At 37.9% G+C, this 144179-nt stretch overlaps 5 protein-coding genes and 1 long non-coding RNA gene across 7 annotated transcripts; 2 read left to right on the top strand and 4 right to left on the bottom strand.

Moving 5' to 3' along the window:
- Positions 1-9230: 9230 nt before the first annotated feature.
- LOC139138980 (cyclin-G-associated kinase-like) lies at positions 9231-44573 on the top strand. The gene is made up of 23 exons (XM_070707637.1): positions 9231-9474; positions 9577-9638; positions 12252-12311; positions 13539-13653; positions 16900-17039; positions 17974-18099; positions 18558-18647; positions 19382-19517; positions 21600-21791; positions 22235-22379; positions 24646-24844; positions 25020-25142; positions 26900-27033; positions 32331-32447; positions 32844-32924; positions 33386-33503; positions 33844-33923; positions 36368-36561; positions 37170-38390; positions 38783-39034; positions 39317-39468; positions 40221-40349; positions 41511-44573. The coding sequence occupies exons 1-23, from the start codon at positions 9345-9347 to the stop codon at positions 41658-41660; spliced, it is 4146 nt and encodes a 1381-aa protein (XP_070563738.1). The 5' UTR covers positions 9231-9344; the 3' UTR covers positions 41661-44573.
- A 5614-nt stretch (positions 44574-50187) lies between these two features.
- Positions 50188-56728, bottom strand: LOC139138063 (HAUS augmin-like complex subunit 3). The gene is made up of 5 exons (XM_070706286.1): positions 56624-56728; positions 55702-55798; positions 54836-54989; positions 53224-53401; positions 50188-50316 (listed from the first exon to the last, which is right to left on the bottom strand). Exons 1-5 carry the CDS (start codon positions 56726-56728, stop codon positions 50188-50190), a joined length of 663 nt encoding a protein of 220 aa, XP_070562387.1.
- Positions 55702-64420, bottom strand: LOC139138982 (HAUS augmin-like complex subunit 3). The gene is made up of 11 exons (XM_070707640.1): positions 64277-64420; positions 63619-63807; positions 61532-61642; positions 61266-61349; positions 60590-60701; positions 60005-60214; positions 59005-59147; positions 58532-58666; positions 57219-57401; positions 56624-56776; positions 55702-55798 (listed from the first exon to the last, which is right to left on the bottom strand). Exons 2-9 carry the CDS (start codon positions 63795-63797, stop codon positions 57260-57262), a joined length of 1116 nt encoding a protein of 371 aa, XP_070563741.1. The 5' UTR covers positions 63798-63807; positions 64277-64420; the 3' UTR covers positions 55702-55798; positions 56624-56776; positions 57219-57259.
- A 177-nt stretch (positions 64421-64597) lies between these two features.
- Positions 64598-82143, top strand: LOC139138981 (centromere protein C-like). The gene is made up of 13 exons (XM_070707639.1): positions 64598-64785; positions 66067-66119; positions 67691-67776; positions 68268-68371; positions 70320-70600; positions 71017-71118; positions 72254-73980; positions 74968-75333; positions 76129-76563; positions 77100-77273; positions 77748-77879; positions 79028-79294; positions 79885-82143. The coding sequence occupies exons 1-13, from the start codon at positions 64759-64761 to the stop codon at positions 79959-79961; spliced, it is 3831 nt and encodes a 1276-aa protein (XP_070563740.1). The 5' UTR covers positions 64598-64758; the 3' UTR covers positions 79962-82143.
- On the bottom strand, positions 70979-80275 carry LOC139138983 (uncharacterized). Its single transcript, XR_011553704.1, has 3 exons — positions 80154-80275; positions 79289-79349; positions 70979-71054 (listed from the first exon to the last, which is right to left on the bottom strand). It is a non-coding gene; the product is annotated as an uncharacterized lncRNA (long non-coding RNA).
- A 24102-nt stretch (positions 82144-106245) lies between the features above and the next one.
- LOC139138979 (bone morphogenetic protein 2-A-like) lies at positions 106246-110757 on the bottom strand. 2 transcript variants are annotated; one of them, XM_070707636.1, is made up of 3 exons: positions 110593-110754; positions 110124-110408; positions 106246-107992 (listed from the first exon to the last, which is right to left on the bottom strand). In XM_070707636.1, exons 2-3 carry the CDS (start codon positions 110284-110286, stop codon positions 107127-107129), a joined length of 1029 nt encoding a protein of 342 aa, XP_070563737.1. In that variant the 5' UTR covers positions 110287-110408; positions 110593-110754; the 3' UTR covers positions 106246-107126. The 2 variants fall into 2 exon arrangements, with proteins under 2 accessions (XP_070563737.1, XP_070563736.1); XM_070707635.1 differs by having other exon boundaries at positions 110124-110757.
- Between the last annotated feature and the right edge of the window lie 33422 nt (positions 110758-144179).

Raw genomic sequence — 144179 nt, 5'->3', positions numbered from 1 at the left:
ATGAAACCTATTTTAAAAACTGTACTTACCTCATTTCGAAAAGGAAACTCGCCGGCTACTGCCCTAGCACGTGTATTTGTAGGCATTGTGTTATGATGACCACTAGGGCGAGCTTTCAATTTGTTTGCATTCTATGTATTTTGGTCAGCGGCTAGCATTGATACAGCCTTTAAGCAATAAACAACCTTAACAGACTTTTTTTAAACTACGAATAATTAATTCCTCTTTCAAAATGATGGACTACGTTGAAGTCATGGTCTACTCTTGGAATACCCCTTCTCCTTTGAAAGAACTTAAGGCTGACACAGTTATACCCTATAAATGGTGCTATAATCTTCGAATATGAAAGACTAACATCACAGTTATAGAGAAAAAAGGGTTTCGCCAAAGCACTTTGGAATGTTCATGCCAAATTCCAGATAGACCGATATAGCACACCATGTAATTGTCCTTGTTTTACTTTCATTATCACCTTCGAGTTATGGAATGTACAAACTGCGTGTCAGATCTCGACGACACTAACAGGAAACAACTTCTCAGGCGCAGTCTGTTTTGAGTACCAGTGTCAAATCAGGCAGCAGATATGGCTCTTCACGTCAAAACTTGTCAGTATAAATAAGCGATAATTTTAAATTGAAATGAAAAATGTATACAGGTGTGTTTTTCCTGATACAGTGAAGTGTCTCATCAATGTCGATAGAGGGCGCTGCCTTAGAGGAGCCTTCAGTCATTATGGGGGGTGGGCCGGGGAATGGGGGTCTCTTTTCTAATCCTATGTCATTATAAATCTTATTCCACATTCTATTTAGGCTTTCAATTTTGTCAATGTTGTTTATCGACTTATAACCATTTTCTAACATCCTGGTGCATGCGGAAATCATAATTTTTGTCAGAATCATACCACAGGAACCACCTTGTTGATGAATAACGTGTTGAGGTCTTTACAACGTACGCCTCGAGGGTATAGATGATCTAAATGCGTACAATAAGAATCCTATGTAAGATTTTGGTCGGAACACAAAGAGTGCCCTGCGATTAAGAAGAATGTACCGAAAATATGAATCTATTTACCAATAACGCATTACTGATACGTTTATCTATATCACGAATATATGTCATAAAACTTAATTTTAGGAGGACGTCTATAGAGATTCAGAAAGACTTCACATCGGGAATTTGAACAAACAATGCACAGCTTGGCCTGTAAGCTAACGTTATTGTGTTGTATGTAGAGGCAGTCGGGTATGATGACGTGAGACCTATCACACAATGGAGTAAACATAACTTTCAGATGAAATGCTGAAAGGAATGTCGACTGCACAGCATAGAGGGAGCTGCGCCCAAAGAAGTAACGCAGATTTAAAGTGGCACAAGTAAAGTTATGAATCCCATACAATGTCTCGGGGGATCCATTTTTGCTGTTCGACTAACAATAGGTTATTGTTCGACATTTTGGTTGCAAAGGATGTGCTGTTCATTTGACAGCGGTATGTTGGTACAATAGAGTTCACCCTTTCATTTCTTAAAGGAGGTCAAAGGTGTTACTAGACTCTATTGGAATACCCTCACGCTCGTTCCAATGTCACGTCGAAAGGGAACTAAGACGCAGCAAATACATATCAGTCCATTAACAGCTTGTTGAGGATACCTGCTACCTTGACCTGGGTTACTTTAGAGTTTTGAAAACCTCTGAACTTGAACGGTAAGCACTGACAGTCGATAATTTGCAATCTGGTGTTAATATTTTTGAGAAATGCCAAGTTTTGGAGAGCCCCTCATTCCATTTGTTAAGACAAGACGAGTCGAGTTGGTTCAAAGCTTCAATCATAATATTAAATTTGTCGAAGCCAATTACATGTAAAACGTGATATCGGCAAACTTTTCGAGTTTAAGGCTCCTATAATACCCAATATGTATAACATCAATTTCCTTAGCAACAACTCAATTCATAAGGCAAGTTTTTAGAGAATCGATTCAAAAGTATGTCTGTCCATCCAATTAAACTGGTACATGGGAAGATGAGACAGTTTAATTCTGATAGTCTTCACTCATTTTGAAAGCAACATTGTGGCCAATGCAGGCACTGGCGTCTTCCTCCTGTTTAGGAATTGTCATTTCTTTCATAAACCTGGTTAAATCTTTTACTTAGTCTGTCCTCTTTCCTTTAGCCTTTCGTCGATTTTGCTTATCATGCGTGACTTTCTCTTCTTTCCTGCTTTGCAAGCATCTAATGTATCTTTGTATCGTTCAGACAATTTCTCAAGTTTCCCCAGCAAATTGTCACATTGCTGTTACTTACTTCTTTCACGATCCAGATATGAAATGTTCATTTGGTTCTTGAACACATACTGTCGGCATTTTAATGAGGCAGAGAGTGTACAACTTGGAAATCACGGTATCATTATATTGCAACGTTGAATTGTTAGATTCCCCTGCACATATACTCCATCACAACCACTCAGTGTCGGGAATAACTCAGTGGCTGGTATTGCATGCACAACATATTTTCAAGGGCACAGTAAAATTCAACATAGGGGAGGATAGTGACGGATGACCCCTGATTTTAGTCTTGATTTTGTAAGAAAATCATAGAAAGTTTCATTGAGGAAAGTTTGTGCGAAAGTTTAAGTTATTCACTTTCTAGGCGCAAACTGCCTTAAACACACCCCGGGGCTCAACTGTCATACTTTTTCCAGGAGCTTAAATCGTTCGACATTGAATTGAAGATGACGAATCTCAAGACATTTGATCTGCTATTGTTCATACTGGTTGCCGTCTACTAAATGGTTTGCTCCGGCCAGCCAACGGTTACCACCGATCGCCATGAACTTTGTTCAAATGATGATGATCGTATCAGGCATATTGAGTCATCTGTGAACGCAATGTTAGAGATGTCGAAAGTCTTAACAGCTAATTTTGAGCCAGGTTGATTTGATTACTTTGATTACATGATGTAGATGCTAAGAATGTACGAGTATTATTTTCACTTGAATACTATCGCTGTGTGTTGACTTCGACGCGTTCAAGGTCGACTAAACAAGCACACAGGTGGACTAGAAGTATGGATAGTGGGACGTTACAACATACTACTACATGTACTATTATTTTACATGTCCACCAATAACAATAGTCCTCGTAACGTCGTGAAATCGTCAAATACATAAATTCATCACTGACTATGACCATCATTAATAGATAAATTCATGTTTGCAAAGATTTCTTTGATTTACTTGATGTATCTTGTTGTGTAAATCGGGTAACGATGCTTTTATATCAACAATTTTGAAAATCCTTTATGTACCAGAATGTTGACACATAGATTCTGGGTCATTGTACAAGCAATGTCAGCAGATCGTAACATGAACAATTCAAATGCAAAGCTCATGAAGGTAAGGTGGACCGAGTATTTTAGGAGGAAATGTCCTCATATCATTGATTTTAAAACGAGAGAAATCCTCCTTACAAATGGACATGGTATTTTAAAAGTGCTAAGATGTTTTATATATGTTGCGGACAAAGGAATTACTACTTCTACGTTCAACTAAAACTTTTAAATACTTTCAATTGTAACAGCTGCAAGGGATTGTTACGATGTTCTCCATTACGGTCGTCTACCAGCGGGATCTACAGAATACAGCCTACGAATAGCGTGGCGTTTGACATTTACTGTGACATGGAAACGGACAACGGCGGATGGACGGTAAATGTTTGTCTTATTCTGGTTAGAAGAGTCAGACAACGTGGCATGGGAGAAGATTTATGTCGAAGTTGGAGTTTTCACTTAGGTCCTTAGGTCCTGCTGTCGGATTTTCCGAATTAAAAATCTGCGGACTAATGATTGATTACAATATTTTCACCAGAGAAGGAGCGTGTAGACTTTTTGAAGAACAGAATGCATATATTCTGAAAAAGTACAATCCTTGAAAAAAAATTTGCATATCACTATTCTCACCGTTCCTTCCAAGATACTGGCATACAGAAATAACCGGACCATCACGTGTTCATTTTATGTTCGCTGCAGATTTTTCATGCTTTTCAAGTTTTCACGTATACGGTGTTTTAAAATTTACGTTTAAACTTTATTTGTTTGAATCTGTATTAAAGGTTTTCCAAAAGCGACAAGATGGTACTGTTGATTTTTACCGCAACTGTTTTGACTGTAGATATGGCTTCGGTGACCTTACTGGAGAATTCTGGCTCGGAAACAACAAAATATTCTCATCACCAACCAAGGCCGACAATATGAGCTTAGAATTGAACTTGAAGACTGGCGAACTTGACAAAATAGACTGAGTATTGGTTCCTATCGTGGGAATGCAGGTAATGACTACTTTCGTCCTAGGTTATATGTAACATCAATTTTTCCCGTGGTCGATATGCCCGCCACTGTAACCTAGTGAGTATTTAGGTTACAGTGGTTGGCATATCGTCTACGGGGTCGATAGATCGAGCCAAAAATCGATCTATTTAGCAGATTACCCAGCTAAAGAGTGCCTGTGTAGTGGCCGTTTGTTTTTAAAATCTCTCCTCTAACGATAGCAACGATATTTTTCAATCTAGGGCCTAAAAAGATTGGACCTTTTCAACTTACTTTATCAAATATTGAAGTATTGATATATTATCACAAAAGCACTTAAAGTTCTGTAAAGACAGAACTTTTATATATCAAACGTTTGAAATTTGGACTAAAAATAAAAAAAATTGTCAGTGACTCCAGTACGAATACGAATACGAAAACGAATACGAAACGAATACGAAAATAACTTCAGCATCGTGAAATACACATGGAAAATCGGGATACCAAGACCCCCTAACTTTTTTTATTTTGTCCACCCACTCCACAAAGTTTGTGTGGTAGCGACCCATATTACAGTACCCTTTCCCTTTTAATTACCCCTAGCTATTTTTTTATCTTGGATGACCCCCCCCCCTCTTTTTTTTTAACCCCAGCGATTATTTTTTCTGGATCCTTACAAATATTTAAATAATTTTGAAACAATCAGCGCGCCGTAGTTTTGCATTGTGTTGTATAGTGATTGCTGAATTGAATATTAGATGTAAACTAATCTACAGGCATGTTAAGATTTTAACTTCTGAATATTTCAGCAAAGAGTTGTTTGTGTAGAATTTAATAAGTGTTTTTACTGTTCTTCATAATATATGAATGGAGTAGGGAGGGAGGGGAGAAATCCATCGTTTCATGATCAAGATTATATTATTAACTTTTCTAAAATGCCGAACATATGCTCCTTTTTCTAGGAGATAGCCTTGATCATCACGCAGGCTGCTATTTCTCCACCAAAGATAGGGATAATGACCTTGGTCCACGGAATTGCGCTGGATTATACACTGGTGCTTAGTGGTACCACAGTGGATAAAGGGACTGTGGTGGTACAATACCTGTCACGTATCTAACCTCAATGGTCAATACCTAGGTGGACAGACGGGTACCTACGGCAAAGGAGTAGTATGGAATACATGGCACGGATTTATTACTCTTTGAGGCGCTCTGAGATGAAAATACGACCGCTGTCCTAAGGACGAAATCTCACACGTCTGAAAGACTGCGGTGTTTCCTGTTGAGGCAATTTATCGTTTTTTGTACAAAGTGTAGTGAATGCATAATAACTATTGAGCCAATCACGTTCCCTCTGTTTTTACTTGAACCAACAGCGCAGCATTCTATCCTCCGTGACGTTCTGTCAAAGCAAATAGTTAATTCTGGGATTTTTGTAGCTAAATTGCCTGAGTTTTATCGCTGTATTCTTGAAGCATGGAACTTAATTCCAGTCAAAAGAGAACATAGTTTCTCTGAAAATATTGTATGGAATTCTTTGTAGAGAATTTTCATCTCTTCGAGACGTCGTATAGATATAGTGATTCTAGGAGATGTTGTAAAGCTAAAGAAGCTGCATACAAAGCAGGTTTATAAGTTCTTGATTAACAGCGTGTCACACCCAGCAAAAATGTTCAGCTGGAAGAAAGATCTTGTGCAAGCAGTAAATTGGAGCAAGATATGGGTTTTGGCACACAAGATTACAGACGAAAACAAATTAAAAGAATTTAACTGGAAATTTTTACATAAAAGATGTGTAAACAATTTAAAACTTTATCAGTGGAAGATAAAAGACAATTCTTTGTGTGACTATTGTAACAGTGTAGACACTACACAGCATCGTTTCTTTGAATGTACAGAAGCTAAGAAAGTTTGGAAATTTGTTGAAGACATCATTCAGATTGCCTGTGGAACACATGTACCTTTGTTATTTAAGTGTATTGTAATAGGAATCGATATCAATGCAACTGTAAATAGCTATGTAAATCTTATTATTTTGATTGCCAAATGGTCAATTCATAAATTTCGATGTATTATTCCAAAAAGATCAAGCATTGAAGGAATCTTACGCCAGGAGCTTAAGCTAAGAGGGATCGACCTCGACGATTCTGCAATGTAATCTGTTTTATGTTCTGAATTTGTTTTGTTCTAATGTAATAAAGTTTTTTGATGTTAAAAAAATCACGGTCCCTGCATAGGAGGTACCGTGATCTAATGTCACTAAAACGTAACGGCTATTCCCCGAATATTTTCATCCTCTGAATTATTTTTACTTTTTATGTAAATGCAAGTATTATACGCTTTATTAACATCTTGCCGGCTTATAAAAGCATTTGTGTCATAAATTATGCCAGTGGAGATAACTTTAAGATGCACGCCAGATGTTCAACCAAGACCTGATGTTTGTCAGTGTTCACTCTGTACCGTCTGATACTGAAGTGTCACTTGGCGCACGAGTTATTGGAACACTAAATTAGGTAATTACCCAGCAACTTGGCTGTGTACTTTGCTATTTGACCTGGCGTTTACCTAAACAAGAGTCTGTTTTATGGTCTGAAGACTGATAAGATATCCACCACACTCAGCAGCAGCTCCTCCACATGCTCCACTGTCTATCTTTTGTATTACGAATTCTGACCTAGTGTTATCGATTATGGATTGGTATGATTGCGATTATTTTACGTAGCCTTACACTCTGTTTTTTTTGGGGGGGAGGGGGAGGAGGACGATATTTCAAATGCGCTTTCAGTCCACGAAAATCAATCTTTGTGAAGCTGCAAAATTTTACAAAAGCGAGCTCAGTAGTATACAAAATGGGGGTCCCAGGATTATAGTGAGAACACCCCTTATTAAGCCTCCATTTCACCCAGGAGGCTCACAACACGCAACTCTCGCCAAGACACGCAACTCTTGCCAAAAATGGGGGACAAAGAAACAGTGAAATTCCCCTGTGTAAACCTCTATGTCATCAAGGAGGACTCCAAACACCGTTTAGGTGGGGTCCACACCCCTCCCACTATCATACCTAATGTGTATACTTATAGGTAATATATTCTTTATAAAATGGCTCACTTATCGCATTTTAATCTTTAATCTAAAATATTAAGCCTGGGCACACATGCGAACAGGTAAAATTCACTTAGAGAAATGAGAACACTTGGTAGGAACACATCTGTCGAGAGGAGAACCATACCGAGAAGAGCATTATCCACCCTTGGCCTATGGGAGATACGAACGGGCAAGCTGGAATTCCGTGAGGCGAGGAGGAGCTACGGACACGCACAATACAAAAAGATTCAGCAAGGAGAGGAGGCTCCCCTTCTATCGAGCCCCCTCCATTTCTTTCTGGAGGCTCGAGCAGGACAGTAGTTGCAAGATTCTTGACGATTCAAGTTCCCAGCTCTTCTTATCTCACAAAGAATACAAGCTCTAGGTGGGTGAGAAACAGTTCTACATTTTAGTCCATCTACGGTATTTACCTGGGCAGTTTCACAAACTCTGTAGGCTCCAATGGCACTATTTCCTAGCTTGTTGATATTTACAGGACATTACGGATATGTAAGTCCATATAAGCGGCAGGGTCGGCTTTTTATACTGCAAACCACTTCTACTACCAGAAGGCTACAAACGGTTTCTACAACCAGGTGTCAACGAGCGACAGCCAGAGCGGCGGCAACAGGATAGCAGTGTACGTACATGGGAAGCCGAGAACATCGATACTTCTTGCTCCAACAACCATAGAACCCACAGCAAAGAGTGTATGTTTGAAAACAAGGCACGCAAGAGACTGGAGACCCATGTACAACCAAAGAGCAAGATACCAGAGACCCACACGTACCCAAAGAGAAAGAAACTTGGCAGGCACCTACACAGGATATTGACACCACACAAGAACATGAAGACCTGTTGCTGCTGCCAAGACGGTTTCTGTCAAGCAAAGCATTGTGGAACATCGAAAACGAAGACAACTTGTGCTTGTACTGGTGTATTCAAACTGCCACGAAATTGCAAAACCTCAACCTGTTGTCATCAACTGGGCAACATAAACCCCTGCTCGTGTATAAGCCCACAATTTTTGAACAAGCTGTGCATCTGTGTGTAAGTCCTTACCCCATTCAGCTCAAAAATTGAATTTAAAAAATCGACGATAGTATGGCTCTATTGATCGGATATGAGAAGTTGCGGCTTATTTACCAATTATCAATTTGGAAGATGTCTTTTACTGACCGTGCAGTAATGGCAGAAATACTAGTGTGTGTGTAAAGATTAGGATTAAAATGTTTCTAATAAGGGATTTGCAAGGGGATAGGAGACTGTTATAAATCATTATAGTCTGGTCGGTAAAATCACTTTTCAGACCAAAGAATCTGGTTAAAGGTTTTAAACAGTGCAACATTGGAGTTATATAGATATTATTACCGACAGGCACTGTGTGGTCATGAGCATTTATAATCTACTGGAGCAAGGTTGTTGAAAATTCACTGTATTACTTACTTGCCCTTTTAAAGTGATAGAGAATTTGAAAATCCTCATTTTGATGAATGGTTTTAATCAACGTTGTGTCTTGTTAGTCAAACTGACAGCAAAATATTGTAAAATACTTCAGATCGTTTAAGAAAACATGAATTGCGTTCATGGAAGGCAGTTTCCCTAACAACCTCTTCACGTTTTGCTGTTCTTAAACTTCTCACAATCCTTCACAACTAGAGTGAATATGAAATTTTCACATCTTCTAATCTTCGTCAATTTTAGTGGGTAAAGGAGACCCCAATTTTGGCGAAGGCGCGAGAAGAGTTTTGCTGACCTACAAACCGTCAAAATAGGAGAACAAAAAAAAAACGAAAGATAAATGAAACTTACTGGGTGGTGGCGGATCTCGAAATCGAGGCTACATCCGTATTTGACGTCACACGTATACGCCGACACAGGAAAACACCCTCGCGTATAATCGTGACACTTACCGGTGAAACAGATAACCCCCTGGGGTGGAAAGTAATCGTCTGCCAACATGACCGACCTCTTCAGGTCTGCTCTTGGTTACCTTAGTGGAGGACAGGGCGAGAAAAACAATGATTTTGTTGGCCAGTTGGTCGAATTAGGTGATCACAAACTGAGGGTCAGGCGGGTGATTGCAGAAGGTTCGTGAACACACAGATCTACACGTTCTGTCGCCTGTAATTTTGGTTTTCATGAGCGTTCCTCCCCCTTACCTTCGTTTCTTTCGTTGTATCATATCATAGGTGGTTTTGCCTTTGTCTTTGTGGCCCAGGATGTGTCAAATGGTAAGGAATATGCTCTGAAGGTAAGTACTCATCCCTCGTGTTCACGCATTAACTCCAACCGTCATCAGAAGATCACAACATTCACAAGCAGACATTATTTCTCAATGGTATTCGGTCTTTGTCTTGTCTCTCTCTCTTTGTATTCAGTATTATACTCCACCTCGACAGAAATCTGAGAAGGTTTATAAATTGGTACTTTAATTTTTGGAAAGTCAGTCTAATTTACCGAGATCGGAGGACAAACTGAATTCGTAATCACTATTTTTTCATCAAGGGCAACTTCCTCCTCTGCTGAAAATTATTGTAAATGTAGCTTGACAGTGGACCAATTTAGAGCCAATTCTTACTGGGAAACGTGGATCTTCAGAAAGGAAGATTAAACATCAGTGTCAATTTTGAGTAGTGGTTTTGAGAAAATTCAACAGGTTCATTTGTAATTTCGGAAGACACATGATGTTTTCAGTGTTCGAATTTGCACTTAAACCGCGAATACAAAACAAACTTTGAATTTGTCTGCAAGAAATATCTGTAGTGCTATTTCGATACATAGATATAACATACCAAGACTTACTTACATGCACAGTTAGCAAAACAGTCATTAACATCATTCCACACGATTTGTATGCTTAGGGACCGTCTCAGATTGTCGCAGAAGTTCAAAAAGCGAAATTTATTCGTTAGGGGGGGGAGGGGGTTTGACCTCCATTCAATTAGTGAACTTCACTTTCGCACTTTATTTTGTGATCACAAGTTTTCGTATTTATTTTAAATTAAAGAAAAACTGCACACTTGTGCCAACAAATTTGTAACCGTTTCCATCTCGTTTGTGCCCCAAACACAATTTACCAATACTAACATTGTATCCCAAACCTTTCACTCATCAAATTCAACAAAGACAAAAGTATCATTTTTAAATGTGCTATTTATACGCGTATGCTCTAACCACTTGATGTCTTTATTCTCACATGTTATGCATCTGGTCATTGTCGTTTTAATAAGCTTATGATTGAACTTTCCTGGTCCCCCTTGTCAAAGTTTCTCGCTTATACCGCTCCTACCAAGTACAAATTGCGTGTTCGCAGAGACAAAGAACAGATGCAAAAAGAGAAAGTAAAATAAAATGAAACTTTTATGCGGTAAAATGCCCTGTTAGTACTCAAATCTGATCGATTACTTTAATTGTAATGTGGCAAGGGGAATGCGTCTTTAGTAGCTATAGCAAAATGCAACATTGTACCCTCAGGCAGACATAAACATTTCGCACTTTTGAAGTTTCGTTTAGGGGAAGGGGGGAGGGGGTTTGATCAAAACGAATTAATTTCGTTTCTTGAACTTCTGCGACAATCTGAGACGGTCCCTTAGGTGTTTCTGGTCACAAAGTCTCTTGTTGTTGGGAATGGGCCAGTATGTCCAGTCCGAGTTGTCATCAACATTTATTGTTATGTCATTAGATTTCTTTATGGCTCTACATATGGCAGCACCTATACCCAACACTTATACTTTTATACATGTTAAAAATTATGTATACCATGAATTCATGGTGCTTGAAAATGTTAACTAGTAAAAGTGAGTTGTTAGCTTGTTAGTTGTTTATTGCGGTTGAAGCATCTCCTTTCTACATCCAAGGCTTGGTTCTTCCTCAAATAACACACTACCTTTATGTGTCATTCTGACGTCCTTTTTTAACTGCATCATGAATCATCCGTGTTGTATTGAAAATGTATGTAAGACTGTAGAAGAGTTATGATTTGCATGTGTCAATGAATTCAGTGAGTCTACGTCAATAGTGCTATCAGGCAAATTAGCACAGTCCCTCGTGGTTAGTTACACTTATTAATTTATAGAAACTGCATGTGAGGTTATGCACATCATTGTCTGATTATTTTGAATGTCAGTTAATGGGAAATATCTCCTCACAACAAATCTTACGTATGATGGTTTCAAATCGTTCAGAGCACAATATTTTCACCAATATACCATCTATAACTTACATCAGTCAATCTCATATTATGCATTGCTGTGTCACTATTCAAACAAATTCAACTTGTCTGATACGTGGCGTGTGTATTGCCCTTATCTGGTGATCTGCTAGGGGTGTTGTGTTGACAAGTTGGCAGTTTGGTTTGTTGGTATGAGGTGTAGATGTCATTACAGTTTGAAATTCCTTTCAGGGTAGACTATACGAACAAAATATAAATATAATGGCATGCTTTTGTACATCATCAACGTATACATATATATATATATATATATATATATATATATATATATATATATATATATATATATATAATATAATAAATACAGTATGAACAAAATATAAATATATGGCATGCTTTTGTACATCATCAACGTATATATATGTATATATATATTATATATATATATATATATATATATATATATATATATATATATCCATGTAAACATAGAGACAAGTTTCTCATTATGCAATAAAGAGAGTGTTCATCTGCTCTCAAGTACTTTGCATGTAATTTGAGATGTTAATCATCTCTCAATTACTTGTAGGGTTCAGATCATAAAACTTTCATATGATGATCCAAATATCTCCCAATTTTCTTCTCTGTTTTCCAAATTACTAGTACTCCAATTTTACATATTTATCTTTGCAGAGATTACTTGCCAGTGATGAAGAGAAGTCCAAAGCTGTTATTCAAGAAATTACTATACTTGTATCCTTTGCTTGGTAATCACACCATGTCTTGGTTGGCCAGTTACAGCTTAATGTTAAATAAAATAAACTGGACTTTACAATTACTACATTGAGAACTGGTAACAACATTAGTAAATATAAATACACAACTTATGTACACAACACTATGTTTAGAGCATCGACTTATTGTACGATGCAAAAACCAATCCGTGTTGTCCAAGTATTGTAATTGTATAGATGTTGCAACGACTGTAGCAGATGATGAATAACTGAATACTTGCTTTTTGTACAGCACTTTCTATCATTGTATCAATGTCTTCATGGAGCCACACAGAATGTCTTCATACAGCCCCATAGGCCGAGAGGAATCGGTGTCTCTGAATAATCTTTCCAGATTGTGTCGAGAACAATTCATCATTGAACAGAAAAGACCAGTAATGTTTCATAGTACTGTTTTAAGGCACCAGTCAAATGTAATCAGGCCATTTGATGATTATCGTCAGTTTACAGGGTCAGCAGCTGTAACTTTTGATGATTTTTCACTATTTTCATTTGGTATGCCAATTGTAAGTTTTTATTCTACTCCCCAAGGCGTAGTGAAAGACATACTATTTAGCTTGTGAACACTGTCTATACATGTATAATGCATTGTTATTGTTTGCATTTCAATTCTGGTCCGGATCAGAATTCACTTGTCAACAATGCAATTTACACATGTACAGGCTGAGTTGACAAGCCCAATAGTGTTTATCTCAACATATTCTGTAGTTGACATTAAAAACAAAAATAGTGAAAAAAATAATCAAAAGTTACTGCTACTTTCCCTGTAATAGAGATAGAAATAAGAAGAGGGCAGCTTAGCAGTAAACAAACGTATTATTTATTTATTCACTTATTTATTATTTATTTATTTATTTCCTGTTTATTTGTTTACCTTACTAAGTCGTTCAATGAACACTTTCAATCAAATCAAATCGTCTTTTGAAAGAGAATAGTTTGTGTTTTTGACTACCAATTTTAATCACCTATGTGATCATTAATCAGCAAAAAAAACTAGCTGAAGATAGTGCTATAATGCTATGTTTTGTGGTGTTATAGTGTTCAGTATTATGATTCCAGGACAAGAAACGACACTTCCTCACAAACAATACCTCATTGAAAGTTAGCAAGCTATCTCTTTAATTTTATTTTTGGAAAAATTGCATTGTACGTGTTCCATTCAGTTTCCTTGATAAGTGTAAATCAGAAAAAGCTATCTCCACATCCCAATGTGATCCACTTCTACCAGGCAGCATCCATTGGCAAAGATGATTCCGACCATGGCCAGGCAGAATTCCTAATTCTCACAGAATTGTGTACAGGTAAGTTTAAGTTATCATTCTCAAAGTTCACTTTGAAGTGTTTTATTCCCATTGTAATTTCTGTCGTAAAATTCTGAATAATAAAAATCTGGCTATACCATTCCTGCCAATCGCTTCCCTATCTGCCAAGTCAGTAAAGAGTAGTATTTAGCCAAAACCTATTTTCACCATCTTTGCTTGGTCTGTTATGACAGGTTTTGTCCATAAAAATCAGCATCTATGTTTTCAAGGCCTTCAAAATTTTTTGCTAAAATGCATCAAAGGGGACATTTTGTGTTTCAGTGGTTTTAAGGCGATACCGAAGGATTCAAAGCGCGCGTTGGTTGCTATCGCTGCAACATTCCAAACGTGCACTTTTGCACGTGCAAAATCTTACCGTTCCATTGTTTTCTATGGATTTTTGATTCCTGATATTTTGAAAATGCTCAGAAACTTTCAACTCGCTCAATTGTGAGCCAATTTAGCTGATTTTTGGTAGGATTATTGAAGTCAAAGTTGAGAATATAGATAAGCATGCGTTTCTAAAAATTCCGGACCGTTTATGAGATATCGCCATTATACCCTTCAAAATTTCACAAAATGACACAGTAGATATTTTCCTGTTCAAAAATCGTTTGTACTCAAACAGATAACCTAATCCATGCTAGGGGCTCTAAACAGGTATCTCATGTGTTACATTCTGAAAGTTTGGAAAATTTGGTGCAAATTTGTAGGAGCTGAAACGTTTTAAAATAGAGCTGTGAAAATTTGTATATGTGTGATGTCACTGACCAATCGCCTGACAAACCTGCATCTTTGGAATTGTATGGTTCTGTAAATCTTTATTATGCAAAGAAAACCATGAAAACTTTGCATTTTGATTGATTTTGGATCAGAACTGTTCATAAAGATTATCATTTGATAAACCATCTGCATGTTTCTGACAGTGTGTTCATGTGACTAGGCAAAGTGTAACTCCAAGACACCTCGTAGTGGGAGAAAATTTCCTTTCACACTTTTGCAAGTCCATTTTCTATCCTCTCATCACTATGCAAAAAGTACTGTGTAGCAATTTTAAAGAGATTGCAGAGCTTAGCCATGATTAGTATGGTTATGGCTGTCATCATCTGTCAGCTTGATTACATAACAAGAGAGACATTTCAATTTCTGTATAATCAACACAATTATGGTCTGCTCTCTCTAAAGACAGTTTCAGTATGTATGTGTTGTCGTATTTTAGTTTAATAATGAAGTATCTGTACCATCATAAATGTGCAGTGTCTCTTCAAATTTTTAAGCTTGCCCAACTAGTGTCACTTGAGAAATTTGAAGCATATTCTGTGACAGCTGGAGAAATGCTGAACTACACAATCCATCTATGTGTTGGTATGTGCCCCAGTGTTGAGAATATATCAAGTTGGTAAATTCAGAATCGTGAGGAGTCGGCCTCTCTTTGTAGAATTTCCTCAATCATTGCAGACACCATGGTTGTGAAAAGCACTGATTGCAATTTCAGGTTTGTTACTAAATATAGCTGCACGTGTGCGACTTTGGACACTACTGCATGAAATTCAGACAAATTTTATTGTTGCGTGTGCGGCCGTTGTTTGCAACTTGTAGTCTGAGCCATGAATTCCTGTAACCAGTATCCTTAGTAATGCTAGCAGGTTTTATTTTCAACATTCTTATGGAAAATGCAGGGAAATATTTATTTTTGCATATTAATGAGAGAAAAATGACATCATCTGCGATCAGCGCTATCGAATGTTGACTCAAAGATTGTGCTCCCATCAACTGCAAAACACGAGTTTTCATCGTCTTCAAGGTATATGCAGTTTGTATGTCATATGATGTGAACTCTACTCTAGATGTGGTTTCATACATGTCTGTCATAAACATGGAAATGTATTAATGCAAATAGTCTTGTGGTGATACAGGTAAACTATGACAGGGATTGATGGATCAAGTACTCTGGCAAGAGACAGGAGATTAAAAAGACTACCTGGACAGATTAAGTAGGATTAGTGGTCACAGGTGTGCTAATACAGACACACATAATAACGTACACATCATTTTGTACTTTTTAGAATGATATTCATACGCCCACACTGACCAGACTTGATCCTGCGTTATTAATTTTCATCCAGCTATTTAATATGGTTTATATTAATAACGAATCACCCTGAATTTTTTTAACCTTGCTGGTAAAATTTACCTCTTTCATAATAATTTCACCGCCAGATGTTATATATGTTGGTTGCATATCCTTTTTTTTGTGTTTTGAAACATTGTAACAGCTGCATTGTAACAGTGTGTCATCAGTCGCCATGTTAGGATTGAGAATGAAGGACGATGTAATATTAAAGTATTCGTCCACTTTACATTTCTGATAGTTTGAGCAACAGAGGTGCTACAAAATAATTTGCAAGTCTGAAAGCAGACATGATCCTTCTGACTTGTCAATTAATGTTGATAAAAACTACATTAGAAAAGGCTACCAGTCCCCCTTGCTTGAATTAATATTTTCATTGTTTTTGTGTCTCAAACATAGCATTTCTGATGCAGGCAGAGCTGTGATGTCCCGGATCATTAGAAAGCTTGATTTGAATCAGTCATTAGCAATACTTGACTAGGAAAGTTAATAAAGGACATGGAAATTTTATTACCGGTAGATACTCTTTAAGTAACAGCCATCAGCTCATTTGTACAGATAATTGATTGTGAATAATCTGTACTCCAATGTCTTACAAGTCTGGTTTTGCGTAGTGGTATGCTGGTCTCTGATGTCATTTGTCATTGTCACTTGCCTGACAGGCCAAATTAATGTTGTAAACAAATGTCTCACGGACCTGGTTGTGTTTGACCTTGAATGGATTATTGGATCAGTTTTATAGCTTCTACTCAGACTTGTCTGATCTTTTGTACAGTAATACAAACACGCAACATTCTTGAAGTCTTCCTAGTCCTGCATATATGGGAACTATCCAGCGTAAGAGAACCAAAGTGGAGGGTTGAAAGGTTCAAATGTCAGTGAACTTCTGTTACAAAGGATGTCTGCAATGTTCAAGCAAATGGATGAAGAGAATAAACAAAATACTGCAATAAAGTAATGTTAGACGTTTACACAGGGTAAAGTTGCAGTGTTGGTTCCATAACCTCAATTTAAAATGAAGTCAAGTTATAAGCAATCAGTATGTTTCTGTATACATTGATCCATCGTTGAACTCATGTTATTCTTAAAATGTCTTGGAACGTTTTTGATTTCAGGTGGTCAGCTGGTGGACGTGTTGAATTCCAGACAGACGCCGTTGAGTTGTGATCAAGTGTTGTTGATATTTCACCAGACCTGCAAAGCTGTACAACACATGCATAAACAAAAACCTGCCATAGTACACAGGGATTTGAAGGTAACACACTCTCAGTGTTTCATAGTCATTATTACTGATTTGTTGCACTTATATCATGAAGATAATCACTTTCATCTGATCGATATGACCTTTTAATCCGATCATTGGACAGTTTTGAACGTGAGCAATTGAAATCTAATTCAATCAGATGTTGCTATATTAAAAGGGATCGGGTCATCCTGTTTACGGCTGTGCAACACTTTTGTTGATAAACATTGCCTCTCTCCAGAAATTGCATGTTCATAGTTCAGCAGTTTTGTAGCTTTCCAATCACTGCAAGGCTTTTGCCAAATAAATTTTGGTTGCCTGCCTTCATTTGTGTGAAGCTGTTTCGGCCGTGGCTACCAGTTTTAGTCCGGCAGCCATTTTAAAATTTTAATATGCACAAGGATGTTTGGAAATGTTGTGCGTAGCAACAGACCTGTTGTATGGTTCCATATCCATAAGGTAGTTCATGCCTCGAACATGATAGACTTAAACATGTGCTCAAACTTTCCCCAATCATACTTTCAACCATTCTCTTTCAAAATAAAGAATAACAATCGAGGTTCACTATGCAAATTTTGGTACTAGAGAAACAAAAATTACCCAATATTTGCTAATACATGTATTTGAAATTCAAAATGGTCGCCATCCCTGCGCCATGTCTATGGAGGAAAATAAAATTCCTAATTTTCACAAAAATAAGACAATGAAAACCATACATGTATTCACTACATCAGCTTGAAGAATGGGCCCCTATGAGTGGTAGGCCAAAAATATATTGTGAAAGTTTGAGAGTCTGAATATCTGTCCCCCGAGGCACATTGTACCCTAATGTGATTTTGTTAACAAGTCACTATATCCATCATAGCTAAGCACAGAAAATACCAAAATATTGACAGATTAAACTGCAACATGATACATTTGTTTCACTTTGGTTTTGTTTTCATAGTTGGAGAATTTACTGATCAGTTCAAAGGGCACAATAAAGCTATGTGATTTTGGAAGTGCAACTTCTAAAGCATATTATCCGGACGACACCTGGAGCTCTATCAAAAGAAGCTTGGTTGAAGATGAGGTATGATAAAAAAATATGTTTCAAAAATTGATCAGCAAAGTAGAGTGCAAATTCATTGTTCAGATCAATTCAGAAGCAAATTTTGCCAAGTAATGGAGTGTAGAACCTCAGTGTTGTGATCTATACAAATGTAGTTTTTAGATTTAGTTCAAAAATTAAAGCTGATTCTACTTTTATACCATAAACAATGAGGTTGCAGCAAAATTTGGTGAAAGAAAGGTGTATTTCTTATTTTATGAGTACAACAAGAGGCTAGGCTTGATATTGTTATTGGTGACATAGTTATGAATTATTGACTTTTTGTTGTATCACATGGTATGTAAAACCCTTGTTCAATAGTTCTAGTCCGGGACAAAAAAACTGCGCTGTGTACTTCAGACTCAGTACACCAAGACATAGATTGAGCAAAGATTTTTGAAAAAATTTTGATATGTGTTATTTTTATTGATGATACACAGATAGCAAGTCAAACCACACCAATGTATCGGACTCCAGAGATGTTAGATCTGTATTACAATTACCCTATCAATGAAAAGTCAGACATTTGGGTAGGTATTGTCACCTTCTAGTAATCTGGTATTGTCACACTGAATACCATTGAAATTGTCACATAGAATGCAACATGTACTGTCACTCTGAATACCATTGAACTTGTCACTCTGAATACCATTGGAATTGTCACTCTGAATACCATTGACATTGTCACACTGAATACCATTGAAATTGTCACATGGAATACAACATGTATTGTTCAATTGAGTACCATGAAATTGCCACACTGAATGCCACTGACATTGTCACATCATTGAATACATCATAACTCAAACAACATCAAACTCAATTGGTATAGTGGTAGTGGTATTGTCTCTAATTGCACAACTTCTTGCCATACAATAACATTACTCATATATGTAATACTTGATACAGGAGAATTCTGACACCTTGTAATCCGGAAAATGTTGTCTTCTTTTAACAGAAGTATACTGATATTGATAATTTGACATCTCTGCAACATCCTGTTGCATGCAAGTTTTTAAAGTTACAGTTATCTCTTCAAGTGTGTGAATTATTACTTGTGTCGATAGAATCATTTATTTGGAAAATCTTTAAGAAAGTCTATGTTTGGAAAATGAAGTTGTAATATTATTCTTTGTTGTCATATTTTGCATTGATGGAATAATATATGTATAAGTAAGAAGTGAGATGTCATTTTCAGACCATACTGCACAGTTAAGCCCAACGTGGACTACCAATGATAATTCTTCTGCTGTTTCTATCACAGGCTCTGGGCTGTGTACTGTACATGCTGTGCTATAAGATCCATCCTTTTGAAGATTCTGCCAAACTCCGAATCATCAATGCAAATTACCATATACCAGAAGATGACACAACTTTTGCAGTGTTTCATGAACTCATGCGTAAGTGTAATATCTAGTAATACACAGGGTGTCATTCTTGATGTCTATGAAAGTAAAGAGTTCATTTATTGGTCTTGTCAGCACATCAAATTTCAGAAAGAAATTTCATGAAAATTTACATTTCCTCACCTAACAATTTACACCACATGGGTGAAGTTGTGTCTAAAGACAGCAAGCAAAATCAAATAGACAAAATCATATCTCAAAATTTCAGTAAGATTGATCTCTAGCTATCATACCTAACTGAAAGAGAACAACTTTGTTTTCTTGTTTCCTGACAATGTGAAGTGTAAATATCTTCACCAGATAAAATGCCTGAGTGAAAGGACATGTATGTGAAGTTCCAAGCATGTCAGTTACAACATTGTAATATATCTCTGAAGTTCTCTTATTTTTGCTATGTCACGTACGATAAGTTACATGGGAGATCACAGTTTGTTGAATTTCCATGATGTGAATGAAAGAGCAAACTCTGATTCATAGTGACTGGAATCATTCATGAAATAATGTTGATTTGAGACACAATCAGTCAATAAAAGAATTGCTGAAGCAATGATAAAGTTAATATGATATCAAATCACATTGAAATCGGCATCAATAAGGGGCCGTCAATAATAAAAGCTGACGCACAAGAAATGTAATTCCTTCATTTTACTTGAAACCCCCCCTCCCCAAAACGAAAGTTCTTATGCAAAATCAATTTCGTATAATGATGCCGTTTCTGACAAACCCACACACGCACCTCTTTGATCCGCACGCCCATGAAAAAATACCGGAAGTGCACATTAATTAATAAACTTCACTTTGCACGTTTCACTTTTGAAGACACAGAACATTTAAATGTATTTCGTACTACGAAAATGTTTTACGTACATGTTTCACGTTGAAAAAGCATAGAAGTTTTGTATTTCACATTTACGTCTTTTTGTTGCCTTTTTTGTCTCCGTATATTGTGGTCATTCTGTTCTCGATGAACGCGAAGGTAGTATTGCGTTCAAAATGTAAAAATGTTCAAAATGTCCGTTGACTGCACTGCGTACCGCATGTGTCACTGCACTGCGCAGCTCTATACAGAAAAGTGTATCAATTTCAATTTAAAAATAAAATTGGGACAGTGTTTCTTTTGTAATTCATGTTTGAACTCTTGTTTTTTAACTCCACAATCCTACAGTACATTCAGCTCCGCATTTTTCCCACAAGTGCAAGTGGTTATGATTTAGAAAACAATAGACGAAAATCCTTATGCGATTTTGACGCACAAAAAAAGAAATGAGCTTTCACCCCTCCCCCTAAACGAAAGAATTACGTTTGTCGTGCGTCAGCTTTTATTATCAACGGCCCCTAATACATACTAGGTATTTGTGGCATGGCAATGTGATGAATGACCGTCTATGATGTTAAGATCTATCGTCACCTGCAACCTCAGTTTATCACTTCTGTTTTTCATCTATTATTCATTTTCCTGATTCAGTGGATAACTTTCATTTCATAATCCTCTTCCAGCCAGTTTTAGCCTGTGCATAGGACACTTTCAAAAATGCTTTTGAAATTAAAGCTGATAGTGACTGAATAATGAACCATGTAATTTTGATTCGGTATTTCAAAGAAAGATACATATTTATATTACTTATGTGCATTTGATGGGGTATATATATTCAACATCAAACAGAACTTGCAGGAGAACAGCATATTCATTGCAGATTGAACATCCCATCAAGGGTACAAGTGTATGAACAGTAGCACTTTTATAGTAGAAAGATATGTTGTGCAAGATCTGAGGTATATGAACATTCTCTATTGATAAAACGTCATTTTATCTCCAATTTTTTGTAGTTAAACAATACACCTATGGGAAATGAATATTAAAATGTCACCATTTTAACATTTTATATCGAAAGATAAAGAAAGGAAATGTTGTTTTTAAGCTTGTCTAGAAGTTTTCATTCAGTAATGTCATAAGAGCAAGGAGAGAACAAGGAAATGATGTACTCAATAGAGCACTGTGTAACTGTAAGCTTTCTCTGACTGATTTCCAAGTGTGCTCTATATTAATTTTGTTTTATTCTCCCTCTGTGAATTCAGGTTCAATGTTCCAAATAGACCCCAGAGAAAGACCAAATGTCAATGAGGTGATCAGTAGACTTCAAGAGATTGCTGCAGCTCGGAATGTGAACTTGAAGGCGACCATGAAACTGAAAGAAAAAGAGAGCAGCAGTGAGAGTGAGCAAAGTAGTCCACAGAGAAGACCTCCACCAAGGCCATCAGAACAACCTAGTATGTACACACATCACAAACAACCCTGATTGCTAAATTCAAGTTCTGTTTAAAGCAGTGTATTTATCATAAAAACTTTTTGGCACCCAAGTATTTTGATCATTAAAACTTTTTGGTACCCTTCTGCCAGTTTCCTGAAGCCTGTTATAATTGTTTTGGCATAAAGTAGAAATCAGTTTAGGAAACTCAACTTTAATGCAGAAATAGATTTGATAGATGATCCAAAGTCAATGAGCATGTGTTGCTTTTAAAATGGTTTCAAGCAGGAATTTTAGTGTAACTGGTAACATTATTTGAAGATGTTGTATGCATTCTCACATACATGGAAAAATACACTTTGCAGTTTATTAGTAGGATCACCTACCGAAATTTCAATATGCCTGTATTTGATTTCATCAATAATGCAGTAATGGCTGAATGATTTTTATATTTGTTCATTTCAGCTCCTTCATCACAAGCCAGGCATAATGAGAGCAATGTGGATGGTGCTGGAGGCAGCGGACTTCTTGGTTTTATGAAAGATGGAGCAGGGTCATTTTTCAGAAACATCAAAGATATGTCAAGCAAAGTATCAGAAACAGTATCCAAGTGAGTCAAACAGACAGCTGATCTTAACATTACATTGTTTTAGACAAGGGTTTGGTTGAGAAGCAAATTTTAGCAACGATAACTTGATTTAGAGTTATTCAACTTTGCAGCCAAGGTTCCACATATGATGTGTCTAAAGTATTTATATCACGTTCTGGTCTCTTGAATTTGGTATTTTTGTTATGTTGAATAATTTATAGTGACAAACATTTGGTTATTTGATGCTTCAGTGCTCCCTAGCATTGCTTTCCCTCAGAAAAGCCAAGCACTGTGACATCATCAGGATTATTCCATTCAATTATAAGGGGTGTTCAGCATTGTGTGTGTCATCATGAGAATCATTAAAACAGTATAAGCCTGTACATTTGAAAACAAGGTTTAAACCATTTAAAGTAGACGGTCTATGATATTTTAGCACACGTTTTCCACCAGCAATCTTCAAATCAGAACAGATTTGCATTTTCAGAATGTTTGAGGTAGTTTTATATAATGGGATTATAGACTGCATGCATTGTCAGTATCTTGCAGGTATGTAAGGGTAGCTCAAACCCCTAAGTGGGACCACCAACTGGGACTCCCAGTTGGCTTAAAATGCACTCTGGGACCAGTCCCAGAAGCGAACTGGGACCGGTCCCAGTTGGCCTCTGGGACCGGTCCCAGTTGGCTTCAAGCAGTTCAAGGACCAGTCCCAGTTGGCTTCAAAATTAACTCTAGGACCGGTCCTTGTTGGCCTCCAGGATCAGTCCCAGTACACTTCAGGGACACATCAAATTTGTGAACTGGGACCACTATGAAAAAACCCTGTTACTGGTACTTCATACTAATAATCTGTTAATGTTTTCATCTTTTTACTCTGCCATAATCGTAATTTAATTCTTTGTTTTGCATCTGTGTGCACATACCGGTACTAGGGTTTTTCTACTGCCAATGGTTTGAATAGGATTTTACTGAGTAGCTTTCCTGCCTACAATACGTTGTTTACAAAATTTCACATTTTATAGTATAACTTAATTTATGGTGATCACGATGAAAGGAAGTTTCTGATGACTTTTGTATTGACTCTTATGTTGTTACATGGAAATAATCAAGAAAATATAACGTACGTGTGTTTTGATTTTCTTGTATGTGTTTTAGTACTGCCTTCCCGCTCATGTTTTGAAACATTTGAGTGGGCGCTAAACAAAGAATTTGATTACTTTGGCCTTACTGCGATGTACTCATTCTTAGCACTAGTAAGTCCTGTGTGTTGAAATCTTACTGCACGGATCACCTTGATAGAGAGACTGTGTACTGAATCAGATGAAAAAAGGAGATGAAAATAATTGTGCAAGACTAGCAATTAACTCATCAAGGCGTTCAAATTTACATTAAAAACAGCAAACAAAACATTTAACGAAAACTCACTGTGTTTTAATAGAATTGCAGTTCATTTGCAGTATATGAGTGATATCTTAATTTGGACCTAGTTATATTTCTGAACAGATAGACATGAATAGGAGAGGGGCAACCATTAGTGCATGCATGTACTGGTACAGCAGAATCATTTCATTGTTATGCGAGGAAAAAATGGACATCAAGGAGGTGATAATAGTCCCATTACATTTTAAGACAAAGGGTTTTGAATATACAAGTTAACAACATGCACTGCTTCAAAACTTCATTGACAGCTAGTAGCTATGTAGCATATGCTGTCTCAGTGTTTTCTATTTCAGTCTGTCTGTCTGTCATAGCTCTATGGAGCTACGAGTCCCAGAATTGAAATGAGACCTGACTGTCCTAGATGAAACTGGGAGATGTTAGCTTTCCCACACAAAAAACATAGATTATTTTCACAATATCACAGAGAATATGAATAAAACAAGTGCATAATTGCTACAAAAGGCATATAGTGGGATGGGAAACTTCTTTCCCATTAATGTTATCGTTTCGTCATTACACAGATTACAGCATGGAGGTACCTTACCTCCATGGTACAGTTCAATTGATACAAGTGTGTTTCCCCGCAATCATATTGGTCCCAGTTACGTCGAGCTACGCTTCTGGGACCGGTCCCAGTTCACTTCCGGGACCAGTCCTAGAGGCCAACTGGGACTGGTCCCAGTTTGCTTCTGGGACCGGTCCCAGAAGCCAACTGGGACCAGTCCCAGAGTGCATTTTGAGCCAACTGGGAGTCCCAGTTGGTGGTCCCAGTTGGGGGGTTAAGCTACCCTTACATACCTCTATCTTGTGCTGCATCTATAAAGTGCTGTGTGGTTTTCTTTTTCAGCTTGGCCAGGACAGATTTGGATATTTCATACATCACATCACGTATTCTAGTAATGTCCTTCCCAGCTGAAGGAATAGAAGCTGCCTACAAAAACAATATTGACGAAGTGAGAGTTTTCCTCGATTCTAGACACCATCAGCATTACTATGTGTTCAACTGCTGCCAAAGAACTTACAGGACACTTAAATTAAATAACAAGGTAGGAACCAGCAGATTACTTGATCATAAAAGTAAGTGCTTGTGTGACAATTGATTTGCATGCGTTCATGTGTATATGTGTATATGTGTGTATGTGTGCACTGTTAGAGCCATGAAAAAATGGCACAAGATTTATCTTCTCTTTTATAACTTTTCAATTTTGCAATTTTCTTCAGGTATCAGAGTACAGTTGGCCAACTAAGAAGGCACCTGATCTGAGAACACTATTCCTAGCATGTAGAAATGTGTATCTATGGTTGCAGAAAGATCCCAAGAACGTTGCTGTAGTTCATTGCTTGGTAAGCTAGTGTGTTCTTACAAATTATGTGCATTGTAGTCCAATTCAAGGTTTAAATCTTATATGTGTTTTTATCTGAATCAATTTTCTGAAGTTTCCTGTCTATACCTGAATTGTTGCTGTTTAGCTCCGCTGTCAGCGACGCGGAGCTTATCAAATAGGTTGATTTTCCTCCGTCGTCCGTCGTCGTCGTCCATCGTCCGTCAACAATTGCCTTCTCCTCTGAAACCGCAAGTCCAATTGCTTTGAAATTTTATATGCAGTTCACTTGGGGTGACCTCACTTAAGTTTGTTCAAATTGTGGTGATATTTGCATATTTGTATTTTTGGGGCATTTTCTGCTGTTTTTCGTAAAAAAATCTCCTTCTCTGAAACCGCTTGTCCGATTGCTTTTAAATTTAATATGCAGTTTACTTAGGGTGACTACAGTCAGATTTGTTCAAATCGTGGTGAAATTTGCATATTTGTATTTTTAAGGCAATTTTTGTCATTTTTTGAAAAAAATCTTTAAAAATCTTCTTCTTCAAAACTACAAGTCAGATAGCTTTGATATTTGGTGCATATGTCCCTAGGGATAATCTATTTCAGATTATTTCAAATTGTGCAGAAATATGCAATTTGCATTTTTAAGACAATTTTTGCCATTTTTGGTCAAAAAATGTTTTTTTTCAAAAAGTACTGGTCTGATAGTTTTGAAATTTGGTATACAGGTTTCTATAGATGAACTTAGTAATATATAGTGAATTTCTGATGAAATCTGTAATTTGTATTTTGGGGCAATTTTTGCCATTTTTGGTCAAAAAATGTGTATTTCCAAAACTGCTCATCTGATAGCTTTGAAATTTGGTATACAGGTTCCTACAGATAAACTTAATGATATTTATTGAAATTATGATGAAATCTGCAATTTTGTAATTTTAGGTTAATTTTTTCCATTTTTGGTCAAAAAATGTGTATTTCTAAAACTACTCATCTGATAGCTTTGCAATTTGGTATACAGGTTCCTACAGATCACCTTAATGATATTTATTGAAATTATGATGAAATCAGCAATTTTGTAATTTTGGGGCAATTTTTGCCATTTTTGGTCAAAAAGTGTGTTTCTCAAAAAGTACTGTTCTAATAGCTTTGAAATTTGGTATACAGGTTTCTACAGATGAGCTAAGTAATATATATTGAATTTCTGATGAAATCTGTAATTTTGTATTTTTGGGGCAATGTTGCCATTTTTGGTCAGAAAATTTCATTCTCAAAAAACTACTCATTGGATAGCTTTGGTTGACATGTTCCTAGGGATGATCCGATGTGATATATTCAAAGTATGATGAAATTGTGTATTTTTGCAGCTTATTCTAGCCACTTTTTTCTGGCCATTGCATTGAGCTATCAAAGATTTCCACCTTCTTCATCAACATGTGTCAAAAATAGTTACTCTCTACATAAACACAGCGGAGCTATATCGGCCGCTAGGTCGCTTGTTTATAATACAGTTTTGTAAGTGTATTTATGATTGGCTACGAGTTACCATGTAGTCTTATTAGCCTGTCTCTGGTTGGCAAAAAAAATATAACACCAGATGAAATCCACACCAGTGATCAATGTCATCAGGAAATTATACCAGTTGTAATGTCAATGAAGTGAAGTCATAAAAACACACACACAAAAAAAAAACAACTCAAATGTCTATTGACAGATATTCTAAACTTTATATTCTGCAAAGATGATTTGTTTGATGGTTATTTTCTACTCTGATTACAGGATGGTAAGGCATCATCCGCAACCCTTATAGCTGCCTTCTTTGGTTTCTGTCGGCTGTTTGAATCAATAGAATCCAGTCTCTATATGTTTAATGTCAGAAGAGGACCTGCTGGGGTCACTCCATCACAGAAGAGGTAAGAGAAAAGATAAAGACATTGATAACATTTAAGGTGTTTCCAAAATGTATATTAATGTATGGGTTCCTGTCATAGGCTGTTATCTGTCACAGTACATAGAGAGAAGATTGTGGACAGGCTACCGATGAAGGATGGGATTCAGTGATTTATTTCCACCAGGCCAATGGAGATTCCATTTACATAATCTCATTTTAGTCATCCTTGTAAAAGTCTTTAGACTATAGGCTTTAAAGACTTCAGAAATAATAACAGTGATGATAGCTTTACCAAGATCCAGACCATGTGTGATGTGAGACAATAATTTTTCCCATAGTTCAGTGCGTGCTTGTTGACATTCCAGTTGAACCTGTGAGCTTCCAACCACTGAAATTGAAAAATGGCTTTCATTTGAGTTGAGTAGCAAGGTGTATTCAAAGAATTCAATCATCCAGATCCGTATGCCAACGCAGTTGATTCACCGTTTTACAATTTCGGTGATCAGAAGGTCATTCATGGGTTCAAATGGAATATCAATGAACAACGGAAAAAAATATTATCTGTACAATGACTGCTGTAGGTATGAGCTTTCCCAAGTTGTCAGAAGTAGTTTTCATCCAAAATCTGATACAAAGATGGACAATAAATGTATGTTGTGTATTTAGGTATGAAGTTGTAGATCTATGTTATTTATGTGATCATATCAGGTAAGGGTGCCGGAAATCGACAAGTGCGGGGCCAAAGTGAGGGCCAGCACAATCAAAGTGCGAGCGAATGTGAGGGCTTGAAGTGAGGGCTCTCACAATCGAAGTGCGAGCAAATGTGAGGGCTTGAAGTGAGGGCTCTCACAATCAAAGTGAGAGCGTATTTGAGGGTTGAGACTTGCGAAAATCGGTACTAAATTCACCTTGATCGAATGAAGACTTGTGATCAAAGTCACTGCTATGCTAAAAGCGCGATACGATCTCCACTTAAGTGTAAACGGCGCAGCCCTGTGTATGAGCATGCATGGAGCAACAGCACCGATCGAAGCTTCACGATATGAGCGAACGGCTATTAAAGTACATGACGTCCCTGACGGAAACAATTGTCAAACACCGTAAAAATATGAATGAGGCATTTTGTAATCTTTACATCGTTGAGTTTCTTGAAGAATATAATGTCTTAATATATAATGTTTTAAAAATCGGCGACTGACTGATCGGGCAGGGATCGCACATTCAAAGTGCTTGTCAAAGTGAAATCAAACGCTATATGTGCGACAGGCAGAAATATTATAACATTAGTCATCGCCATGATTAGGTAATACACTGTCAGGACTGAAAAACACTTTCTTGTAAAGCTTTTAAACTTGAGACAAGCCCATCGGGGGATTATCGTTATTGAAATTAATGCCATGACAATGACACACGACTGATCACGTCGTTCAAAATCTCAAGTGTCTCTCGACACTCATGAAGGCGCGACTTTGCACAATTTTTAAATAACAGGTATTTACAATCTAGTATCGAAGTTTGACATATCGACAATTTTGGGACTATAGAATCGATACTAGAATCGAATGAACTGCGGTTGTCCCATGGGAAGCTGCGTCTGTGTTACCGCCGATGTTCACCGGCGTTTTTGGGGACTGTAATATCGATACTACACGATACCAGAATAAATTGCTTGGGGACTGTTATATCGATACTACACGATACCAGAATAAATTGCTTGGTGCCATGGCATGCCCGGTCTGTTAAATCGACGATATTTACCCGATATTTATCGGCGATTTGGGGATTTTAATCGATATTAGACGATACTTGAATGACTTGCCCTGTGCCTCGGCACGCCGGATCTGTGAAATCTCCGATATTTACCCTATATTTTTCGGCAATTTGGGGACTCTAATATTGTCGGGAATGGAAGTCCGACAGAAATAATGCAAAACAGATAATATATTTTCTGTTTATTATCCAGGGTTCTGTACACATACTAATGACGATTTCACAGCATCAGTTTATCTATTAGTTTATTTGTTAGTTAAACGAAGCCATAACATGCAAATCTGACCTTTCTGTTGTTTTTTATTTTATGTTGACTTTGACATTTACCTTTGGTCGTAGACCCTCGAGAAAAACTGTGATCTTCATCGTTACCAGAACATTCATCACGACTGGTATCAAAAAACCCTAAAAATTCTCTGTGTCATTACTCGGAACGTGCCATGGAAGAGCAAAGTGTACATATTCAGAACGTCAATTTGATCGTTAATGAGATTCAGTGTTAAGTACGAAGTATTGTTGTCGGGGACCGCTTGGCAAATAAACTTAATATATTCCAAGATAGATCGCACAAAAAAAACCAGCAGTTGCCTGTCCCATTTTTCTCGAGGGTCTATGCTTTTGTGTATATATAGAAGTAGAACCACGGAATAAAATGTGTGTTGTAGCAGAATTACAGAACACATCGTGTCTGCTTGTCTGTTCATCAGTCACACTAAGACGAATTTCCCTTCGCCACAAATATCGATACTAAACGATACTAGAATGACTTGCCCTGTGCCTTACAGTTCTGGCCAAACCCGACTTCCAAGGACTGACTCTAGCTTCGATACTAGAGGATACTAGATTTTGTCAAAACGCAAGTAAATATCCGATATATATCGGAGATTTCACCACCTTACAGTTCTGGTCAAACCCGACTTCCAAGGACTGACTCTAGCTTCGATACTAGACAATACTAGATTCTGTCAAATCGCAAGTAAATATCCGATACATATCTAAGATTTCACTACCTTACAGTTCTGGTCAAACCCGACTTCTGAGAAATGACTCTAGCTTCGATACTAGACGATAATAGATTCTGTCAAATCGCAAGTAAATATCCGATATATATCGGAGATTTCACCACCTTACAGGTTTTGCGTCAGGGTAGCGTCAGGGTTCAGGTGTCCGAATTTAACGTGTTCATCGGGTCGATGGCATATTCAAGCCAAATACCGTGATGTAATATTTTTAGACTCATACTTTTGCCATTGCTGCATTGGTAAGGTTGAAAAAATACGCGGAGTCTTTGAGGTCGGCAGTATTGCTCTTTCTTATTTATTGTTGACAGTACAACCAGCTTAATTTTGAAAGTCTGAAAATTTTCAACGGTGAGTTTTAGTTACACATTAAAAACTTCCGACTTTTATACAAGCTGATAACTTGCTCCAGACCATGACAATAATTAATTAAGTTATGGCGTTTGGCCAATTTCAAGACTAAACTGCAATGATCATTTCCATCTAACACAAATTAGAATGACGGTACGCTGAGAGACCACACCCGATATTGACACATGAGAGAGAGAGAGAGAGAGAGAGAGAGAGAGAGAGAGAGAGAGAGAGTTACGTATTGTACTGGGAAATAGCCACTGCGTTCAGTTGAAATATATGTTTCAACACCACCTTTCTTACGATCGACTAAGTCTAGGTTGTTGTAAACGTAAATGCACAAAATGTCTTTGACATCCTACATGCCTGTCACAGAGTTTATGTTTATCTCAAGGCGGATACACGATGCATGCATAGGACGGTGATGCATATTCGTTTTACAGCAAGTGATTCGGTCGCGATGTGTTGCTCGCCGATAGATTGCTTGTTCTATAATCATCAAGTCGTTGGCTTAAAAGTTTCAGAGCCAGGACGGCACAATCATTTCCGCTACAGACAAACAACGTATGAATGTGATGCAAGGTCGCAGAGCTTTCTGATTATATAGTATGAAACAAAGGAGACAGTCAAATTTCTATCTAATGACTGCTCAATCGCTGACTACACAGAGATAGCTATGATTTCTGTGACAATATAATTGACCATGAGATTGATTCAGTGAACAATATTCAAGGGCTCGTTGACCAAAATGGCATTCTTTATTGAGGTAAAATATCCATCATTGTTAACAAAATGTAAAGGTTACAAGCATTCATGACCCCTGATATTCTGATGCAATTGATCGTTTGAAATGATTATCAAACTTTGTGTACAGAGAAAATAAAAAGCACACTGTCGGTACAAACGTAAAAAAGAATTTGTCATTTGCTGTTGTCTGATTTCTCAGTTTTAGTAGCTATTGATTTTTTTTATCCTCAAAAAATCAATCATAGAGAACCAGACAAGTCTCCAAAAATACATTTTCCCATGATCTTACTTTATCTGGTGAACAAGCCACTCTAAAATTTCTTCAAAAAAGTTTCCTCTTTCTTCGAAAATTCTCCGGCAAAAACTCCGCATACGACGCCATGTCGGATAAACAGTATCAGAGTTCACGTGCCCAGGTCGTGAACTGGTTTGACTGAAGTCACATTTATCAGTCGCGCTATAGTCGTACAATGGTACCAGAAGAAGTATCGCTCGCTTGAGTTGCATGTATTAATAATAAAAAGGATATCTGTGATATTTGAAATGCAATGACTAAAAAACACGAAAAGGTTAACGAAAAAGACGGAAGTGATGTAATGGGTCATGATCTGTACGCAGGTCATTGTGTACTCCTTCCACGCTCAGCTGGCCGTTCAGTTCACAGAGCTATGCCGCGCCGCGACTGTGTTCTGGAGATAGTAAGTTGTTATTCAACGTTGAAAGCGACTTTGACTCTCATTTTTCGTATGTCTGAGCCCAAATTTGATCGGTTCAAGGCGCCCCTCACTTCAAGCCCTCACATTCGCTCGCACTTCGATTGTGAGAGCCCTCACTTCAAGTTCAAGCCCTCACATTTGCTCGCACTTCGATTGTGAGAGCCCTCACTTCAAGCCCTCACATTCGCTCGCACTTTGATTGTGCTGGCCCTCACTTTGGCCCCGCACTTGTCGATTTCCGGCACCCATACATACCTCGATCATATACATCATATTTTAATGAATTCATGTTCAAAGTAGTAAAACATGTTAAACCTTTCTTTACTACGTTACTACTAAAGGTGCTCACCTTCCTAAGTGCCTATGATACTGATGACATTGATATGTAAGGGTGCCCAGCCAATGTAATGATACAAATGCAATCAGTTTTTCAATACACTCTCATTTTTCATTTCTTTCCAATATAGTTACACATAGTACACACACTGTACGTTATGATTACAAATGAGCTATAGATCAAGGAAAGCAAAACGTACACAAATTTCTAAGTATTTCATAACCCTTATAAAAGGGGGGACGAAAATGGCAGCAATTTGTTTTCTTCTATATATGTGATGTTGATACCTGTATGTTAAATGCTAAATATCTATGGTAACTGTCATTAGGAATCAGTTTAGCCACTAGATATAATGTAAAATAATTTTGTTGTATTTCAGATACATGGGTTATATTTATGATATGTTGAGACCAGAGAGGCCGCTAAGTCCTCACAACAAACCAGTGAGATTACAGAGAATTTTACTACAACCCGTGCCATTGTTTAACAAGAACAGGTGAGATTTGGAGTTTTCTGCAGGTGTCAACAAAACTTGTAGACATTAAAAATAGGTAGACATCATATATAGGAGAGAGAGAGAGAGAGAGAGAGAGAGAGAGAGAGAGAGAGAGAGAGAGAGAGAGAGAGAGAGAGAGAGAGAGAGAGAGAGAGAGAGAGAGAGATCCTGGATATTCGAAAAATTATGTTGTCTTATTCATAAAATATGTCCAAAGATTTAAACATTTTATAGCATGTACAAAATAATTATAGTTCAATTATTTGTTGTGTATTTGAATTGTTGAAATTTAAGATTGAAATATAGATTAGATAAATATAGGGAAGGAAGGATTTTCAGCAAAGAGGTGTTATCGATCTGCAGTATTTTTGTCAATGATTTACTCAAACATTTCAGGAATGGATGTCGTCCTTTTTGTGAAGTGTTCAGAGGAGAGGAAAGACTTCTGACAACGTCACAGGAATACGACAGAATGAAGTAAGACAAAGTCCCGTTTTTTACTTACTTAATTATTTTTTTAATTTTGTTCTTTCTTGTCCCTGTTAATGAGTGTAAGCTTGTAGTATTTAGCAGTGTGAAAATAAGAACATCTTGCCGTAAATATGACCAGAAATTATTCATACAGGCCTATTTTTGTCAATATACTCATTGCTTTTGTGGATAATGAGACAGAAATTTAGTCTCTGTTGGCATTACATTGTTTTATTTTGTGAGAGGGGTATGTGAAGTAGATGTGCGTTGACATAGATGTTTGAATAGAGAGAGCTGACATGTCAGAAATGAAATGTAAAGTTAGAGATATGGCAATTTTGCTGCAATTAACTGTTGTGCACCCAGAGAGATGACGTGTGCAGTGGGTATCCTATGTCCCCTTGGAAGAATGATAACCATATGTGTACATGTTTTCTGAGACACATCTCTGTATGTATCTGTTACAGGGGTTTCTCTGTGGAGGACACCAAAGCCTGTGTTGATTTAGATATTTCATTAACTGATGACATCATGGTAGTCTTGTATCATGCTAGATCAACCTTTGGTGGCAAAATGCAAGGCAAGGTAAGACGTGATCAGTCTTATTGTATGGCATGTACTTGATTTTCTCATTTGTCGTGTTACATCTTAAAAAAACAACAATATTTATCAGATGAATAATTATGATTTTCTGTCAATCTGTGTTCCAGTAATTACAGTCAAGGCTGAGTAAATATTGACAACTTTGTCAAGAAAGATGTTTAAATTTGTATCAATCGATGGAAATAATAGAAAAACCTTTCTAGAAAGTTACAAAATGTAACAAACGAGATTACAAGCTTTGTAATATTTTCCCACTGAGCAAAATTTTCATACCAGAAATGGTTTAGTGCACTAAGAAGTATTTTGCTTTTGGTCATTGCAGGTGACAGCAGTGAAGATGTTCCAACTTCAGTTCCACACTGGCTTCATTGAGCCGGGACAGACAAAGCTGAGGTTTAACAAGTAAGTGGTTGTGCTGATTCCATAACCTAAGTCATCACTATCATAAAAAGTAGGGTGAGATGTGTAAATGTCACGACTCTCATTTCTATGAGACGGTCGCACTATTCACTCACTGTCCAACACTACTCTTACTCTCTATTAAAACTCATTAACCTTCACGTGAAAAGTATGAGTCAAAAAGGGAAGGGAACGTAAAAATGCAATTTAAAAAAAAGGTAATATATCATAAATAGTGTATTATTTATAAGTTATTGATAACATACATACTGATGAGATACTTTGAATTTCACTGGAAAATACTTTTACATGTATTCTGGATGATGGACACTTTCTTAATGCCACATATTCATAGATGTAATGAAATGTGGCTTCCTTACATATTTTAACTGTTTAGTATTCACTAAATACTATTTGATTATTTCAGATATTATTTATTTATGTCTCACCGGTGTATAATTGCAGTAATTATTTTTATCCATTGAGCCATTCATTCAAAGCCAATTGCCACTGTTTATTCTTCAATCGCAAAAAGTGGAGGTCTATTTCACACAAAGTGAGTTTTACAACATCAAGTGTGTATATAATTACTTTTAATAGAGTGACAGATTGGTGCATTTGCACTCTTAATGTTTGTAAAAGGTACACAGTAATGAATGATGTCAGATTCTCATTAAAATGCCACTGGATGACTAAAAATTATGGCTTTGTGCCCAAGTCTGTGGACAGTTTAGTATCATTACATTCAGGCTTCATCATGGAATATTAGAAAATAAAGAAAATCTTCAATTCTGTCGTCTCTCCTACAGTGTTGAATTTATAAAGTGCACATTCCAAAGCTTTCTGCATATTTCTTTTCAAAATGTACTCCCAGCATATTTTTTTTTCAAAATGTACTCCATATTGGCCAAGTTTGTAGAGTGCTTTTGAACAAAATATAATTATATACAAAATTGTTATTTCAATGAATGACAAGATTCATGACTGCCAGCTATATTAACCACATATACTAAATCTTCAAGGTTTTGACAAATGAAATTGGAAGGTGATATTTATGTACAAATTCTTTCACATCAGTATATTGGTAAAGACATTACAGTGTTCAGTTTTTCATCATACCCTGTAAATGTACAGTGCCTGTTATCATATTCACTCTTATCCACGTATGGTCGTATGCACATGGAGAGTGAAACATTTAAACTTTTGTCCAAAATTTACCTAAATGAAAGTTTCAACAATTCTCTTACCAAACCAACAATAAAAATCAGGGGTGACCATGCAAAGATTTGTACTAGAGGAACAAATTACCTAACATGACCGATATTTGAAATTCAAAATGGCTGCCATCTCTATTTTAACTCTACGGGGTAAAACTTTTGATTTTCCATAAACTAAGACAGTGAAAATTTTTCTAACACCAAGAGCTTTAACCCTTTTCCTGCCAAGTCCATATTTCACCACCATGTCAAGATGGTTAAAATTAATGAAATACAACGTATTCCATATGATGTATTTTAACATAATATTGTACATTTGAAGGCTGTTGAAAACATAATACTGTAAAGTTGATTTTTTTTGGATAAAAGATGCTATAACATACCAAGCCAAGTGTGTGAAAATACGTCATGTTTTGGCTCAATACCGCTTTTTACTGACTTGGCTGATGGGGAAGTGATACAGTTATTACTGTCTGGCAGGAAAAGGGTTAAAACAACCATGCAAGTGGTAGACCAGAACAGTACTGAAAAAAATTGAGAGCCCAAATATCTACCCTCAAGGCGCACTCTATCTCAGTCAAATATTGCAGTCTATCACTACAGTTGCAACCAATAAACATCGAATGTCGATGGAAATTTTTAGCTGTGCCGTTTCTTGGTCGATTGGAAAAAATACATCGGAATAAAGAGTACATCTGTTGTCCTCAACATGTCAAATGAGTGATATCTTTCTGATTTAGCATTGTACTCCATACATGTAGGAGATCATTATAAAGGCCCACAGTCATGTACATACTTAATCAATTTGTGATTCCTGAGTAGAAGGAAATGAACATATTTCCTTCTGATGGCCACATCTCACCTTATGACATTCCCCGTTTGTGAATTATATTTGTAAATGTTGAGTCACTCATTGTGCCTTCTTCAATGAACTTTGATTTTATTTATTTTGACAATGTCACCTTTTTTTGGTGTTGCAAACTATTTTAAGAGGTTAGTCAAAAACATTTCCAGAAATAACGATATCCAACCAAGAGCACTGTACCCAGACATTTTGAAATGTCAAAATTTTGCTAAGTCTTAATGGTAAAATGGTTATACTAATAATATTTCTTACATTTCTGCAATTTTGAAATTCAGGGCCTTTGTAGTTCTTAATTTCTATAGATACAAGATACACAAATTTCCTCCCCTTCAATTCTCACCTTTCTATCACCTTTGTTTTCTAAGATATGACTTGGATGCAACAGAACAGCCAGATAAGTATCCCGAATTGTTCCAGGTGATTGTAGAGGTGAATGTTGGCAGTCAGGAAAAAGCTGCAGATCAGAGACCTCCATGGATAAACTTTGAAACACATCGACTGAATCCTAAACTGTGTTTTTCAAGTCAAGAAGAACAAGATCAAGTCAGGAGGGAGTTTGGTGAGTATTTGCTGCTGTTAGTTGTATTGTCATTCGATTTTAGCAAAGTGTGGAAACTTGTGGAATTTCTTCTGGTTTCTTCTCGATTTTAACAAACAATGAACAAGATTATGAAATGCCAATATTCCCAAGGGGCTGATTAAAGAAATCCATATGTCACTAGCTCTTTCTGTCTGTTTGGACAAATGAGACAATTACTTCTTCCATTGTTTAGATGCATGCCACACAATAGACCTTTTCCCGGTTATCCCACAGTGCACCGCTGTGGCTACATCAAACACCGTACATACACTGAAAACAACAAAAACATACTGATTTTATGTTGTACAACGAATTGTTATGCAAGAATGACACAAATTTGCAATGCCAAATAAGGCCCCGTGTATATTCTATCCATTGGCGACAAAAATATAGGTCAGGATATAATCTGCCATAGAGTTCTATGAGTAACATACCCTGCGTGTACCCTAAGGCTAAAAAGTCCTATGCGTAACGTAAGTGTTTTATACCCTAGCGCACACTGCATCATGGAACTGGTAAAAGAACTATTGGCACAGTCTGTTTCTTCATTATGTGAATTTTCCTCATCTTGCTGTCTCTCATCTCAGGTCATTCAGACAAGCCTCGCCGCAGCTCAAATACTGTGGACCAATCAAGCGATCCAGAAGACGAGCGAAGTGCAATACAAGATAACACCGTGTCATCCACAACACCGGAGACATCACATGCTGGAAAACCACAGAATTTCATGGCAGGTTTAAATTGGCAGAGTACAGACACCACACCAAAGACGGCGCAGTCCACCGTACCTCGTTCAGCAAAGCTTAGTGATGATTTTGATGATGACTTTGCTGCTCTTACCACTGAAAGGATAAGTACTGTGCCAGGCAACGGTGCCACCCAAACTTTCCCAGGCTTTTCTACAACAGAAGCCACTCCAGAGGGCGAGAGCTCTGATGCAAATTTCTTTGAAGCAGACTTCGGTAATGACTCAAATTCTAATTTCTTTGAGGCTAACTTTTCAAGTGGGTCTGATTCCCCCGGTAATGTAGATCTGTTGAACATGGGGTCTGAATCACAGCAGAGCAGTAAGGACAACTCCAGAACTGGAAGCCGGCGTGGCAGTCAGGAAGTTAACTTAATGGATACTGGTGGTCCTGAACCAAGCTATTTTGATCTCTTGTCCCAGCCGGCAGCTAGTCAAAGTCAGCCTACATCAGCTCCGGGGAGTGCGAGTGGAAGTCGGAGCCAGACGCCGCAGATTGAAGTACAGCAGACAGATCTGATGGGTGATGTGTTTGATCCATTCCAGCAATCTAGGAGCCAGCCACAAGGCGTCTCCTCCCAGAAGGGGAAAGCCCAGTCCAGCACAGGCAGTGAAACCAGCTTTGATCCATTTCAGAGCGTCCCTTCAAAACCAGCTTCCAACACCACACAGATGCAGAACAAACCAAGCAAAGATGTGTTTGATCCGTTTGCAAATGCGTCATCCGGGACAACCAAACAGACCACTCCAACAATACATACAACAGACGACCTCTTTGGAGATTTCTTAGGAAGTTCTTCAGTATCCGCATCAAAGACGACACCTCAGGGGAGTGATGGCGGCGTTGACCTTATGGGCAACTGGAATCTCGGTGGAAATCTGAAAAGCACCCAATCTCCCGTGGACATGCACCGCACTTCAAGTGGCACAGCACTTTACAACATGGGACAGAAACCAATGGACAGAGCATCCAGTGAGTCAATGCTGTATGGACAGGAGAAACAGAGTCCAATGTCGGAGAGTGGAAAAACTAATGCGCCATATGACCCTTTTGCTGATTTAGGTAAGTCAGCTGCTTTCCAAGGTCAGAAATGTCGGTTGAGCTTTTGGAGCTATGATAATTCAGTATTTTTGCCGTAGCTCATTGAAGCCAGCCAGATGCCACACATGTACTTACCATGACTGTTGTTTGTTGAGATAAAAGGATGAGATCTATAAGGGAACTGTTGTTTTGGTCGGACTTATTTTACAGCTGATGTGAAATCTTTTATATGACAAAAAGTTCTTTTCAGAGACCAAGTATTGATATTGTGATGTAACTCTCTCAGTATTTGCAATCCTTCCGATTGAATAAACTCACTTTGTAATTCAATATCAAGTGCAAATACCACAACTTGTCATGTGAGCAGCCACAATTATTAAATTAAATGTTATCTTCTCAAAACTGTCATGCAGGTAATCTTAAAAGTGGTCTTCCCAGTGGTGCAACAACCCCCACACAGTCTTTCGGCAACACCGGAAGGCCTGCAATGCAGCCACAAAGACCAGCTGCCGGGTCAACACCACAGAGCAGACAACAACAGTCGCAGCAGCAGAGACCAATGCAGCAGCAGCAGCAGCAACAACCAAAGTCAAAACCTAACTACAATGTAGGTGGTTTTAGCGGAGTGTTCAATGCCAAGCCGGATAATAAAGGTTGGAAACCTGGTGAGTAGAAATTCCACAAATGTTGGCATCAGTGTCTATGCTCATCAACTATATTTTGTTAACATTTGTACTGTTGTGCATAACTGCAAAGTGTACAGACCAAGATAGTATTCGTGGATCAGAACAGAAGTAGATATATATTTATTGTAATTTTCAAAGCATCATCCTTGACGTCAATGTCATATAATATAACGTTACAGTCCATAAATCTAGCAAAATTAAGTGAGAGAATCAAAACATAATAGCAGAAGATATTCAAACACTGTATGTATCACCATACAGCTGGACCCAAACCTGGCTCTGAAAATACAGCGTTTGAAGACCTGCTCAGCAACACAGGTTTCACAGCGTCTTCCAGCAAACAAGAAAGAAAAACTATGAAGGAACTTAGACGACAACAGATGGCCCAGAACACTGATCCTAATATCATTAAGGTGAGTATTTTATCTGAACTGGAAAGGCCTTTACTAACCAGTCAAGAGTACCACCTTTTATCAAAAGTTCAACTTGTAACTACTCTATAGTGTCATCACCAATTGTTTCATGGACAGGTTACTTTGTCACCTTGCTTGAATGATCAGTTTAAGGTAGTATGTACCTCGAAAGTGAAAGACTTAAAATTTTGCTCTAACTTTCCTCAATGATGAAAACTTTCAACTATACTCTTACCAAATTAAGGATAAAAATCAGGGGTCACTTTGCAATGTTTGGTACTAGTAAAACAAATTACCTTACATTTTCCGATATTTGGATAATTTTTTCAAAATGACTGCTTTCCCTGTGTAAGGTGAACAATAAAATTTGCTATTTTCAAAAACTATGGTGATGAAGTTTTCTTACTCCAAGCGCTGTAAAATGATCCCCCACAAGTGGTAGATCAAAAAAGAATTGTAAAAATGTGAGTCTGAATATATGTCCCCGAGGCACATAGTACCCCTTAATGTCATATTTCTATATGCAGTATACCAGAGAAAGAAATTTTGCATGGGCTGTCAGACATTCACAATCAGTCTCATTAGGAATGCAAGAATGCAGACTCTTGAATGCTTTTTTCAGATTTTGTGGAATATTGGCGTTTCGTTTTGCTTTGGTGATGACAAAACTACGACATTCTATTGATTTTTCTTGGTGTCTTAACAACTTCAGAAATCAACCCAAAGTTGATTTTGTGACTTTTGCTTCTCAGGTCAGGGAGTGGGTCGATGGTAAAGGTAACAACATCAGAGCTCTTCTATCGTCACTGGAAACTGTGTTATGGGAGGGAGAGACAAGATGGAAACCTGTTGGAATGCATCAACTGATTCAACCAGAACAGGTGAGTTTTAGAACCAGATAAATAGAAAAATAAAGATGGCAGCCTTACCAACAAAAGTTGCGATTTTCGATTTACTTCACACATAATGCTTTGTGAGTGCTGTTGTTTGAACAGTCACAGCAATATGTTAACAATTGTAAAATAAACCAATACCCCGTTCAGATAGACAAAATTGCATCGCTGGTACACCGACACGACTTTAACATCAAAAGCAATCTGAATGCTTTGCATTGACCAAGCAGCAGACCTATTTTGTCCCAAGCAAGAGGGGGATCTAGGGCTGACACAAAACCCCAGTCCACCCAGACTTCTTCATCTGGACGTGTAGCCCTGGCCCTGGTCCCAGGCTATCGTCAAGTCTACATTTACCAAAAGTTGTTAATCCAATCCTTATCATCTCACATGGTCAGTACCACATTTTCCCACTATGTCACCAGATTCACAGTGCTTGTACAACTGAGAGATGAACGTGTTAACAACATCATCGTTAAAAATGCCATGTACTAATTATTTCTCCACCTCAAACATATCTGATTTCAGCCTGTACACTCAGTACAGATATGTTCAAGTTGTCTCCGATGATTGAAATAGTCAGTGGCGGTCATATCAACCTTTCTTGTATGTAAAACGTGTACAAAAAGCATGAAGAGTACAAACATCGTGATGTTATCCAAGCCCACCATTTTGAACCTTGAAAAGTCAGAGGTCTCATTGATCTAAACTTATGTCAGCGTATGTTTTCATTGTGGTCATGTCTGAATGGAAACTAAATTAAGTCCCGGGTCTAGGGGCTGTGTCTGACCTATAGGGGCTGTGTCTGACCTGTAGGGGCTGTGTCTGACCTATAGGGGCTGTGTCTGACCTGTAGGGGCTGTGTCTGACCTGTAGGGGCTGTGTCTGACCTGTAGGGGCTGTGTCTGACCTGTAGGGGCTGTGTCTGACCTGTAGGGGCTGTGTCTGACCTATATTGTCACATCCAAACTTGCCTGTGTGAACCTGGTTTATATCTACAGTTACAACAATTTATCAGTCTGCCTGCCAACAACTGTAAACAGGTGATCAACCTTTCAAAGAAGTCAGGTCAGTTTACGAATAGTGGAATATCAAACAAACTGTAGAGTGAGCACGTAAGATAATATCTCTGTTTGTCATTTTACACAGATCAAGAAAGCTTATCGCAGGGCAGCTTTGGCAGTTCATCCTGACAAACATGCAGGCACCAAAAATGAAGATCTTGCCAAACTCATCTTCATGGAACTTAATGACGCCTGGAGTGACTTTGAAGAAAGCGGCATGAAGGCTCTGTATTAGTATACTTACCAAATTCAAGTTCATGTACTAAGTGTTGTAATGGTTTTGGATGATGACCCTGACAACCTAAGGTCAAAGTCTGATCAGCTGTGACTATCACTATGACAGCGTTCTTTTTATTTGTGCATCACAAAAATATTGATTTTCGGGGTGCGTCAGTTGTGCTATTGTATTAACACCTTCAATAGCCTGTACAGGATTACCCCTTGAATCTTACTAATAAACGTTTCATATTAATGCAGAGAAGTCATAGAGTTTTATGCTTGTGTATATACATGTACTAGTATGCGTACATTTAACCAATTTGCCCGCTGTGTTTCATTCTTGGCCAACATAGACTGTGAGACATGCTTGTGTTAACGTTAAGAACAGTCCAATTTCTCATTTCATGAGTAACTCAACAGTCCAATGACAGGCCTTTTTGAAGTTTGCATCTTTTTATTGGATATTGTCGTCAGTCTTTTCCATGGTTAGAAAACACCTCACTTGATGAATACACTCACGTCTGCTGAGAAGCACCACAATGTACAACGTCTGTGATGTTGAGCACTTCATCTTGTCATTTTGTGTTCATTTTAAGAACCCTGCTCATCCGGATGGTGACATTTTGATATTCAATGGTGCTATTATGCCGTTTTCCTTCTGGAAAACTCTGTTTTGCCTTCAATTCTGCAAATTCCACATCCAAATCAGGGTTTTCAAAATGTACCATTTCCCACACAGCAACTTTCAAACCAATTAAAATCACTTATGTCATTTCACAGGCAAAGTATAACATCACAACATTTTCTGTTTTATGTAGCGTTCACACACATAAATCTTCTGAAAGGACAGGCACTGATAATGCATGGCTTTTTCTGTGAAAAATTATCACTATTTCAAAAACATTGAGGTAGTGTGACAACTGTACAAATGCAGTATCACAAAGGCAACAGTGTAGTATATACACATTAATAATATTGCCGTGTGAAAGACTTTGTCCGCAAAACGTTTATCAGGGTCATGCATCAAAGTTAAACATTGTACCAAAGTGTGTAAAAACAACATGGACATTATTGATAACACACTCTGTACCAGTTGATACTGAAACCGTGACCATTACATTCCTATTTAATACCCACCATAGATGTCCAACTTTGATGATAAAAAGGTACAACTTTGGTGATCATACAATTGAAGTTTAACAATGTAAACTTGCCACAAGGAAAAAAAAATTCTTCAGAAAAATATTACAGAACTTCAACTTAATGTGACACAATTATTTTTTGTGAAAATTGTAAATTTTCAGATGAGGCTGAGAATTGTACAGCCAATGGTAGTGTGTTAGTAATTTTGTAAATATCATCCAGAAGAACTAAGTTATTGTGTAGAGCAATATTTGTTTACAACTGACAACGTCCCGGTCATTAGTGTTGGTGTGTCTTGGTGTAAGTCCATTGTTACATACAGTGTCATACTGGGACAGTCTTGTAGGCAGGATTGAATTTTGAAGACAAAGCAGATGAACCACAGAGGTGTTGTGACAGTTTAGACGTAAAGTGATGATCTGATTGATATCGCATTCCAGTGACTTTTACAGTCTCAGTTGATGTCATAAATTATACATTTTATTGTTGTGATTTTTCTCAAACATTTCTGTTTGTCAGAGAAACCATTCTTTTGGGAGATTTTGTTTTCTTAGAGATCCGTTTGATGCAAGATAAGTGTGTCATATACAAGAAATGTCACTTACAAGGCAGTGTGTTTAAATCGCAGTATATAAATGGATGCTCAATCCATTGGCATTTCCATTGTAACAATATTAGCTCAACCCCTTCATAGCTCAAATTTGAAAACTTGGACGTACTGGTTTTGCTTTAAAATGTACATGTACCTTTTCTGAGAAATTCTTCCCTGAAACTCTTTCCTACTTATCGTGCAGACTACATGTAAGTTTGGTGACCACACCCACTTGATGTTGTGCTATTCATCATTAAACTAGGGAGTCAACAAAGATATAGAGTTAGAATACCGTAAGGTTAATGCCCTTTGACTTGGAGGGCCCTTTTAAAAATTTATGAGATTATTATCGTCCATTTATTTCCAGTCATCCGTAATATTACTGTTGACAGTTATTTAAATGAGCTCATTTACATCATAAATGCAAGAAGTGTAAAGAAAGCTTAAAGTTGTCAAATCTTAAAATTGTCTCTGTAGTCAAGATTTAGTTGATACATTACATTTTGGCTTTTCAAAAACCTACGTGATCAGAAGATCACCAAGGTTCCTTTGTCCTGTTTTTCTCACATTACAGTGGGTCTTAATGGGCTGGATGTTTCTGGCGGTTAATTGTATATTCTTTATTATCAGTCAGAGAAATGTGTACAGCAGAAAACAAATATCTGTAGAGTATGTAAAATGAATTACCTGTGACAGGCAAGGATTGATAATTGAGCTATTGAGAGTGCTTTCTCAGATTCATATCTTCGTAGCATTAGACAATAGTATGGACATGTGTTGCTGGTCGGTTGATTGTCTTTACCATTGAAATTAAGTCCAAGATAGTCAGGTTGTACAGCAGTTGAGATGTTTATCTGGTGTTATCCAGTCCTATTTTCAAGGTGTGAACATATCCCAAAGATAAATCTTAATTTGATGTGACCTAATTGACGTAAAACAGGGAGACTTTGATTTCTGTCCAGTGCAATAAGTAAAATCCTGGTCTTAATGTCATATAATTCAACCTCGTTTATCAATTATTTTTAGTTAGAACCTTGTATACCAGTTATTTTAGTTTTGTATTGCACTCCCGTGTTTAGTTTTTGTCAACCTTTCCGGTTCTTACCAATTAAAATATTGTCCTGTATTTTACAACGATGTATTTTAGTTTGATGTGTCTAAAATTGATGATTAAACCTCACTCTTTTTAGACTATGTAAGCTTGTCGTGTTATTGTATTGCATGCTTCCCATCTTCCCTTGGATACACAGTAGAATAGCTGAATGGACATATTTTAATTGTAACCGCCCTGTGGCATGGAATAGCCATGCTCTCTCTGACAAAACTGTGGATAGTTTGTAGTTTTTTCAGCTCTCTTGTATTTAGAAAACTTACAGAGTTGTGCCAAGTGCAAAGATGTCCTTATGTAAGTATTGTGTAAATGTAAGACGTTCTTTAAGGTAGTATGCACCTCGAAAGTGAAGGACTAACTTTCTTAAATGAAACTTTCAACCATTCTCTCACCAAATCAACAATAAATTTCAGGGGTCACTGTGCAAAGTTTGAAACTAGTGAAACAAATTACCCAACATTTTGCGATATTTGAAATTCAAAATTGCTGCCATCCCTGTGTTAAACCTATGGGGAAATATTAAATTATGAATTTTTGAAAAAGATGGTGAAAGTTTTCTTTTTCCAAAACTTTTAAAACGAGCCCCCACACTTGGTAGATCAGAAAAGAATTGTAGAAACCGGAGTCTGAATATGTGTCCCCGGGATGCATTCTACCTTAATACTAATGATAAAATACATGAGAGCCAAGCATATATTTTACTTCCAGCTGTTCCCTCAGTTTAGGACTGTCATCCTACAAATAGATTTGTTGGCTAACAGTGCAGTGCTCTTGCAAACATTAATCTGAGCATAGAGTATCTGTTAGACAATTTCCATAACCCAATAGAATTGGTGCAGATGTCAAAATTCACATCTGCTACATGCTTCCTTGATTTGATATTGCCATGTTGCCATTGTATTTCCAACAAATGGTACACTTCATGTCACAGTATACTTATTTGCATGAAGGCTTTGGAACCTTGGCCATAGACAAAGGGAATCACTTTCATGCTCCAAGTACTTGTTGGTGTTTACTAATATGTGAAAGATCCAAATAGATGTGACTTTAATAACAGAGAGGTAGAAAGTGCTTTATCAACTCTCGCCAAGTTATTATTCATCAATCGTGCACAAATTACAAAAATAAAAAATTACTGGTTTCAAGGCCAAGAGGGATAAATGTAAGATTTGTCATTAATGGCTTTGCTATTTACTATCATGGTAATTGTCACTTATACTTTGCAAATTACAGAGTGTTAGAAATAGCCCTATTATAAGCCCCCTCCTCCTTAGCCATTGAAAATTTGTGAATGCTGTAAAACTCCCAAAAGATGAAGTGTGCGACTAGTGTAATCCAAGTATTTGGTGCTTAAACACAATTGATCTTGTATTCAGTATTGAATGTTGAGAAGAATTAGGAATGGTGTTCACTTGTATCAACTTCCAATATTGTCTTAAAAAGAGCAATAAGAACCAAAATGTTTGGATCATCAACTAAAGACTGAAGATTTAACCTATGGTTAATGTTTGAAAGTGCAATGTGTATCACAACTATTACTAATCTTTGTGCTTGTAAAACTAGTCTGCTGTGAAAGTTCACTTGCTTTTATCGTAACAGAATTAGCACAATCTTGAAAGGGAAAAATTGTGAAGGGATTTTTGATGTGAAGATAATATGTTAGAAGATAAACATGCAGATCAGTATTTGTGTTTGAGTCACGGATGTAACGTTACATGAGACTAATCAATGTCCTAGCAGTCAATGTATCTTCAAAATAAACAATGTATAGAGTAATTTGAGGTATCCTTGTAAGATTTACGTGTGTGCTCATTATGACATGGGGTGTCAGACTTCATTTATGTGTTAGATTTTGTCATAGAAGATTTACAAAGATAGACATTAATGAATTTCAATAATCAAATTATGAGAGTATAACATGGAATATATAAACAAATATAACAGGGAAAACAATACAGAGTCTAACTTAGTAGACTGCAAATATAATTTTCACAGAAAGTACGTGTAGGTTAAGATTTTACCACTGAATGAAAAATGATACTTGTTTATAATTTGATTTTATTGACATTGTTTAGCCTGGGAACAGGTTTTCATGCAATGTTTTGAGTACATTTTCTCTTATTATTGCATATCTGCTCAAGTCAGATTACTATAACGTCTTGTCCAATTTTCTGGGATGATCCTTCATTTCATTTTTCCAGAGTACTCCTACCTCAATTTTGTCTTCTGGTAGATATGTCATACTTCCATGTTGAGAGCTCATAAAATATTCAAAGTTTTGGCATTAAAGGAAAATCAGACCTTTGAACAGGGTTTCTTCAAGGCAAGTGGCCAACTTTCATTTCATTTTGACTGGTTTTCATAAAAATTTCAAGAAATCAATTGACTCACATACCTGACCGTTGAGTCTAACAAAAGATTTATGGACAATAATGAATTACATTCAAAAACAAACTCTCTGCCAGAGATTTATAATCTTGCCACATGGAAAATGAGTAAAATAAAATTGCCATGTTGTCAATTACAAGGAGACAGCTTGATAATTCTTGATTTTAAAAACTGCAGGGAAATCAATTCGCAAAATCTGTCAGGACCATGTACTCTCAGGACATAATATTGACATCAGTGTTGACTCATCTATTGCCTACTTTTTGGTTAGAAACAGTTCCTGTGATAGCTATATCACTTTCTTTTTAAATTATGGACAATTCATATGCCATGATCTGGTATTGTTTCCGACAATTTATACATACTGGGCATAGTGAACATACATACTAGACATTTGCTTCAATACTTTCAGATTAGCCGGTGTTAAAAATTTCGCAGCAGCTATTTCTGATCTAGCCAGAAGCGCATCCGAAATGTTTCCGGAAAGAATTTGTTGACATTGCACAAAAGCAGTAAAAATCTGGCCCATTTGATGCTCCAGGCATGAATGTAAGATGTATAGTAATAAGGTTTTGCGAAAATACCACAAAGGATGCACTCGGACATTGGCAATGTGCATTGATACGCTGCGCGAATATCGTTGTACATTCTTTGCGGTATTTTTGTGATAACCTAATAGTACGTACAAAACTCTGTTGAAATGCAAATGTATGCAACATTGAAATGTGAAAGTATTTTTTATTATTTGATCCCAAATATCACACAAGACAAGATGTAAAATAGAAAGCACTTTTAATTGTGAAATTTGCAGTGAAATGGGTAAACAATATATACAAAGATTTCATTGTTTCACTGTATTGAAAGTTGTGCAAGATAGGATGTAAGATTTAGAATGGAAAATAAAGTTTACAGTAGATACAGTCAATGGTGTGTCAAAAGTGTCTTATCCAGTAATTTCTGGTAATATATTACAATTGTTGGCAACTTCATAAAGACTACATGAAGTAGACTGCTACGATAAAAAATGTGCATACAGAACATGAATTCCGGACAACTTAGTCAATACCATCACTTTTTTGACAGCTTTGGCGTTGGTGTTATTTGCAAAAATAAATTGATATTCAAGCTACTGTATGGAAAATTAACTCCATCTGAATAACACTGGTGTTATTTTGGTGTAAAAACATCCACACCACGCAGCGTATGATATCAATTGTTGTACAATTAGAAATATACAAAGTCATGCATTAACATTTATGTGTATTGTGTCTGAAAATGGATTGACAAATGCTTATAAAATCTATATTATATGCTTCAAAAACTTATCAACTGCTCACAGACCATTGAATCAGATTTGGTCTTTTTGCTTTGATGGCTAAAATTCATAAAAACTTTTTTTCAAGAGAAATTGTTGGTGGCAGTATTGAATTGTTGTGAGTGTGAAATGTAGAGTGGAAATGAGACAAGGAAATGAAAGGACTTGATTGCAAGTTTTGATTTCAAAAATTTATCTCTGGAATATTTTAAGTCTCTACGTTGTCAACTATGTTACAAGTTTTTTACATAGACCAAATCCCCTTCTCTTGGTCACTGGTGATAGGATACACCTGCTCAGACAAATGGTTGACAATGACATCTGAAAAATCTACCATTCTGCAATGCTAACCCTAACCCTTGATGTTAAACTCCTGGTGGTCAGAACAATTTATATAAACTTACAGTAACCATGGATATTACAGGACAATCCACTGCTGAATGAAATTTTCACAGAAAACAAAAATCAGGGTTGGCACCAAAATGAATTCTCATACCCACTTCTAGTGCCATCTACAATTCCCAAAAGAAATATTTTAGCAGATATATATTTATATAAAAATTCTAAAATAAATTCTGTGCTCTGCTGCGCATATTATATCTCTCTATACTTTTTTGGACTTTGTGCATTAAAATGGTGATGTCACAGAATAAAATAGTCATTTGGAAATGCACTAAGTTTTATCAAATAACAAACCCAAGCAAACAGTCAACTGTGCAGTGTTCATACCACACTAGATTTCAGAAAGTATTAAAATGGAGACATGTATTTATTCATTGGGTTTTGGGATTCCAGAATTGTAAAATGTTCTGTGTTGTGATATCGCAGTTGCCTTGATACCTTAAAACCCTGACCATAAAGTTGAGTGAATCGCTTAAATACATTGTGGTTTTTCTGTGTCTATAAACGTCACTAGTGTGAAAACTTTTAATGGAAAGAACTTCAACATAAAGACACACGTATATGGCAGCCACTATCCCAAGTTGAACTTTAACCTCAGTTTAGGCATATGCATGCAAAAACACAACAAAGGTAACATGTTATAGCTGCTGATGAGTGAGCGAAATACAAATCATTGGGTGGATCTCTCTCAATACAACTGGATCATGCCCAATATTTCTGTGTTGTTAGACATTCATGGTTCCTTGGTACAGCCATGGACCTTCAATTCAAATGTGTCATCAGCAGTCTCTGATCACCAGCCCCTACCGACTGTGCTTTGTTACTTGATAGAGGTCAAGTTCACATCAATTAGCCTTCATAAATGATGCTTTCTGACTGGCTAAGACTCTGCCTGACTTACAGGATAGCTAGCTGATAGGCAGTGAGCTAATTATTGCCAGTCATGACGTCAAGTTCTCAACACTTAACCATTATAAAAGGTGATAGCTGATTGGTCAAGTGTGTGCTGAACATGCAACAAATACTGGTATGCAACAAATCTGGCCAATGAGCAGTGAGCTGACAGCTGCCTTGTAGCAGCTGAATGCCACTGTATACATGTTACTGTACATCAATCAAATACTCTACCATATGATGATGCTGTCTTATAGACAAAGCCTCCCCTTAAGAAAAGCAAACAGGTGGTTGTCTACAGTGCTCTCCATACCATTAAAGAATACAAAGTAGGCATTCTCTGATTGGCTGTAGCACCTGCACTCAGATATTGATCTAGTCTGGGGCAAAAGAAGACAATATCTATTTTGCAGTCTCTGACTGATCGATCTGACCTGCAAGCAACCAATCTGCAGTATTGCATACATTTGCAAGCAACCAATCTGCAGTATTGCATACATTTCCTGGCTTTGAAGGTTCAGAAACAAAGCAAACCATCAGTATTTTGTTGAAACAAATGGTTGACTATTAAACTTCCTAGCTGCGTCAGCAATTTCCTCTGCATAACTGCACCGCCAATTCTATGTAAATGATAGCAGAGATCTCAGTCGGTACGATTTTCAGCCAACATCACATTGGCTCAGAAATACCATACAACATCAAGACATTTTCTTGGCTTCAAGTCTTGCAGACAGTTCAGTTAAAAGGCGTCTCAGCTTGGCTGGTTCAGTGAAGAAATACACAAACAGGCTTCGCTCTCTGGCAAGAAGTTTGTTGGCCTGTAAGGTCTGCACAGAAATGAATTCAATATCATATGAATTAGATTGTGGTACATGAATACTACTAATGTATTCACTAGGTGATAATTAGAGGTTATTACCCAATATCGCCTGTTCCTGTGTCGTATCAGCATGAGTGTCATTTGTGCTGCGTCAGACACGAGACGAAGTCGAGTGTCTGACGCAGCACAAATGACACTCATGCTGATACGACACAAGGAACAGGCGATATTGGGTAATAACCGATTTATCATATACCCATGCCCATAATTTTAGGGAATTTTTACTAATAGAATGAAAAACCTTTAATTTTAAGGCTTTACTTTATTACGCCTTGCGCATAAATCAGAATGTTTATGTGAACAGGCCTCATTCATAAATCATACGACGAAAATGTCAACATCACGCGCGACATCGCTGCAAGTCGTCCATATCTCAATGAAACCCAAGAAGAAAGACACCGGGATACAAAAATCGTCATACAGAAGGAACATTTTAAGGTGCAATATGCTATTACAACTGTAACCGATCAAAAACTGCTCAGCTTTAAATCTATCCTGATTTCGATCGTCGTACGGCACGGAGCTCGCGCGGAGAGGGGACGCCATTTTGTTAGTTTACCTTTAGAGTTGCCATGTCAACAGTCGTCGCGCGCGCGACATCGCTGTCACGCCAAGCGCTCACAACCTGTTCGGTGGAGACCGTGCACAGTGCCGGCGCCGTGCAAACGGCAGAATGTTTGCTAGAACTTGACCAAAAAAATACCATGGGAAAACATTGAAAACATTTCAAGACTCAACGTGATATTTCCGTATTTTGCAACCAGAAATACCCGTGTTCCTCGAAGCCCTTCAAGTTTTTTTGTCGGCGACATCGCTTCGCAGGCCAGGAGCGGCAGCCATTTTGTTGTTTACGTTGTTTACCAACAAACTGCTTATGTAGTTCGGGAAAACTCTAAAACTGATGACGTTCATCGTGCATATCTCGACGTTTACCGTGAAATATCACGGCTGATATTTTACGTTGAACGTCACTAGGATGTAGCAATATGAGCATGGGTATATGATAAACATAAAATATCAAAATCAGCTCAGAACAGTTTTTGATGGCAATGTACAGCTTGACTGAAAACACACACATCATTCTTTACGCAAATGTACTGTATTTTCTTGCACTTCGCAACTCAAAATTCAGTCCATTCATTCAAAATTCAAATTCCCTGTGATTAAGAAGGCACCATTTTACAAGTGGTATAGCCACAAACTGATGATGTCAAATTACCGCACACAATACACAGTGCCATAATTACAAGGCGTCATCAGTTTGTGGCTATACCACTTGTAAAATGGTGCGATTCAGAATACTATTACACATGACAAAGATTTCAGTACATGTGATGTGCTTCACAAGTCAGAAAAATTTCAGCTCCTTTTGTGCATATGCAGGAAAGTACTGTAATTCCTCTGATTTTAAGACCAGGGTCAGCAACATGAAATGGTTGTAATTATCAGGGGGGTCTTATAATCGAGTCAATCCCACATTTTGAACTAACACTGCTAATTTATGCTAATTTATTCACGTCAATTCAGCATTACTCAAGACTTTTACACATTTTTTGGCAGAACGTACTAAAGCTTACTTATATTAGCAACTTCTGACAAATTATTTTGGAGAATACACGAAGTCGAAAATACATGTAAATGGCAACTGTTCCTTCATTTCAAAGATAAAACACAGCGATCACTTCCAACCTAACTGACGAGTTGTTTTTTGATCGCTGTTAAAATTTCAACTGCTCAAACAATCACTGTCTGATCAAATGGTTTGTGAGGTGAAATAAACTTTGAAACAATTCTTGAAAGACGTAGACAATTCAAACAGAAAGTCGATCATATATTCACCGGATTGGCATCATGCAGTTAACTCATGGCAATGCAATTGACATATACAATACATGCATTTGCTGCACGTAAAAATAACAACCTTTCTTTCAATCTAAGGTCTGTGTCGAGTAAAATAATGATATGGCACTGAAATTCATGGTTGTCAACGGTAAGAATTCATGATCCAAGGTGAAAAACTGTTAGCTACAAACAGTAAACCCATGCATGAAATGGTAACACACACACATCTTGGATCAGCTTGCAGCATGCAGCAAAGCAATATGGCGGTCATTGTGGACTATTCTATTATATTGAGCAGGGGCCGCAGAAGGTTAACAACGGATTGATACAGAAAGAAAAGTGTAGGACAAATTTAGTTTTGCCTGCCGTTCCAGTAAACAAATTTCAATGTTACATCATTTTAGCATCTTTAATGATTTTTCTAGGTCTTAAAGGAAATTTTAACCACTAAATAATTTACAACACTATGCTTATGCTTACTCACCCTGCCTAACAAATAGTATCTCCATTACAGCTCTTCATAGGCTCAAACAAAGACCAAATGACCTTGAAAGTGTCAATGGGCAATCAGCAACATCAGCCGTCGTTTGTAAATATGCACATTAAAGGCTCTTCTAAATCATTAGATGGCCAGTCAGCAACAACTTCGTACTAGTGATCGTTGAAGTCATACTATCATCAATTTTTGAGTTGTGATTTGTTGGCTTTTGAACTAAGGTAGGGAGGGGTCTTATACGATGTATAGCATTTTTGAAAACTTCTAAAAGTGGGGGAGGGTCTTATACTCGAGTGGGGTCTTATAATCGTAGGAATACGGTAGTAAAGATTGCCAGAAACTGTTTGAAGACTTGATCACAATCTTCAAAGTATAGATAAGTTAATACCAGTTTTTAAGAGTTTTAGGTATTCTTTTATTTGGAATGAAGTGACTAATTTACACCCTATCAGTTAAGTATCTCTACAAGTATATTGAGAGGTTTGGATAGTGAATGATGCACAGCAGAGTACTTACTTTCTTCTTGCTATTGATGTTTGATATAATGTCCAGTAAAGTCTCTTCTAACTGGTCCAGGAACTGGTTGAGTTTAGCAATGCTTTGTGAGATATCGACATGACTCAGCTGAGGTGCCCCTCCTTTGGTGGCAGAACCCGAGTACAACATCTCTTCACATGAACGAAGTGAGCTCTCTCTGAAGACGGAGAATTATCAACATCAAATAAGTCATGAAGGCTGATTATGAATTTTTAATAAAGAGCAGGTTTTGGAAGAGAGGTTACTTCTTGTGGGGAAAGGTTTGACAGTGGGAGAGAATATGGAGTTTACTGAATGAAAGTAAATAGAACAAACTGATTGATTAGGTATAAAAGTGGCATTGGGAAGATAGGATAAAATGTGGAAATATGAGAATCGTGAGAAACAAATGTGAGGTATTGTGTATAAAATTGTTACAAATTTGACTGAGACAGATATTCAACAATACTAATGCAGTGTTGCTGCCAGGACGCGCCCTTGTGACAATGTCCCCAAAATGGAACCCGTTGTCCTGCATTCTTGCGTACTGCTGGTCACCTCAGGCGCAACTCAGGCGTTGACTGTGTTGGATGTAGTCTACAAGTAATATCTGTTACCGATGACCTTTGTTTTGCATAATTATTTTGAGGCTTACACTTTAAATACGTAATTTCAGAGCTAGCCAGGGTTAAAAGTAATTAAAACGTTGCGCTTGATATCATAATTTGCTTGACCGTAGTCCGTCTGAGTTCTGATTGGCGACATATACGGAGATACAGTAGACTGCTACAATCGCCTGAAATTCAAGCATAGTGACGTGGTCCTAGTAGCTTGAAATTTGTTCCATGAAACTAATTTGTTACAAAATAATACAAAATTTGATTGATAATTGACGCATGTTGTCCTCCAAAATAAACAGTAGGGGGACACAGTGTCCCCTGATTTAAAATTCCTGGCTGCAACACTGCTAATGAACAAAGTCAACATTGCCATCACTTGTGTGCTTAATCTTGTTTCATGTATCACTTATCAAAATGTAATGAGATCCAAATTTCATGCTCATGTGAGCTGAATATTGTACCAGCTTCACTATCATTTACATTACACAATTTTTGGCATTTTGGTACAAGGTATCACCTAACAAATCAACAGTTCCAATATTTGTAGTAAAGACATTACTCAGGAAAATACAAGTACCCATGATATATTTACATGACATGAGAAATGTATTGCTTGATGTAGATAATGCATGTTGCAATTTTTACTTTTCTTGAATTTGATATTACATGCAAGATACAGTAAACTTGAAAACTAGAGATGACATCTATTTTCTTATTGAAATGAGGAATTTGTATGACAAGGAAAGAAACATTTCACACTGAAGAGCCAGGAAATAATATAATGAATATAATAATTTTTAAGAGATTGGAAACCCTGCATGTTATATTTCGAAATTGCTCATTTTTGTTTTGATTTGTTTTGTGTTGATGTTTTGTACCTCTACTTCTTTAAATTGTTTGTGATCAATAAATATAAATAAAAAATTACACATAAAAGAATGAAAGCAATGCAAAGATATTTTATCTCCCTCTTCATTCATTCTCTTACTTACAATAAGGCTAAAGTATCATCTCTGCTGTTTTTGCTGGACACAAGTGAAGACCTCAATGACGTCAGATGATTGGTCAATTTCTCAGCACTCTCCACCAATGTTGTAAATTTCAAGAAAAGCTGCACACGGTCTTCTCTCTCTTCATTAGAATTGACTAAAATCAAACATAAAAGTATGATATAGTATTTACACTGGCTCTTAAATTTTTGATATCACAAGGAACTCATAAGACCTATTAAGGTAGAACGCACCTCGGGGACAGACATTCGCAACTCTCAAAATTTTACAGTTCTCTTCTGATATACCACATGTGGGGGTTCATTTTAAAGCTCTTGGTGAAAGAAAACTTTTCACTGGCTTAGTTTGTCGAAATTCGAAAATTTTTATTTTTCTCCATAGCGTTAACACAGGGATGGCGGCCATTTTGAATTTCAAATATCGGTAAATCTTGGGTAATTTCTTTCTCTAGTACCAAAATTTGCACGGTGACCCCATATTTTATTCTTGGTTTTGAAAGAGAATGGTAAAAGATTCCTTATGGAAAGTTTGAGCAAAAGTTTAAGTCTTTCACTTTCGAGGTGCATACTACCTTAATGTTGTATATTCACCCCTATGCTACCTGATATCAACTTTATAACATACTTTTCTACAGGACACAGGCTATGCTTGGTGAGGCTTCATATAACATGTAATATCAAAATGCTGAATGTGACATCAAACTGCCATAAATTATATATGTCAATGGAAATATTGAGCAACCACTTCAGATATTTTGTAATTTCTTGTTTTTCTGTAAGCCAAATGACATCAGCACGATTGATTTGATTATGAAAATAAGACATTATCAATAAACTATGCATATTTACCAAGGATCTGGTAAAGTCTTGTCATGAATTTGTCCCTGGAGTCTATGGTCTGTCTATTGACTTTTGTTGGCAAGAGTGATGGCTCTGCCATCAGGGTCTGTAAAATAAAGAGTGAATATAAACTCAGTGAAAAGTTGAAACAATGGTAAGAATAGAAATATCCGAAAGAAACAGACGTCCTTTCAGTCTCTGTCATGGATTATATCATATTGCAGAGCAATAGCTTGGCAAGAAAGGCCAAGCTATTGCACTTCAAACTGATCATATAATAGTCAATTTGAATAACCTCTCATAATTAGTTGTTTTCTTCCCCTGTACAAACACTGCAGTAATTTGAGTTGAAATTTGCATGAATAATAGGCGTTGCATTATTTTGCAAAGATTGTCTGCGATTTTTGTTTGAGGCTCTAGACTGGTTTTTTACAACGTGACAATTTTTCCAGCTGGTGATTGATCATGGTCAAACACCTAGGGCAGATAAAAAAATTTGAGACACATTTTTTTGAGGTCACTATGCTGGTAGTCTTTGGTGCTAACTTTGACAAGAAACACTGCAGCATTTGATCAGGGCAGAAATAAAACGATTTTATAAAGGTTATTCAAATTGAATCTCATATGATCATTAGTAAACAATGATTACAAAATACAAATCACAGCATTTGCAAGTATCTAGGCTTTCAGAAAATATATACTCTAATGGGGTTGCAAGCTCACGAATTTGCAGAGAATTCATTATTTTCAAGGGCCAAATACTTGTCCCGCACCCTTAAGAATTACAGATATATTAAACTTCCTTTGATTGGACACTTGGCTTTATGAGGAGGTAGGTAACATTTGTTTTCAAAGCACTAAGAGTAAGTACACAATATAATCAAGGTATATGTAGCTGACAGAGAATCTCAAATTATGAAATATTTCTTACCATTCTTGACTGTATACTACTCTGATACCGTTCCAGGAAAGTGGATATCCCAGTCAAAAGCCTGTGTGTTTGTTTGTGATTCTTCTCCTCCACTTCAAAGGCCATAGTTAAAAACTCATTTCTTGTTCTCTGCACGATCATTTGCTTAATTACCTGTCAGGAAAAATATTGTTAGTACCTTAAGAGCCATTTTACTGTATTTGCATTTTGAAAAATTTGAATTCACTTTCACTAAATTTTAATATACTCAAGAAGATACACCATCTTTGATGCAGATGTGATCATCGAAGAAAATGGACATTTGTCTGATGGAATGAAAGTGCACCATGTTTTTATCAATGAATAAAACATTGTGAAAATATGGGTACAGTAAAATGCTGTCTGATTCAAATTCATTTCACATCACACATGGACACAACACAAGATATACAGACAAAATCCGATTGTCAAAACTTGTCAATAATGAACACATCTCTAAACCACATAATCAAACATACTTGAAACTTTCAGAGATGAACCATTCACTTTGATCGGTTTTCATTTCATTAGCATTATTCACAAAATCATTCACATAACATTCCATCTTGACCCTTACTTGATCTTGTTTGAAAGTAAAATAATCCTGCCTGGCAATTTTCAAATCATAATCTCCCTGAAGTACTCGGGTTGTCTGCAACTCTTCAATTTTCTCACCAACATCGGTAGATGTGACTCATACAAGACTGCTGCTTTCCTCTTTACATGCTGCAGCTTAGACTGGTTCTCATACAGGTGTTGTCTAGTGTGTATTACAGACAGAAGTAGGGGTAATGTGCAAGGACCCTTTAAGGTAATATGCGCCTTGAAAATGAAAGACTTAAAACTTTTGCTCAAACTTTTCCCAAGGAATCTTTCAACAATTCTCTTTCAAAATAGGGAATAAAAATCAGGGGGTCACCATGAAAATTTTGGTACTAGAGAAACAAATCACCCAAGATTTATGGATATTTGAAGTTCAAAATGGCCCCATCCCTGTGTTAGCTCCATGGAAAAAAAATAAAGTTTGCGATTTTCAAAAACTAAGAGGGTGAAATTTTTTCTTACACCAAGAGCTTTAAAATGAGCCCCCACAAGTGGTAGATTAGAAAAGAATGGTAAAATTTTAACGTCAAACTATCTGTCCCCGAGCTGCATTCTACCTTAACATCTCTGACACATATGACATATATGACACAGGAATATCAAGTGACACACAGTTTTCTATCATGCAGTCTCCTGCAATAGCTCATATTTTTTCAGGCAAAAGATTTTGTAACATAATGTCCTATCCTTTGACAGTTATGTAACATGTTTCTTATAATGCCAAAATATCCTGCAACACACAGACCTATTGCAATTCTTTAACCCTTTTCCTGCCAGACAGTAATAACTGTATCTCTTTCCCATCAGCCAAGTCAGTAAAAAGCGGTATCGAGCCAAAACATGACGTATTTTCACCCACTTGGCTTGGTATGTTATAGCATCTTTTGTCCAAAAAAAATCAACTTTAGAGTGTTATATTTTCAACAGCCTTCAAATGTACAGTATTATGTTTAAATACATCATATGGAATACGTTGTGTTTCATTAATTTTAACCATCTTGACCTGGTGGTGAAATATGGACTTGGCAGGAAAAGGGTTAATGTCCTGTAACACACTATGTCCTCTATCAGCAGAATTTCATGTCACATACAAGTTTCCCATCACATAATTTCCTGTGGCAAGGAAGTGTTATACAACAAAGACTTAAATGTCCTGTAACACATAATCAATCAGAACTAATGGCATAATTATCCCGACTCTTGTGGAAATTTCTCTTCCATCAACCTTTATATGTCATCATGTTTCACACCTCTTGAGGGAAATACACCAAGAACACAGATGCTTACCTAAATTCACTTTCATTTTTAGGGTAAGGGTTCTGTGTAAGAGCCTGGAGATACTGTTCTGAAGATTTCAGTCCTGCTTCAAGACCTTTACACTTTGCCTTGGCCTTTATGTTTCTGTAGAGACTGGCAGGATATCTGTGTGTTCACAGAATAACAGCATAAACATGGAATGGTCACATGGTAAAGTTGTTATGTTCTGTTATCACAGAAACTAAATCAATTTCATCCCCAACGATACAACTTTCAGGTTAGGGCATATTTCATAATTTTTTTATGTATATTAAACTACACATAAACTTGACATTTTGTTGAATTTCAACAACAAAAGTTTTGTGGACAAATTCACAACACATGCAGTACAGGGTGTGGTATTTCTGTATGAGGTATTCCCAGATGTGCATGTGGTACTCTGACCTATACATTCACAACTAAATCTTATCAAATATCATACATTGATATTTTTATCAACTCACTCTGACTGCAGTCTTGACAGTTCTTTGCACTCTTTCCGAAACACATCTTCATTTTCACCATGAAGAATAAGACTGGTGGGGCTACCAATGTCAAGGAAACTGTATCTGGAGGTGTCAGGTTCACCTGCTATCTGACCAATATCCTGACAATTGTAAAGACACTGTTATCATTCACCTCTGAAGGATATCGAGTTTGAATAAAAGGTAATTTGTGTGACATTAAAGTAAGAATTGCTAGTGGTCTATGAATTTAGGATGAATCCTCTATGGTTATACATTTGTTTAGATTATTTAACTCTTTATTATATCATGCAATTACTGGTGGAAGTGACTGAATAGTAAGATGATTATCAATAATCAATAATTAAACATCTACAAAAGTAGCAAGAAAGCAAAAGATATACAGCTGCTGAGGTTAAAAAAGCTTCATAATGACAGAGGTAAATTGTCCACTTTCATGTGATTCTGTCAAGTCAGACTATTTTTCTACTGAACATCAACAGATGTTACTGTGTTCTTATGTCATTAAACAGGGATTCCTCTTGGCATGTAAATACTGTCAATTTAGAAGGCAGGAAAGTTGACTCTCAACTCACATGCTCCTTTTCCCTCATCTATTTTTGATGTAAATACTGAGTTGCTTAGAGGGAACAGCTCTTGTTTAAGAGTTCCATTCTCTATTTGATCTAACAAAATTATTTAATTCTTTTTCTCTAAAGGATTACCATTGCACAATAAAAATACTGAATTCAGTTGAAAGCTTGCCAAATTATCAATAAAAACTTGCTATCTGCCATGAGTTCAATTTGATTATAAACTAGGTCATTCAGTAAAAGCTTTTCAGTTGCCTGAATACCAATATTACTATTGAATATTTGATGTTTTGGACTTGAGCCTCTTACATTCTTGGAGTTGTGAGTACAAATGAGGCATTAAAATACGTCAACATGATAAAAAAGGATTGACATTGTGACCATGAAAGCAAGCGTCCTTTACTTACCTTAAAAAATTGCTTTTTTGTGTACTGTGTTAGTTCATTGGTAAATTTTTCCTCATCTGTAAAGTACTTGTTTAATGAAACTTGACATAAGAAATTGGCGTCATCGCTGTTCTGCATTGCCCTACTTGCAGAGGGAGTGGGTGAAATCTGACTGTACAACTGACATAGATCTGACACATTGCCACCGAGTCTATCCAAACAATTATTCATCTGAAAGATACATTACATAGGAAACATATTGATTTTACCCTAAGGAATTGTCCTTGTTTTGTTCTGCAATGATTTTAAAATCTTGAAAAGAGGTCCTTGTGTATGAACCAGAAACAATACACTGTTAAGAAATTGATTTTGACATTGTTTCCTCACATCACAGTAGTAAATATCTATGTATCTATTTGTTCAAATCACATGGCATGTTAGATCAACTTGAGAACAGATCTGAATAGACATAATGTGACTCAGAATGATAGCCATTGATGAAATAATTTACTTAAATCATATAAAATTAGACAATGGCAAATGAATGTTTGGAATATCGAGCAACAAAATCAACTTATGTACAGGTAGCATGTTGATTTTACTGACCTGCATATTGTCAGCTGCATATGTGTCTGAGTGCCTCTTCAGTTCCTGTTTGGTTGTTGCGTGGACCTGGCTCATTCTAGCTAGTCTGTGTGTCAGGGCAGTGTGGTGCATGCTGGTGTAGTCAAGATACAGGACTATATCAGTATTTCTCTCTCAAATTTATCGAATTTCAATTGTGAAAATCGAAAACACATAAATGACAATGCTAAAAACCTTGAGAGACACATTTCAAAATTATTGACATATTTCTGGTTGAACAAACTTCCGGCTAGCTAGTAGTAGTGTGTAAGGTAAACAAAAGAGAAAGAAACTTACTTGTTGAACTTAGTGCATTTCTTGTAAGTACAAGTGAACAAGACATTCATAGCAAATCAAGTTTTTGACAAAGAATTGAGGTTTACTTTTGTGAATCATTTTTCACCATTGAAAATAATGGTTGCATATTTTATTTTTACATACTACGCAGATTGCTACAGTCAACAAACATTACACAAACAAAAAATATCCATTGTACAAGGACATCACAGTAGAACATGCAATGTGATACTAGATTTTCTTTTCATAGGGTATGTGTAACACCTTACCACAGTGCTAGTGTTAGTTAGCATCATTGATAAAAACTACCTTAATTACTTATAATATCATATTTTTTACTGCAACCTTTGTTAGAACTTACCTTAAAACATTTCTCTGTTGAGCCAACTTCTCTTTCCTCTCCTGTGTACTCTTTTTACACTGTCGTAACCTGGCAATTTCTTCTCTGATGAAATATACATGTAGCCAATACTCAAAGTAAATGAGAAGCCCAAAATAAACATTCAAAAAAAAGTTTTGTCTTACAGGTAACTTGACTCATTCTTTCCTAGACGGCTAACATAAAAATTCACAGTGCTTTTGATTTCTTGTTAACAAGTTAGCTCTAAAATCAAACAAAAGCCTTACTTTAATTTGTCGTCAGTCATATCTCCATCAGATGATTCCATATCTTTGATAGCATCTAAAAGCTGTTTGCCATCCAGTATAGCCTTACCAGATGCTTCAATTTCCTTAAATCTGAAGAAAAATAAAAAGCAATTCATAATATCATTGCAAAAAAACTAAGTACTAATATGCTCATTAATGTAAACATTATTTTATCATAATTTAGAAATGGTCAGATTGAAGTTTTTGGAAAAACTCTCCATTCGCAGTTTGAAGAATACAAGCCAAAGAGAAAAAACATCATTTTAAAATTTTCAAGACAGAAATATAAATAGTAACTATTTATCACTGCCAGAAAATGCTCTTGAATACTAGATGCCAGCAACCAAAGTATCAGGATAATTTGATCTGCTGGCAACCCTTGGATCAAGATATATATAATCTATGATAACTTAGCCTACAAGCTGAGTAAGTTTTCATGGTATCCATCAATTTCCAAGACTTTGATGCTTTAATGTGAAAAGGCATGATTGTCAACAGTTTGAATATTCAAACACCTCTACACTGACAAAACTTGGTAAATCATAAAAGAGAGTTTTCTTCGGCATGCACGTGTTCTACAGATATAGCAGCACATATTGAGACATAAAAAATTGCTTACATCTTGTCATGATGTTTCGGTGTTTTTTGTCAGGGTTTTGGTACGTAGGTGAATGGTGAGAGAAACCGCGCCATTTTTGTTCTATTATTTTCTATTATGATGGCATTGACTTACCAGGGGGAACAAAATCCTGGTAAAATTACTGGTAACTATGGGATCATTAAGCATAAATACCACTCAATTGTTTATATTGTTTCACAGATAAAAGTTTCAGAAACCTCTAAAAACACCACGAATATGTGTTTTGGTCCATGGTTTTAGAAACAGCCAATGGACCTGTGTTACCACAAACAAGAGATGGGGAGAAACTATTGACAATGCTTTTTTTTATGTAATTCAATCACAAACTATTGGACAAGGCAGTTTCATGACCCCTTTTTCGATAAAGGCCACACAGCGTCACCGCCCCTATATAAAGGGACCATGATAACATAGTCACCAGAAAATCTTACATGTGCATTATCAATTTTAATACATCTTACAGGGGAATTTTCACAACTTTTTATATGACTTTCCTTTCTTTCCTACAGAATACAAGATCTGAGGTATGTGAATATCCTCCATTGATAATGATCATCATCTTCGGATCTGCGTATCTACACAATACTCATTAACATGATTTGCATTGGCTAATACTAATATGTCACTCAGACTTGAAGTTGAAGCGACAAATTTCCTTCCCTCGCCAAATTCCCATGACCAAAGTGATATGAACACTGACATATTAAACAAGAAATGCTAGTCCCTGGACTAAACACAGTCCACGACAGAGTCCAGCCAGAGCTGGACCATATATGATATAGCAAGGTCCCTCCACATTTGTGAAAGGACCATAAATTCAGGCATATTCTTGATGAAGCAAAGATCTTAGAATGATCAATGATGTATGATGAAACTAAAACAGAAAGCAAATTGTTTCAACTAATTTTAAATTCAATGGGCAACAAAGGCTTGAAAAATGTTAATTAGATAAGTACACATAGAACAACAGGTAAACCTCATCAAGAAACATGCCCCTTTAACAATGCAATTGTCAATTCCTATTTCAATGTGATTAACAAGTAACTGATAAGGAGGTGACCATAACAGCTTCTGTTGGAACAGATTGACAGTTTGATAACAATAGGTTTCTAACAATGTATAGACCAAATGAATGTGCAATTTCAGTTTAAAACATAGTTTATGTAGTTAGCATAATACAGTAGATATTATTGTAGGCACATATCTTATATTCTCTATTGTGGCATTTTCCTAAAGAAAACATGAGTTCATGGGGATTTGGAAGAGGGTACGGTAGTATTTCCATGTCTAGAATCTACTGAACTTGATTATGATATTTGTAAAAATACATTAAAATTACCTGGAAGCAGATACAGTTTAAGGATTATGTCCTGTGCATTGTACTGACATTGGACACTGTAGCGACTGCACTAAAATCCATACTTACTCTTTGAATTGCTCTTCATTGACATTGTTATCTTCGTTGATATTTTCACAAAACCACTGCAGGAAATGTTTAACTTCATCATATTCAAACAACCAGTCAAAGCTCTCCCCTTGAAGTTCATGATGACCTCTGTAGCCGAGTTGGTGGAGTGTCCGCACAAACTGTTTGCCCTCACTCATTATGTTAATTCTAAAAATATGGCCCAAAAAATAAAAAAAACAATCTGTTATAGAAACTCAATTCAAGACAGAATGCAAATTCCATGAATGTTTGAAGACTGGTGCCAAAACTAAACTGGTCCCGATTGGACTGTTTCTAGCTCCAAGGTCCAGGGTTAACAAGTATCCTTTTTACAGCTCCATGAGCAGTATATAAAGCTATCTAGTTGTTGGTCGTGTCGCGTGGAAGGGATAAGGTGACCTCCTTGTTGTCGACGCAATCGATTCACACAATTTAATCCAAGTAGAGTTATGAATGAGGTATTTTACAGGCAAAACAACAATAATCGTGCACCGCTCCTGGAGTACTTGCGCAGCCCGGGAGCGCAAACAGCAAGGCCCTGCCCGAGATTGTTCACACTTTCATCATTTGACCTTGATTTATTATGCTATTGAATATAAGGAGTATGACACATTAATTGACAACCATACATTATTACCTGAATTTACGCCATTAACGATGATCTTGACGTAGGAAATCCTCATTCTTGAGTTCCCGACTTGTCAAATTTGGCGCTCCGTGTTTTCCGTACCTAAACGAGGCTGTGACCCCTTGTCCTTTGATAAGACTATTTTCATAAGTTCGAAATCTCACTGTGAAATTTTCAAAATATTCCCTATTTTAATTACAATTTTATGTATTTTCTTAATAAATTTTAATTCTTTTCCCATATGACCCCCAAAATACACTTATGATGCAGTATCTGCAATGTGTCTTTTTTTGTTGTAGTGTACGAGGTTTATCGAAAGCGAGGCTATGACCTCAAGAAAGCGGACAGTTTGACTTTCGTCCGTTTCTCTATTTATATTGACGACAATATATTTGCGTCCGGTTTGTGGAGGGACCGTGATTTTCGCGTGTGCGTATCTGTTATTAGTCTCATTACACACTAGTTTTCGTTCTAATGCTTTGGTTGACGACATGGCTGGAATCGTACAAGAAAAGGGGGTAAGTAAAATGCGTAAGTTTGAGTTGGTTGGCACCTATGGCCTATACGCCTTAGTTTGGGCCTTCCAGTGCAATATTAAAGCACAGTCCCTCTATCTATGGATAGAGGGACTGTGATTAAAGTCAATGACACCGGTCATTTACTAGACTCAAAGGATGTGATATAAATTTACATGTAATAGCAGAGAATCTGTTGACTTCGAGAGAGGTTAGGTTCAGCACTACCCCTAGGGGTATCACTAGAAGCACCAGCGCATGTATTTCTGTTATCTGGATGAACAGTGAGTTTGTTCTCAGTTGACTCTATTTGTAGATCATAGAGGTAAAGGACTAGCTCTTCATACAGAGCAGTTTTCCAGCCTGTAAATTTTCACAAATTTATACTATAGCCTGAGCTTGCTAGTCAGGACTCCATAGATGAAATTTGCAACCCTGCAGCCATGTTAATATCACATCAAAAAATTCTCTCAGTAGTGAAAACTCACCAAAATTTTGATTCCAGTATTTTTTTGTAGAGAGTGAGATTTATGAAGAGTGTGTGACAATATTTATGCGATGTTACAGTAATTTATGAACAAAATTCTTGTGGACAGCACAAAAGCAGTGACCTAAGGGACTGTGGATAATTCAAACACGTGCACGGTAAACGCAACTTCTGTGTCTAGGGGGGAGAGTGGGTTTGGCTGCATTTTGATTACCGTACGCAAAAATCGCACTACAAGTTTTCATATTGACAGATCTCGCTACATGTTTTTCTGTATCACAGAATATCTTGCCACATTGTTTGTCGTGTACCAGGCCAGTACGGCACCGGCGCTACACCAGCATTCTTTTGACATACATGTGAATCAGGGAATGAGTAAAATAACGTAACAATCATTTAGGATTCAGTGTGTTTCATTTCATTCTATAGGTTGCATCATTTTTGAGTTGGCACTGAACAGAGGGGGAGTAGGTAGTGTATGCGTGATTTATATAGCGACATAATCACTGATTGTTGGATGCAGATATAGAATGAGGGTTGGTTGGATTTTCGCACTTCCAAACTTTCGTTTCGGGGAGGGGGAGGGAGGATGGGGACAAACACACTTAGTTTTGTTCACCATGCGCATATTTTTTAATTATCCACAGCCCCTAATTTAATTGCAGCTAAATACAGGTTCATTACAATACCGCATACAGCCTTAATACAAGACATGTAAACATGCCCTGATGGAAATTGTTTCTGCTAATTGTATATTCTTGTCTCACTGAAAAATTTTCTTTATGTATCTCTTCCAGCATGTACCAAAAGGTCTTGCATTTCCTTACATTTTAAAGGGTAAAATAGGAAGGTGAGTGTCATTACATTTGTTAATGTATGTTTTACAGTATTTTTGCCAAGGATTGGGAAGATAGGTGTATAGTGTGGGAACCCTGTGATCATTTCTGTCGTTCCTATAGGATTGCATTGATAAAACAGGGGGAAACCCAGTAAAATTTCATCAACCTGTGTAAATTGCTTTGAATTTTATCATATTTATTTTTAATATTGCAAGTTTTTCCTCTAAAATTACGATTTAGGTATTTTTAGTCCCCACGGACACCGTCCGGGGGGACTTATAGGTTTGGTCATGTCCGTGCGTCCGTGCGTGCGTGCGTGCGTGCGTGCGTGCGTCCGTCCGTCCGTGCGTCCGTCCGTTCACGCAGATATCTCTGAGATGCCTGGAGCGATTTCATTCAAACTTGGTACAAGGATTACTTCATATGTCATACAGATGCACGTCAATTTGTTTGTGATACGATCCAATATGGCCGCCAGGTGGCCATTTTATTACGATTTTTTCATGTACAGAGCCATAACTCAGGCATGTTCCAACCGATTTTATTCAAAGTTGGTACAAGGACATTGACCAATGTCATAGATATGCACGTCAATTTGTTTTGTGATACGATCCAATATGGCCGCCAGGCGGCCATTTTATTACGATTTTTTCATGTACAGAGCCATAACTCAGGCATGTTTCGACCGATTTTATTCAGAGTTGGTACAAGGACATTGACCAATGTCATAGATATGCACATCAATTTGTTTTGTGATACGATCCAATATGGCCGCCAGGCGGCCATTTTATTACGATTTTTTCATGTACAGAGCCATTACTCAGGCATGTTTTGACCGATTTTATTCAAAGTTGGTACAAGGACATTGACCAATGTCATAGATATGCACGTCAATTTGTTTTGTGATACGATCCAATATGGCCGTCAGGCGGCCATTTTATTAAGATTTTTTCATGTACAGAGCTATTACTCAGGCACGTTTCAACCGATTTTATTCAAAGTTGGTACAAGCTTATTGACAAATGTCATAGCTGTGCACGGCAATTTGTTTTGTGATACGATCCAAAATGGCCGTTGTGCGGCCATTTTATTACGATTTTTTCATGTACAGAGCCATAACTCAGGCATATCTCAACTGATTTTATTCAAAGTTGGTACAAGGACATTGACCTATGTCATACATATGCACGTCAATCTGTTTTGTGATACGATCCAATATGGCCGCCAGGCGGCCATTTTATTACGATTTTTTCATGTACAGAGCCATTTCTCAGGCATATCCGCATGTTTCGACCAATTTTATTCAACGTTGGTACAAGGACATCGACCAATGTCATAGCTATGCACATCAATTTGTTTTGTGATGCGATCCAATATGGCCACTGTGCGACCATTTTGTTACAATTTTTTCATGTCCTGAGCCATAACTCAGACAGGTATCAAGCGAATTCATTCAAAAGTATTTTTTATCACAGACCTAATGAAGAGGACTCTATCCTCTCTGAGGACCTGTAATCAAAATACCCATTAACAAGTGGGGACTGTGTCATCAACGATGACTTGTTATTTTTATTTCTTTAAGGCGGACTGGTATTCAATTGACAGCCAACGCCAGGCGAGATAGTGAGGGATACGAGATATTTGATGATTACTGGTCAGATAATTCAGGTGAGTTCCTCCAAAAGTTTCTTTAAAATGTAATGAAGGCTTTTTTGCTGAGACAAGTATACCAAATGTTTCCTTGATCTCCAGGTTTATGTCATGAAAGCAAGAGATTACATCAACATTTTGAATTTATGTATGAAAACATTAGCTTTCTTTGTATCCCCAAAAGCTGCTGTGTTGTGTTTGAATTTGAAATAGCGTTGAATCTAACATTTCCTTAAAATGAGTATATTTGCCAAAATCTGCTGACTCAGGACACAAATGTGTCATTTTCCAAATATTGCTGCAATATGCTTGATTGTAAAATAAATTGAAGTGAAATATTTTACCCCAGCCTGCTGATTTACAAATTTCTTCATTATCCTCACTTACAATCATTTTTATTATATCAATTTTAGGTATGATACAAGAAAATAAACCTGTACTTTTAAAACACAGAGATTCTTAGTTTGCTTCAACTTCCATAGTAACTTTGATGAGAATTGATTTTTCAGACAAGAGTGATGATGAGATCTCTATGAGCAGCAGTATGTCAGAAACAAACTGCAAGACTGTAGAAACTAATGGCACTCAGAAGAAACTTAAAACGATACGACAGGTAGAACAGAGTTATTTATTCTTTCAAGTATTCACAGGTCACAGATGTAAAATTTATCGCAGCATTAGCTTGCATATCCTGTTAGACTCTTTCAGCCCTACAGTTGCAACATAGCAAACTATAAATCTATGAAGTCTCAAAAATAAATGAGCTAAGCATTGCAAGGCTCAATAAGGGTGGACCATTTGATATCCTGGGGGGGGGCTTGGAAGATTTGGGGAAAAAAAAGATGCCAGGTGGAGTTGCTCGAAAAAAAAATCTGGCTTTAGGTGGCTGATGGAAAAAAAATTATGGACCATTGCGACTCGGAAAAAAAAAATCTTGGCAATTGTTCGATGCACACTGCAGCATCAATAAAAATCAAGCAGTAGCTCTAGAGTTTTATAAAGCATAAACCTTTTCAAGCTTGAGGAACAATAACTGAATATGAACAATTGTACAGTATACATGACCTTCTGATTAGAGGAAGTATGCTGAAATTGAAATTGCTCACCAGTGTTTTCCAGAAATGTGTAAATCTGAATGTAAGGATTTTGTCAAAATACCACAAGAAGAGAGACAGCCTGCAAACATTTTACTATTATCGTTTGCGCATAGAAAACTCATAACAATGAAAAAATGCGTAGAGACTCAATCCAATGCGTAATATTATTACGCATTGGATCGACTCTCTACACATTTTTTCATTGTTATGAGTTTTCTATGTACGCATGTTTTATTCGTAAATGCGAACACTGTTATAGTGAATTATCTTACCAATGTTTTTCTTAACAAAAGCGAATGTGTTTTGATTAGAATTGAATGAGTTTGATGGTTTTGGGGAAACTACTATGTGGTAATGAAGAATGGGAAATGGGCAATGAAATGAGCAGACAGCAGGTGATTTAAGATTAAATGTTACATCTTCACTGCAAATAAAACCATAAGTGTGTCATAAATAATACAAACAAAACAAAATCATGTTTGTTTGTTTTGTTGTATGTGAGCCACGTCTAAGACACACAACAAAAGTACTGTTTCAGTCAGTAAATGTCACCTCAGATGCCACCAGAGAAAACCATTTCCACTCCAAAATTTCATTTTTCGCCTTGCGAGAGGGGGGACACCCCCCTTTCGCGCTCTCCCCCCCTCGTTCGCTACGCTCACTCGCCACTCAGTCGCTTTGCTCCCTCGCAGTCCACCCGGCTACTTTCTTAAATTACCCGGCTACTTTCAATGTAAGGACAACAATAACAAGTAAATGCCATAAATGTACATGATTTTACAAATATGTTTTTGTAAAGTGAATCAAAAATGTACATGTATTTACATATCTTTATTTACTTTCTTGAATATAGTCTGTGTGCGATAGAACAGCATCTTGTTACTGGCTGTGAAAAAACAAGCAAACAAACATTGCACCGAAATTTGGTAAAAAAAACCGATATCTCGAAGAAGGAAAGTGAAAAAGAAAAGTTGCCAGCATATGCCCTGTAGAAAAAAAATAATTCATGGTGAAGCACGTGGGAAAAAAAATAATGGCTCTCCACCAATCTTCCAAGCCCCCCCCAGGATATCAAATGGTCCACCCCTAAGTGGTATGGCTTACAACTGACAATGTAAATTTGCTCTGCCTGAGCGAGTCATTTGTACAATACGTAATGCAAGTCACAATCAGGTGTACAGCAAACCAGTGGCTATCAAAGAGTCTAATGTCAAGTTGATTGCCTTTACAATTGAAGGTTTGAAGATTTTTAAACAGAACTTCATTTAATTTAATTTAAGAATATGATTACCAGTACCATCAAGAATATGTGATAATGTGTAATGAGTGATCATTTCTTTATTTACGTGAAGTTATTATTATACCATATTCTACATTTCTTTGATAATGATATATTAGTCTGATTATTACGCTGATGTCTGAAATCCTTATCCTATAATTTTCACCATGTTTGTCTGCCTATAGCCCAGTCCACCACCCAGGCGTATGTCATCATTTTCACCAGTTGCACCAAGCTCTGGTACACCGTTGACAGAAAGTACTAAAAAAGTGGACAAGAAACTGGATACTACCTACACATGCTCACCCACAGTGCAAAAGAGCAAAACAAGTGATGTTACAGATGGGAGCCAAATACAGGAATGTCAAGTAACGTCTGAAGAGGCCTTTATTACAGGGTCCATCATCAAAAATCCACCGAGCCAAAACCCCAGCTCTGCTGTTAAAGACTTTAATATGAAACGAAGGTACTTTGTAATGATCTCCTCGAACCTTTTGTCAAGTATTACCTAGTGGCATAAATCAACATATAAATTAAATCATAATTTGGTGTATTTTCAAACATGGGCAATGAATACAGCTCTTTATGCAGTAAAATTAGTGAGCAGTATTATTTCTATACATGAAATGATGACTTTTTAAATTTGTAAACATGTCTTCTCTGCTTCATAACACCCAAATTGCTTTTGTAAACCATACGTATGGGAAACACATTAAAGATGCAATAAATGTACACCAAAAATCATCTTGCTCTTCGGAGAGAGACAGAGATAGATAGGAACAGAAAGCTATCAATTTCTTTACATTGCTTACAATGGAAAATGTGGTAAGCTTACTTAAAATAGTTCTTTTTACTATTGATATTAAAACTTCTTTCATCCAGGTTGACATTTTCTGCAGTATCAGCTGAGGACTCTGAACCTGAAGAGAAGCAAACAGATGGGAACCATGTCAATAATCATATCTGTGTGGCAGATAACAAACAGTGAGTACTTCATTCTCACTGTGTCACAACTTCTCTGCACCTCATCACCTTTATGCTTCAGTGCATTATAATGCATCAGTATATTAGATAAATCAATTTTGTAACTGAGTACTTGGATCAGAGTTCGTACACTCCTGGAAAGTCTTTGAAATTTAAAACCTCCTGGAGAGTCCGTGAAAGTCCTGGAAAATGAGTCCTTGAGGTCCTGGAATATTCATAATTCCCAGCCCAAAATTTTCAAAATGACAGTTATGATATCATAAAAATGATATGTAAAATGACGTCTAAAAATGATATACTGGTATTGTACAAATGATATTTGGAATAGGGTTTTTGGACGTTAAAGGGTCCTTGAAAATCGCTGAAAAGGTCCTTGAAAGTCCTTGAATTTTCAGTGACTGTGAGTGTATGGACCCTGTTCCATACAAGAATCTGTGTTCAGGGTAACAGGAGGAAGATGAATTTCAAAAAGGTCAACCTTTCAAAGTATCATGTACAGAATTTCTTCAATATGATCTGCCAGTCTATAACTCTTCATGGACGGTACATGTATATAGGGTTTATTTTTCGATTTGCTTTTTGTGTCATGCAATGCAAACAGTGTTCTCCAATGCCTTTGAAATCAGTGGGACATAACATAATAATGCATGATTTCCATTTTCTGTTGTTGTGAAATTACTCTTTCCTTTGATATTAACATATAAATAGATTGCTCAAAAAGCAGAGGAGTGGCACATCTCAAAATCCCCTTGTGGAGAACTGTGGTAAACACATTGATTTCCATTTCACTGATCTGTTGGTGATGCTCCTGGATGGCATTCTCAGAAGGAACATATGAACAAACATACAGCTATCACTGTTACTGATTTTCAATCAATTAAAAACATGTAGAGCTATTGCTGCAGATGAAAGCATATTACGTGTATGACAGGATCCTGTTGTAGTTTAGTAGATAACATAGATGTCCCAAATTGAAATAAGACAATCTGTACAGGTTGAAGTGAAGATTCATTCCTGTTGCTTACATTTGCCTCTTCAGGGGCCAACTTTGAATTGAAAAGTGCAAAGTAGTGCTTAATGTGTGGCATAAATTTCACTGTTGTTTACTTACTGTGTTTGTGTTTTTGCAAATCAGATATGAACATCAAAATGGAGAAACTGAAAACATCCCGGAAGAAGACCATCTTCAAGATGTTGACAGCACCGACACTGTTCCAACAGAAACGTCACATAAAGAAAGACTGCAACCCATTGTTACAAGTTCTGAGAAGGAAACAGACACAGATTTCAAAACCTCAGATTCTGAGATCACTAATGAGAGATATTTAACTCTGAAAAGTCATGTGACCTCAACCATTGAGATGTTGAGTCGTATTCACCAAGACACTACCAACGAGGGGGAAAGGGGAGAGTCCCCTGATTTTGTCATTGTCGATGAAGAAGATCATGTCCTCGGCTCAAGAAAGAAAGCAACCTTTGAATCCAGACAAAAGCGACTGCAGAAGTCTACAGGTAAAGGTAAAGGGAAGGGAAGTCAATTTGAAAGCCACAAAAAGAAAATGGGTCAAGAAAGTGGAGGCTCAGACAGCAGGCTGATCACATCAAGTGTGAGAAAATTGACTGTAAAGGGAACAGAACAGTCAAAGCAGGACTTGATTACTGAAACTGAAACTGGTCAAAAGTCAAAAGATGAGGCTGAAACTGTCGCTAGGAGGGGAAGAGGACAACAAGGTCACACTGAAGAGGAAAGCTTAGCCGGTGATAATGACATTGTAATGGACAATGACGTGAGTGAAGTTGAGGATAATGAAGCTCTGGCCAGTGAAAAGAAGGCTACTCCTGAACAAAAGAGAAAATCTAAATCAAGTACCAAATCATCTGATGGTTCACATTCAAAGGGAGATACTTCTGTTGGTGAAGAAGATCGTGAAATTGTCTCCGAGAAACCAATAGAGACGGGTAAGAAAGCTGGAAAAGGTAAGAAGAGCACTGTAAAATCAAGCACTGGTAAATATACAAGCCACAGGTCAATCTTCTCATCATTTGTTTCTTCTGATGAGGAAACAGAGGTAATGAAGGAAGATAAGAAAATCAACAGGAGTGCAAAATCAAAACTGAATAAGAAAAATACAGGCAAGAGAACAAAACCTGCTGATGAAGAACTGCTGTCTGGAAGTCCTGGCAATGAAGGAGATGTACCCAGCACTGGCATGAGAAAGAGGGGCAGGAGTAGTGTCAAGAAACAGAACACGAGGAAGGGATCAAGTAAGGAAAAGATAGTTGAATCAGAATCAGAATTAGAAGATGATGTTAGGACAGCCAAAAGGAAAACACCAGCATCAAAGGCTAAGTTATCTGAAAGGAAACGTGGCAAGCCAAAAAAGAAAACAGAGGAGGAAAAAGGAGATCTTGAGATGAACAGAAATACTGGAAAGAGTACAGGTCAGAAGAGGACAAAGAAAGCAGTGCAAAGTAACAAGAAAGCAGAGCAAAGTAACAAGAAAGCAGTGCAAAGTAACAAGAAAGCAGTGCAAAGTAACAAGAAAGCAGTGCAAAGTAACAAGAAAGCAGAGCAAAGTAACAAGAAAGCAGTGCAAAGTAACAAGAAAGCAGTGCAAAGTAACAAGAAGACAAAGGCAAATCAAGAAAGGAGTCAGGTTAAGGGGTCTGCGCATCGACAACGTCAGCACCCTAGAGTTGTATATTCTGAAGATGACACATTCCAGGCTGAGACAGATGATGAAATGACAAATCAATGGAGCCAAGCTGAACAACAGAGTGTGCCACTGTCTGACACTGAACAATCTGAGATTAACAGGAATAAAGTTATTTTTGCTAATGACAATCTCATATCACCAACAGGTATGTTTACTCTACACTGTCTTAGCTGTACAACTTAGTTAGATGGGAAATTCCTCCTAGTGCAAGATCTGTGTTTCCGCTGCCACTCGTTTTTTTCGCATTTTCAGAAGAAAATCAGATGTTTACGAATATATTCTAGTTATTATTTGTACATTTTGCGAAGATATTTGACCACTAACCACTATGACAAAACATTTGAAGGGCAATTTAAACATTGTTTTTACGCCAAACCTTTCATTTTACCGAGTTTGTTACACGAAACTGACCCGGAAACTTCATATTTTTACACACAATAGAACACGACTAAGTCCCTCTACTAAAATGACATCGTCCAAAATCTTCAACCAATCAATGACTTTATATCAACCATAATTAAGTCTCTATGCTCATGATGCACAGGTTTTGATGTTGGGACCACTTTCATGAAAGCGGCATGAAAGCTGTTTTTCAATTAGCCAATACATTTCAAACGCGGACACACGAAAGTTGTCACATAGCGCATGGCAGTTATTCAGATACGGAGCGGTCAATACTGCTTGCGATCGATGATGACTAAACTAGTAAGAGGTCCGATCTCTGAAACTGTAATAAGACATTACCGGTGGTAAGCTTTATCAGACAAAGAGAGAGATCGTGTAGCTTCAGCTGCCAAGAGCCACAATCTGCGAAATTGCTGGAGACTTCGCAAAAAAAGAGCATGATTACCGTTTTACGTGAGCTTGGCAGGATGAAGTTGTCCCTGTGCAGCAGATTTGAACGTCATAAAGAGCTACGTTTGAAATCGAAGTTGGAAAAATAATTTCACTACTCCTAATAATGGCATATATCATAATTGTGTGTTTTGCAGTGATTTTCTAAGTGTTTTGAATGATTCAACCTGAAAGGGTTAAAACTATATTGTGAAAACATCAGATGTTCACACAGTCAGGTATAGTGTTGTACCTACTCTGTTACCAAGCTGTAAAATGATTTTGTCTGTCATTCCAGAAAAGATACTCTCACCTCACCTGGGAAGTGGGACACGACACTCCTCGAGAAGAAAATCCAAACCTAAGGAATACTGGAAGGTGTCCTCCGATGATGCCAGCACAGTGCCGTTAGCTGCGGACATGGCAAGTCACAAAACAAAGAGAAGCAAGAAAATCAAAGAGATAGATCAAGATGCCGGAGTTGCTGGTAAGCAAGGGACAGTCAGAAAGTCTTCAAAGAAAGGAAGAGATACCAGTACTGCCAAGAAAAATCAACAAGTGCAGAGAAGCACCAAGAGGAAGAGTGAAGCCAAGTCTGCTGGTCCAAAGAAATCTCAGAGAAAATCTGCAGTGGCCAAGATGAACTCATATTTGGAACTGTCAGGTACAAGAACATGATATCTGTCCTTACTATAGATATAATATAAAAGAGAAGGAAGAATGAAAAACTATTGCAGAAGTACTGAAAAGGAGAAAAAGTAATTGAAACTACTTGTACATGGCTTTCAGCAAGACATTCTTGCTTGAAAGTTTTTAAGTGAATAATTTTGGCACTGTCACTTGTAATACTGCTGAATTGTTCCCTCTTATGTTATGCAGTTTCATATACAGAACTCCTTGCAAGTGGAGAAGTAGGGCCATTTTAACCTGTTTTCATGTTACTTTAAATCTTTGATCGGCCAATACTGGGTTATACTTCTCGGTGGAAAACTGTAGAGAGGTTGAGCACTAGCCTATGACATCGTTTCTCTGTGTTTTCAAAATGATTTGGTGCTTGCAATTGTATCAATCAAAAATAAAGAGTTATTTGCATAAAATGTGTAATTTGCATAATGTATTTGACAAGGCTGTTGGACAATTACCCTTTTGAATTTTCCCCCAGTGACAATTAGCCAAACCCTATCAATATCCCTAGCTCCTTCTAGTGGATGGAAAATGTCCAGGTGGTGTATGTGCAGTTAGAAACCATTGTGGGCCAGATGGTGTGTGCCTGTGGGGCGAACCATTGTGATATTTTGACACTGGAATATATTTTCAGTTTGCCCACTGCCATATCAATACGGTGTCTTTAAGAGATAATGAGAGAGACAATGATGAACGTTGAGCAGTATATATCAATCTCCCTTTCAGAGAACAAACACCAGGTTTCCAATGATACTGATTTTACTATTTTTGACAGATCCAAATGAACTGTACAGCACATTAATGGAAGATCTTGATGGAGATAATGAAGAGCAGAGCGTGGGACAGAGCTACATTGCAGAGCCATCGCCAGCTAAGAAACGACGGGGTCAACAAACCCCGCAGAAATCACCAAGGAAACCAATCCAGCCCCACTTTGATGAAGATGATGATGATGACAATGATGATAATGACAATGATGAACAATATGATGACAATTACGATGGACAATCCATGAATGTTGAAATGGAAGAGACAGATGAAACTCTTATTGAATCATGGCAACATTCCGGTGAAAGCGAAGAAAGCGAAACAATCACACCACAGTCCTTCAATAAGGGACCAATGGACTCATATGAAAGCTCAGATGAGGATCGGCCCATACCAAGGAAAACCATTGCAAAGGGAACGAAACTGAAAAAAGTGCAACTGAGTATGAACATATTTCACATTTTCCATTCTCATTTATTCAGTCATACATTGAAATTGTCTATAATAATATAGCATACCCATGAATAGTCACTTTTTGTAGTAGTATGCACTATCATAGAATAACATTTTAGCATGTAGTAGCATGTAGCTGAACTATGTGACAACTTTTTGTGACAGCATGCAACCAGTTTCATGAAACTATTTAAAACTCTTGCTTTTCTGTTGAGGCACTCACTTGAATTGTAAGGCACAAATACATTGCTACACATATTGTGTACAAGTCATTCTACAAAGCGACACCAAAGATAAGCTACAAATTTTGGCCCAATCTTTCCTGCAGAAACAATTGGCTTTTTTGTTAGGGTACCTCTCATAGTTTAATAAAAATGGGACTCCTTAGGATTCTGGTGATTTGTAAAATTGTACAGTATGAGCCCAGTGTGCTCAAGCATTGCCAACAATTCACATTTGGGTGACAAATCCTAAAAGAATGGTCCTGTACATCCATACTCAATCAGAATCTGTCCCACTTTTCAGTCGAACCCAAAAGTGGCACTCCCGGTCTGAGGCGGAGCAGAAGATGTAGAGTAGGGCCAACCAGATACTGGATGAATGAAAGGCCTATCTATGAGAAACGCAAGTCTGGAGGTTTTGTCCTCACAAACGTTCAGACACCGTTTGTTCCTGATGAAAGCAAAGGACGTAGAATTGGTAAGTCACAAAATTATATTATGAAAAAGTTCTTTTTGCCTTACTTTTATAAACATTAGTCACTTTAATAGTTTCTGCTTTAGGGACGATCTGAATGCTGCCATGATAGTGAATTAAACCTCCTCAGTAATGTGTGACAATTTAAAAGTCCTTGAATTTTAAAACCACCTGGAAAATCCTTGCCAAGCTCATTAACATGAAAATGAGTCGTTAAAGTCCTGGAAAATTGATAAACCATCCACAATTTTAAAAAAATTACAATATTGGTGATGATATTTTAAGAATGATATGTCAAATGATATATTAAAGTGGTATACATGTATCATAAGGTACATGGAAAATGGTAATTTGGACCTCAAAAAGTCCTTGGATATGCTGAAAAGTTTTTAATGACCAGTGTGTGGACCTGGTCTATGCATCCATGTTGCACTGTACATATCAACTAGTCTGGTCTCTTCTTTGTTTTATATTCAGCCAAACGCCAGAGGATGGCTAAATCACCAGTTGATATGTCACTCCATGGAGATGTTGAAGACTCCTTTGAAGAAGACGCAGCTCCTCTTATCACAACATTTGATTCTTCTCAAAACAGGGAGGTTGAAATGGGTAAGTTTTAGACACTCATTGATAGACGTACAAAGCTACATATATATATTCACTTAATGAACCTGAACCTGTTGATACACCAGGTTCCTAGTGCTGTGGCCAAATATGAGCTACAGGTGGTGTAGTTTGTAACCAGTGTGAACAGTCAACATATCATGAGCAACTTTGGTTTATTGCCATGTTATTTATCAAACAGTTCTATAGCATTGTGAAATATGACTTAATGGTATACAGTCACCTGTAATCTAAATATGCCCATATATGGTCAAAGGGGCGTTCCTTGGTATTCAAAATGCCCATGTGAGGGCGCTGTTTTCAAAAAGCGGCCACCCGCTTAAAATCTGTGATTGGTTAGATTTTCTCTTTCCATGGTAACTGTGGCAAAACTGGAACAGGTGACAGTATACCTTTAAACAGTACCGAAAACTATACCTTACCTGTTTTAACATCAGTGCTGGGTTAAAAATTTGTGAGGCACAAAGGCCCAATCCTAAATTGGCAATGGTTTACTTATTATTGTTCAAGTTCAAGCACCATTTACAGTAAATGTTGACAATTTTATCAGTATTTGTGTCCCACATCCCAACCATAGTGACTTGGTCCCTATCAAATGTTGAAATGCCCTATATGGTTTCTCCTTGCAGCTGATAGGTATGTGGTATGTGTGTGGCATGCACTGTTATTGTTGACATTTTTCATGTATGTCATACAAAAACCAGGCTGCACTGTCAAGCCAAATACTTTCTTATTTGCACATTCTATAGGGAGTAGACCAAGAAACAGTGGAATATTACAAATGTTTTCTCCAGGACGCGCGATTGGTGTTTGATCAATCCGAAAACCATAATTTGCTAATACTTAGGAAAAATATCTCAATATGCCTAACTTAATTTTGCATTATTTGTTATAAGTCTCTGTCAGTCAGAACCAAATCCCACCAAATTTTCAAGCAGAGGACAACACTCCTCCTTGTAAGAAATATCTGGAGAAAACACTGAGACACACAATGGAAATAGTGAAAAATTTGCAGAAGTTATCGTCCCTTTATTTTAAGTTTATTAGTACATTATAACTGAAGCCTAGGGCAATCTGCTTAACATTCTTGAAAATAATGATTGCAAATAAACATCACATTCCAATGTATACAGATTGTGTGAGATCCGGCTCAGCCCTTGAGTATGTAGGACCAACAGGACGTAACGCCACTGCCAATGACTCCATTGCCATTACTAAGGCATTGGACACTGAGAAGTTTGCCATGGGAAAGCTTGTGTTGAGACCTCTGCAGGAGAAACCAGCACAGCTTGTCAGAACAGACACACTGGCTTTCCACATCATCAAAGGCAAGATAATGGTTGAAATTCACCATACCAAGGTTCTCTTGCAAGCTGGTGATTACTTCTACGTACCAACAGGTTAGCAAGTACTTCATTCTTGTTATACTGCCCTCTGTGGCCCTCATTTTTTACCCTGACATGTAAACAGATATGTTAGCTTGAATAATAGATATATGTGTATGTCATTAGTAACTGTGTGCAAGGGTTAACATGTGCATGTTTGTATACATTGAAAAGGCTTTAACCAGATAGATACCAAGGAGCAGGACCTAAAGTTAAATTGGTATCCTTTTGCATAGCCACTCAAGTTACCATAAACTTTGAGGCTCAACAATGTCGATACTCAATGAAATAATCTGTGACTTCTTAACTGCAGTTAGTTCCATAAAGGTTTTGCACATTGTTCTGCCATAGCAATTTGCATGCACATTTGTCTTTAGTACAAGGTACTTGCACCACCACTGTCCCAAAAAGTGCAATATCCGTATTACAAGCATAAATTAAATTCAGTTATTTACAAAGCTCGTTTCCTGATAATGATTACAGTAATCAGTTCCATAATTCTTACGAGTAGTCATTCTTTCCTGTAAGTATTATACACTCTCATAGATCAGTACATCAGTACGACCTCTTCCCTAACGCTCCACTGTGCTCTATTTTTTCAACAGGAAACTCCTATTCCGTGAGAAACCTTCGGAAGGATGAAGCCATTCTATCTTACTTTCTTCTCAAGCAGACAAAGTAATGAACAGCTGATGGCACTTTTCCAGCATTTGTAAATACTATATGATATGTCAATCAGAATTGTCATGAAATTCCGATAGACATGGGTTTTATTCTATGCAAATATCTTGGAAATATTTTATATGAAAAGTTAAACAAAAAGGCTATCTGTACTTATGTTTTAGGAATATAATATCATTATGAGCTTACTTACGTTGTAAGATTGCTTTGTCTCCACTCTTGGCTTATGTACATTTCCTTTCCACCTCAGAAATTTTACTTCCCATTGTCATGGTCTTCTTGTCAAACAAACATTTTGTCTTGATGAAACATCTGTAAAACAAAAATCCAAGTAGAAAGACACTGGTGAATGTAGCTCATGTCAGAAATAGGCTTCAAAAAGGTTTGACTTGGTACACTTTACCTGTGTTGTGCCTTTTTCCATGTGGTGACTTCACAATTATTCCAATAATAAGGAGTACAAGTCACAGAGAAACAGAAAAAAAGTGGCTGAAGAAACGACTAAATTAAACAAGAGCTTTCAGTATGAGCAGTGTGCTAAGAAAGTTAAATGTGAAGTACCTGGTATTTTGTCATATTAAAATGTAAATTATATTCTCTTCTCTGTTACTGTACTTGGTCTTTGTTCAGGTACTCTACAAACAATGTATACATGTATTTCAAATTCTTCATCATAAACTGAAAGATTAAGATCATCAACATGCTTGGATCATTTTTCTTCACACCCCTGCATAAATTTTACACCTTTGAAAACAACGGGATGATACTGTAAACACCACAATGAAACTATTTGCTGATAACATTTTTTTTTAATGTTTCATCATTCAAAAACAAATGTAATTTCTTAAAATATGATATTGTTGTCCTGGAAAGTTAAATATTTTTAGTGAAGAATTGCTTTTGGTACTGAGCAGCATAATAGCCACAGTGAAATATGCAATACCCATAAGACATACTAGTACTTGCAAAATATTAAAGTGGCGTTCTCTATAAGTAAGATGATTTGGCAAGTGCCAGCGTGTACTTAAAGAGTAGTGATTGCAAAATTAATTTATATCAAAAGCTACCCATAATTGATTAAATGTATTTCTCCCTATCTTTTCAGAATTGGCAAGCTCAGTCCGAACGCCAAACAAATTTACCTTCAGTATAAAAATGAGAGCAAGGTGTGTGTTATAGACAGCTTCCACACCTTCTGTGGTTGAGTAAAACTTTCATGCTGTTTTCACAAGACTGAAAGTTTGTTTTTCAGAAAATGTAATAATTTAAGCCTTTCCTAGAACAAAAAAAATATTTCCTCAGTCTTTTTAGCAATGGAAGGAAGTATGCACAGTCATTATAATGATATGTTAAATGTAGAAATATTTGCAAAATTTGCCTTTGATAAGTTTTCTGTTTTTCAGGGTTCATCCATCCATAGACATGTACATATGATAACAGAAGAAAACAGTAGTGGAGTTCGAGTGTAAGATTTGTTTGATTTTATTTTTGATACAAAATTAACAATTTAGTTTTATATACACAAGACCTTGTAATCTGTGAGGAAGCACTGCCGTGTTGGTATGTATGTTTTTCTGAAAATGACTGCCATCTGATACTGTACTGCCAACCAACTGTGTACTGCCATTCTTTGTAAATAGTCTTCATCTCTTTTAAGCATTTCACCACCATGGTTTGTCCCAAATCCATTGTTTTCTATGGTAAAGTTGGACCTGTATAGAGGGAACTGGGGGTGAAAGGGTTAATCTCTTTTAAGAAACATATGTAACAGCACCAGATTTTGCAACATGTAAATTTATACCTCTCATGCATTGGAACATCTTGATTATTGTTGCCGCTGATGTTTATCAGAATTACAAATATAAGTCATTTTTATCAGCTCACCTACAAGTAATCCATCTTTTGTAAAAAGCCTTGGCTAATGCTATGGTCACATGCTTTGTAAAAGTGAAGTGTTTTAACAATCATTTTGGAAAATATCAGTGAAATCTTTGATGAACAAATTTATATTTCTTTTACCTGGCCATTTCCAAGAGTAGAATTTACTGCCCATCTTACAAAATGGAATCTTTTGTTAGAATCTGTCCGAAGGTTAAGTGTGTAAAATATAGGTATTACATCCTCGTGCGGCATATATATTCGTAAATTTGCATATGAATAAACTTCATTTGCTATCATTGCTATATTCGTTGTCTGTTCAAGTTATTTTTGTATTTGTCCTGCATGCATTTGTGACACAGGAGATAAATTATGCGGCCTTTTATATGTAGTAAAATAAGTTATTTGTGATCTTAAATTTGGAAATATTTGCCTTCTAAAACTATAGCAAAACCGCGAATCCGGTAACAGTTTGGTTCACCAACTCCCTCTCAAAAGTCAAATGTAATGAAGCGAAATTATGTAGTGTAGGGAGGAGACCGTGCGTGACAGCTATTTTTTCAGTAAACTGTCGCTGGTGGCGCTGTTAGAATCTACCGCAGAAGTGCCGCTCTGAGCCGCGCGCGCCAACCAACTCGCTGTTATGAGTTTTCAGTTTTACGACGCGTCCTGGAATAATTTGCTTGCTGTTTTTGAAATACTGACGACGTAACCTAAAAGACGAAGAAAAGATGACCAGGTAAGTTATTTAAATGAAGTGGAACTCTACAAATTATTGGGCAGTCTCCGTTGTGCGCTGCGCGGCGTCCGACCAAATACAGTACTGCATCAGTTTCTGCCAGAAAGTGTCGTCTGCTGTCAGTTCTGTGAGCTTATGTGTTATGAGTGAGCGTACGGCGCGGCGTTGCTTTCAGTCATCTCGTCGAGGCGTGTGGTGTTTATCGTCGGTGCATTGTGGCTGTCCACGGATACGAATCTATTATCTGCTGATCTAGATTCTGCACTCGGGGAAATTTATAGTATCTTTATATCATTTATTGGAGTCACATACATAGCTCGCCAAAGCTTTATTATTATAATACCTAAGCTTGCTCCTTGACTTTACGCTAAGCCTATTCCTACGATGATACTATCATTGATAGAGAACTTTTGGGACGTTAGGCCTAATGGAATTTTACATCTTCAATATTTCTCATTATTTTAGTACATTCTAAAGAGATGGTTGACAAAACATTCCCAACTTAAACACAGTTGGAAAAGAAAACATCGCGACACATTTTCTGGTACAGGTCTATCTTTAGTATCTATGCGTGTGCCGTGATAGAATGACTTCGAACTTCGATACGCTCATAATGGCTGCAAACAATCTACTCTCGGGACGTTGCGAGTGTATTTGAGCTTAGTAAGGGACTGTTCAGAATTTATTTCCAGGGGCAGGCTGGAGGATTTTCTATTTTCTGGGTGATTTTTTTCCATGGTCCCCTACAGTAGTAGGCTAAATTATGGAAAAAATCTATGGCCCCCCTCATCTTTCCTGGGTTTTTTTCATGGCCGCCCCCACTAATATGCATGCCTACACACTAAGACATATCCAGTCTTACAAGTTGCAGGAACTGTAGTGGACATTTAATCGATGGTATAACAAAACATTTCAGAGTTATGTGACTATAAAAAGAATGTTTTGCAGGGACTGCAAGTGGCACACTTTTGGAAAGGCTAGCAATAAACATATCTGGTTGTAAATTTTTGAAGAAAAGTTAATTACTAAATATGAATACTTTTTTCATTATGTCTCACTGATACACATGATGCACACAAAGACAAGCACAGAATTCAGTTGGAAATGGTGAACAGAAAATCAGAGGAGCAGATAATTGGATGATAACGTATGTCTTTGAAGTTTAATGGTACATCATTTGCAGATATCCAGATATTTCTGGAAAGTGAGATGTTACATGCACAAGTTCAGCATACATTTTCATTTGATGATGCTGAATAACTTGCAGACTCACAGTGAAAGTTTTAAACATTAGGAATTAAAATTGGCGAAAGCCGACTAGTTTTTACTTTTCTCTTTTTTCAAATTTGTTGCAATAAAACTAAGTTGCTGCCACTGAAATCAACAATGCTGAGGAATATTTTAGAACATTTCTTGAAAAAAACACCTTATCTATAACGTGAATTCATGTTATTCTGCTCATTCCATTCACAATCCAATGTTCAGATAACCCTGTGTAAGTCAAAGTTCACATTTTGTCAGCAGTATTTTTCAAAATTGACAGAGCATTCATATTTCAAATTTTCTAACAAATTTTATTTTAAAATAGTCATACTGCGTATGTTTTCAGATGGCAGGAAACAATACATGTTAATTTGGTGGGTTTTTCTTTTCTGCTGGCCGTCACTGAGAAATCTTTGATTATACATATCAGAATGAATGGGACACAAAAGTAGTAGCATCAATACACAATGTGTAAGCCTATCCACATTTCTCCTAGCCTCATACACACTGAGATCACTTCTTCAACTACAGCAAATTTCTTGTGTACACAATATTTCAACAATCTGACACCATAGCATTGATGCAGTGCCACATGATTTTCTAGATGCACATGCAGGATTATTGGATTATTGTATAGATCAGAAATTCTGGGCAAATATTGAATTGATGTTTTTTTCCTTGGCCCCCCTAAAAGCTTAAGGTATTTTTGTCTGCCCCCCCCCCTAATTTTTCTTGGGGAAAATGGGTCCCCCCCTGAAAATCCTCCGCCCCCTGGAAGTAAATTCTGAACAGTCCCTAATTACCATTTTACATACGTCAATGTTATTTGAGTTTATATTCCTATAAAAATAAAAGGTTGCTATTCCTTTCACAAGTACCCACGACACTGCACTGTTGTATCTGGTATCGTCGTCAGAAGACTTGCCGTGAGTTGTGCAGCGCCATCTTATTCCATTGACCTATATGTAAATACGTAAGGGAAAAATGCATGTCATTGTCTGGAAGTTTTTCCACACGATGCGGCACAAAGAAACCATAGTGCTAGTGGACGATGCGTTAACGTGACAATCGTAAAGTTGATGTCGCCTTGCTTGGTTTATAAAGTAAAATAAATAAAATAACTAAGCTTATGCGCCTCGGGGACATGTCGACAGATATTCAGACTCTCAAACCGCAGTCAATATATGTATACTGATCTACCTCTTGTAGGGGTTCACTTTAAAGCTCTTGTCGTAAGAAAACATTGCACCGTATAATTTTTTTAAATTATTTTTCTCCATGATGTCAACACAGGGATGGCGGCCATTTTGAATTACAAATATCAGTAGACCTAAATCTTGGGTAATTTTAAAGTACTAAAATTTGCAAGGTGACGCCGGATTTTTATTCTTGATTTTCTGAATGAGAATAGTTGAAATATTTCTTGGGTAAGTTTCAGCAAAAATTTGGGCTTTATTTTCGGGGCGCATACTACCCAATACCTTCACACTTCTGTGAGAAAAATGCTAACGGCAGTTTTCACAACTTAATACGTGCCTCAACCTCAGATTATAGGGTACATGTTCAGAATGACACCCTATATAAACGCGTTGATATATCTTATCTCATGAAACTAACTCTTGAATCTCACTGAACCCCGCCCATTGCTTACTCTAAGGCCGGGACAAGCTAGCAAATGTACATTAGTCATTTAGGCCCTAAGGAATTTTTGAATAAAGACCGTCTTGGTAAGGACGGTATCGCTCTTGCTTTCCTATAGATCATACATAACACCATTCTGTAAGATATTTGCATAGTCTCGTTAACGATGGAGGGCGGAACCTATAGATTTGTCGTGGTTAACAAATTTGGATGACGATTAATTTGAGTTCAATTTCATATATTAATTTTTAATTTGATACTAACGATATTCACAGTTAGGCTTATGCGTTTCTTCTGAAGCACATTAGTTTGTAATACATGCACAACTTTTATTAAAACTTCAAATATATTAACTGCAAAGACGCTATATCAAATCAGGGAAGCATTAATTTCTCCTTTTAGCCAGAGGAATTTCTTTTTATTTTAGTAGAGGTTCATGAAGACATCAAAATAGGTGGCCATATTTTAAAAATATAAAAACCATTACTGTGTCAGCTTTCCAGAAAGTAAAATGATTCGTCGCATTGAAATGTTTTCACTGCCGCTATGATTAAGTTTAATTATAGCCATTACGATACTAAAACTAAATGACAAATAATTTATTTCCGGTTCTAATCACTGACCTTAATGTCAACGATGAAAATGTCTTTAAACACTGAGAAATATGTCATGGGGTATCTGAAAATCACCTAAATTGCCCGAGTCATCCCTGAAAATCACCGAAATTGTCCAAGTCATTCCTATGCGGCTACTGTTTGTAGTGACAGTATCTTTACAATATAACTTCAATCATAAGCGGAGCGAATATTTTTATGCTCCAGAGTGGTCCATGCATCTGTCGAAAATCTGCTTACAAAGAGAGTCATCATCGTGATGACATTGTTCGGATCAATCGCTCAATGACTATACTGCCAAAAAACGTTATTGTCGAATGTACCATAGTCAGCGTGGGGTGGTACTACATGTAAGTAATAAACAGAAGAAAAACAAGAAGAACAACACACACTAACGAATAGACAAATGGAAAGGAAGTAGTTTGGTGTCGATCAAGTATTATGTCGTGGGAAAATATCAATAACTGTTCAACATACTGCGCCATGTGGTTGAAACTACATTCCGGAAGGCCATGCGGAAACTTCTGATATATACATGCAATAAAAGTCATCGTTATCTGAAGTATATATTTAAAATTTCTCACATAAACCAATTCCGATGTTTCTCACATCATGGCAACCAGTCATCTTGGTATGTCGGATTTGTTTCGGTCATCTAAATATTGAATCAACTTAAATAGTTATCGCCATATTATGGCCCAATATATCTACCTAAACAGAATCCTTGCATGTTGTAAAGCACGCTTAAAATATACATCTTTCTTTTTAAGAGCGACTTGGTGATGCTTTTACGTCAACGTGACGTACATCAACGTTTAAGTGTCTACAACGATTCAAGACATCGGTGGGGAAGGTCGTTGATCCGTCATGGAATAGCTTAAGCTTTTATTGCAAACATATTACATTTGACTAGGGTGAATGAAGTCTTGGAGGTCTGTGCTCGAACTACACGTATCGCGGCATCTATGCGGATGTATTATCTTGTCTGTAGTATATATTATTTTATATATTTATATTGTACACATTATTTCCGTCACATTTGGCTGGAAGGCAACTATTAAACGCGTCAGAACCCTTTGGTTCCCACGATCTAACTTCCTTCATGAGAGACCAACTATTCGTGTACATATTATTTCCTCAATTTTCATTCGAAAGCAAATGGGTAAAAGTTTAAGAATTGCACCAGGATGAACGTGATGTAGTTAGGAATGGCGTCAAAAGTTCAATGACTGGTGAAAAGCGTAACGCCTAGATTGATTTCCTCAAGCCCATACGCCATTACACTGATTAATTGGTTTACATAATTGAAATAAATGCCAGAGTATTTCAAAGTTAAGCAAAATCATTTAGCACTTGAATAAAATACAAAAATAATATCATATTACACCTTACCACAAAGAACATACTGTAATTTCTATTGAACCAAGGGAAATAAGGGAACCGTCAAAACGAATTCGGAGTCTGTTCTTCAGGGTTGGCAAAGACCAACGTTCAATCTCAGACATTGTGTTATTAGTCGTATGAGATTACATTACATTTTCCAGGCACAGGGTATAGTGATAGCAAACTGCATTTGGGCTACTTCTGTAGCTTCAGTCGCAAACAACAGTAAAAAGACCCCCTCCCGAGTTTCGAACCACTTTATTTCGTTATTCTTATGTTCTTCGAATTTCAATTTTTCTGGTACGCAAATATGTGTTGGAATTTTTATCCTTCATTGACTTTTTGGCGTCTTACCATGCACCAAACTTCACCGCATGTTATTCTCTGTCTGCATTTCGTTCACCTGTCAGTCAGACTCATGAGTCAACAGTTTCACAAAGTAGAGTGCGTCGTGAATGTGGCCTACTTCAAACGACTTCCATCACATATCTGAACAAAATCTTGCAAATTGAAATAAATGACCGAATGTCATTTATTTCGTTTTCAATGCAAGATGTTTCAAGGTTGGATTTCAAGAACAGATCGTTTAAAGTTAATGGTATTACCCCCAAAAACTCACCCAACGAGCATGAGCTTTCCAAAACCATGTACTATGAATCACGCGAGTCAGTTAATCACCAATCTAACATGACATGCGCCATCTCGTGTAGACTTACAGTAGCACCTCGTGACGTCAGCGAATTGACCGAAGAAGGAAGGTTAGAACTTATTTACAATACCGAGACCTCCAACAGTTTATTTATTTTTTTGAGAGTAAAGAATCTAGAATTTTATTGTGTAGCGCTTATATGTAATTCATTTCGAAACACAACGCGTGTAATTGACAATCAATCTCGTTGCCAGATTGCTCTGCGTGAATGCTGGGAGTGTTCGGCTGTTGGCTACTATACGCTGTTTGGGTAGAAAGGCCGCGTAGTCGGTAGCTAAACGCTTCCGATAGAGCTAGTTGCCAGGTTTGCAAAGTGAAACTGTCTTTTTTGATATTTGAAGACATCACTTGACGTCAGCATCCAATACTTGACCATGACATTATGGGAAGACCGCGCAAAATTAAGGAGAAAAGGGTTAGTTTCTGGGTGCGACCCTCAGAATCCAACGTCCACAACGTTTCAAATTTTGAGCAGTCGCCCTCCGACAGTATTTTGTCGTTCAGATTGATACGTGGGGGTGGGGGTGGGTTCACAGGAAAAATAGCTGTATGCTTTCTGCGTTAATAACAACGCATCTCCCTAGATCATATTACATGTGAGTCTGTGACGAATACTTCGGAACTTACAATTATTTGGGGCCATCGAACTTCACAGCTCCGAAAAGGTAAGCTTTTCAGCGATTTCTGAATATCCGCGCATAGTTGTAGTGTCACATATTTTAGCATTAAACATCCATCATTGGTATTAAAACAACATCTTTGAAAACATGCTTTATATTATATTTGTGTGTATAAATATATATATATATATATATATATATATATATATATATATATATATATATATATATATATATATATATATAATATATATATATATATATATATATATATACACAAAATGTATACAATGTGCCCTCCCGGTTATCACCATAATGGCTTTATGGCAACCTCTGAACTTGGGCACAGAGAGTACGGTTACACATTGTTGAGGATTGAAAATATGGACTCACCAGAGTGCTCCAACGGCAATACATACCATGAGCGAAGCATAGTGCCAACAGTGAACGCCCCTTATATTACGCAAGAGGCTGCCCAACAATCTCAGAGTGCTCTAACTACTATTAAAAACTATCTACTGTTGATTGACCAATCAGAGTGCTCAATTCAGGGTGTTTTATCTACTCGTAAAGCCTTGGTCACCAAATTCCAGAAACGAATGACAGCGCCATAGTAAAGTACTGTCCAATCAAAAGTGAACATGTCATATTCTGTAGACATCTGGTACGTTTTAATATTCAAATTTGGTAACACAGCGGAAAATAGCTGCAACACAAAATCTGCTGTGGTACAAACATAAACTAATGTGCCCTAGGGCATTTAAACTAATGTGCCCCAGGGCATTTATAGGATGTTCCATTACATTGGAAGGCTATTTCACAAATAAAAGTTTTAATTCATATCCTAAACATGTTACATTAAAAAAGGGGACGGTTGACGTAAACACATTGAAAACGAAAATATATCAGTTAGGGGCGATAGTTTTTAAGTCGGATAAAACCCTCGTACTCGGGCTCTTCTGGTATATAAAGTCCAACCCTACGATAAAATGTCTCGGCCTGCGGCCTCGACATTTTATCGTTGGGTTGGACTTTATATACCTGAAGAGCCCTTGTACTTGGGCTTTATCCTATACTTAAAGCAGTGAGCGAAATACACAAAATGTATACAATATATATATATATATATATATATATATATATATATATATATATATATATATATATATATATATACTTTATATTTTATTACATGTATGTATAACATACGTTAGAACAGCGCACTCACAGGTTTTTTGCTGATAAACACGTTACCCACAATGCATTGTGATTTGTATAAATCTGGAAAATGTTACCACCGTGACTGAGGCTGACCGAGAATTAAAAAAAGAGGTCATGATATGACCGGTCAGTCTTACCTCATTTCTAATCTGATCTGACCTAAATATCATTAAATACAGATACACGATATTTTTAGGCTTCACAAACCCTATACTATCATTATTTGGAATAAGCTGTCTAAACAGTTAGAAACACTATGCAAATAAAGTGATGATATTAATTCATTTTCTTACTCCTGTGACTCTTGGACATGACATGTATGGTGACGAATTCCTTGCCACTATAACTCTTCAAGTACCATATGACTGCGATGATCCATTCCTCATAGGTTCCAGCGCTTATTTGAACTGTGAACTGATACTAAAATTAACTTACCTTATCGATGAAGGATGGTAGACCTGGAAAGATAACAAACAAATTTAGACTACAGCGTGGCTTAATGAAGCTAATTGTTCATTAAATATTCAGTTCACTCTAATTGATGTAAAATCATAATGAGGCGTTTCTGATAATAGGAGATTGACCACTTGATGTGACAAAAGGCATGGGCTCTGAAGCCACAATGATGATGATAATGAGCCAACAAACTGAACATGCACATAGACCTACAAACATGAAACGACACATATATGACCGTGTGTATGTGTGTATAAACACGATACATACGCGAGTGAGTTATGTACGTTAATGTCTGAATATATTTGTGCGTGCGTGTGTATATATATATATATATATATATATATATATATATATATATATATATATATATATATATATATATATATATATATATATATGTGTGTGTGTGTGTGTGTGTGTGTTTTACTAAAGTAGGAAAATATAAAATACTGCTCCACGTGTAGGCCTACATCTGCCTTTTACTAAAGATAAGTATACCCTCACAACGTTATTAAGGTTTAATAGCTTAATAGAACTTTAACATGTAAGTCATATTAAACGACCATAACCTAAATATAGATGAGCAGGTTCTATAAGAAAATATGACAATTCACATTTCTCTTTTTTTTGTCGCAGTTTTGCTTCAAACTACATGCGCATCGTCGGATAATTACTTCAATGTATTTAGTAATATTGACTTCCGGGACATTGGCATAATATCAAAGCGAGGAAGTTGCTTGTTCGTCATTGGTCCCCTTGTCAGTAAATCAGCCCCGTTTATATAGATCAGTGTAACGAAAATGTAACGAAAGAGAGTTGGGGAGTACATTGTTTTTTCCCCTAAGTATTCGACAACTTCAACCATTAAGAGTTATGTAAGGAGCGAAATGCACAATCCGATAGTTATCTGTTGTTATGGATTTGCCGGCCTTGCGGTAGAAGACGTTGGAAAAATTACAGCCCGCTCCCGTGCAAAATGCTTCCCGCCTGCTCCCGTGCAAAATGCTATGTATTCAAACAATAATATGACGTGTTCGATGCAAGGCACATGGCAGTATGTGTATGGAAAAAATAATTTAGACTTTTTGAAAACGTTAATATATTTATTACATAGCTCTATGTGGACCTGTGCATTGGATTTGGTAGGGACGTCAGGGAAGTTATCGGCCACCCCCTGAGATTGGTTTCCGTCAATCACAGACAAATAGAGAGACTGTTTCTCTATTTGTATGTGCGTCAATACAGCTCTGTCCTACCTAACAAAATAGCCCGAGAAAGCATTCGTTATATTTTTCGCATTATACAAAACGACTGGCTACTAATGAAAACACTATTGCATTTCTTAGCGACAGGAGACTATATACCCCTCTAACGGTGGACAATTGGCCACCTTGCTCGGGTTGTAAACCCAAGCACTCAGGCTAGTCCACAAAACACAGTTTTTCGTTTTATTTCGATAAAAGTTAGCGTCAAAATAAAAGTAAAAATAAATTCACATCATACCAGTGGAAAAAATTACTTAGTTCTGTGAAGTAGGATTCTAAGAAAGTCATTGCTATAGGTTCCATCCTTACGACCATGCAGGAGAAGACAAGAACTACAATGGGAACCGTCAAGTATACCGAATCATTCAGGACTCACTCACTACAGGTTTCTTTCACAACTTGAAATTTCTATAATTGAAAATCCAGTTAATAAAATCGTGACAGTCATTGAAACTATAGACGACACTTACCGAGAACAGAACAGAACAGAACTTAGTCTATTTTCTACAAACTAAATCCTAAGGTGCAAGGACATGCAAGTATGGTAAATCCCTCTCTAACAAGCATGTGCCGATCGTCGATAACTATTTGACAGTGTCAGAGCTTTTATTCAACTTCGTTACTCTCGACGATAAAACAGGTTGCACTAAAATCAACTGCGATCAAGTACAAACGTTGCTTCTAGGACGATTTTCCGAAAACGAATCACTGCAGTGTCCTCATTATTGTCATTTTGTTTCATACGTTATGAATTCTCAGGACAGTTTTATTTCATTGGTTTTCTTAGACAGGTGGTTTTGTGATTTTTCGATAAGCTACAACATCTTCAAATTCCCCTTCGATAACGATGCCGTCACGTTTTTCAAAAACCAGCTAAACACTCTCTTCCTCCAGGTGTTATGGGTGCTCTCTTTGAAAAGATAGATCAGGAAGGAAAGTAAAAACGTCTGAACACGTTATTTTGTCGAACCACTTTGGATACTTTTTATTCGTATAGCCATCCAAGATAAATTACCTTGTAAAGCCACACATCCAAACATCGCAACTCCAGGTTATCACACAAAATTGACCCACTCGTCATGAGTACCTCCGCGTATTTTACTACCCATATGAGAATGGGACATCCTTGCTTTCCTCTTGGCGTAACTTAAATGTGTCACTTTGGAATCTATGAACCATTGTATTTGAAACGAGGAGTCAGAACATAGAACCGTGCTCATTTTTTCAGCATTCGACCTCTTGCAAACAGCTATATTCGCAACCGCTGTAGGCCTGAATAGAGTCCTGCCATTGCATGACCTGATTTGTCTCTATCCTTTTTTGATCGATTACATTAACACTTAGCGAGGAACGGTTGCAACATACCAAAAAGGAGAAAGACAACTTATTTACGTTGTCTATGCCATGTCCTGGAGTAGTTTTGATTTTGAACGTTGGCAAATAGGCGAGACACAAGAGAAACCATTGCAAATGATTTTTTTTTAACCAAGTCTATAGAAGGGGGAGAATAATCCAAAAACGTTCTCAGATTTTTACAAATGCCCTCCCCCGTAACAACTCAAAACACCTTCAAATGCCCCCTTCTGACTTGTCATAATTTCTAAATCCCCCTTCAAAAATAAAACAGACCTGATTTTAAAATGAACTAATTTTTTCGTAATGTGTGCTTGTTTCTCTTCCAGGGAAGGAGGGCACTGTTTTGACACATTTTCTCCTACGGGAAAACTTCATCTTGTAAAACAGAGAAACAGCGATAACATAAAAACAGGATGACTTCCTTCGCCTGTCAGAAAAACTGAACATAAATAATATAAGGGACATTAGCTGTACCTCTTGGCCAATTTTTCAGTTCGTTTTGTTCTGTGAATCGATAGCACTTTCTTGTCCAAGAAGAGTGTCCCACGCGTTTTCAAGAATTAAAATATTAACACTTTTGGTTTTGATTAAAACATTCCTTTACATATAGTTGCGAACTGAATGTCAGATATGGTTTGGATTCGATAAAAAATCTCTTGGAGACAAGAATTGTGCAATGACATTTTTTGTGAAAGAATGAATAAGACGTGAGATTGGCTGGAACAAAAACAGTATGTCCTGTAGGTGTGTTCACTGACATCACTTCATATCAGTCATGGTACCTGCAGTCCTGTCGTGGAATTTCACTCCATTCAACGGCTACTAGAGTGACCTAGCCTCTCGACCGTTGTCTTGGTACAGGATCGTAGGCCAATATATTGACGTCACGACGTTTTGTGGGCCATGTTACAGACGCATGCGCACACATTGCTGTCGTAGTTGTCAGGATTTCGTTGAGTCCTGGATAGCTTTACTCTTTACCAGAAACGACCGACATCCATGCCCCATCGCTCAAGGAATTGCACTTTTCAATATTGACGATTTCAGTTTGCTGAAGAGTATCTCGATTATCTGACGCAGAGTAAAACTGCTAGCCGTATTCAACAAGTAAGCTTAAAGAAACCCTTTAAAACTACTCATATAGTGTACCATAAATTTTGAACGTTTGCAAGTCTTAAAAAAATATTCCACACAATGTGCAAAATTCCGATCGGGATAATTGTAAACAACAAATTCTGTGGGCAGCTGCGATCGTACGTGTCAACAGGCACAACAAGGGCTGGCGGGGCATGCAGTTTCAGTTTGTTAGTGTATTCACTGCGGCAACTTTAAAACCGACTACTTTTATAATTACTGACATGCTTCGCCTACATCGAGGCTTAAGGAGGATTAGCCGCCTGCTTTAACTCCTCCAAGATTACGGTGGCAGGTACGAGGTAGCACTGACTTTACTTTCCACTCAATCAAAATCAATACGAGAGAGGGTGTGACTCTCCAACGGCACATGGACCACATGCTGAAGAAAGTAGAGTTCTGTAAAAGTTTGCTGACTTGCTCAATTCCGAAAGTAAAACCTGTGATTTCTTGATAAAATTACACTTTAAAGACGGTTCTGTTACGCACTACCCACACTTTCTTGTGTCAACATATGTAACATAGAGCTTATTACATCAGAGATACCAGAGAGGAAGAAACATATTAAAAATGACACAGTGCAATCGCATTATGTCCTTATAGTTCCTGTAATTGTTTCCTCAACATAAATGATAAAAGATATCTGTCCACTATCTGAATAATACAATCGCTTGCCAGGGAAGTGATGCAATTCAAGTATGTTATATATAATAGGAATGTCTAGAACTGTCTCCCACAAATAACCCGAGTACTCTAGATTTTCGACAAGTTCCCTTCTAGTTGGAAGAATAAAAAAATCACAACCGATTGAAGGTGCGAAAGTAAGGATTTAAATCATCAGTATATGTTTTTGGCTTTCTATTCAGGAACAATGAACGTTGAAAAATAACTAAAACTGGGGTCTTTAACCCCATAAGAATATCCAGCCCAATAAGATGTTTATTAGAATGAAGAAAAACTGATAAGTCTTAATCTTTTAATGATTTCCCCGTGCAGAAGTGTTTTCAAACTACTAGGTCAAATCGTGAATGTCTTTTAAGGTAGTATGCACCTCGAAAGGGAAAGGCCTAAGCTTTTGCTCAAACTTTCCTGAATAAAACTTTCCGATTCTCTTATCAAATCAACAATAACAATTGGGGTCACCTTGCAAAGTTTTGAACTAGCGAAGCAAATTACCCAACATTTTGCGATATTTTGAAATTCAAAATGGCCGCCATTCCTGTGTTAACTCTATGGGGGGGAAATAAAATTTTGTATTTTCGAATAACTAAGACGGTTAAAGTTTTTCTTTCTCCAACAGCTTTAAAATGAGCCCCCACAAGTGGTAGATCAGGAAAGAATAATGTAGAAATTTGAGAGTCAGACTATATGCCCCCAAGGTGCGTTCCACCTTATAAGTAAAACAGGAGCATGTCTTGCCAGTTGGTAAAATTACGTCTTCGTTCATATTGTGTTTTTTTCAAAGGGTTCACTCGTAATTGTACTAACAACAGTGTACACATGATTCGAGTGTTGATCAAAAACAGCTGGCGACGACTCGATGTTGTTGCCAACGAATCTGCTCGATTTTCTTTCCAATTCTAATGCTGCAGCTACAGACCTCTTGTTCGAACAAGATCTCGCCATTTCTCGCACGACCGGAAGCATTTCGCGGCAAGCCAATAAACACGAAACAAATCCTATGCATGCTACTGTTAACCTGTTGCAACCGCAATAACAAAACTGTACAAGCCATAATGTATTACACACAAATGATCGGGGTAGAAACGGCCTTTTGACTTGTCTAGTCACCGGACTTTCTTTAACAATCAAAACACCCGAGGCAAATATCACTCATAGCCGGTTGATATCACTGCATTACATGTAAAGCAACTGAATTGAATCTCTTAATAAGTTGAATGCACGCGTGGATGACGTTGAACCCAGTCGATAATATAGGTCTTTAATTTATGTACCTTTGCATGAGAGCATTTTTTTACAGTTTGGTGTGTGAAAATGAAGACAAGCGCTGGGTTTGGACTCTACGTATTGAACGAATTTTATAAATTGTATTCGGGAATGATTGATAAATTAAAGACAGGCATTTCAGTTATTTTGACCTACCTTGCATGATACATACGACGAAGATAAATGGCTGTTACACCTGAATGGTGAAAGGTTGAAACGTGTTTGTACATCGTGTGACAAAGGGCGGGTAAAGTAAGCAAACTGAAATTCCTCTGTCAACAGTATACAATGAACACTTCACACATGCATGTAGTGATGGCAAGTTGAACTCAAGACATTTCGGCGTGATTTCAGAGAATTCTGTATTTTATACAAAATACGAAAACATTTGACAAAATTTTAATGAAACTGCGCGTAACAAACACAACTGAATTCCAAGCGATCACATTGCTCACCCTATTGCCATAGGAATACAGGCGTGTCAGTATGTTGAAGGTTTACTGAGTTCAATTTATTCTTGTCCACTGCCAATTCAAAAAGTGCGTATAATAAATTATTTGCTGATGCTATAGACTTTGCGACATAATTATTTGCTATGCAAGAGTGAACCCGACGTACTTAAATGGATTGGACACTATTGCCGGTATGTTGTTGTCATACCTCGTACAGCTATAATTACTTGTCAACCAATTACGCCTGTCGATCATACCTATCAATCAGGAACATCTGCCAATTATCCCATTAGTTAGTTCAAACCGAACTTCGACCCTAACCTCAGGCAGGACACAGTCCCTCCACCCTGTGGGCAGAACAAACATGCAAAAATGCAAACGTTGCATCCTGAATTTGCCGGGAAGGCAAATTATATTTTAGCGTAAACATTGGTCCAAATCACCGGATAGGGTTTGATGAATTTGAAGAACCATCTCAATAAAAAATCTCATGCCGATTAATGGCCTTAGAAACGATTAAACCAGGAAACGAGATGTATTACGTTGTGGCGGGAGAGTGAAGTAAATGTTATGTCGATATGGTCTTGGTGAGATGTACTCTGTACAGAGGTCAAGCACGCACAACGCCTGTCCGAACCACACGTGGTACCAGTAAAAGTGGATTTACGAATCCATATGTAATCCAAGCAATAAACAAATACAAACATACACCACTGAGTTTGGATGGCATTCTTTGGTTGTGCCTTGTACAAGTCTCTCCGTATCAACGGTAACGCTGCTGAACTCATAAAATATCGATTCTCGAATAAATCCCTGCAGTGTGGCCTTGCCCGTGCGAGTACGCGAGGCCTTTAGTGAAAATATGAAGTGCAACAGTATCTCAACGATCACATCATAACATATACCTTTGGGGAAGCAGGTTGCAATTAAAATTGACGCTATTTTAAAACGCCTTTAGAAACAAACAAAATGTATCACGTGGTATGTATTGTGTGCGATGGTCGCGTTGTTTATTCCAGGAACTTAGGCCTACATTGTAACAAATATTAAAGCTTGTATAGCCGCTACTTTTTTCAAATGTCGATGTACGAATACCAGTAAACCTCCCTCCTACCTGTTTAAAAACCGGCGGCCAACGACCCTGTCCGCAAGAAAACTTGCACATTTTGGAAATAGGACCCCGGAGACGAGAGCCTTGTACGTTTGTTGGTAAACATATAGAGGTAACAAGTAGGCTCAAGCATGAGCTAGGTCAAACATTGTGAGCTGTAAGTGAGACACACCTAAAAACTTAACATCTGAGCATTTTCCAGAACCGTGAACGCCCTTGTGTATATATTTGTCATTAAGTGTGTCAGTATCACCTTTACACAGTATCGAGAACTTTGTGTATGCATACTCTTAGCCCGTCCAATCATGTTATGTTAAAGGGATACAGCCGTGGGAACTGCGCTCAAAGGTCGTATGGGACCCATGCGACCAATATTAACACTGTGTCCAAGGTACGATGGTGATTGATGAAAGTTAAAACATGTCTGTCATAATCGTATAATTTAAATGTTGAGGCTAAAATGATGAGGTGCATCTAGATATCGTGCACGAAATACATTGTTTGTAAACAAGAAACTCGCACAGGCGCAGTTCCGACGACGGTTTCCCTTTAAATATGAGAATTAATGTTGACAATATTTGATTTAATACAATGCAAGTACTTGTTGAGGCAAGGGGCTTGAATGTTTGCTAATCTTTATTCCACAGGGAGATCATTTTAAGCTACTGCTACTACGCAGCAGTATTATATCTGTCATAATCAATGCAGTAAAAGCGGCAATGCTTCAATGTAATGGCTCTCGTTGTGGGAGTTGCGACCCAATAGCTAAACCGGCAAGCAGGCTGGAAGGGGCTCCCTTCCGGTAGCAGGATGCTTTATGGATTTGGAGAGCCAGGACATTTTTAACAGTGCAGTTTAAAGCATAGTGATTACGGAGTTTTTGCTGCATTGTAAATTCTATTTAAATTCTAAAGAAAACGCAATTCACAAGATACTTGTACATGTATTTCACTCGGAAACTAACCAATTAGCAAATAGGTAGAGGAGATCGATTGCGAATACATTGCCACGTACCCACAAACTTTTGTAGTCGTAGGCCCCCATATATAAAACCTTTCGATGGACAATGATTTTAGGCTGCGTTCACAAAAAATGATTAGGGGGCTGGAGGAATTCCGGGGGGATTTGAAAATTTTTGGGGTAGTAGAGGGGGAACTTAAAATTTGCTCTGCCTGTCGGGGACTTGAAAAATTTTTGGTTCCCTTTATCTTTTACATTTTCCAATCCCAAGTTTTTGTAGGTAATTCAACGAAAAATGAATTTATTTCGTCCACTTGTTGTAATGTTTATAATAATTTAAGGAAATTTAGAACCATTTTGTCACATTTCATGACTTATCTCGAAAAAAATCTAAACATGTGATTTGTCGTAAAAAACCAAACTTGTGCGTAGTAACAGGACAGAAGCTGCAACTGTTGATGATTTTTGCAATAGTTCTATGCAATATATTAACTACAGTTTCCGTGCTGTCTCCCTACAGTATGCTGAAACACACAATATTCAGTTTGTCGACAAAGCCTGTATATATAAATATGTATTAGGTGATAATTTAATTAGAGTCCAGACTGACAGTCAGTTGTCAGTGATACAAATGCATGGTACACATACACAGGCTGTGATAGCAAGCTGAATACTGGACAGTTCAACATGCTGTAGGGAGTAGAACAAGAACACTGTTGTATAAACTGAACAAAAATATTGTCAAAATTATCAAAGTTAATACAGCTACTGCCAACGGGCAGTGTCACTATTAGATACTGCCCTGCTACTGCAGTGTCACTGTTACTGCATACCTGAGCAGTAACAGGGATAGCTCTGACTCTGATGTACATGGTAGTTGAAGAAGAGTTTGGGTCAAATGACGCTCATGATAGTGAAACATACTTGTACACAAGATCAGGCCAGAGCAACACATGGAAGACCAGGAGACTTGAAAAGTTATCGGGAATTTTTGAATTCTGGCATATATTAAATAAAAAAGATCGGGTCACCATGCTTGATTTCTAAATTTTCAAATTCTTGTCATAAAATAATACAAAAGTAAAACTTTGACCAGTAAAGACTAAATGAAAAATATGTGACTAAATAGAATTATTTATTTTTTAACCAAATTTGCCATTATACACCCAACATTTCAAAGATTAAACATTTATTTGATGGAATATTGTAATTGTAACGTTCCAGTGTTGTCAATTCATATATGTCTTGTACTTTTGAAACAAATTTTGGTAGGTCACTGTGCTCAGTTTTTACAATATAATGGCAATTCACCAGAATTCACAATTTGCCTACGCTCTCATGATTTTCATTTTGTGTGCTCTTCAGCAGGAGCGATTGACCTTGCCAGAGTTGGATTAACTCAAGTTGGCTTAGACTGATAAATCCAAAAAGTTCACTGATGCGTTTAAAAATGAATCAATTTAAGAACTTGCCATAGGAATATGTTTACAAAGTACTATTAACAGGTAGTCTTGAACACCTGGAGCGGAACGGCGCAATACGTTTTTATTTTTTCTGTGCGTAACATCCTTTACAAATATGCGGCTTGTGATAGTTTCGGAGGGTGGACCTTGAACAATTTTGATCATATAGAGTCATATAGACTGTCCACTTTATCCTCGAACGCCAGAGTTGAGACAATGTAAATCGTACTTTATAGCTTCCCTTTCTCTACAAGGTTACAGGCGTGTTCTCATAAGAGTGCATTTTTTCTTGTAGCAAACTAGGTAGCTTTTCCCGCGCGAGTGCAATGACCTGGAGGGAGATGGCTAGGCATCCAGAGCTGAACTAACTTCAATTCAGCGGGTCACAATAAAGTTCAATGACCGCTGAAAACTAGACTGCGAACGGCTCAGAGATATTGTCTTTATCTTTACAGCTGTCACAAGTAAACTACATTCTTATTATCTGGTTTACCTACGATGTGTTGTAACTTGAAATAGTGAAGTGCTTTGCTCAGGCGCACAGCACAGGGAAGCCAGGATAAATAAACAAACAAAAACAAAAACAATGACAAAACAAACAAATAAACAACCAACCAATCAGTCGATTGTTTCAATTCTTATTAAATTTATCGGTTTTTTTTATATATGTGGATTTTTGTCGGTCATTTGTTTATTTACTTGTTATTTATTACTTATTCGTTTGTTTTGTTTGATTGGTTGGTTGGTTGTTTATTCGTTTGTTTTTGTTTGTTTGGCTGTTTGTTTCGTGTTTTTTGTTTGTTTATCCTGGCTCCCCTGTGGGCACAGCAGCACACCTAAATTATTGAGCTCACTCCATCCTCCGATTGTGAGTCGGATACCCTATATGTACTGGTGCATGATGCCTGCTCAGTCTTCGAGAACACCCTCATTCTGTAAATCTTTCAACGTGCACATTTACTTCCATCTTTTAAAAGAAAACCTTAACACAGTTTTGTGTTTTGTAGAAATCTCTACAAAACTTATGTGAATAGGTTTTCTATAAAGAGACTCTAGGGCACAAATTTTGATAAGACCAGAGTCAACTTCATTTCAACGACGTTTAAACTGTTAAAGATCCATTAGCAGTACGTATCTTTTGATATGTTTGCAAAGTATTTTGTGTTATGTTTGTATCTTGCTTTTACATGTAAAAAACGCGATCTAGGGCACGCATGCCGCCCGCCGGAGAGTGACACACTAATGTATGTCAATTACAAAAATTCTAGCTAGCTGTAGGCTATGCCCCCTTGCAATTTAGTCAGGCTACAGCCCTGCAATCATGTCACCAAGCCAAGTTTTCAACTTGTCAACACAACCTGTAGGAGTGTTATGCCCACTGTTGACTCATTTGATTCTCTGCCCATTTGACTTTTTCTCATTTGCTTGTTCCCCTTTATTTTCCTCAGCTTATCTACCTCTCACCTCAATTCCCCTCATCATCTATCATTGGTTGTCTTTAGTTTTTGGCATCCTCATTATCGAACTCCATTGTTATCTATCTACATGTGTATACAGGGCTCGAAATTAAATTTCCCTGGTAGTCCACTTGGGCTACCATTGTCTGAAGTTGGTAGCCCAGTGACAATGGCTCGTCGCCCATGCATATTTAGTTTAGGGATTTTTTTTCATTAACCAGACAAAAAAGCTATTTTTCAAGATTCTGCCCATGAAGTGAATGTGTTAGTCATTTGATGTATATACCTGCACATCTTTATACTCAAAGGAAACTGGTATAATGACAACAGTGACACTCAAAAGTTTGGTGACCTATCATTGTATTGACAACCCGTTTCATTCTCAGAGTTGTATGCAAATTTTGATAGTCGTCATTGCAACGACCACGATCCTCTCAGCACGACTGTAGCAGGGCTAAAAACAGACCATGGGCTTTCTGTAGTAGGGAGGAGGCACAGTTTTCGTGTGACCGCATTTAGCTCGTCCGAAAGAGATTGTCCAGACATGGCATGCCTAGTACTGACTGAATTTCATGTCCCAGGCTTTGGTAGTCCGTGTGGGCTACCATTTCATGGACTTTGGTAGCCCCAGGGAAAAGTTGGTAGTCTGTGGACGCGGGACTACCGCTAATTTCGAGCCCTGGATATTTTCACTCTCTCTCTCTCTCTCTCTCTCTCTCTTCTCTCTCTCTTCTCTCTCTCTCTCTCTCTCGTGCCTATGCCACAATTTACAGTATGAAAGATAGGGTAGTGCAGGCCGCGTGCGACTTTCTAGGAAGCAGGACGTTGTGAATTGCATTACTTGCTTTGCCTGGTCAAAGTCTCATAGAGTCGACAAAAATCTTACATTTGATTTCAGTAAATGCCGTTGACATAAACCGGCCAGAGGAGGTTGAAATGCTTTGAACTAAGTAAATGTACGTTATGCTCCTCTTATGGCAGATACATGTACATTTTCATAAATCTTGCTAGTGTTTACAAAAACGCAATACTGGGTTTTCTTGTATCATTTTCGCGGATTACTGTAATTCTGAGTCGGCCTGGGGATAACTTTATCAAGTGTTGTTTGCAGTTGTAGTCCTCATTGTCCCCATAGAAAATCATCAAAAACATAAGCTGACCGAAAGACTCAGTCAGAGTGAAAATCATCAAGGTAAGATGACAGAAAGTTAGATTCTGACAGAGAAAAATGTGTTCACTTTTCTTGCAAACACTGTCAACTAAATGATTTGTTTTTCGGGTTTAGCGTGTTTGAATGACATGGGTGTTATATTCGCATCTATGCGTCAATCACGATCCCTCCAGGAGGGACTATGGTTCAATCAAAGCCACGCCTCTGCTCTTCCTGTCTTTTTTTAGTCACGTGCACTTGTCAGCTCAACTGTGTAAATTTAGGTGTCTTCAATGTATCTTGTCTCGTGCCGAAGCAAACTCATGGGCCTTAACAGTTTCTTTCAAACCAACAATGGAGTGGCACATGACGCATATCGATTAAAATAACACTTATCTTCCTGATAACATCCAGGGTGTCTCGTGAGAGACCCTACCTTTTTGACTCACACACTGACCCGGTCAACTGGACTTCTAAATTAAGGTAGAATGACACGTGCGTGCATGTGCATCTTTGTTCAAAATTTGGTTATTTTTAGGTCAATCTTGTGATACTTGTACACACGCTTTGCCCAATACAACCCTTAAAAGAGTGAATATTTAAGTTTTTACCGGTGAAGATTTCGGTAGCCCGAGTCAGAGTATTAAGTTACGCAAACTATTTTGCCACCCATTATACTATGATGCCTTTGGAATTAACCCTCTGAGTGCTGTAATTTTTTCCCACCAAAACTTTAGTGTAACATTTTACCAATTTTTAGGAATTTTCCTGTGATTTTTTTAATAATTTTGGATCAAATGGATATCACATTTGATTCGCTACAGTTTTTTTTATCAAAGTTTTGGCAAAAATCTGAAAAAATTGACTTTGTAAAGATGATAAAAATTGACTTTGGCGGAAAGGGTTAATATTTTCAATTCCTACCAAGAATGATGCATGAATTAATAAAATAGTGGCATAATTACATGGGTGTAGCGCCTGTTATTTGACAGAATTGGTTGTCTTGTTCATATCATTCTTTATAATTTCTATTCCATAAAAGGTAAAGAAGGCACCGTAGCGAATATAGCGACAGCCTCTTGAACTATGCTTGTACATATCAGAGTTCATGAGATAAAGCGTTGATTGATTCCAAAGTGGAATATCTGTAACTAGTGCACAACATGTTACTGAGCTAAGTGGAGGTGTTGCTTGTCCCGTGCATCTCGCGTACATTTGTTGCAGGGTTTTGATCTCTCCGAGCTGTCGGTACTTCGTTCCTGTATTCACTCTCTATTTCGTACCCGGATTGTTACCACGACATATACGGGCTAGAGTGTTAGTTGCATATTCTACAGACAACACTCTTGTATTTTTCTAGAAATTACGGTAAGCATACGGTAGATTTCGATATTTTCGGTATATGTGATTATAAATAAATATTTGCCCTATCTAAATTATTCGCTTGCGCCTGAAGTTGGGTTTTGGTCATAAATTTGAGATTTGGGTACTTCGCGTGATTAGGACACAGAGCACGATAGTTTAATTCATAGCAACTTGTTTCTCACAGACTTTGTATAGGTAAACCCTGCATATACAATGAACTAATGCACCGAGTCAACTACTACAGCTCCCATGGTTTGTAATTGAATGAGCAAATGTTTTGTTTGATCCTTCCTTGTTTGTTTTATCGACCTGTCGATCGATCGATCAACCGTGGGTGGGATATACTGAAGCATTGCATAGGTAGAGCAAAATATTCAAACGAGTGATTTTATGCCATGTATAAGGCGGGCGGGACAGTGACCGTTGACACATATTCATGAAATACTTTTTAAATTATCAGGTTAATTACGCTATTCAAATGTTCGAAATTTAGTGGTGACAACAAGAAATATGGTGGTAAGAATATAGACCTAACAATGTCAATACAAAACTCAGCGAGCACATAAAATACACATTTTAGGTTCTGCGCTGGGTTATTGGTGCACATGTTCTATGATCTACTATGTGTAACTACACTTACAAATGTATAGGAATCGAAAATGTCAGGGAAGGCAGGTGTGATGACTGAAGTAGCTACTGGCATTTGGTAGCTGATTTGAAGAATTTAGTGTGTAGCGCAGATTTTCGAACAATCAGTTTTTTTCCAATATTTTTTCTGGTTTACTGCTTATGAGGGTTCATTTTAAAGCTCTTGCATTAAGAAAATTTTCACCGTCCTAGCGTTTTTGAAATCGAAAATTTAATTCTTCCCATAGAGTTAACACAGAAATGGCCGGACGTTTTGAATCAAGTAGGAATTTCAAATGTTAGGTGGTTTGTTTCTTTTAATTAGTATAAAACTTTGCAAAGTGACCCCCTGATTTTTATTCTTGGTTTGGTAACAGAATGATTAAAAGTTTCATCGAAGAAAGTTTGAGCAAAAGTTTAAGTCTTTCACTTTGGAGGCGCACACGTACACGTCACTGATGTAGAGCAAAATCTTGAATCTTCCGACCGTGCTCGCTCGACCTCGTAAATGTAACTGGTTTGTCCAAGAAAATTTATTTCCTCGGTGACAATAATCCATGCTAAAAACACCTCGAAATGTTTCAAGTTGCGGGTTTACATCTACAACGCAAATAAGCATCTCTTGTAAAACGAACATCTTCTGTAACTGTGGCAACGATATTTTTTTGAATTGAGGGCTATATGTTTCATGTTTCCTATTTGTTTCATATTCATTATACTATTATTGTTGATTAAAAAATGCAAGTTCTATAGCCGATCTGTAAAAACCGACATCAGATTCCTAGGGTCAGAAAAAAAAACGTGTGAATGTCGATTTTATACCGGGTTAACTAATTATATACCGATAAGGAAGGCAAAATCGGAATCATATGGATATTATTTAGGACGCGAAATCTTGATGGCGACGTAGCCAGGGTCCATAGGAATATCGCGAAGTCATGATACCTCGCTGTTGTCAGCTCATGAAAAGCAATCGGTTTCGAGATAACAGATTACAGAATTTAAGAACGAAAATGGCCACTGGCTGTCGTCCATTCACCTTTGACACAGTCACTCTATCGCTCCACAGGACAGACCAACTAGTTCGTTTAGGTTCGTTACACTAACAAACAGCCCAACGATGCAATATGTCCTTCAGCATATCCTTTAATGGCCTGGTGTGGGCGATAATCTACGCATGTCATGTACCCACAAGCATTTCGTGCTTGCCAGTAACCACACAAAACAAATGAAATGTTTTCACTAAATTCTTGTCAAATTGCCCGGGGAAAGTTTTCTGTCAGTAAATGACTGACGGTTTCATTTTTTCTCTTCTTTCTTTTCGACGGCAAGGAGGATATCTGCCGACAAACAAGACAATAGAACCCGAATTCTTCACATGTATTTGGGGTGCGGTCACTTTGGACAAGCATACAGGTTTTGCAGCTCTTGTTTTAATTGATTGGTGATATACGGAGTTGAGATAAACATGTACATGCAAATGAAAGCAACTCAAAAGAGGAGAATTTTAATTGATGCGGAAAATAACCTCGGTTGGTAAGAACTCCATGAATAAATCAGACTAAAATAACTAGTTTAGTCTTCGTCGAACGAGAAATTGTGGCAAAGGTTACAACGTGAAGATATCCAACAACCTAGAAAAGTGATTATCACTGTTCGAATCTGATCTATTGTCATGCAAAAGTGTTTACAGATACAGCTTCCCTTCATAAGCTGAAATACATCTCTCTAAGAGTAAAACTTTTTATAACGCTAAAATATTTCAGCTCAGTTATTTCCCTTGAATTGCTGCCATGAATGAACATACTTTACAGAAATGCTTGCAACATTTAAAAACGTAATTCTGGTAGGCAGGTTTTTAAGTACAAATGACATTCTGTACAACCCATAGCACCCTTGAGAAATAAATATCCTCAATAAATTACATAAATATAAATACCATGAAATCTTATAATGTATAACAAATTGTATCAAATAATATATCCTTGTGGGAGCCTTGGGCCACAAAATTGAAATATATTATAGGGACCATGGTTACATCATGGTATTTTGCTTGCTTGGACAAAAAATGTTTCGGGGTTCAGAAGCGGAACTCCTGAGTCCCAGTACGCTCAGTTGATTCATCGAATGGTTTACCAATGTACTTTAGAAGACATTCAGAGAAAAGTTGAAGAAAGAGTTAAAAAATATGGCACCTTGTTATCGTGTTACAAAATCCTAGGCTGTGAAAATACCTTATTGAGAGTAGCAGCATTGACGTGCGAACTGGTCTTGTCTTAAGTAAAAAAAGTCGAAGTTATGGTACATTTAGTAAGTGGACGAAATTTGGTTTTTGGAGTAGTTGCCATTTTGTTATGAGCAAACGCACTGGTCAACTACCATATCACTAAAAGCAGTCACAATAAGTTTCGGCTCGGGATACGTGTCATCAAAGTGCAAGAGTGTCAAGTCGCTCAGTGCCCTCGGTGTACAGCAAGGTTTTGGTGAAGCTCCGCGGCTCATTAGGTTGATGGATGATTTGATCAAGGTATGAGTGTTCGCCGGCCTGTGGTTGTGAGGACACGAGCCGTCGCAGTAGAAAGCGTCGTAACCCGGGGGTGACAAGATCCAGTCGTCCCAGTGGATTTCTTTGAAAGACACGTGTAACGGAGAACGACAGCAGCGATCGCCGTCCGCTTTACAATCTTCGTCATCGTGAATGTAGCGTCGACTTCTAGACAGAGTTGGAACCTCTTGTAGTTGAAGATTAAGCATGGGGCTGCTGTCCTCTTCTTGACTGATTTCATTTTCCAATTCAAGCTCCCGACCCTGCGCATAGATCAGGCGTTTCGGTAGTTTTTCATCCGTCACAAAGTTTACTTCAAGACCATAATTACTGTCCGGCCGCGCTAACCAGGTTTCAACTCCATCCGCAATGTCAAATGTGTCCCATCCTGTCTCAAACAGCGACAGCACTTTTGTATCCAAAAGTCTCTTTAAAGGTTTTTTACCCGTTCTCACTGGTTCAAGAAGCAGATACACGTCCACTCTAACCGGCCCATCCAAACTGTTCGGAATATACTCGGTTCGAATGCCCTCTTTGTAGAGTTTCAGCTTCGCCGTATGGACCCGCAACTTATGATTAGGTTGCGCCGGTAAAGGGATTCCTAACTCGAAATAAAAACGCTGTCCATCCCCGTTCGTCCACTCATCTTTCTTTACTTTGGGTGGAACTTCACCTGTGCAAAAAGCCAAAACAAAACCGTTATTATATTGAGGGGTGCAATGGGGCGATTGACTAGTGGAAAGTAACTTTGGAAAATTAAACTAAACCTTAAAGAATTCAAGACTCCTGCAATCTTTTGATATTAGGAACGCTTCTTACGTTCATCCGTGTCATATTCTTTCATCTGTTCGGGCATTTGTTCGTCGGCGCCGTTCATTGAAAGAGTGATGCCGTTACCGTGTATCGAAGTTTTATTTACGCCTGATCACAGTATAATTGTACCGACATTTGCTGTAAAGACATAGGCACTATTGCTTTACAGCGCACTACCGCGTCGCTCAGTTAAAGTCAAACAGTACAGCACAGTATAGTAAAATTTTTATCGATCCGATTAAATATATATATATATATATATATATATATATATATATATATATATATATATATATATATATATATATATATATATGCATTTTTGTGTACATGTAAAACTAAATTTAATCTATTACGTGTGAATGTGCAAGGACGTCACATCAGTTTTGTTACTGTTGAACTTCACCGGTTCACAGTGCTTCAAGTTGCCATGTTTTGTACTACGAGGATTGGCGCTATGTTCGCAAACGATGTCACGCATTGCCTCTGTGCATGGGATCGCACTGTCATACATTGCTCCGTTCATAGACAGTGCAGTAACTGTCTATGCTCCGTCACATGGTGGCGTTTCGCGCGTTGGAAGCCGCGTTGAACTTTCATTCTCCGTATAGGCATGCAATGAAACGGTCAAAGTCAAATCGATGCTAAAGCTGTAATTTTAAGTGCAGTAAAACTAGTTCAGAACAATTACTCCGGTCAGCTGTCAAATCATTGCGTTCTTTCAATACTCGAGTGGATAGGAGGCGAAAGTTCAAGGCAAGGCGGTGGCGGCAACTTCCAATCGGGTCGTCGACAATGGAAGTGTGAACTGCTGAACACCTTTTTGAGAAATGTCAAACAAAACGGGAGGTACCGTTGCAGTAAGCAAACCTTCGGGTTTTCTAAAAATAACCGTTAACCTTGACTGCTTGTCGCTGGAATTCAGTTTGAAAGCTACTCGAACCAAGTCAGTTATTTCACTGCTTATTTTACTATCCTATCAAGTGGCATTCGTGTCACTCTAAGGAACCAAATCAAATCAATCAATATTATTCACAAAAGTACAGTTCAAGTAACACGAGGCAGTCGACACCCATAACTTGTTTTATTTTATTTTGATATCGTCGGCTCGAAACCATGGTGCATCGATCGATCGATCGCCCCGAAACAAAACTACTCTGGGGAGTTGGGGGCACAAAAAGCACGAGCGAAAATCGAAATAGTGCACGTGTTTTCTGAGGTATAACACAGCTTACAGTACATGAATGAACTGATTCTTCAAAATATCTCTCGTTAAATTCATTTTTTCAAGCGATTCGAAAGATCTGAATTTCAAACATTAAGAGAACAGGTATTTTCTTTTAATATACGAAGGCGGTAGGTCTATACACGTGGTTAGGACAAAGTCCGTGTCAGGCCAAATACCGTCCACAACCTTTATAGAAGCTAACTATCCACGCTTCAAATATCGAGACGGTATTCATAACAAAGCCATCGACCGAACTGCACTGGAGATCATTGTTCGGGGAATGATTAAGAACAACTCTGGCCAGATGGCTGATTTGCTTACTCACAACAAACCGACTTCCTTAAAGACGGTTGCCAAATTTTGTAGCCTGCCATATCGACCATGTTGTCTCGATGGACTTAGGAGAAATGCGAAGGGTGTACACATTACCTAACAGTTTCAATATTGTCGGTAACTATTCTGTGTGCCGCCACCTCCATGACAGTATCAGTGTAATGACATGTGTCATATCTATGCCTAAGATGCATGGCAATCGGTATAAATTGACAGTCGTGATTATTGTTTGAAGACTGCTTATCTTTGAGATATGCCCTATCCAAAAAATAGCCGGCTATCTTTCGGGTCTACCGAAGTTGCTCTAAATATAGTTACACGGCCACCGACTGCCAGCCACGTGTCTTCGACAGAAACAATAATTGACACATTTCAAACTATGTGGATTTTTTATGTATCGGTACTAATCGGTAATTATACAAATACTTACCTGTATCGATAAGACTGTAAAATCTCTTAGGATAGAAATTATCTTCCGGGTAGAGATCATGTACATGGTTGTTCTCCTGGACGCTCTGTTCGTACACGCGTAGCATTCGTCGTTTCTCTTCTTCAGTAACATTTGCTAGAGTTACATTTGGTTTGGAACGCATTCCCAGTTTTTGAAGGATTTCAGCCTTTATGGCGCGTATTCTGTCGTGCTTCAGGTGGTTTTTCGAGTGTCGGCTCTTAGTTTCCCGGGCATCCTCACAACTCTGACAGCAACGTACCAACACTACATGTGACGACATCACCGTTAACAGGAGAAATAAACAGTAAACTCGAACTTCCATAATAGCGAAAAAAGAATAAAAATAAAATCCGGTAGTTTATAGCTTCTGCAACTGACGATTGCAATAACGGGAAAGTCAGCTGATTTCGACGGGGCGATAGTTTCTCTGTAACAGATGTATACCAACCTGGTTAGTGGAGTTGCTAGGCAGAAGTATCGTCCACGCTTGTGTCGCGTGTGTGTCGTAATGTGTCAATGTCGCAACATGCTGCCGAGTGGCACTTTTATTCTTCACGGGGGAGGAGCCAAAGACCTGCTAATATATGCAGTGAACCACGGGATTGGGCGGGAGTGCGAGACCATTGTGGCCTGACCCACCGGATATCAGAGCTCTTCCAATACGATATAGAAAGAGTGGAAAAGTTTTTTTTCCTATCGTTTTAAATGGCAACCAATGCCAGTCCTTTGTTTTGTTCCCTAATTGATTGGATTAACCCCTTGTGCGACGTGGAGCTTAAACTATTTCCTCTACGACCTTCGCCGTTACAAGACAGCGGAAGTCGTGACACGCCCACTGTCGGTGTCTTTGGGAAATCACCGTGGAATCAATATCTTCGGCTCTTTTTATACAGTGACCCATGAGCATATAAGTAAACGTAGAAAGGATAGCGCTTTGATAAATTATGTACACTTTTTAAGTGTCTGAAAATCAAATGCTGTCTTGAGCACGAATTCAACCTGTTCAAAGTTTCCTGTCGACAAAGACAATTATTTTTATATCTGTAAACATCGAGTAGAACCGACAAACGTGATTTAGACGATTATTCTGATAGTACCTTTAATCGCCGTAGATTATTAAAATGATAAGTGGAATGTCAATAAATATTTTTAGAATAGTAGTTTTCAAGATGTGAAAGACCAAATCAGGAAGTGTTCTTTTTTCCGACGGGTATCCTCACCTACTTGGCAAAGCAATGCACACAGCAACTGTAAGTGTTTCTGACGAAATCATTTGCCAATGACGTCATGGAACCTATATACAGTTCAAGCATTATAACGTCCGCACGTTTTCCTTGCGCTCTCCCCGCTCAACGGAATCACACTGTTTGCGTTAGTATTCAAGAAGAGACAAATACATGTTTGAGTGTACTTGAAGGAGTGACTGAAGTTGATGACCTCAAACACGGAAGTATGTTGACTTTCCAACATACAGCTTACATCTGTCGGCCCGCAAAGGCCATTCTGGCCCTTTACCCGAAGAATGTAAAGAATGTATGTATAAATTCGCTATTCTTAACCACGAGAGATAATCGCGTATTAGACTGATTTGGGTCTCGATAAAACTTTGCAAAAAAAGAGCAAATATACGCTTAGACTTCGAGAAGATAACCAAAAACAGCTTTATCAATTGTCAAATTTAGTTAAATTGAAGACCTCGTACTTGACACTGGGCAAATTAGCTGTGTATCTGTGTACGTATTTCACTATAGGCATCATTTTCCCAGAGTTTGGGGAAACGTGATACATTTCCCAGAAGACCAGACCCATAAATGTTGACCGCATAACAGCTATATATCATACCTTGGAAAGCTATATCGGAGATCGAACATATACCGTTGAGTACAGCAGACACACACAACGCATCCATTACGTTAATCACATTGCATGCGAGTGACGTGTCAAAGAGTTAGAGAGTTGCTGAGGTCGAGCAACCGAGGCATAATGTCAAGGGAGCAGTGCCGCCGGACGTATGCACTGCCTTTCAAACACGTTTAGGGGTTCCCCGGGTCCGCTCCGAAGCCAACCAAAGAATAACAAAGATGGCTTGTAACACCGTCCAGTCACTGAGGTTGATTTATGGAGCCCGCCGTCTCCATGACCCTATGCAACCTTTCCTTCGCGTTCCCGCATCCACACACAAACATCCTGGATGGAATATTGCCGGCTTTTTCTTCTGTTCGTATAAGTTTCCGACACAGTTACAAACGGTAAATAATTGATCGCGTTTTCAAGGCTAGAGAGGAAAGTATGATCTAAACCAAACTGTACCGCGAAGGTTACGGAAATTATAAGGTTATAATTATTGGTTCATTGATCGACGAGTTGCACATAGTGAAGTATTTCTTCATCGGAACTGCAATTAAAAGATGTTTGATGTATACGTATCTCCCGCTACAACCCCAATGTCTGACAGGGGAGTTGCATATTACGATATTTGGCGGAGTAAGAAACTTTCAGTGTGACTTTATAAAACCCATTTAGAATTCCTGTAACTGTGCAGATACCATTCGTTATATTTCTTCCTTTAACTCTGTCCTTTCCTCGGACATTTATTCAAATATTTATTTCTCTGAGTCTACAGGAAGTGATGGTAGCGGTTCTTAACATTTGAAAGAGGATCACCGTTATATGGGGACCACAATCCGCATCTTAACATTCTATACTTGTATGCGGTTATTAAGATTCTTGGTGTTTGAACAGTGCAATGTTTAAAAGAATTTATAATTTTTTACTATACCTTTTCAGCATCTTAACATTGGACTTCCTTATGCTGACTGAGGTTTTTTGTGTTTGAATACCCTCCAAAGTTTCAAAGGATGCAATAATAAAAAGGCCGTGAAAATGAACTTGATTCTACACATCAGGTAGCCTTGATGTTTGCCAGATGTTCGCGTTTTTTGTTCTACCCCTCACACATACTGTTATTTGATAAACCATATTTGTTATATACATTTTCACAAAGCAAAAAAATTAATGAAATATTAAAGTAGTATCACATGTGGTAATTCTGCATTTACGCACTATGATACCATAAAATTGCTCACTGACATTTACTTCTTGAAAATTATACATAGAAGTTACTTTGTCAGTCACCTGTCAATAGATTTATGAAATATGAGTTAACGGCGACTGGTTAACCCTTTGAGCGCTGTAATATTCTCCGGCCAAAATTTTAGTGCAAAATTTTACCAATTTTTATGAATTTTTCTGTAATTTTTTGATAATTTTTGACCAAATAGACTTCACATTTCATTTGCTACAATTTTGGCAACGTTTGAGAAAAATTGACAGGGGTTTATTTTATAAAGGGGACAAAAATAGACTTTTGCGCTCAAAAGGATTAATATTAATTCTACGGGGAAACATTATGGATTTTACCGGCGCGATTAAGCGTTGCAATGATACCATCCCTTCGCATAACATCATTTATACAGTCGGGTTATATGTCCCCGGCCTCCGCCTTCATAATTTCTTACCCCTTCAGTATGTAATAATGTTCGACAGCGTGAAATAATCAGCAACTGTAGAATTTGTTGTGGCTAATTTGACTTTGTTCGAAAATCTTTGAAATATTTGTAACTTTCTTTGGGTAAATGCGGGATTTTTACCAGGCGAAAAATGAGACCAATTTGCTTTATGATGCCACAGCGTGTTGGTGTATAGTGTACTCACTTATTCTTTCAAATACAAAAGGACGATGAACTTTTCATACGGGACATTTCACAACACTCGACTCTGCTCAGTTTATCAATTTTCTTGTACCGTAAAATTAATGCAAAGCGCAAGTGGCAGGTCACAGAAGATCGATATAGATCGATGGAAGATCGATACTATATAATTGAATCAAAATTCCCATCATTTGGCACCGCATTCCAGATAATCTCTATTCCGTTCTGTAAAGATGCGATCATTGCGCTCCTTGTGTTTTCTATACTTACAAAATTATACTTATCTGCACCAACCGCAGACACGCCATGGTGAATGTAAACTAGAGTGATTTTCGGCAAAGTTCAACGCTTATTGATAAGTGAATGTCCATCGGCCGATAGAGATGTCCTTGGACTCTTTTTACCACGTTACACCCAAAATTCCCTGTAAATGGGTCAAGTCAGCTTATACTCAACAGGTGGCTGACCTTAAAAGCGTTACGCTCAAACGGCTCCTCGACAGCCCATGAACATAATGGTCGGTAAACGCCGAAATAACCTGAGTTCCTATCACCTATAAGGGAGCCGTCATTATTTACGGTCTGGGAGTCGGAGGAATGTGAGGGGGTCACTAAAAAACTTTAAAGCTAAAAGCGGGTTGCTCAAAATGTCGAGAGAAAGAAGGGGTGGTTACTCAATTTTTCGTGCAAATGAATTGAAACACCTCTCAGATTGCACCATTTTACACATCAACTTCTCGCACGCTCCCCCTTGGGAAAGTACAAAGTGATGTTGCCAGTCATATATATATATATATATATATATATATATATATATATATATATATATATATATATATATATATATATATATATATATATATATATATATATATATATATATCAGTTTTACTTAGTAAAACACAAACTATAAAACACCTCTCATATTGCACAAGACTGCACCATTGCACTCATCATTTCTCAATTTTTCCTACAGAAGAGAGGATACAACTTCCTCTGACACTTTCTCCCTCAGCCTCCGGTACTTTCAAATTCTACCCTGTCAGATATCTTTATGGTGAAAACCCTGTCATGATACCCATCCTATGTGTCAACGGTGGGTCTTGAATCCTTGTAGGATTTAAAGAAACAGTGACGAAATGAACATCTGGAAGGCCAGAGCGGGGAAAAGGACTGTTATTGTCACCGGAAGTGATTCTTATAATGCGGTCGCACTTTAGTCAAGTGTTAGTTTAGTGTTAAATCTTGTTAACACTTTCCTTTTATTGGCTAGAATGTGACGACAGAGGTGCGTCGCTCTCAAATTGCAGAGATCTACCAAAGTTTACAAGGTAAAGTGTAAGGCAAAACAATAGACGGCGTCTCTCCTCAGTTTGCGTGTTCCCCTTTATATTTCCTAAGCTTATCAATCTCTCGCTCATCGAACTCCATTGTTATCAATCCACATGTGTATATTTCATCGCCTGTATCTTATGCCTATCTATCTGTATCCTTGTTCAAGTGTTCAACATGCACCATACTCACAAATTATCGAGCGGTATCCCTGGGAGTTCATATATATGGCTGGACAATTATTTTTAATAACTGAAGCTAGTGAAGATATAAAAATGATACTCAACTGAAACGGCAGTCGACTAATTTAATCAAGCTTTTCAAAAATGCGGCGTGATAAACCTCGATAGGTTACCGACCGAAAGGATGTTCGTGTCGATGGATGGTCTTAAAATTGTCGTGTCAACAAAAGCAGTTCTCACGTAGAACCAGAGCTAAAGCTTATGTTGGTCTGACTTATGAGAATTTTTCCTTAAGGGTCCCGCAAATCGACGTACATGAACACATTCTGTACACAGGTAAAGGGACCTCTAACATTTTAGTTTCTACTTCCCTGACGAACACTGACGCAAACAGGTAGTTAGTAATTTAAATTGCCAACTAAGAGACGATAAACTTCCTCCCACGAATATAACATGCATAAAATAATAATTTCGTGGAATGCGATTTAAGACCTTTTACGTAGACGTAATTCGTTTCTTAATGTACTGAAAGTGGTACTGATCGGCTTCGCTGAGGGGAACACACTTCTTCATCCCGCAGAATTGGGCTGGAACAATATTGATATTTATCATTCCAGTTTAACATTTATTTTCGTCCAGTATTTCTTTCCATAACGTCACGGCAGGCTAATATTTCAGCTATAAACGACGCACACGTCAAAATTCAGTTGATCGTTTAACGAATTCAGATAGTGTGTACCGCGATCAGCTTTTCACTTCGGTTTGCAGTCTATCATTGTCGATTTCACTTGTTTGCGCCTCGTTTTACACTCGTCTCTTTTTAGCCAGCGGATTATTCATGGTAAGACGTCATTCAGTTTTAAATGACTTCACTAATAATCTACCGCGTGATGGAGCAACGAACAAATCGAACAGGTTTCCGGTAAATCGTGACATGAGTATAATGTCTTCAGCAGTCTTTTTAAGATAGAGTGAGACAGTATGACAACAGAGCGGTAGGCAGACACAGGCGGGGAGTTAGGTATGGACATGGATGTGTCGATTTATGAATGGATTGATGGTAGACAGACGCTTTTATGTGGATCAATAGGTTGGAGGGCTATTGTTGAATGGACGGGCGGTGAAAACAGACAGACTGACCCAAAAACTGACAGAAAGCAGCCAGTTAGAGAATTCAAAGCAAAAATGAAAATGAATGAGTAACTTGTCTGCAAAGGCTAGGACCCCGAGCTCGTTAAAGCATGTCTACGTGACCAGTGCATCATGTCATTTTTTATTTCACATTTACTCTCGCAATAAAAGTTATATTTCAGCAGTAAATATTCTGGCACAATCTTTTTTTTATGACTAATGTGTCGTGATACTTGAATTAATTTGTTTATTCAGCGTGTTCCAAGTTGCAGGAGGCTGACTTGATGACGTACATTTTGACGATGCTCTGTAGAGGCTAAACGTGCCTTATACTGCATGCGCATTTGGACTGTAACACGTACAGCAGGGTGATTTCATTCATCGACTGGAATGTAGACCTACATTCTCGCTATTCAACTGTGCTGGCCCTCTTAAAATGACAACTTTTAAACAAGGCTTCGTGTTCACGCATCCCGTAGTAACTGCTACACCATGAATGAAATTCCTGAACAGTCAATCGGGAGTCTGTCTGTTATCTGACTGTGAGAGTACCACAGTTCCAACACGGAGTATTCAATATATTTGTTGGACGTAATTGCGTTCAAATTGATTGTGGTGCCAACCAAGAAATCCTCTACTATGTGTCATGTATATAGTGTGTGACCAAGTCGTGACAGTCCGTTTTTTATGGAAGTTATACACAGAAAAAAACTTTAGCATCGTCTAGACAGTGGTTTTACTCAATAAATAATCAGTGTGTAAGTAGGAGATATTTGTCAACCATTGCCAGAACGATAGACTATAAGTACTACGCCATAATCTACATCATAGTCATACGTTACATAGTGACAAACTCGATTTGACAAACACAAACAGCATAGCACAGATAGACAACAAACAAGTGCCGATACATACAACAAAGTCAAATCCGTAGAAGAAAAAATATACGGACCTTCGGTAAAGATAACCGATAAGTTATTAATGCCAGGTGTTTCGAAAGTGGTTAGCGCATTGAGCCCCAAATGTAGAACCCGCCATATAGCAACCTGTACTGCAGACAAAAGCCATCGATGCCATCAGCGATCATTTGTTTAAATGATACAGCATACTTATCCATCAGTTCATGATACCTGCTAAAAAGCTTTTGAATGTAGAGACAACCCTTTTTAAGGTAGAATGCGCCTCAGGGACAGATATTCTGACTCTTAAACTTTTACGATTCTTTTCTGACCTACCACTTGTGGGGTTCATTTCAAAGTTCTTGGTATAAGAAAACTTTCCATCTTCTTAGTTTTTCGAAAATTGAAAATTTTATTTTTGTCCATAGAGCTAAGACAGGGATGGCGGCCATTTTGAATTTCAACTTCGGTATATCTTGGGTAATTTGTTTCTGTAGTTCCAAAAATTGCATGATGACCGCAACCCCCGATATTTATTCTTTATTTTGAAAGCAAGTGGTTGAATTATCCCTTGAGGAAAGTTTGAGAAAAAGTTTAAGCCTTTCACTTTCGAGGCGCATACTACCTTAAAGTAAGTCAGATTTACAAACTTGCAAGAGAGATGGCTACATGTGTCTCTCCACAAAATCACCATGAACTACATGCCCCAGCATAACGAATAAGCTTGGAAATGTATACCCCATAGAAGGGTGACAGAGGAATATTGCTGTCAAGGTGCGGAAAATCGATGATAATCAGCTGAAATCGTCTCTCTTGTCATACAGCCTAATAGAAAGGTGGCCGTTAGAGTCAAATTCAAGGAAAATATTCAGATAAGAAGCTCAAGAACTGATTCTGCAGTTTGTTTGATCTCTAATTCAACCCTGTTACATCCCCGGGTTGGCATCTCTCATCAGTCAGAGTGTTTGACTGACCGAGTAAAACGATATCAGAAGAACGAGTACTGTCAAGTTACCTCACATGGCTATGAGCTGTGAGCACTGCATATATATGAGGAACGCATCCAGCGGTTAGAGCTTAAAAAATAAGTCTGGTTGAATAGCGGGGTTCCATGTTATCCCGCTCTTCCATTGTTGCTCGCACAGAGGAAAGCGGCGAAGAAATGGTTCTGTAATCGTTTTGATTGCATTTCAAAAGCATGCCTTAGACGCTTGGGTTGGAAAGTAAATAACGTTTTTACACTATCGGGTCATTCCTTGAGAGCGCTTTTTAATCGAAGTGTTTATTTGTCATATCGATAAGTGCGGGGTATGAAAGCGACTATTACAGAAAAGTGTTTCATGCCAATACCCGCTGACTACTTGACAGGTTTTATGAAAGCAGTTCGGTTTTCGTAGGGGCCGTCGTGTGAAGCAGCTAGGCCCCAGGATTATATTAATTGCTGATATTGTTCAAGATTATGGGCCAATCTGGATTCTCCAGCCTTGCCGAAGATTCCTCATAATCAACCACGGATTCATATAATAACGACGTAAGCTTAAACGCGAGGATTGTACCCCACACAGACGTTTACTCTTCAGTTTAGCACCCTTCACGTTTCAGCTTGTGTCTCATAAGCATATATTTCTGGTATGTACCAAACTTTTGCCGTTGCTTACATTATCTGTTCTGGCTGTAGTAGGGGCTGCAGGTACGTTATGTCAGCGATGCACTCTTTCAACGATTTTGTCCAGCTGTATAGCATAATCATGACAAAGCGTGTATTTTAATCATTAATGTGTCGTGGATCCCAGTAAAAGTCACGTCTCACTGTAACGAATGTCTATTTGTCAACCGAGAGAAACATCCTCGTTTACAGAATGCAAACAAAGTTATTTTTCTAGGTTAAAGACATCACTGTTCAAACAGAATTGCTGTGTTGTAGAAATTATGTTAAATGCATGAACCGCGCCTCGATATTTCCTGCCGAGAAGAAGAGGCCCTTCGTGCTTGGGTCTAAGACCTTGACATCGGTGAAGCAGACGAACATCCGGGGTATTGTTTAAACGCTACCTATGAAAACATCAAAAACTACTATTACCCGACAAGACTACTTTACCAAATTAACTTACAATTTCCTTAATCCTTGAAGTGTGACATAAAAAATTGCGGCCAAAATCTATACAAACTTCCTGGATCGAAATGGTGACAAAATAAGATCAAGGAGAGCATAGATGCATTGCTGCAACTTCAACATGACATACCGAAAAAACGGAAATCCGAAGATCCCTGAAAAGGAGTGAGGATGTTTGTTGCCGCAATGTTTGCTCGTGGATCTGATGCGTCCGCGTGATGAGATCAAAATGTGTTGATGGCACTCGAAAAGGCAAATACCTTCCTTTTTCTTGAGCCCGAATGAAATTGTTGGTATGCGTTGTAAAATCGTGCCAGTCACACCTCCAAGCAAAATTCTGACCAACACCCTTTGATCGGACTTTGCCCGGCCCGAGCTTTTCTTACACGAGCTTTACTTGTATCACTTCTTTTGCAAAAGATATAACACGTGGAAGGAATTTATCGACAAAGAGGGTGTTTGAATCATATCTGCTGACTTTACTTTTACCTGAAATCATGTTGAAGATCAGCAAAAAGTATCTAGACTTGGTTTAGGACGGTAAATAAGAAGTCGCTTGAAACAGCCTATCGTGTATCTTTACAACTAGTATTTCGTACAGAGCTGATTTTGGTGAGTGCGAATTAGTTCATCGTTTGATCACTGTAAATGCACGAGAGGAGTCGACGCAGTTGGACTGAACGCGATCCGCAGCTGGGGATGCGTATTTTGTTTCGAAGATAACTCCCCGTATAACATTCATTTTGCCCAGTACTTTCACGTGAACAATCACAAAAACACAAGGAATTAACACAGACTTGAATCGAGGGAAAGAATTAAAAACCTCTGTTTTTAATGAGAGCTTCGCGGTAGCTTATAGTGTCAGTAGAGGAACCGCACTTTACGGGCTACAACTCACGTGGCTCACGTGGCTTTGTTTTCGTATGGGTGTAAAACGGTTCCAGCCATGCCACTGCTCACATAGGGTTGATTTTTAACTCTTTCATGTTGAAGTAGGTCTGTATTACATCAGCCGGTGTCCGGCCATCCGAGGTCGTCGCACCCGCCTCTGGTATAGGCAGCGGAATATAAGCTTTAAAAGGGCATTTGTCATTTTGTAGCCTGCGTGCTTGAGATTCCATTAAGGTAGTATGCGCCTCGAAAGTGAAAGACTTAAACTGTTGCCCAAATTTCCCTCAGTGAAATCTTCAATCTTTCTCTTACCAAATCAACAATAAAAATCAGGGGTCACAGTGCAAAGTTTGTAACTAGGGAAACAAATATCTTAACGTCGTTTTGCCATATTTGAAATTCAAAATGGCCGTCAGCCCTGTGTTAACTCTATGGGAAAAAATTAAATTTTGGATTTTTCGAAAAACTAAGACGGTTAAACTTTCTTTCTACAAGAGCTTTAAAATGAGCCCCCACAAGTGATAGGTCAGAAAAGGGTTGTAAAAGTTTGAGAGTCCGAATATATGTCCCCGAGGCGAGTTCTACCACTGAAAGGCGAGCTAAAAGTTATGATTGAGGTTTGAACTCCCATCACTTTACTCTGTTCGTAAAGAACTAAACTGAGCAAACCCGGTATTCATATTTTAGTCGAAATGAGGCAAACAAAACTGAGATTTCCAGATGTTCTGCCCAAATTGCAAACTTTGGTGACGGAGGGACAGTGATTCTGCACAGCCCTCGTTAGCCTATCATGCACGTCAAACGCACAACCACTGAGTGACAATAAAAATGAATCAGGACTTTACAACAGCAAAGTTTCACATTTATTCTCTGGTCCAGGCGATAAGGACTGGTGATCAGCTAAGGCGAAATACTTGTAAGTCAAATTTATCCCTAAGGTATGTAATAAATTGATGTCGTAAATGTGCTGAGTTTGCCTCTAGACTGATGCGCGTAGGCCCGACCCTGTCAGACGATGCGACCGCAGGCATTTGTGATAGTCTCAGCTGTAGTCTAATCACGGTCCCTCCACGTGGAGGGACCGTGCTCTAATCAAAAGACTGGGACGTGACCCCTTGGTACGTAGACATGTCCAATGGCTCTAAATTTGATCGAAAATACATCTTAATTTTTGATCATCTCCTTTCTTTACAGAGTAAATTTTCATATTTGTGATATAATGTTCATTTCAAAACACCGAACACAGTCAGTTACTTTTCAACCTTTTGAGATGATCTGTTGATCCTTCTCTTTTTTGGCGCCGACTATCTCGTCCAGCCCTCTTGCGATATACACATTGGCTTCACTGTCGTGTCAAACTATTCGCTTCGGCTCAGGGCTACTTTTATTGGTCTAGAGATGATTAACGACACCCTATTTACAAACCTGTATTTGGGTCGTGTAACGTGGCGTCTGAGGACTAAAACTTCCACCAGGAGAATGTTTCAAGGCCCCGATGTCTGTCTGGAACTTGCCGGTATCTGTAATGTTTCCCTAAAGTACCTTAAGCAGGTAAGTACGCTATTCTACTGTCATGGTTACACCGACCGGAACAAGGCACTCATAGACCTCATCTGTCAGATTTCCCACATCAAAAGGAGGCGGCGGAACTACGTGTTTTGGTGTAGCTTGTACTCCAGTCTAACAGAAACATTTGAAATGGCGCTTCACCGAACAAAAAGAACAAAATTCCTCTTTTTTAAGTTGGTGAAATCCGAAGCTTATCATTACCCGGTCTCCGTGAGAAGTTTCAGGTAGTGACATCGATATTCTCGACATCGGCCAATTTAGAACATGTTTTATCGATGTTTACTTAAAACCGAGATTTATAAGCTACATACTGCCTGTATAAAATCAAACAAAGGAAATTTTCATTGGAGAACTAGACCTTTGTTGAATTAAATGAAAAAAATAAGTATGTTTAGATCAACCTAAAATTCCCCGATTCACATTGTAAATAATGGTTGTAAAGTGAAACCCTTTAGATATGGTCTTTGGACAACGGTAAACAGGGATATCACGTAAGCATGGTTGTACCTTCTTATCCTGGTTGTTTTTTATGCTTTTAGCCTTTTTTAATATTTTTTTATTTTTATGTTTTTTCCTGCTTACCTTTTTTCAGAAACCTTCAGAGGGCAAGTCGTATAGCGCCTATGGATGTTACTGTTAGCTTTGAGTGCAAGCAGGGGAAAATTCTAGATGCACTCCAATTAATCCTGAAGGAGTTCGAATTCGTCAAGGCAGATTCTACAGTAAACAATTACAAATAGTCGCGCACACCCAAAGGCCTAGTCTAAAACCTACATGAAGACATGTAGTCAGTTTTTCAAATGGAAACAGACGGGAAAATCTGCAGTTTTCAAAACCTTATTTCCCTATATCGATATTATGCGTTTCATATACATTCGATTTTCTACACGTATCTGGTCACTAAAACGAGTGCATTGGGACAATCAATGACATGGATTAGGATCGGGGAGGAGAGCTTGACAAAGTACGTGTAAACAAAGTGCATATAGGAAATATTGTAATGGAAGTTAAACATATCAACTGTAGGACTTGGTGACCATGGACAAACTGAAGGGCTTAAATATGAATAAAAACACATTTGATCAAATCTCGAAAATATGACGTAAATATCACAACATTTAAAATTTCGAAAGGAAAAGTTGATTTGATAACCGGTTTGAAAATCAATCCCGATGAGGAAATCTCTGGGTCCCATACTATACACAGTAATCAAAGTGACATCCTTAATGATAAATATCAAAACTTTCCATGTTAGGCCATTTCTTTTGAATGTCTCATATACTTGTCTCTTTTAAATGTCTCTTATAGTTGTAACTTGTCCATCACTCCGTCAATTTGATGTTTTCGACTTTATGTTATTGCGATTCTTTGCATTCAAAGGACAACTTTGATATACGATGACGTTTGTTTCCAGCAAATGTAAATTTGTCTGCCTTTTAGCTGTGTCATCGTGTGTCGGTGAATTCGCAGCCCGTAGCCAATGCAAGCATTGGACATTCCAAAACGGGAAGAAGGAACTCAAACGCAGAGAAGATAAATGTTGTCAGACCCCTTCGGGGAATTTCAAGTCAATCAAGTTGACAAATACAATAATATTTACTGTGTCATCGATGTCATTGCTTGATTGACAGCAGTTAACATACTATGTACCGATGCAATCCGAAAGATGGCACTTGAGGAAATCGTTTGCATCGATCGTTGCATGGTGACTGCAGCAGGGTCGTATGGCCTGTCGGTCAGTATTAAAATATAGGTGTGGTGGATGTACTTTTTGGTGTTTGTTTTTAAAAACTGCCACTGTGAAATTTATCATAGTCGACGTCCTCACGTCCTCACACTGACTAACACCTAACATCACTTTGCATGAACCAGGGAGAATTACCAAAACATTAATGAACTCACCAAATTCTTGAGTTTCTGGATAACTTCTGAAGCTCATCATTTCTCGCCTTTAGTATTGGCACTTCGAAATGTTGTCTAAACAATATGAGATGATCTCTTTATCTTTTGTTTTAAAAAAACATGATCTTGATCGGAGCCTTTTTTCTTAGATCCCTTATTATTAGAAAATTACAATTGTCGTTTTCAGGAAGTCAGTTGGGACCGAATACCCAGGTAATACCCGCTAATCTATTTGGGGTATTACACATGTAATTTTTGCCGAGTCTTTGGCATCGAGGTAAAAATTGATGATAAAAGGAAAACATTAAAGATGATATTCTACGTGTAGATCTACATTTGTTTAAAGCACACATCCCTAAAGAACGTCATTTCTCAACTTTGTACGACTCTGCAAAGACTAAATGCGCGAAGCCCACAAAATAGGTGAGCGGGTGTTACCTGGTAGTCATTGCTGGAGACAGAATCGGTTTCGGTTACATTTACAAGAGTTACGCAAAACCCATTCGTCTTTTATGCCAATGCTGGCAAGATATTCGATCCATAGTGTAATCTTTACCATCCCTGTCGTGAGGCTAAAACAAAAATTCGCAGGCATGTAGGGGAACATGCTACATGTAGTGGGGAACACGCTGCAGGGAAATAGCAGGATAGGTTGCATTGACCCAAGCAAATAGACAGATGTTGTTAATGCACGCCTAATTAATTTTAAAGTGCCGAAGGGTCGTGAAATGGGGTTGATCGGGTTACCGAAACACAATTTAGTATTACGGTGACTGCCTCTACCCACAAACTAGAAAGGAGTCAAATACCACGGTGTTGTTGTTACGTATATAAGGGAGGGCGTTAACTCGCCCAATAGGGTCACTTAATGTTTGAAATGTTGTGTCATGACAGAGTCTAGACTCACCGGACAAGCAGTATTGTTTGATATTGATCTTATGATTAGGTCTGAAGTATGACTTAATTATTCGAAAGTTACATCATCAAGTTATAATGCGAATTTAGCGCACTGCAATGACACTCAAAACGTATATGTGTTCTACAGGAATGGTGTGAACGGGCTTCAAATTAATACGCGATGAAATAATCAATAATCAAGTACATTTGTATTTGTTCGGAGATAACTTCGCCTACTTCAAGTAATCCATTGTTTATTTTTATCAGCCTTTAGTTTCCTGAAGTAGTGTATGAAACTGTTTTCGCTAACGGTCTAATCGATAAGGGGTTAGTGTAAACATTGCTACCGTGAGACGCCGATACTGAATGTGATTTTACATACAGGGGAGAACCATTTGGTTTCTGATGGGTTGAGGAATTTGCATGGCAGCAGTATTTTTTCGTCACTGTTACAGAATTTGTTCTATTGTCAGTCTATTTTTTTCTTAAGCCAATACAGGATTAAATTATTCTTTACATCCTTCACTTGCTGATAATCCCCCATTCTCTACCCCCAGAAATCAAATGGTTCCTCCCTAAGCATTAGATCTATGGACGCGACGATGTCCTGCTCTTCGTCTTGTTGTATTTCTTTGCACGCATATCAAATCTATTTATTACATATTCATGATGGTAAACACATTTGATGCATAGTGTCGTCCACTCCAATCACTTTGAAAAGTTTGAGAAAGCCGGGACATGAAGGACATGATTCAATGAAAAAAGTCAAATTGACAGGTAAACTGTCGAATTGCTAATATCACTGAAAAGTCATAGGCTGACGTCAAATGAAGTACCCCTTGGAAATAAAAGTTTTAAAGTTTCACTCATATGTTTAACCATTAATTTTAATAAAATCGTGAATTAAAGTCGTGAGGACACCGTGAAGTCGTTTTAATTTAGTTTTCGAGAGCCTTGCCGTCAAATCTACGATAAAACGTTGATGTTGTAAACGGAAGTCAATTGTGAGTGAACCAGGACGTTGAAAACTCCTACTCAGCACTGGACCAGGCTGTTTTGACAGCTGATCACTTTTTTATGCGGGAATAGCATCATGACTTGGCTCAGTTTCGTAGATATATGCATGAAGTAGAGGATTATCTCAGTTATCAGTTCAAAAAAATAGCAACACAGGCTGATCAATTGTGCTTCTCTTTGTACATATGAATATTAACGAAGTGTTTGCAGTAAGCCATGTAATGTTTTTAATACTAGCAGGTATGAAGGGGCGATCAATAATCAACGTCTGTGATACAAATAAGGTGTTAAGACTGTAACAACACGCAGACACAGTTATCTCACCTTTGTCCTCACTCGCCTACATATTATCACCAGCCAAGGGGTGGATCGATAGTATATTTATGTGTATTGCAATAGCCCCGTATGCATCGTCTGTAGATTTTACGTGCTGTAGACATGTTCAGCATGTAACGTCCATCAAAGTTGCATGTGGGTGGCTGATTGGCATATCGTCCATTCACACAGTCATTGTAATCAAAGAACCCTGTTTTAAGTTGCAGAGATATTTCGCACATAGTCGCTACCACTTTATTTTCTACGCCATCTGAAAAGGCTATTTGTGTGATTTATTCACCAAAAAAAAGACAAATAACAAAACATTGAGGTCTTTTGATAAGCTAGCCTACACAAAGAGTAAACTCTGCTCTGACAAAAGATATAACCTGCGTCAGATTCGTCATCGGCGAAGAACGTGTCGTTGTCTGGTATGAGACAGATAAACACACGAATAATTGGATTATGACACTTGGTCACCGTCTGAGTAAAACCGGAAAGAAAGAATCAATACTTTAATGATCACTCACCTTTGTGGATCGTCTAGTCAAACAACGGCAGCCGCGCCTTCTAACAACCCCGGCACGAAAAAAGGCAATTAATTGTCACCAGCAAAGGATGCGATGTACATGCAGTATATCGTCTGTTGATGCCATACTTCACCAAGCCCGTCACAATGTAATCTGTAAAACTCCAGCAATTAGAGATTGATCTGGGAAGCAGTGGAGGCAAATTTGTCTATAGAGAGACACTAGGGTTGAAAGCCTTGAAGGATAATTGAAGAGTGGGACCAGCAGGAGGTGGAGGAAGGGGGGAGAAATGATGAAAGAGAGGGGGAAAGACAGACAGACGTAGAGATACACAAAAGATATAGAACCTCAAAGTCACTGTCTTCTTTGTGGATAGAAACATGGGCATCACGATGTATGGTATTCAGAATCGACCTCACTGTCCCGCAAAATATTGTTATGATTTCCAGGATAACTTTTGCACTTCATGGACATTGTCAGGCCATTTTTTTCAAGGATTGTGTACCCAGAAAGTTATATAACTAGCGAGAATCCCCTTCTGCGTTCCTCATTTGATGTGCAATCGTGTGCATTTTTTGCGTAATACGCTGGCGATCGCCTTACTAGTACTTGCGCGACGCCTTACTGAAGACAGTGAAGGGAAAGCACAATCCCAATTATGACGCACAAACCGATGTCTTGCGGCTGATTGGCATTTAGACTACTCTTCATCGACAGCAATTTAACGGTGGTGCTAAAACTGTCAAATTTTCTTTTTACAGGCTATCCACGTGAAAGAAAACTTCTGCAATCTACGCAATGGTAGCCTCTAAATCACCTTTTATCTAAACTACGTCTTATCTGATATCAAAACATTTAGACGTACATCAGTACCGAGAATGAATGTCAACAGTAGCACGAGAATGCAAGAGGGAGTAGCAGAATGGGGAGTGTGGAGGGAGGACGTTATGGGAACACGCAGACAGATGTAGACACACAGCAACAGATAAGGAGACAAAAAGTAACTGAGACAAGGTAGACATAAAGATACAGAAAGCATAATGGATAATCGGAGACAGAAAGTCAGAATTGACGGAACGAGACGATGAAACAATCGGTTTTAGGCCTATATCTATACTGACTATACACCGTATGTATTCCTTGACTAAATTTGTCCATATAGGGCATAGGGAATTCAGTCTCCGATGATGATGATCAGATGGTGATGATGATGATGATTAAACATTAAAAATGAAGAAAAATAAAAATATATTTGGACTCAGTAAAGTTGTTATTGTTGTTGTTATTGTTGTAGTTGATAGTATTTGCAGAAAAGAACAAATTATGTGCTGCAAAAAAAAAAAACCTTATATACTGTAGACATGGAGGTAAGCTACCTCCATGCTATACACATGCGCTGCAAAATTCAATACAGCCTAACTTTAAAGTTAGGCTGTATTGAATTTTGCAGCGCATGTGTATAGTATACTATAAAGGCTGTATTGAATTTTGCAGTGCATGTGTATAGTTTGGCTGTATTGAATTTGCCAACCCTACTTTGTTCTTTTCTACAAATACTTTCAACAACAACAATAACAACAACAACTTTACTGGGTCCGATTATATTTTTATTTTTCTTCATTTTTAATGTTTAATCATCATCATCGTCACCATCTGATCATCATCATCGGAGACTGATTCCCTATGTATAGGGTGGACGATATACAGAGCCTCGTGCTTCTTGCTCATGGATGTCAACTTTCTGCAAATATTGTAATCAATAATGAATAAAATAGGCAGCAATCTTTGGAAAGTATAGTCAAGCGACGAACTGAATTTGAATCGCCAACTTCAGACGTGGAAAGTAGGTAAGGGCACAATTGTAGTGCTCGATTTAGCAAATTGAATATAGCATTGACATCTGTTGTGTAGATAATCCAAATCCGAACGCCTCTGGCTTAATCGTTGACGTCATGAGCGGTTTCTCAAGTACACGTTTAATAGGTTTTAATGCACCATTTTTCATTTGTTGTCCTAGCACCTACGTACTAAAGAAAACCGAAAGTGAACATGGCCCTTAGGAAATGCATGGCCTAAATAAATTTAATGATTCACGGGTTTTGTATTGAGTTCACAGTCACTGTCATGTGAGAAACCTCACGCGTTGATTGAGAGACCTTATGAGTCATAGCACGACTTACAAAAGAAATGTGGCGTCATCATAACATTCTCTCCTCTTCAAATATTTTGAAACGTCATCTGCGTTACCGGCGAAAACCTTCATTTCGTTTTTTGGCAGACACCAAGGAGGGTTTTGAATTACCACGAGGTGTATATACGTGTCATTGCACCTGTCCATATAGGCCGATCAAATACCGAACGTGCTAGTACTGTAATTCCCCTCGCACATCACAGTACAAAAATACCTAGTGGTATGTTTCGCATTAGAAGTTATGTGCTAACTCTGTCACGGAACCTCCCGCTACCTTCAGTAACTGACTTTTATTAGTTTCACAGTAGTATCGATAGAGACCATTAATTCCCATATTTTCGATTATATTTCTGATTTGTAGTTTTAAACTTAGTCTTAGGAAAAACTCAATTCTCGACCTCGAGGGGAGGGGTCGGTTTCTTCAGGCATCCATTTCATAAAGACGGGTATAGAGCAGAATTCAGGAATCACATGCAGCTTTTTCACGATTAGTAAACACGATGAAAACCAGACCTTTTAATGGCAGTGACATGTCACAATGCCTTCATTGCGTTCTGTATGAAGGTAACTTAAGACTTCGTTTTCGGTCTGCTGTCAATTTTCCCATAGTTTCCTTGTGTTTGAAATTCAAGCAATAAACTGAATAAACCCCGCAACAGATTTGGCTAAAGCGCGCAACATGGCGAGTGCTAAATGAGGCGAAATACCCAAGGACGAAATCCTCAATGTGTAGCTTTACATGCATGCAACAGGCCCTGATCCCTGTATATACTAAATACATAACATGTTCAATAATTACAGTCGGAGGGCCTGTAGTTTCAGTTCACATTTCATGGCTGTATCCGCAGACCTGTTTTATAGGTCTGTCAATACATACGTGATATACAGTCATGTCACTTCTGAACGTATCCATTGCTGTGGTCACCTACGGCAGTGACTTTTTGTCGTATATTCGATGTACTGATTGAAATGAAGGAACAGACGTACATACTGAACCCATAGACTATAAAAATATGTTGCAAAACTTATATATATATATATATATATATATATATATATATATATATATATATATATATATATATATATATATATATATAGGTTTATGAATGTTTGAAAGTTAGAATTTATTAAATAAATTCTTACTTCTGTAAAACTCCAGCAATTAGAGACTAGTTTTCCTATCATCCTTAATTTTCATTGTAATGTTCTTACGTCATAGAGGATATCGTTGTTGATATGACAAAATTACACTAAAAAAGTCGCATGACATGTTTCCCGTTTTGATGATTGTGTAATCTGTCTGTTATTTTCACTGTTCACTTTTCAAGCAGAGAAATGCGCTACAAATAGTTAGGACAATGCAGTTGACAGCTATGCGACCCAGCTTCTCTTGATCACAACAAACGTAGGAATAAAAACATCGACCAGATCCATGTGTTATTTATTTCTTCTACAATCGCACAATCCTAAAGTGGCCTGCGCCTAGCAAGAAAAGCAGCAAGACAAAATGAAAAGAGGTATAATCGTGGACTACTCATTGTCTTCCCGGCCTGAGTGCCTGTCTGTCCGCATACTTTGGTATGGTTGATATGACGACCCGGATTTTCGGCTCTTACAAGGAAAAGGTGTTATGTATGTTACGTTGCTTTTGAACTTCTAGAAATATCGATCACGATTACATGCAAGGTCATCTCAAATATTTAACAACAAAGTGTAACGTAATTCAGATCATGCCCATTTTAGCCATTTACCCAAAATTTAAATATTTTTGTATATTCCCAACAGTTACGTATCGACAATGCATGCATTCACACATAACAAAACATAACTGGGTATCTGTGCCTCAACTCAGCTAGTCAGTCTAATCTGACCGCGATACAAGGTAAAGGCCCTAATCTTGAAACAGTAGAAAACATGGTTAGTCTTGATGACACGCCCGACTCTGGGTAGCCGTAAAAGAATACGACAGTAAAGTGTGGGAACATATGTCACCTGGTATTAGACTAACTTCCAATTCCTTCTAAAAATAGTACACCTTACAGTACCGAGATTATCGTAACAGTTAGTTATATAACTCTGTTTGATTTTAAGGAATTATCCAGGCGCTCAATCATCCGATCAAATGTTTTTGCTCTGTAAATAAACTCACATGACGTTGTCGTCGACAAGATATAACATCTATAAATAGGATTTCGCTGCATAGCACTGGACAAGGTCATTCAAAGTGTAACAGCTCGTTTGTCAACATTAAAGCGCAGTGGTCGTCGCGCTGCGCGTGCGCGATTTTTTTGTTGATAAACATAAATGTTTGTAAACATAAGTCTTCTCAACTTCAATCGGAGTGAGATGGGAGCTGTCCCTCACTATGTTAACGCCGTTGTAAGACTCAACATCATGCAATAGTAAAATACTACGATCGGAAATGAACTTCAGTGGTGTATTTCATATATAAACTCATGTAAGGCTATGAACATTGAGACGCTCTGCACATTATGTCGCTGAGTTAACAGCACGCAGTCACAGTGAACAAATAGGTTTGATCGCGGGCGGTCACGCTGGTTGTACACAATGCTATGTACAGCACAGTAAAAATACATCACTAAACTGATCAACATTGTATATATATGTATATATGTAGATCAGCAACAAGCACAATGCCTAACACAAAAATTACACTCAAGACCACGATCGGCAAGCCAGAGCAGGATACGGGAGATGCTGTTGCTTCGATAAGGAAGAAGGTCACCGCGTTGACGTACACGGATATAAGAGAATCGGGTCCCACAACCAGCTGCTCAACGTACCGGCCCAGCGACGACTTGGCCCACGACCCACTGTTGATCACCATTTCCTACTTCTTCTAGTAATGCGTGGCAAGAAATAGTCAAATGACAGGACACAATAGACAAAACGAGCGGGTTTTCGCGGCATTTGGCAGGAAAATTGCACGGCTACACATAGGGACGTATTGAGAGATCCTGTGCACGGTCATGGCAGAGATCCAACGGCTAGCTAGTGTAGGCTAGGCCTACCGATGCTGCGCAAACTTCGTTGTTGTACCCACAGGCGCTTGGCACATTGCTGGGATAATAATCGTATTTAATATGTAGAATGTCTATATACGACTTGATTATTCAATAAAAGAATCACCGTACGTGATATTAGTGTAGGTCTATAGGCCTACAGTGCATTTCACCTAGGTACCGCAACTCAGCGTACGAGACGGACACAATCCACGTACAGAACACATGATTAGCTTGGGTATCACCGACACATTTCAAAGTCACCGACTCGTCGATTTATTACAGTAAACCAGCATGGGACAGCCGCTCTGTCTAGACTGAGAGATACACTTGATCTACAATGTATGGCTTTTTAGTTAGTTTCTGTTGAGAATACCTTCACCTCTTGAACTCTTAGCTGAAATTGTACAAGAAAAAGTTACATTGTAGATCAAGTCTGGTCAACTTTTTATCTCTCAGTCTAGACAGCGGCTGCCCCATGCTGGTTTACTGTAATAAATCGACGAGTCGGTGGCTTTGAAATGTGTCCGTGATAACCAAGCTAATTGTGTGTTTCGTACGTGGATTGTGTCCGTCTCATACGCTGAGTTGCGGTACCTAGGTGAAACGCACTGTATATGTTGACTTGCATTATATACGAATGGCTATGGCTGCCTGGCTCGGGCCCGGCGAACGCACTGCATAATCATCAATGTGTAGAATGTCTACATGACTTGATTATTTATAAAGAATAACGGTACGTGATATTACTATACTATACATGTCGGCTAGCTTAACCGAGCGGCTGTAGAGCTCTGCAGGGCTTGGGCCCGGCTAGGGTCAGTTGTCCACAGCTGCACAGACAGAACTTTGGGAAGGTGTGAAAGTGCACAGCCCGATTTCATAAATCAGCGAAATTCACGAACTCTGAGCGTTTCCGGTGATAAAAACTGGTCAGTTGTCAGATGGTTGCATCAACAATCGATCGACTGGCCTCTTTTGCCTAAAATCATACCTTACCCTATGCTACTGGCGAGAAATCGTCCTGAAATTGGCTGGGCACACCAACCCAGCGCCGGCCATTTTGAATAAGCTGCATTCAATGTATGCGCCTGTGCATACAACCCTTGGCAGATGACGTATTGTCTTTCAATTGCTCTTCTCTCATTGGACGCGTACATCTGACAGCTGACCAGTTTTTATCACCGGAAACGCTCAGGGTTCGTGAATTTCGCTGATTTATGAAATCGGGCTGTGAATTATTTTCACACCTTCCCATCCTGTCTGTGCAGCAGTGGGCAACGGGCCCTAGCCGGGCCCAAGCCCTGCAGAGCTCTACAGCCGCTCGGTTAAGCTAGCCGACATGTACAGTATAGTAATATCACGTACCGTTATTCTTTATTAAATAATCAAGTCATGTAGATATTCTACACATTGATGATTATGCAGTGCGTTCGCCGGGCCCGAGCCAGGCAGCCATAGCCATTCGGACGTATATAATGCCAGTCAACATATAGCCCTATAGGCCTACACTAATATCACGTACGGTGATTCTTTTATTGAATAATCAAGTCGTATATAGACATTCTACATATTAAATACGATTATTATCCCAGCAATGTGCCAAGCGCCTGTGGTTGTACCTCCTGATTGCCGGGTAGGTCTGAGTCCTCTTTCAAATGAAATAACCCCCACATAACAAGAAGACCTATGAAAGGTCCTTTGCTTGACTTGATACCTGTACTCGGAATTCTCGTTTGCACCCCCAACGGGGTAAACTTCGTAGTGGAGTTGGATTCTCCACAGCCGAGTGTAGCGCGCCATATACCTGGTTCTCTTGACACCGACGTTCATGCAGACCACGGAACAAATGCTTCTTGATGCACCGGGCATTGCTCAGCGAGCTGTAGATTTCTGTAGCTTGCGTTTTTGTCAATTGTACTCCTGTTGGGCCTCTTGAAATGAAAGTTCTCGTCCTTGCTAGCGATGTCATAGACCAGAGCCCGGTCTTTGATAGTCTGTTGGCATATACACGCGTAAGGGTAAGTGTGTAGCTCCATGGCTCGAGCGAGCCCCATTCAACTGGTTCGAGAAAATCATGATCAATTGTGATCTCAATCCAGCGTGTAATTACTGTTCAATATTCAGCAGATATTTAACTTAGATTAATTGACCTTTTATTGCGTGTTACATTTGTAAGTTGGTATGCTCGTGACAAATCAGCCGATATATCAGCGGCAATATCGCAAAAACATAATAATCAACCCGTAACCCTCATGCGGCATTCTCGGATATGTTGTCAACAAGGGGGGGGGGGGGGGGCTCAGGAGCATGCGCAGCGCGACGACCACCTCGCTTTAAGTATTGTGACCAATCGAAGTAACACGTGCGTTGATATAAATAGGAATCTTAAATGTTCGCGTATAATTTGCATTTCCTTTTAAACATAACAACTGGGCTAATAAGAAAATGACAGCTGATAAAAAATGGTCGATGTACATAGTTTCTGACAGGTACACGAATTCTTTCAAAACGAACCCATCAGTAGGATTCACAAATAGAACTGAGTACGGTATAGTTACATGTAGGCCTACATGTAACAAGTTTCACATTTTCTATAAAGCTTGATCTGCCATGCATTGCATTTCAATAAATGTCATAACTACTAGTATATTCCTGTCCTAGAGAAAATTAAAATGAAAATGAACATTTAAAGAAATTATGCATGTCAAATCACTTCTGCAGAAAGCCATCATTATTGCTCCTTTGAGGTATTCTGGTGTTACTGGTTTACTGACAATTAATCGAATACGTAAAGGTATGAGTGATTTTACAGCAAAAAAACATTACCTTGGGGTAAAACTTATCTTGGGGTCGCAAAGTTACACAGCTCTGACGTATGTCAGCACGCACTCTTCATGCCCTTGTTTTATACTTGTCATTTCGCCATCGGCAGCAACAGTTTCATCGCAGAGAATTATGAATTTAAAAATTCACTGGAGTTAGCATGTGTGATCTGTCACTATGGTTATCTGTAAAAGATAACAAGCAAAAAATAGACCAGGCTATATATAATCACAAAATGGTGTTTGCATACGGGGAGGGGGGGGGGGTAAGGAATGCGACGTATACTGCTAATGTCAACCAGGCCCCGTTAACCGGTGGTAAGTTTGACCATTCTGCATGGCCGACAGAGATTTCTGTGTGTGATTTTGGATGTTAAAAGAAGTTGGTGATTTCAAAAGTATTGTTCCATATTTTTGACACATGGTTTCTATCCAACAAAAACTGTACAATGAGAGATTACACAGTAAGCTATATGTTTGCCACATCAGAATGCGAGTTTTCCCTAGCGGCTGGCCAAATGCAAGCTCCAAGCTCTGAATGGATGGATGGATGTGTGACATACCGACTGCTACAGTTTTCTAGTCCATTTTCATTGGATAAGCCTTATTTTTAAAACATTTGTGAACAAAATCATCACGACATAACTACGGCGCGCCTACCCGAGTAGTAGTAATGTCCACATTTGAAGTATATTTACAAAACAATTGATCGTCGGTGGGTGTGCCGAATTATCGTTCAGAAACATAACGTTGTGGTTAAATTCCGCGATTTTTCATGCTGAATATTAATTACTGTATGAAGACTTTCTGCAATCGTGCGCAGCACTTTGGCATGTGACACCTATTAACAGAGTCAATATAAGCCAATTCTTTTCAGAGACAAGATGCATGACAGAATTGCATCTACCAGGTTTTCATGGACGTTTTCTCGATAAAGAGTTAGATTAAATATAAACGTATAAAAAAAGATGACAGTATTGACATGGACTTGGAGGAGTAATCTGAAGGGGTAAATCTTGTCTGCGAGCGAATTTTTATTGGCATGGAAACTCGGACTACGATAGCAATGCAATATTCATATCAAAACTGTAACATCAGATCGGATGTGAACTATCAGCAACATTGTTTTAACCTTTTTATCTTCAAATATGTAGTAATATAATGGCGTTTTTGACTATTGGTCGCAATGCAGCAATGTCGTCAGCGATATAAATTTGTATCCACGCCCAGTCGCGCCCAGTAACGAGATAATCGCGGCGTAATTTTTGCTCGTGCCATCTTATCATTTATCACTTTGCACCGTATCCGGTTTTAGTAAACCTGTCAACTCAGCAAAGGGGACAAATAATTGAGCTTATCGCAACTGATAATTTCTATGTAAACAGTCTGCAACAATATATGCGTATCCAGGTGCAATTATGATTAAGTATGGCGATATTAAAGGTATACTGTCACCTGTTCCCATTTTGCCACAATTACCATGGAAAGAGAAAATCTAACCAATCACAGATTTTAAGCGGATGGCCGCTTTTTAAAAACAGCGCCCTCGCATGGGCATTTTGAATACCAAGGAACACCTTTCTGACCGTATGTTGGCATATTTAGATTACAGGTGATTGTATACTTTTAAGCCACTGTCACAGCAGTCTGTCTGGTATGACGACACGCGATATTACCTTTAACAATTTTTGGTGATGAATAGTCAAAAGATTTGGCCATTTGTTCAACGGGATCATCTCAACAGATCAGTGATATTTTTGAGGGCTCACACATAGCAAGTGCTCTCGATAATGGGAATACTGATTTTTTCGACTCTTCGCTATGACAAACTTTTCATCGAAGATACAATAGGAGTGCGAAATATTGTTTATTCATCACTTCATGATCATAAACTGTGACCGACCCGGTACTGCGAACGGGAGCTTTCTAGGGTAAAGGTTGCTTGATATAGTTGTTGTCCAACTATGGATATTTATTATGATAAAAGATTAATCGGAGACATAGCATGTTTTTATATTGCCGATATAAATAAATGACGATTGTAAATTATCGTAATCTCAGGATAACAGATGTCCGAGGTGCAAGGGACAGCTAAAGGTATGTATATGTGTGCATGTAACTATGTCATGTATGCATGCAACTATGCCGTGTATGTATGGATGGATGGATGGATGGATGGATGGATGTAGGGATGTATGTAAGGATGTATGTATGTATAGATGTATGTATGGATGTAGATAATTTACAATCGTCATACATACCCTGAATGTATGTGTGTATGTGTATATGTATATATATATATATATATATATATATATATATATATATATATATATATATATATATATATATATTTGTTTGTATGTATTTATGCACGTATTAACGTATTATTGTGTCATAATGAATGTATCGATGCATGGATCATGGATGAGATTCATACACGTATACGTACGTGGGGAAGTACTTGTGTATGTAGATATCAGCTATGTGCAGTGAGTTAGAGTCGGGCCGAAGCCAGACAGCCAAAAGACATACTAGAATAGGCACAAAAACAATGTACAGTCCTAGCCTACATTAGCTTAAATCTTTGTTCGTCCAGTAATCTCCGAGTCAGTGCTACTATGCCTTCATACCACGTTGGAGTAGGAATTAATTCGATGCAGCTTCGATTAGAGTGATTTCACTACCTGTATATTCGTATTACAGCATTGTACATACAGCAATGAAAGAGCTTCAACACCAGGGTGAGGTGAAATAAAACTAATGCATTTCAACCAAAAGGTTCACGTCGTGTTGTCGAAAATATCTGAAGGGAGAATCGATATTACGGACTGTAACCGTTTCTACTTCATTGTTTTATGTATAAGAATGTTCCAACGGCAAAAGTAGCAACGTCACGCCACCTGTCACCATTGACGTCATGCTCTCCTTTTCGACCATTATCAGTCTTTGAAGAAATTTTTGATCAGGGTATTAACACATAATCTCTCTCTCTCTCTCTCTCTCTCTCTCTCCTCTCTCTCTCTTCTCTCCTCTCTCTCTCTCTCTCTCTCTCTCTCTCTCTCTCTTCTCTCTCTCTCACTTTTTTTCAGGAGTCACGTGAGCAAGAGTGATAAACGTTTCATCAACTTCTGTTCGTGGAGAGTCCACATGACTTAGAATATCGTTTTAGGATTTCAGTTTTGTGAGATACGTATTGACCAAGACGAATTCTTATTAAGAAAAACAGTACAAACCCATTATATATATATATATATATATATATATATATATATATATATATATATATATATATATATATATATATATATATATATAGTATGTGTGTGAGTGTATGTATATATGTTATTATATATATTTGTGTGTGTGTGTGTGTGTGTGTGTGTGTGTGTGTGTGTGTGTACACCGTGACCCAACTTCAGGCTGGACACGGGAAGGGGGGGGGGGGGGTCGAAGCCGGATACACGGTGATCGCCCTCAACGACGATTGACGGTAAATTCTTTCACACAGAAGAAAAAATGGCAATGCTGCAAACGCAAACTGTTTGTTGGTTGGTTGATTGGTTGACTGATTGATTGATTGTTTGTTGGTTGGTTGATTGGTTGACTGATTGATTGATTCTTTCCACCTTTGCTTAAAACAGTTTGACTGATGCTATAATCTAATATTTTCTAGCCTTTTTCTAGCCCTACCATTAATTTGCTCATCCCCTAAGCGTTTGATAAGTTATTGTTGACATGAAGATAGGCTATGTCTCCTATCATTTGGTGATACGTCGATAATCAAGGAAATTTATAGATGAAGAATGTGCAAATGCAGTGTTCACTGATATACTTTAGCGATAAAAAACGTTGAATTCTGACATAGATATACATTGTGATTTTGAGTTCGAAGTACATATAATGCTCCGAAAACAAATGAAATGGGACTATGAAGTTTGTTCTTTTTCAGTTGTATGAAATAAGTTACACATAAAATTTTGCCATCCAGGTAACGTTTCGGCCAAAATAAAAAAAATGTGTTTCCGGTAACCCGACAAACGGTAGAAAAACCATCCGACCGTGAACTTTGTTCGCATTTTATAACAATTTCGAGTTTATTCTCAAAAATGTAAATGGAAAGATTTTCCTTCAATCTACCTACCCTAATTTCCAGAGGTAAGACTGTTAATTAACAGGCTACATAAAAGGTGGTGCTAAAGTTTGCATTTCTTTCATATTAACTGAATAGCAAGGTAGATGAAATTTAACCTTTCATGCCACTCAGATGTGATCTCCCTTCATACATTCAAAATATGTCCTGTCGTCATAAACAGTCCATACCTTCTCTTGGGCATGCGTCTTTGTCTTACAGCGCCCTCTACCGGCGTAAAATAGAAAACAATCCAACAGGTGTCAGGAAATACGAAATAGCGAGCACTCAAGTTGCTGATAAACAGGTCGACAATAATCGTACAGACACCTTTCAAATTTGTAATGTCTTCTCCGACAGTGAATTGTGTATGATATGATTGGAGTCAATAATTAAACAAACGGGAGGACATCTTATTTTAATAAACAGTTTAAGCTGTGTACTGAATACTTTTATTTAAATGTACTTTTGAAAAAGATGCTACATACAGAAATATGTGCCACTCAATGATAAGCCCTTTATCTCACTAATTCTCACTTTCACTTTTTCCGCATATTATATCACACTGTATAAGTCAGGATGAATAGAATATCAGTACACATATCTTGCATTCACGTATTGTCTTCTCACACTGCGCCTTAACGGTCACTGACATGGGGTGTTTCTCCTTTTTCCGAGGATCCACAAACCAAGAGTCATAAGCGCCCTCGGTTGTTCGAACTGTATATTCTTTCTTTCTTTCTTTCTTTCTTTCCACATAAGTAGTTACATACCAAGGATCTGTTTCTTGAAAATTTTAATGGGAAAAGTGCCTTGTGATATCAGTACATTGAAACATGCGCTAAAAGTACTAAAAGAGATGTATTCACTGTAACATAAATGCGTATTCAACGGATGACGTAATCATATAGAGTAAAATGAACATTTGTCAATTTTGTTAAGGATGAACGGCATTGCGTATGAGATGCAAATGTGCCTCGATTTGTACCGATTTACTGACCAATCAGAGAACATTATACCATACGGGGAACGTGAAGCTAAGTAGATCGCTATTTTGTCGTGCCGCAAAACTTCAAATGACGTACGAGCGGAAGATGGTGTGGTCTGGCACGGTCCCTCCACAGGGACCATGGGTCGGTGTAGAGAATAACTTGCGACAGACTGTCGAAGTTCTAACGTCATCCGGGTACTATGCTAGTGCAAAACTTGTGTTTATACGAAACGGAGTTGCTTTTCATTGACATTTGTCAGTGAAATCAAGTATGAGGATGTTTTAAAGCTATAAGCTTATCTTAGCTTATCTTATCTATTATACGTTCTCAAAAAATTAATTGTGAGATGGTAGTATTTCCTTCATTTTAACAACTGGGATACATTCACCGAGTTATCAGAGGCCCAAAGGCAGTATATTTTTTCGTTCTCAAAAATTCAAGAAATTAGTTTTGTTTAATTTTTTTATTGGTTAAACTTACCGGCTTTCCTGACAATGCCACCGCCTGGTATCATCACCATCTCGCTTTCATCTCGAAAGATTAACATTGTAACAAAGAATTAGCTCTGCTGGCAGATCTGTATGTTTTCCAGTGTTGCTCTTTAAAGCCGGCAACATATAACACTCCACGCAGAGTTGTTTAAGTACGTATTTCCATAATCCCACGTACAAGTCCTGGGGCAAGTCCCCCCCCCCCAAGTGGGAAAGCATTTTTTTCATTAACACAAATCCTTGACCGTTTGGCAGTTGACTTGCTTACAAACTATCCCCGGACTCTAACACACATATTTCCGGTCCAAGGGTGGCGAGTACCGTCAGCCGACAATCACCGGCCACAGTACATGGTCATCAACACTTGGGAAGTCGGCTATTTGATACCATGCCCCTGAGGGTAACTGTAATTAACAGTGCTTTCATTGGGAAAAGCATAGAAAATCAGAGATACCAAACGACAAACTTGAAAAGGAAACTTTAGGCACAAACAGACGCGTCAGGACAGAGGAAAAGAAACACTGATCTAGACAGACAGACAGACAGACAGACAGACAGGTGGGCAAATAAGGCCAGCGTGACATTCAAAAGTTTTAGCAACGTCATGGTCATCCATATTTCATTAGGGTATTATTTATTTCGTCTCCAAAATAACACCCTGTCATCTTTACAGGATATGCATCGTCGGAAAAGAAAGTGAGGCACTAAAATAACTGATGATAGCAATTTATATGTAAACAGTAAAAGAATTTAAAATATGTCCAATGAAGTCAGAAGAGTGTAGAGGTATAAATTACACTATAACCAAAACGGGATTCGAACCCCCACACACTCACGGCAACATCGCCTATATAGAGGTATGCGTGCCGATAGCACAAATTATTTGATTAATTAAAATTGCACAAAATTAAACATTTTGTTTCGGCTGTAACTGAAACAGTTGAAATGTGTAAGGAAATTTACAAATGTAAAAAGCAAATCAACTTCAATTTTTTTCTTGTAAACTGTGCTAGAGGGCGCTCTTGCAGGTTCGACGGTATCATTTTGCATATCAGGTGAACCTAGTATACCTTGCTTTGATCCGGGCCTTGATTTGGTGCGTGTCGGCCCATCTCAAGGTATGATCCCGATGATCTACGTATGTCTAAGTAGATTACATTCACGTTAATATGCACAACAATATGCTTCCTTTGAAAAGTAATGTAAACAGTGTATACAATTATTGATTCAACGTTTGCAACTTAATAAATGTGATGGCCTTATAATGTTCCAATTATGTAAAATGTGCCCTTTTTGAATAGGGTGCAGGAACTTCAAACGTTTGATAAGCTGGAATATGCACAGAGAGAGAGAGAGAGAGAGAGAGAGAGAGAGAGAGAGAGAGAGAGTGGGGGGGGGAACAGGTTGTATGCTTCCTATGATTACTAATATGTCATGTAGTGTATGGGTAATTACAGGAATAAGGAGTATCAGCTAAACGCCCGGCACTTTATTCAACAACACACCACCCGGTACCCCGATACTTACACAGCTATTGAAGCCCAGTAATGATGGTACGGTATTCCTTCACATTTAATTGTTTGCAATGATATCATTAAAACAACAACAACAACAACAGCAATAATAAATTAATGTTTATTTAGTTTTATCAGCAAATAAACACTGAGCTATTTGTGGTATAATTGTACAATTTGTAAGGTAGAATTGCGCAGAAATGCGATAGTGAGCACTTGCATGTAAATTTATTACCATATTTGCACTTTTGCTCAGCTTTTTCACCAATCAGGTTTATATACCATATGAAATGCTATAGCCGTAAGTAGATTATCTCTTCGGCTCAAGAACGTTTGACCAGAACTTTCTTACACCATTGCACAATATCTCTTATCCAAATTCACATATTGAGCGAAAATCTAACAAAACAGGCGGCAAGGGACAGTTTAGTATATCTCAATTGTGAGCCTGTCATCGTTTGAAGCGTTCACTATTAAAATGTCACCCTGAATTAGGTTGTGAACTTCAGCCCACACCCCACCAGTCTCGATAACGTGATGCTTGCTCCATTTCAATCGTTCATGCTCAGTGCACACACAGTCTTGTATCGAGGTGTTCGAATTCTGTGAGGCGTTGAGTGTAGTTTAATCATTTTTGCAGCGAATGGCTTGCCTGTATATCAAAACAACCTCCTCTACCCAAAGTACCACTCATCCCATCCCAGGTGCTTTATATTTGTGAATGCAAGTCTTCTCAAAATCGGCGAGACCTATTGACGTGGTTGTTTCGGGTCCAATTATCCACCCACTGCACCCAGGGTCACCGTTTTGAATGTTTTTGTCCTTTACAGTATACATGACATTGGGTTTTTAATGGCCCTTATACAAGCGTATTTCTGATCACATGTAAAATACTGGCTGCGTTTATAAACATTGCTGCAGACTCGGACCGGAGATGTATGCAGTAAACAAAATTCTTGAAGTATGGGTAGCTATTTTGCTTGTTGCGACTAGAATAATTTAAAACAATGAATCAAAGTATATTTAAATGCCAAATTACGTAAAATAAATACCTCACATGGCTTTCTCAAATCTGGACCTACATGTTTTGTATAACATCTGCCCTAGAATTCTGTCTTCCGACAGCCCAAATATATTTGAACAGCTTTGTACATGAAACTCTGACTGAAAATGGATAGCACGATACATGCACATCTGACAAAAGCTATAATGGTTAATTTTAAGGTAATATGCACCTCGAAAGTGAAAGACTTAAACTTTTGATCTAACTTTCCTCAAGGAATCTTTCAATCATTCTCTTTTAAAATCAAGAATAAAAATAGGGGGTCACCGTGCAACTTTGGTTCTAGAGAAACAAATAACCCAAGATTTACTGATATTAGAAATTCAAAATGGCCGCCATCCCTGTGTTAACTCTATGGCGAAAATAAAAAAATTCGAATTTCAAAAAACTAAGCCGGTGAAAAGTTTTCTTTCACAAAGAGCTTTAAAATGAAACCCCACATGTGGTATATCAAAAGAGAACTGTAAAAGTTTGAGAGTCCGAATGTCTGTCCCCGAGGTGCGTTCTACCTTAAAGCTTTTGCAAAATGATAATTTTCTCTCGACAGATTAAGCATAATTTCTGCAAATTTTCTTGTTTGCTTCTACTTGTATGGTTTTAGGCAAGGGCTATAAAGCACATATAGCGCAGACAGCGTGTTAACGATTTCAATACAGCGCCTTTGCGATACAAATAGTACACTCGCTTCGCCACTGAAAGAACTATCGATGTTGAAATAAAACTGACTTATTTGATGTAAATTAATGTTAAAGCACTCACCTTATGACGCATATATTTAGGGGAAGCTTGCACACCCTGAGAGGGTGTTGTAAATATATGTACGTAGGCTTAAATAGATGGCAGCTAACACTTTTAAACATATGAAGAGACACTCAAGCGAGCAAAAATGTTTTCTTTTTACGCCTACCCCACAGCCAGCGGCCCTTCCCGAATATAAATACCATTAAAATTTTTATCTCAAATGTTGACAACAGGAGACTGTTGACAACAGGAGAAAAAGTTAGATGGCTAGATCAAACCACGACGGACTACTTCAAGGTGAGAAGACACTAAATTACTTTTTTTTTTTCAGACTGATTGATGCTTGCAAAGAGCAGAATCTTGTGAACTACTATTTGACAACTTTTGAATTGTTCAAAAGATGGGTATAAAATCGGCATCAAGTACGAGGATGCCGTAAAAGATAGCATTTTCTAAATTTTTCGCACCGAACACTCGGGCGGCTTAAGAAGAGCGAAGGCTGGTCTTAAACTTCGATTGCGGTGACGTAGACCCCGCCTTTTACCCTGCGTGACACAGTGTTTTTGAAGATTG

The sequence above is a fragment of the Ptychodera flava genome, chromosome 8 (assembly GCF_041260155.1).
Source record: "Ptychodera flava strain L36383 chromosome 8, AS_Pfla_20210202, whole genome shotgun sequence".
NCBI classification, from domain to species: domain Eukaryota; kingdom Metazoa; phylum Hemichordata; class Enteropneusta; family Ptychoderidae; genus Ptychodera; species Ptychodera flava.
This window is presented reverse-complemented; position numbering and strand designations above follow the sequence as displayed.

What these genes read in the sequence shown, in the direction of transcription:
- LOC139138979 (XM_070707635.1), bottom strand. Translation starts at nt 110,466, where the DNA reads ATGGAAGTTCGAGTTTACTGTTTATTTCTCCTGTTAACGGTGATGTCG. An exon ending in TTACAGTCTTATCGATACAG is followed by an intron (nt 107,993 to 110,123) that starts GTAAGTATTTGT and finishes CTTTTTGCACAG; the next exon opens with GTGAAGTTCCACCCAAAGTA.
- LOC139138980 (XM_070707637.1), top strand. Translation starts at nt 9,345, where the DNA reads ATGACCGACCTCTTCAGGTCTGCTCTTGGTTACCTTAGTGGAGGACAG. An exon ending in GTATCAGAAACAGTATCCAA is followed by an intron (nt 22,380 to 24,645) that starts GTGAGTCAAACA and finishes TTTCTTTTTCAG; the next exon opens with CTTGGCCAGGACAGATTTGG. An exon ending in CAGGAATACGACAGAATGAA is followed by an intron (nt 32,925 to 33,385) that starts GTAAGACAAAGT and finishes TATCTGTTACAG; the next exon opens with GGGTTTCTCTGTGGAGGACA.
- LOC139138981 (XM_070707639.1), top strand. Translation starts at nt 64,759, where the DNA reads ATGGCTGGAATCGTACAAGAAAAGGGG. An exon ending in TTACTGGTCAGATAATTCAG is followed by an intron (nt 67,777 to 68,267) that starts GTGAGTTCCTCC and finishes TTGATTTTTCAG; the next exon opens with ACAAGAGTGATGATGAGATC. An exon ending in TGTGTGGCAGATAACAAACA is followed by an intron (nt 71,119 to 72,253) that starts GTGAGTACTTCA and finishes TTTGCAAATCAG; the next exon opens with ATATGAACATCAAAATGGAG.
- LOC139138982 (XM_070707640.1), bottom strand. Translation starts at nt 63,797, where the DNA reads ATGAGTGAGGGCAAACAGTTTGTGCGGACACTCCACCAACTCGGCTAC. An exon ending in AATGAAGAGCAATTCAAAGA is followed by an intron (nt 61,643 to 63,618) that starts GTAAGTATGGAT and finishes ATTTTTCTTCAG; the next exon opens with ATTTAAGGAAATTGAAGCAT. An exon ending in ATGACTGACGACAAATTAAA is followed by an intron (nt 61,350 to 61,531) that starts GTAAGGCTTTTG and finishes ATATTTCATCAG; the next exon opens with AGAAGAAATTGCCAGGTTAC.
- LOC139138063 (XM_070706286.1), bottom strand. Translation starts at nt 56,728, where the DNA reads ATGGCCTTTGAAGTGGAGGAGAAGAATCACAAACAAACACACAGGCTT. An exon ending in GATGATACTTTAGCCTTATT is followed by an intron (nt 53,402 to 54,835) that starts GTAAGTAAGAGA and finishes CTCCGTCTTCAG; the next exon opens with AGAGAGCTCACTTCGTTCAT. An exon ending in ACATCAATAGCAAGAAGAAA is followed by an intron (nt 50,317 to 53,223) that starts GTAAGTACTCTG and finishes ATTTCTGTGCAG; the next exon opens with ACCTTACAGGCCAACAAACT.